General features: G+C 38.1%; 3 protein-coding genes, 1 long non-coding RNA gene and 1 other non-coding gene across 5 annotated transcripts; 2 read left to right on the forward strand and 3 right to left on the reverse strand.

Annotated features, from left to right (window-relative positions):
* Positions 1-7,365: 7,365 nt before the first annotated feature.
* Positions 7,366-58,002, reverse strand: C1H14orf39 (chromosome 1 C14orf39 homolog). Its single transcript, XM_036010641.1, has 17 exons — positions 57,948-58,002; positions 57,803-57,859; positions 56,268-56,394; positions 53,243-53,332; positions 44,560-44,747; positions 44,417-44,459; positions 42,622-42,742; positions 41,293-41,384; positions 39,605-39,732; positions 38,864-38,940; positions 34,977-35,062; positions 34,604-34,662; positions 29,155-29,216; positions 27,766-27,941; positions 24,375-24,513; positions 14,503-14,560; positions 7,366-8,432 (listed from the first exon to the last, which is right to left on the reverse strand). The coding sequence occupies exons 1-17, from the start codon at positions 57,994-57,996 to the stop codon at positions 8,236-8,238; spliced, it is 1,749 nt and encodes a 582-aa protein (XP_035866534.1). The 5' UTR covers positions 57,997-58,002; the 3' UTR covers positions 7,366-8,235.
* Positions 57,208-57,327, forward strand: LOC114493690. Its single transcript, XR_003684299.1, has one exon. It is a non-coding gene; the product is annotated as a small nucleolar RNA SNORA61 (small nucleolar RNA).
* Positions 58,003-74,647: 16,645 nt separating the features above from the next.
* Positions 74,648-77,421, forward strand: SIX6 (SIX homeobox 6). Its single transcript, XM_028507776.2, has 2 exons — positions 74,648-75,677; positions 76,715-77,421. Exons 1-2 carry the CDS (start codon positions 74,839-74,841, stop codon positions 76,881-76,883), a joined length of 1,008 nt encoding a protein of 335 aa, XP_028363577.2. The 5' UTR covers positions 74,648-74,838; the 3' UTR covers positions 76,884-77,421.
* Positions 77,422-80,350: 2,929 nt separating this feature from the next.
* On the reverse strand, positions 80,351-81,912 carry LOC118498762 (formin-like protein 5). The gene is made up of 3 exons (XM_036017432.1): positions 81,807-81,912; positions 80,984-81,380; positions 80,351-80,750 (listed from the first exon to the last, which is right to left on the reverse strand). The coding sequence occupies exons 1-3, from the start codon at positions 81,910-81,912 to the stop codon at positions 80,351-80,353; spliced, it is 903 nt and encodes a 300-aa protein (XP_035873325.1).
* A 162-nt stretch (positions 81,913-82,074) lies between these two features.
* On the reverse strand, positions 82,075-113,515 carry LOC118497075. Its single transcript, XR_004899628.1, has 4 exons — positions 112,875-113,515; positions 112,625-112,786; positions 84,621-84,871; positions 82,075-82,609 (listed from the first exon to the last, which is right to left on the reverse strand). It is a non-coding gene; the product is annotated as an uncharacterized LOC118497075 (long non-coding RNA).
* Between the last annotated feature and the right edge of the window lie 30,664 nt (positions 113,516-144,179).

The raw sequence follows: 144,179 nt of genomic DNA on the forward strand, positions 1-144,179 counted from the left end.
ACAGTGAGATATAACCTCACACCCATCAGCATGGTTACTGTTGAGAAAGGCAGACATGTACATGCAGTTTTTCAACCCCCATTCAGTCACATAAGAATGGGCCTCTGCCCAGAATGATTTCTAACCATGAGATGCAGTCTACACAACCTGTGCAGGCTTATCACTTTGTGTGAGAATAGCTTTCCCTATTTCATACTCAATGAGTGATGTTTCATTTTTCTTGTGTGTGTCAGTGACTCTCAGGCATGTCCCCAGCTTGCAGTACTTCAGATTCCACATAAGAGGAGTCATGCCCCTTCCATTGCTTCATGACAGGGGCACGAGTAGGCAAACTGACCTGTGTGGTTGCCAAAAGAGACCTACTGGTCTTGCTATATCTATTCTTTATTTCAGTCAAGTGTTGTTTCATCCAGTGCACGACTGGGTTATGTTTTCCTTAGTGACTCTGATACCAACGTGCAGAGGGCAAGGTGTTTAGAATCCTCCCCTGAAATAGTAACCAGTGAATGATACTCTTCCAGACAATTACTATAAAAACACAAACCAAACAGAAAATATTTAACAAGTGTTAGTGAGGATGTGAAGAAATTGAAACCCTTGTACACTATTGGTGGGAATGTAAAATGGTGCAAAACTATGAAAAACACTGTGGAGTTTCTTCAAAAAATTAGAAATTGAGTGACCATATCATCCAGAAATCATACTTCTGGGTATATATCCAAAAGAATTAAAAGAAAGGTTTCAAACATGTATTTGCATACCCACGTGCATAGGCAGCAGCACTCTTCACAAGAAGCAAGTGGTGGAAGCAACCCAAATGTTCATCAATAGATGAGTAAATAAACAAAATATGGTATATACATACAAATGGAATATTATTCTGCCTGAAAAAGGAAGGAAAACCTGTCATATGCTACAACATGGATGAAACTTAAAGATATGCTAAATGACTTCCAGCCAAGATGGAGGTGTAGGTAGATATACTGTGCCTCCTTGCACAACCAAAAGAAGGACAACAACAAATTTAAAAACAAAAACAACCAGAACTGCCAGAGAATTGAAATGTCTGGAAGTCTGACAACCAAGGAGTTAAAGAAGAAACATTCATCTAGACTGGTAGGAAGGGTGGAGGCAGGCAGCTGGGGTGAAGAGGATAGCAGGTCAAGGCAGTGACTGGAAGACCAGGTGAGGCAGTGGCTAGTGGACCAAGCAGTCCCACATTTGCATGCAGATAAACCAGGAGGAACAACTGGGGAGCAAGACAAACCATGCAACCCAGGGTTCCAACATGGGGAAATAAAGCCTCAAAACCTCTGACTGAAAAAAGCCTGTAGAAATTGAGGCAGCAGGAGAAAGTTCCAGCCTCACAGGAGAGTTCATTGGAGAGACCCACCCAGGTTCTAGAATGTACACAAACCCACCCACCTGGAAATAGCACCAGAAGGGCCAAATTTGCTTGTGAGTAGTAGAGGAAGTGACTGAAAGTCAGCTGAGAGCTGAGCAAGTGGCATTGTTCTCTCTCGGACCCCTCCCCCACATACAAGCCAGAACACAGCAGGTGTGGGCTGCCTTGCCCTGGTGAATACCTGAGGCTCCGCCCCTTATTACATAACAGGTGCACCAAGACAAAAGAATATGGTCCAAATGAAAGAACAGGTGAAAGCTCCAGAAAAAAAATAGAACTAAGTGATGAAGAGATAGCCAATCTATCAAATGCAGAGTTCAAAACACTGGTAATCAGGATGCTCACAGAAATGGCTGCCTATGGTTACAAAATAAAGGAAGAAGTGAAGGCTATGCAAAGTTAAATAAAGCAAAATATACAGGGAACCAACAGGGAAGGGAAGGAAACCAGGACTCAGATCAACAATTTAGATAAGAAGGAAAAAATAAACATTCAACTGGAACAAAATAAAGAAACAAGAATTCAAAAAAATAAGGAAAGGCTTAGGAACCTCCAGGACAACTTTAAATATTCCAACATCTGAATCATAGGGGTGCCAGAGGAGAAGAGGAAGAGCAAGAAATTGAAAACTTATTTGAAAAAATAATGATGGAGAACTTCCCTAATCTGGCAAAGGAAATAGATTTGCAGGAAGCTCTGAGAGTCCCAAAGAAGTTGGACCCAAGGAAGCACATACTAATGCTCATCATAATTACATTAGCCAAGATGAAAGATAAGGAGAGAATCTTAAAAGCAGCAAGAGAAAAGGAAATAGTTACTTACAAAGGAGTACCCATAAGACTAGCAGCTGATTTCTTAAAAGAAACCTTGCAGGCAAGAAGGGGCTGGAAAGAAGTATTTGAAATCATGAAGGGCAAGGACCTACACACAAGATTACTCTATCCAGCAAAGCTATCATTTGGAATTGAAGGGCAGATAAAGTGATTCTCAGATGAGGTAAAGCTGAAGGAGTTTATCACCACCAAACTATTATTACAGAAAATGTTAAAGGGACTTATGTAAGAAAAAGAAAATAAAAACTATGAACATTAAAAAGGCAACAAACTCACAACTATCAACAACTGAGCCCCCAAAAAACAAAAACAAAAGTGAACTAAGCAACAACTAGAACAAGAACAGATTCATAGAAATAGAGATCACATGGAGGGTTATCAGCAGGGAGAGGGTTGGGGGAGAATGGGGGAAAAGGTACAGGGAATAGGAAGCATAAATGGTAGGTGTAAAATAGACACGGGAGGTTAGGAATAGTATGGGAAATGGAAAAGCTAAATAACTTATATGTATGATCCATGGACATGAACTAGGGTGGGGGAATGCTGGTGGGAGGGGGGTATAGGATGGAGGGGAATAAAGGGGAGGAAAAATGGTACAATTGTAATACCATAATCAATAAAATATATTTTAAAAGACATACTAATTCAACAGACGTAGAATATTAGTTATTCATAAAATCAATGCACAATTCAAATTTTTTCTATCATCAGAAGGTATCAATTAGTTATAAAAGGCAAAAGAATAAAAATAAGATTAGGGAGTAAATATTTCAGTGTTACCGTTTTATGATATGTTGGAAGACAGAATTTTTACTTACGAGACACATAACTTTTGCAAGTAGTTATTTTTCAGATCCATTTGGACCATAGTACAACTAAATTAATATAAAATACCTATCTATTTGAATACCCACTTTGTCACTGGACAGACTATAAAGTTATTTTAAAATATCTTTTATCTCTATCATTGGATGTGCTTAGTATTTATCAGTAAATGTTTAAAAAAACTGAATATCACATATCTTGTTTTGTATGAAAATTTTTATCTCTAAACCAAATGAGACCACAATTCATCAAGCACTTACCATGAGGTAAGTACTAGGTCAAACAATCCTATTTGATAGGTACGATCATCAACCCCACTTTGAAAATAAACTGAGGCAAATAGATAAACAGTTGGCCAAGAATCAGACTTTAACATGAATTTCTCAGTGTTTAGACCTGGACAGGACTCCAGGTCCCACTGTATTTAATACTCTGTCCATCATTCCTCTGCTCTGTGTGTGAGTCATCAGTCTGGAGCTACAGATACTTACCAAAAAACACTTCTTAAAACACAGCCAAAAGATAAAGAGGTGAGCTGATTATTTGGAAAAAAAACCAGATTCTAAAAAGTAAGGTAGCAAAGTTCTAAAAAGAGTATCATACTCATATCTAAACAAAAAAAAGCACATTATTAAAGAAATCATGTTTTAAGAGACATTCTTAGCAAGATGTTAACATCGGAATACAAAGTGATGTATCTATAAACAGAACTGCTGAGCTGCAAACAACCTGGGTGTGAGTCAGAAATCATTAGGACAGGCCTATTCAGCAGGGATATAGATTTGATTACATGTGACTTGTGTCAACTTTGGAGAAATCAAAAGCAAAATATAAAAGCAAGGCAATGGGAATGTTTCTAAACGAGCCATTCAGCCTTTAAGGCAAATTATATAGCAACAATTGAAATTCAAAGGGAAAGTATCAACATGCCACCCAGGTTTACATACTGTATGTTCATTCATTCTTTGAAAAGATCAGAAAAATTTTATTTTTAAAATAGTAATAATACCACTTCAAAATTACTAATGCGCACTCTCTCTCTAATCAGTTATTAAACTCTAGTCAGCTGCCAGTTTAGGCCCCTCAGATTCTAATACCTACTCGGTAACAGTAAGTAAAAATTAATATTTATATTTTCTATTACCCAAAAAGGATTTACAACCCTGCAACCAGCAAAGCTTAATTAAGGCTTTGTGTGCGAAGGGGGAAGGGTCTCTAAATTGTCCTTCTATTGATTTTTTAAAATAGATTTTATTTTTTAGAGAAGTTTAGTATCACAGCAAAACTGAGCAGAATGTTCAGAGTTTTCCCATATACTCCCTACCTCCACACACACATTACCTTCCCCATTCTCAACATTCACCACCAGAGTGGTACATCTGTCACAATCAATGAATCTACACTGGCACATTATCACCCCAAGTCTATAGTTTTACATTAGGGTTCACTCTTCATGTTGTACATTCTATGGGTTTAGACAAATTCATAATGACATGTATCCATCATTATAGTATCACAAAGTATTTTCACTACTTTAAAATCCTCTGTGCTCTGCCTAGTCCTTGTTCCCTCCCCCTAAACTGTCCTAACCATGAATCTTTTTACTGTCTCCACAGTTTTGCCTTTTCCAGAATGTTATATAGTTGAAGTTATACAATATGTAGACTTTTCAGACTGTCTCCTTTCACTTAGTAATGTGCACTTGTTTCCTGTCTATTCATAGCTTAATTGTTCATTTCTTTTTAACACTGAATAATACTTCATTATCTGCATATACAGCAGTTTACTTATCTATTCATCTACTGAACATCTTGGTTGCTTCCAAGTTTTGGCAATTATACATAAAACTGCTTTAAACATCCATGTTCATGTTTTTATGTAGATATGTTTTCTCCTCCTTTGGGTACACACCAAAAAGTGCTATTGCTGGATCATATAGTGAGAGTATGCTTAGTTTTGTAAGACACTGCCAAACTATCTTTCAAAGCAGCTATACCATTTTGCATCCCCAGAGCAATGACTGGGAGTTCCTGTTGCTCCACATCCTATCACCATTTGGTGTCAATGTTCTGGATTTTGGCCGTTCTGGTGGGTGTGGAGTGGCATTTTGGTGTCATTGCCCTTTAACTTAAGTTTCTGATGACATATGTTGTAGGTCATCTTTTCATGTGCTTATTTACATATCTAAACTACTGCAATTACCTGACAGGTTCAACTTTGAATTTTTCCTCGGACTGTATTGCCAACTTAATCTTTCTTAGCTAATCCTTTTCTCTTGCAACTGTGGCATTTTAGGATGTAAGTTCCTTATTGGCTTCAGAAATCAAGTCAAAACGCTTTAAGATCCTCTATATATCAGTCCTATCGTGTCTACTAAACTCAATTTCCCACTCTTAGTCTTTACTCCAATTAGGCCTATTCTGTATTTCCTCCACACATACTAAATTTGTGGTTGCATTTTTCTTTTGCTCATATTATTCCCCTTACCTAGAAGGCCCTTCCTATCTCATTTACCAATCCAGTCAGTTCTATTAATTCAACAAGCATTTAATGAAATCCTACTGAATACTTTCCCCTAAAGTTAGGCAGTAAAAAAATGCAAAGCTAAAAAGGTATCAACCTTACACTGACGGATTTTACAGTCTATATACCTTTAAAGTCCCAATTCAAGTCCTATCTCCCCAATGAATCCTTCCTGGCTTTCCATTCCATGATGACCTCTCTTTTTCTGATTCTTAAAGCACTCAATCTCTTCTCTACCACAAGCCAAGTTATAAACTCTCACATTTGATTATAAACTACTTTAATATTTTTGCTTCATAAAATTTTTTCCCAAGATTTTACTTTTAGAGAGAGGGTAAGGGAGGGAGAAAGAGAGAAGAGAAACATTGATGTGTGAAAGAAACAGATTGGTTGCCTCTCTCTCACACATGCCCAAGTCAGGGATGGGGCCTGCAACCCAGGCATGTGCTCTGACAGGGAATTGAACTGGCAATCTTTCACTTTGTGGGACGATGCTCAATGAACTGAGCCACTCTGGTCAGGGTTGTTTAGTAAGTTTGTCTTCTCAATTAAATTTTAAGTTCCTTGAGTATAAGGCTATGTCTTTTACAAAAGAGACTTTGTTTGGGGCAATGGGCACAGGATGTTTTATTGATTTGTATGCTTGAAACCTGGTTTTCAAAACAATGTCACCCCAATAAATTCAACAAAAAAGACTTTTTAGCTCTTCTATATGCCTTCAAAATATCAGGCACACTGTAGGTATTTTTAAAATGTATATTTTACCTCTTTTATCGATACACGATAAATCTAACTATACTGGTATGGTAGTCATTTATTTAAAGTAAGAATAAACCACAGGATAACTAACTAGTTTTCTCAAGGTTAAAACCAGTTTTGAACCTCTTTATAACTAACAAATAAACCAATTACATTTTTCTTCTTTCTTTTTAAAAAAGATTTTGTTTTTAGACAGAGAGGAAGAGAGGGAGATAAAGAGGGAAAGAAACATCAATGTGTGGTTACCCCTTGTGCACCCCCAACTGGGATCTGGCTTGCACCCCAGGCATGTGCCCTGTCTGACTGGGAATTGAACCAGTGACCCTTTAGCTGTCAGGCCAACACTCAGTCCACTCAGCCACACCAGCCAGGGTTTTTCTTCATTCTCATATATAGTCAGTGTTTTTAGTTTATCAAAACTACCAATTAATTCAATTGTAGGGTCAATACAGTAAACACTTGATATAAAAACTCCAGCTTAACTGAAATTTTCATCTTTCAACCATTGTTGAAGATTTAAAAAAAAAAAAAGAGTCCAAAGTTCCCTTAAATTCTATCATTAGTTATATATTCCTAAAAATTGTCTTTCAGAAATCTTAATTTAATACCATTTGATATGTTGTAAACACCCTGAAGAAAGAAGATAGACTCTCACTCAAAATTTGCTTGGGACATTGAGGCATAACACCAGACACACTCCAGTAAGGTACATTAACTGCATGAAAATGCTCTTCTGGGGAGAAAAGGCCAGGCCTTCCAATCTGGTCTGAAAATGGCTTGAGAGAGTAAAGAAAGGAGATTGGCTTTGGATTTTTATATCATTAGGGGTGGGGCTGGGGCAGGAGTTTCCACAAATGGTTTTAACTTGGTGCCAAAGGAGGGAACACATGGGCTTTCTTATCAGCTTGACCAGATGTAGGGCAGAAGGGGAAGAAAATAGATTGAGGCCCTTAAAATCCAAAATATGGAGTCAGATTCTTTATTACTTAATAACTCAATACAACTAATTTAAAAAACACAAAATACAAAGATATTGAGCAATGTTTATATAATTTTATAAAATTTTAAATATCTTCATTTAAGCTACATAACTGATAAACAAGTAAATGCTGCATAAAAAATATATTTTTGTTGAACACAGAAAACAAAATTTTAAATGTTCTTCAAAAAGGCTTTAGGAAAAAAAATACATTAACAGCGTCACCATCAAGACAACAATCCAATTTTCAGAAATTGGTGGTTACACATTTCATTTTCTTCTACTAAAGAAATTGGAAAAACTGATAAAAATTAGAATTTTACCCCTTGTTATATTAAAAGAAAACACATATTTGCACTATCAGCAACATAAATTCTTTGATATTATTGTTAAGGTATTAGTCTTTATATTGAGATAGTAAAGCATAAGTGAAACAGTAATTTTAAAAGCTTTTTAAGTAGCTAAAGAGCTAAGTACACCTCAACATTAATTCTGTACAGTTACTGCTCAAAGTTCTTCTGATGGCCTGGAGTCCTTGTTCTTATCAAAGCACCTAAAGCACTAGCATAATGAAACTTAAGTTCTGTGGAGAAGCAGACTTAATATTTACAATAAAGATTAATGGAAAAAGCATCCAATTCTACTAGGATTAATGAAAGTGCTGCTGAAAATGACTTGCAAAATTAAAACCAAAATAATGATGATAATAGCTAATACCACAAAAAACCCCACAAAATTAAATGACATAGGTGTACTTTCCTTCAATATTTAAGTAGTATAATCAAATTATATAACTAAATAACCTATTATTGTTTAATCAACAAAAAGGTAGTCTTCATATTTTAATAATGCAAATTTATGCCCTAGAAGATTACAGAGCAGTAAAATAATTCAAGAAATTATTAATTAGTTCAAAAAAAAGTAAATTGAGTTGTACTTTGTGAGGAAGATGAAAACCCTTTTACAGAAGGTGTTGGGTTTTGATCCTGTTCAAATGAAAATGGAAAACTAAAATCATCTTTTCCAGCTCCAAAAGTATGAGTTGAAGAATCCGATGGAAAAGAAAATGTAAAGGCATCTTCTCCTTCTGGTTTCCCAAATAAATTTCCTGAAGAAAAAAATATATATAATATCATGCTACTCATGTTACATAATTTGTATAACCTACTATATTACAGTATATTGCATACAATAAATATGGTAACACTGAATCATTTATCTGTCATGCAGATATTTGACTCTATTCCTTTTTGTGCAAAGTACTGTCCTTTGTACTATGGAAGCTTATACAGATTCAAAGTTAAATCCTACTTTAAGGTAACTTGAACTCAAGTATACAAAGAACTAGTATATAAGGTAGAAGGAAGAGTAAAGACCTCAAATGGAGAGCACAGCACAAAGGCACAGTAACAGGTGTACACGGGAAATATAAGGATGACAGAAATCAGTTCAGCTTGTCAGGAGTAGTGAGAAATAATAGTTATTGAAAGAGAATTAATGAAGCTGAGTTTGGAAAAACTGATGAATTGTCCAAGTATACAATCTAGACCTTGTTTGGTAGATAACAGAAAGCCATTTAATATTTTCAAGCAGAGATTTGTACTTCTTTATATAAGGGTTATTCAGAAGAGAATGTGCAAAAAGCCTAGAACAGGAGAATGTCTGGAAGAGAGAATAACAGAAAAGAGATGATGAAAGCTTGGCCTTACCTAAAGTCATAGCAAAGGGAATGAGGAAATGGTGGATCCGAGAGACACTGCATAAGTCAAACTTATTCAACTATTATTTACAAGTAGCTATAATTACTGTTCATGACATTGTTCTAGGAACTTGACAGAACAGTGAAAAGGGTGCTGGAGTTTTAAAAGGAATTTTTAAAATCAATTTTACATAACAAATTATTTGGTTCATGACTCCCAGAATTGTTAAGGAAAGCTATTATTTTTCATTCATTTTATTATTTATGACTATAGTATACTTTCAACATCTTAATTATAATTTTAATTGTTAATTTAAAATCTACAGTCATCTAAATACTTGAAACAAGTCTTTTAAAACACCTACATTTTTCCATAGAGAACCAATTCAATGAGTACATTAAGCAAAACAATTTACTTTATGCCACTTACAAATTTCATATAGTTTAAACATCTGCTATTTCACCCTAAATAAATCTGAGCCAACCAACAGTAGGGTGGGTGAATGGATGGATTGATTACAGATACTTGAGTACTTCCCTTCTCCCTTTCTCACTTTATTTTTCCATTGACTTCAGTACACATGACTTCAAGTAACCTGTGGTTAGAAGAGATTTTATATATAAGGTCTGTCCAGGAAGTATCCAGCCATACAGCATGACCAATAGAGGCATTTCTTTTTTTTTACTTTAGATTTTCTTAAATTTTATTTATTTTTAGTCTTTTTTTTTTAATAGAGAGGGGAAGGGAAGGAGAGATGGAGAGAAACACCAATGTGTGGCTGTGTCTCACACATCCCCTACTGGGGATCTGGCCCACAACCCAGGAATGTGCCCTGACTGGGAATTGAACCAGCAACCTTTTGGTTTGCAGGCCTGCACTCAATCCACTGAGCTACACCAGCCAGGGCTAGAGGCATTTCTTGAAGGAGATACAAGAAACACTGTATGTAGGACAATGACACCTCAGTCCCTTTTAAAGTATGTATGTGATGTGCGTGGGTCACCGGCCAGCAGTGACCACGGAATGCTGTGGATGGCTCGACGAAAAACACGCAAGAAAAAAACACATGCACAGAGACAAACTAATTTCTGTGGGGAAGTAGGGACGAAATGGCCACCCCCCTAGTGGGGAGCGCGCCAATTTACCGTCCATACCTGCTTTTATTGGGCTCATTTTGCATAATAATTCAGGTAAAGTACAGTACTCATTAGGGGGAAGTAAGGAACTATAGAAAACAAGGAACTCTGCTGGTCTATTGAGTCGGGGTCAAAGAGCTGTAAGACTTTGAGGAACAAACTAACTTCTTCCTTGGACCCCTCTCATTCAATTGAGACCATTCTAAACAAAGAAGGTTTCACAGTAATTTACATATTCTTTCTTAGGCCTGATCACCCGGGGAGTCCACCCTTTTCAGCACAGAGCTGCACCACCCTGTCACTGTTTCAGGCTTAGCTGGAGCAAGGGAACTAAGGCAATAAGGAGATTTTCTCCCAGATGATGATAACTCAGGCTATGTCAAAGCCGAGGAGCGAGGGTCCATCACCCCCCTTTGCTGCAGCCCCCCAAATCCTTCTTTTGGGGGGGGCCTCCCAAAGTGATCGTGCCTGTCTTAGGTCGTTCCCCCCTTGGGGAATCTTACCCGTCTTTGGCTAACCGACCAAGCTTTTTGGGGTTCAGTTATGAATAAAGCAGCAGAAGCAGCATTCCTGCCAGGGAGATAAGCTTTTGTCTCCTTGCTGGCTTACGGTTCCAAGGGCGTTCCCTTAGCCTTAGCCTAGGCGGGGGTTTCAACTTCTGATACCAGTCAGGGCGGTTCCCAACATGTATGCACCTTGGGACCTCACACAGTTCTCCTAGCATCATTGTTGCCAGTTTGAATCAAGTCATTAGCAACTGCAGCATGATGTTCCTCCTGCTGTGGCAGCAGAAGCTGCAAAATGCATTTTGCCACAGCACCTTTCATGCCAAGATCCTGCATCAAAATCTCAGGCACAGTTTTTGGAATTCACAGGTCAGCTTCTAGTTCTCACACCATCGGTCACTGATCTTTGTTGATTGCAGCCCATACACATTCAATGTTCTCAGATGTTCTGCTTCTTGTAGGCCTTTCAAAACGTGGATCACTTTCAACAGATTCTTGACCACCTTTGAAGCATTTGTGCTATACTTTTACTTATGCTGCACTTCTGAATCATCAGAATAGTTTCCAGGGAGGAATGTTCATGCTTAATGCAAAATCTGATGCAGAATTATTGCTCTACTTGCTCAGTTTGAATGTGATAGCCACACAGTACACATGCTCACTCTATGGCATCTACTGTCCCCACTGACTGGTACAATGAATTCGTCATTGTTAGGCATGCACACCTCAGTCTAGTCTCCTTGGCTGTAGGTCACATCGATGTCATGCAAACCATCCTCATTATATTAACAATGGCCAGACTTTTTCCAGGCAGACCTTGATAAATAATGACAGGTGGTAGAATATAAAAAACTATTTTAAAAAGAAATATTCAGAAAAATGAAGGAGAGATCTTTTTGGAATAGAAGGTTGAAGGGGAAAACAAAAGCTTTTATGGAAGAGAACTTGGTCTTGAAAAAATGGTTAGAAAGAGATGAAGTTGAGGAGGATATCAGGAAGAAGAAAGTGCAGACATATTTGGTTTGCAATGAGTTCTTCAGTCTGGAAAAAGCACAGATTGCTCTTATAAGAGAAAGGCTTAAATGGTATTTTGGAGCTAGGTTAGAAAAGAAGGAGCATAATTTGATATGCCATGGGGAGCTGCTAAATGTATTTAACTAGGGAAGTGGGGTGGACAACACTATGCATGAGGAAGATTAATTGGACTATGGTCTACAGGTAAGGTGAAAGGATGAAAAGACTAATGACAATGTTACTGTTATAGCCCAAGTGAATGGTAATGAGTTTGAAATATGATTTCAATGAAAATAGAAAAGAATGGAAATAAATATTTCAGAGAGAATTAATAAAACTTGATGACCAGCTGAATTTTAACAGAAGTTAAAATTATCACTGATATTCTAAGTCTTGGCAACTAGAATAATGAATGGTACATCAGGAAGAGAACAGGTTTGATTTTAGATATGCTGAGGGGCTTTTTGTTTATTTCGTTTTGTTTAAAAATTTTTTTCAATTACAGTTTACATTCGATATTATATCAGTTTCAGGTGTTCAGTATAGCAGTTAGACATTTATATAACTTAGAAAGTGATCATCCTGGTAAGCCTTGCACTTGCCTGACACCATTTGTAGTTATTACAATATCCTGACTACTCCCTCTGTTGTACTTTACATCCCTGTGACTATTTTGTAACTACCGATGTATATTTCTTACTCCCTTCACCTTTTTCACCTAGGCCCCCAACCCTCCTCCCATCTGGCAACCATCAGCTTGTTCTCTGTATTTATGAATTTGTTTTGTTTGTGCCTTTATTTTGTTTTTTTTTTTAATCTCATATAAAGGTGAAATAATGTGGTATCTGTCTTTCTCTGATTTGTTTCACTTATCAAATATAGCGAGTTTCTATAGATTCAATGCAATCCCTATTAAAGTACCAATGACATATTTCACAGATACAGAACAAACAGTTCAGAAATTTATATGGAACCATAAACAACCCTGAATAGCTACAGCAATTTTGAGAAAGAAGAACAAAGCAGGAGGGATTACAATACCTGATACCAAACTGTATTACAAGGCCACTGTAAGCAAAACAGCCTGGTACTGGCACAAAAACAGGTACATAGTCCAATGAACAGAACAGAGAGCTCAGAAATAAACCCAAGTCTCTACAGTCACTTCATATTTGACAAAGGGGGGAGAAGCATAAAATGGAGTAAAAATAGCCTCTTCAAGAAATTGTGTTAGGAGATATGGACAGCTACATGCAAAAAAATGAAACTCGATCACCAACTTACACCATACACAAAAATAAATTCAAGGTGGACAAAAGTCTTAAATATAAATCCTAACACCATAAAAGTCCTAGAGAAAAACATTGGCAGGAAAATCTCAGCCATTCCACACAGCAACATCTTCATGAATATCTCCCCTAAAGCAAGGGACATAAAGGAAAGAATAAACAAATGGGACCTCATCAAATTAAAAGCTTGTGCATGGCTAAAGAAAACGGCATTAAAATGAAAAGAGAACCAACTATATGGGAAAACATATCTGCTAATGATGCCTCGGACAAGAATTTGATCTCCAAAATATATAAAGAACTCACACGACTCCACTCCAGGAAGACAAAAAACCCAATTAAAAAATGGGCAAAAGACTTGAACAGACACTTCTCCAAGAAGGACATACAGAGGGCCCAGAGACATATGAGAAGAAGCTCAGCATCACTAGCCATCAGAGAGATGCAAATTAAAACCACAATGAGATACCACCTCACACCAGTGAGAATGGACATCACAAACAAGTCAACGAACAAGTATTGGGGAGGATGCAGAGAAAAGGGAATCATAGTGTACTGTTGGTGGGAATGCAGACTGGTGCAGCCACTCTGGAAAACAGTATGGCATTTCTTCAGAAAACCAAAAATGGAAGTGCCTTTTGACCCAGCAATTCCACTGCTAGGATTATACCTAAGAGTCCTGAAACACCAATCCAAAAGAACCCATGCACCCCAAAGTTCACAGCAGCACAATTTGCAATAGCCAAGTGCTGGAAGCAACCTAAGTGCCCATCAGCAAATGAGTGGATAAAGAAAAATATGGAACATAATGTACATTGTAAGGAACATGGAAAACATTGTGTACATTTACACAATGGAATTCTACACAGCAGAGAGAAAGAAGGAGCTTATACCTTTTGTGACAGCATGGATGGAACTGGAGAGCATTATGCTAAGTGAAATAAGCCAGGTGGTGAAAGGCAAATACCATATGATCTTACCCTTAAGTGGAACATAATCAACAAAAGAAAAAAGCAAACAAAATATAACCAAAAAAATTGAAATTAAGAGCAATCTAACAATAGCCAAAGGGGACAGGGGAGGGGACAGTGAGGAGAAGGGTTTTCAGGAACTACTATAAAGGACACATGGACAAAACCAAGGGGGAGGGTGGAAGCAAGGGAGGGAGGTGGGTTTCACTGGGGTGAGTCGGGGTGGGGAGAAAAATACAGATAACTGTAATGGAACAACAATAAAGTAATTAAAAAATATAATGAATTTCTAATGTCAGCAGATATCTGTGAAGAAACATAATAAAACAATCAGAAATAAGGTCAGATGACTTCACTGGTGAGTTTTCCCAAACATTTAAACATGAATTAATGCCAATCCTGTCAAACTCTTCTAAAAAATCAAAGAGGAGGGAACACTCCAAAACTCATTTTATAAGGCCAACATTACCTTGATACCAAAGCCAGAAAAGGACACTACCATAAAAGTAAAGTACAGACTAGTATCCCTCATGAATATAGATGCAAACTACCAATCACTTACCAACTTCTTGTGGTGATGAGAGAGGATTTAAATTTCCTGCAGAACAGTGTTCGTTAAACTGAAAAATAATTTCCATTCAACATTACTCATGAAATCACTAGAACATTATAGACAGCATTTATATTTGAATCTAAAGCCTGGTTCTTCTAATAAGCATAATTATAGTAGACAAAAGGCAACATTCTATATAGCACACTATTGTACTTAAAAAGAGATCTATCTTCAAAACCTATCATTTACTTATATTAAAATAAGGCTTATTGACTTGATTCTGGCAATGGATAAAATATTACTAGGTAACATATATTTTACAAAGGAAGTTCCTACTTTGGAATAATATAACCTAAAATTCTAATTAACTTTTGCTTTATTCTGAAAGCTTTTTACAAATCAGGTTCTTGGTATTGTTTTCCTGCCTATAAAAGTAATAAGAAGTATGATAGCTTGATGTCACTTCAGATCAAGTTTTGCTACCAAAGCCTGCTGGAATCATGATAACACAGTTTTCTGTTTTTTTTTTTTATCTTAATAATGCATTATGAGCATTTTTATGTCATTATTCTTCCAAAACCTGATTCTTTTCATGACATTTTAATATTCCTTCATATTGACATACAATGCAGTTTCAATCATTCTTTTATTTTGGACATTTAAGTTGTTTCTATTTCTTTTTCTAATACAAAGCATACCTGAATACTGTTTGCACATATTTATTTATATTTCTTTGACAATTAAGGAAAGCTATTTTTTTCCCAGAGATTCTATAAATCATTTGAATTTATTTTCATGAATTATCTATTCACTAAATGAACTCTGACCACATCTCTATAGAGGCAGCAATTTTTCTCACTGGTACATATAAGCTCTTTACATATTAAATATTAATCCTTTGTCATACTACTACAAATATTTAATATTACATTTTCATTTTGCCTTTAAATTTTTTAACATATAAAAACTTGTAACTAAACTCAAACTTTAAAAACTTTCTTTTGGCTCTTCTTCCATTGTTTTTGTGCTTAGAGAATCCTTCCTCCTCTTAAGATCTGATAAATACCTCTATTTCCTCTGAAAATTCTATGGGTAAATACTCTTTTATTTAATACATTTATAACTTCCACTGCTGTACAATGTAAGATGAGAACTCAATTTATCCCTACTATTTTGTGATCCCATATTTATCACATTGTAAATTCTTTTGTTTAATGATTTTCTAGCCCATACCATTGATCAATCTATCAATCCTTGTACCATTATCACACTATTTTTATTGTTCTAGGTTTATAGGAATTTTATTATGTAAAAAGTGAAGTTACTCCCTACCAGTATTCTATTCATTTTATTCTCTTATTAATAGGGTATTCTCATTTTCATTTTGAATGTAGGTAATTGTCTTATGTCAGGCTAGTGAGGAGTTTATAAATTTCGTTAATATTTTTCAAAGAACCAACTTTGGGCCCTGGCTGGTGTGGCTCACTTGGTTGGAGATTTGGCCAGTAAATGGAAAGGTTGCAGGTTTGATACCTGATCACAGCACATGTCTGGGTTGCAGGTTCGGTCCCCAAGACAGAACGTATCGATCGATGTTTTGATGTTTCACTCTCACATGGAGGTTTCTTTTTCTCTCTCTCTCCCTCCTTTCCCCTCTCTCTAAATCAATAAGCATGTCCTCATGTGAATATAAAAAAGAAAGAATCAGGGATTTCTGGTCAAGATGGTGGTGCAGGTAGACACTACACCTCCTCACACAACCATAGAAAGAATTAAACTAGATCTCAAAACCAGTAACACCCAGGACCATCAGAAAATTGAGTTGTATGGAAGCTTGACAACTAAGAATTTAAAGAGGACACATTCAGGGGCTAAGTTGCAGAGACAGTGGAGAGGTGGTGTGGCAGAGAAAAGTGGTGGCAGAATGGACAGGAGGGATACCTTGGGAGTGAGCAATCCCAGCTACAGGACAGACTGCATATCCTAAGGTTCTGGAACCAGGAAGATAAATTCCTATTACCTCAGGCTGTAAACACCAGTAGGGGTTGGGACAGCAGAAGAAACTGCCAGATTTTCACTGCTTATAGGATGAGCACAGTCTTAGAATGTAAACAAACCCACCCACTCCAGGATTCACCAATGGGGCAGCAGCTGAAAGGGTTCCAGTAGCACATGGGAAGAGGCTGAAGTGACTGGAAATGGGACGAGCGCTGGACAAACTGCCAGAAGCCAGCTGGTAGCACTGTCTCCCTTCTGAGCCTTCCCCACACAGCCACAAAGCAATGAAGCAGGTTGCACCACCCTGGTAATTACCTAAGGTTCCACCATACACAATTTACAGGCACCTTTTCTACATAGGCCATGCTACTAAGAGAGGGAGTAAAAGCAACTCTATCTAATACACAGAAATAAACCCCACAGGGAGGCTGCTAAATTGAGGAGACAAAGAAATATGGCCCAAATGAAAGAACAGAATGAAACTGCAGAAAAAGAACTAAGTGAAACAGAGACAGCCAATCTATCAGACATAGAGTTCAAAACACTGGTTATCAGGATGCTCAGAGAACTCCTTAAGTATGCAAAAAATAAAGGAAGAAATGAAGGTTACACTAAGTGAAATAAAGAATAATTCACAGGACACCAACAGAGAAGGGAAGGAAGCCAGAACTCAAACCAACGATTTGGAACATAAGGAAGAGATAAACATTCAGCCAGAGCAAAAAGAAGAAACAATAATTTTAAAAAAAACTTAGGCTAGCTTTAGGAACCTCTGGGAGACACCTCCAAACATGCCAAAATCCAAATCATAGGACTGTCAGAAGGAGAACAGAAATAACAAGAAATTGAAAACTTATTTAAAAAAATAATGAAATAAAACTTCCCTAATTTGACAAAGGAAATAGACATACAAGTCCAGGAAGCATAGAGATTCCCAAATGAGTTGGACCCAAAGAGGACCACACCAAGACACATCATAACTAAAATGCCAAAGGTTAAAAATAAAGAGAGAATCTTAAAAGCAGAGAGTTACCTACAAAGGAGTTCCCATCAGACTGTCAGCTGATTTCTCAAAAGAAATTTTGTAGGCAAGAAGGGTCTGGCAAGAAATATTCAAAGTGTTGAAAAGCAAGGACCTACAACCTAGATCACTCAATCCAGCAAAGCTATCATTTGGAATTGAAGGGCAGATAAACTGCTTCTCAGACAAGGTAAAGCTAAAGGAGTTCATCACCACTGAGTTATTATTACAGAAAATGTTAAAGGGACTTATTTAAGAAAAAGAAGATAAAAACTATGAACATTAAAAAGGCAACAAATTTACAACTATCAACAAGTGAATCTAAAAAAAACAAAAACAAAACAACTAAGCAAACTACCGGAACCTGAACAGACTCATAGATATGGAGATCATCTAGAGGGTTATTAGCTGGGAGGGGTAGGGGAAGAATAGGGACATGGTGCAGGGATTAAAAAGCATAATTGGTAGGAAAAAATAGACACGGAATAGGTTAAGAATAGCATAGGAAATGGAGAAGCCAAAGAACTTACTTACATGATCCATGGTCATGGACTAAGGGTCGGGGGGACTGCTGGAGAGAAGGGGGTACGTAGTGGAAGGGAGCACCTAGTGGAAGGCGGCAAAGAAGGAAAACTGTAATAACATAATAAAATATATTTAAAATTAAAATTAAATAAAAAAATAAAAGAAAAAATAACTTTGGCTTTGTTGATTTTCTCTATTTGTTTTCTAGTTCATTGATCTTTCTCATTTCTTATTTTTTCATTCTATTTACTTTAAGTTTACTTTGTTGCTTTTTCTAGCATTTCAAGGTGGAACCTTAGATCACTAATTTTAGACCTCTGTTCTTTTCTATTAATTACTTAAATGATTATTTAAAATTACTATTTTGATCTGGTTTTGGTAGCATTTTATAATTTTTTATATGCTAAGTGTTTACAATTATTCATTTCAAATTTGTCCTAATTTCTCTCATGATTTCTTTGATCCATAACCTAAATATTTAGGATTTCCTAATACCTTGCTGTTTATCTCTAACTCTACTGTGGTCTGAGAATATACTCTCTATGTTTTAGTCCTTTTAAATTTAATAAAGACTATCTTTTCCCATATGGTTGGTTCTCTTTTCATTTCAATGCTATTTTGTTTAGTCACACAGAAGCTTTTTTATTTTGATGAGATCCCATTTGTTTATTCTTTCCTTTATGTCCTTTACTCTAGGGAACAGATCCGTGAAAATATTGCTGCATGGAATATCTAAGATTTTCCTGTCTATGTTCTCCTGAAGGACTTTCATGGTGTCATGACTTATATTTAAGTCTTTTATCCACCTCAAATTTATTTTTGTGTATGGTGAAAGTTGGTGATTAAGTTTCATTTTTTTTGCATGTAGCTGTCCAGCTCTCCCAACACCATTTGTTGAAGAGGCTGTTTTTACTTCATTTTATGCTGCTGTCCCCTTTGCCAAATATTAATTGACCACAGAGACTTGGGCTTATTTCTGGGCTCTCTACTCTGTTACATTGGTCTATGTGCCTGTTCCTATGCCAGTACCAGGCTGTTTTGATTACAGTGGCCCTGTAATACAGTTTCATCTCCAAAATATATAAAAAACTCACATGACTCCACTCCAGGAAGACAAAAAAAAAAACAATTAAAAAATGGGGAAAGGACTTGAACAGAAACTTCTCAAAGGAACATATACAAAGGGTCCAGATACATATGAAAAGATGCTCAGCATCACTAGCCATCAGAGAGATGCAAATTAAAATCACAATGAGATACCACTTCACACCAGTGAGAATGGACATCACAAATGAATCAACGAACAACAAGTGTTGGAGAGGATGTGGAGAAAAGGGAATCCTAGTGCACTGTTGGTGGGAATGCAGACTGGTGCAGCCATTCTGGAAAACAGTATGGCATTTCTTCAGAAAACCAAAAATGGAAGTGCCTTTTGACCCAGCAATTCCACTGCTAGGATTATACCCTAAGAGCCCTGAAACACCAATCCAAAAGAATCTATGCACCCCAACATTCACAGCAGCACAATTTGCAATAGCCAAGTGCTAGAAGCAACCTAAGTGCCTATTAGTAAATGAATGGATAAAAAAACTATAGTATAGGACCAAGATGGAGGCATAGGTAGACACACTGTGCCTCCTCACACAACCAAAATAAGGACAACAAAAATTTAGAAACAAAAAAACAACCAGAACTGACAGAAAATTGAACTGTATGGAAGTCCAACAACCAAGGAGTTAAAATAGACATATTCATCCGGAGCAGTAGGAGGGGTGAAGTTGGGTAGCTGGGTGGAGAGGGGTCATGGCAAAAAAAAGCAGTGGCTTGTGGATCCCAGGCACACAAGACAGCAGCAGGTGGACCCCAGGCATGCAGGCAGTGGCTGGCAGACCCTGGGTGCAGGGTGGAAGTGGGCAGACCTAGCAAGGCATGCAAGGCAGCTGGCTGACCAGCTGGTTCCACATTCGCGCACAGATAAACCAGGCGAAACTGGGGACCGAGACAGACTATGCAACCCAGGGTCCCAGAGCAGGGAAATAAAGCCTCAAAACACTGACTGAAAACACCTGTGGGGGTTAAGATGCCAGAAGAGACTCCCAGCCTCACAGGAGAGTTCGTTGGAGAGACCCACAGGTTCCTAGAACATACACAAGCCTATCCACATGGATATCAGCACCAGAAGGATCCAGTTTGCTTGGAGAAAGCAGTGAAAGGGACTGAAATCCAACAGAGGGCAGAGCAAGTGCCATTGTTCCCTCTCTGACCCCTGCCCCACATAGTGTCATAACCCAGGGATGGTGATTGACCCGCCCTGGTGAACACCTAAGGCTCTGTCTCTCACTACCTAACAGGTAGACCTATTAGGCCAAAGCATCAAGACCAAAAAAAAAAAAGAAAAAAAAAAAGGCCCAAACAAAAGAACAGATCAAAGCTCCAGGAAAAATACAACTAAGCAATGAAGAGATAGCCAACCTATCAGATGTACAGCTCAAAGCACTGGTGATCAGGATGCTCACAGAATTGGTTGAATTTGGTCACAAATTAGATGAAAAAAATGAAGGCTATGCTATGTGAAATAAAGGAAAATGTACAGGGAACCAATAGTGATGGGGAGGAAACTGGGACTCAAATCAATGGAGTGGACCAGAGGGAAGAAAGAAACAAACAGAAAAGAATGAAGAAACAAGAATTCAAAAAAAATGAGGGGAGGCTTAGGAATCTCCAGGACATCTTTAAACATTCCAACATCTGAATTATAGGGGTACCAGAAGGAGAAGAGGAAGAGCAACAAGTGGAAAAGTTATTTGAACAAATAGTAGAGGAGAACTTCCCCAATCTGGCAAAGGATATAGACTTCCAGGAAGTCCCAGCAGCTCAGAGAGTCCCAAAGAAGTTGGACACAAGGAGGAACACACCAAGGAACATCATAATTACATTACCCAAGATTAAAGATAAGGAGAGAATCCTAGAAGCAGCAAGAGATAAGGAGACCGTCACCTACAAAGGAGTTCCCATCAGACTGTCAGCTGATTTCTCAAAACAGACCTTACAAGCAAGAAGGGGCTGGAAAGAAGTATTTGAAGTCACGAAAGGCAAGGACCTACATTTGAGATTGCTCTATCCAGCAAAGCTTTCATTTAGAATGGAAGGGCAGATAAAGTGCTTCTCAGATAAGGTCAAGTTAAAGGAGTTCATCATCACCAAGCCCTTATTATATGAAATGTTAAAGGGATTTATCTAAGAAAAAGAAGATTAAAAAATGAACAGTAAAATGACAGCAAACTCACAATTATTAACAACCACACCTAACACAAAAACAAAAATAAACTAAGCAAACAACTAGAACAGGAACAGAACCACAGAAATGGAGATCACATGGAGGGTTAGCAACAGGGGAGCGGGAGGAGGAGAGAGAAGGAAAAGGTACAGAGAATAAGTAGCATAGATGGTAGGTAGACAATAGACAGGAGGAGGGTAAGAACAGTATGAGAAATGTAGAAACTAAAGAATTTATGACACAGACATGAACTAAAGGGGGGAACGTGGGTGGGAGAGGGTGTGCAGGGTGGAGGGGAATGTAAGGGGGGAATGGGACAACTGTAATAGCATAATCAATAAAATATATTTTTTAAAAAACTGTGGTATTTACACAATGGAATACTATGCAACAGAAAGAAAGAAGGAGATCCCACCCCTTGCAACAGCATGGGTGGAACTGGAGAGCAATTATGCTAAGTGAAATAAGCCAGGTGGTGAAAGACAAATACCATATGATTTCACCTTTAAGTGGAACCTAATCAATAAAACAAATAAGCAAGCAAAATACAATCAGAGACATTGAAATTAAGAACTAACAGACAGTAACCAGAGGGGAGGGGGGAGAGAATAATGGGGGGAGAGGATAATGGGGAGAAAAGGGTGAAGGGTTTTCAGGAGCAACTATAAAGGACACATGGACAAACCAAGGGGAGGTGGAATCAGGGGAGGGAGGTGGGGATGGCTGGGGTGGTGGGGAGAGGTGGGGGGAAAATGCAGACAATTGTACTTGAACAACAGTAAAATTTTTAAAATGGAAAAATAAATCTATTAAAACTTATTTTATGGTCCAGATTATGATCTATCTTACTGAATGCACCACCAGCACTTGAAAAGAATATACATATATGCTGCAATTGCTGGATATGATGTTCTATAAATGTAAGTTAATTGGGTCAATGGTGTTGTTCAGCCTTTTATTAAAGATATTTATTGACTGTTGTCTAATTCTAGCAATTGCTGAGAGGGGATGTTAAAAATCTGCAACTAAGTTTGTGTTTTTGTCTATTTCTCCCTTAATTCTGTTAATTTTTGTTCTGTATTTTGAATCTATTAGGCATGCACACATTTGTCATTGTTGTATCTGCCATAAGAATTGACCCTTTTATCCTTATGAAATGCTGTTCTATATCTCTATCAATATTCTTTGTCTTGAAGATTACCTAAAATGATAATAGTATAGCAACTGTAACCTTCATTCGCTTACAGTTTTCATGCTGTATCTTTTTTCATCCATTTACTTCCAACCTGTCTTTGTCTTCATATTTAAAATATTATTTTATATATTACTTATATTTGGGTCATGCTTTTTATCCATTGTTATAATCTCTGCCTTTTAACAGTGTTTAGTCCATTTATAGTGAATGTAATTATGTTAAAAGTTCACATTTTCATCAAACATTTTACTATTTGTTTTGTTTGTTCCCTATGTATCTTGTTATGCTATTCCTTCTCTGCTTTCTTTTGGGTTAAATGTTTTCTTGGAATTCCATTTTAATTTATTACCAATCTTATTTTTTGAACATTTTTTATTATTCTTGACCAGAAAACTTAGTAATTATTTGCCAATCTCATTCCTCAACCCCACCACTACAAAATCAAAACAAAAAATTAAAGATAAACCAGCTTGCCAAGATTCCAATTAGAATTGGGTTACATTTATAAATTATTTGTGGAAGAAATATGTATTTACAATATATTTTTCCTATACAAGTATTTCATATATCTTTTGATATATTCAATTATTTTTTCAATAATTTTTTTCTTCATCCAAATGTACATGTTTCCAGGTTACATACATTTATTTTGCATTTATATTATTATTGTAAGTCAAAATTAAGTAAGCATAGTCTATTTTTTCATGGCCAGTATGTACCTTCTAGGAATTGCCTGTTTTTGAAAAAAGCTTTTAAATAAAAATTGAGATAAAAGTTGAAGACATAAACTACAAAATGTATAATTATACCATATCATCATCAATAAATTGATAATTTCAGCAATTTAATATTATGTGGTAGATATAGGAATCAAATATTCTATTCTATATAAATCAGTTAACTGTGACTAACTTAAATGAGCAATAACAATTAATATTTATATTACATTGTTATTTATGGCATTAAGTGGTTAGAACTCTTCTAAGTGTTTTATATACATAAACCCATTCGATATTGACAAACCTTATGGTAAAAATTATTTCCATTTTACAGATAAAAAAGAATTACATACCTAAAATCCCATATCCAGTTATACACCCAAGTAGTCTAGCTGCAGAATATAGTCTTAACCACTGTGCTATGCTATCTTTACTAATCAAATATTCTTTTTCTAAAAAAATTGTGTTTATGTTTAGAGCGAGGGGAAGGGAGGGAGAAAGAGAGAAACATCAATGTGTGGCTGCCTCCTGTGCACCCCCCACTGGGAACCTGGCCTGCAACCCAGGCATGTGCCCTCACTGGGAATCAAACCCTTTGGTTCTCAGGCTGGAGCTCAATCCACTGAGCCACACCAGCCAGGGCCTAATCAAATATTCTTAATTTTCAGTTTCAATTGCTAAATACAGAAATAAGTACTTATCATGATTTCTATCACTGAACAAGAGAAATCACTATTAGATAGAAATTCTTGAGGTCTTTTAAAGTTAACCAATGATAACAAGGCTGTATACCAGACACGTAGATGAAAAAAACAACTAATAACCTGGAGTTTTTATACTAAGAATATGGGAAACTGTTTAGAAGTTAAACATACGAACTATAAAGCCAAAATAATTTTTAAACTGCCTTTAACTGCAGTTCAAATCATTCCTATTCTGAGATTCTTTTTTTATGCATAGATGTCAATTTGGGGCACCTGAAGTTGAAAACAAGAAGATAATGGGTAAACTGGACTGTAATATCAATATTCAGAATCTTTTTAAAAATTGCCTCTGCCACAAGATAGTTCAGTACTAAAGATTTAAAATTACTTGAGGTTCTAGTGTTCAGTTTTTTATGAATAAAACTTCAGCTGTTCATATTACCTTATCTGATGAGATTTCTGAATTAAATATAGAAGAATCAAATAAATTCAATCCAGGTGATCTAGAAGTATAACTCATAAGAAAAGAAGTCCCAGGGGATTCCTTTTGTATCTGACCTTCAGGTGTTGTATTTCTGTTTCTGTTACAGAGAAATAAGAAATCACCAAAATGTTAAAAAATATATCACTAAACATTACAGACTGGTTAAGTACCACAAGAAATGGCACAGAACAGTGATTTTCAACCTTCTTCATCTGATGGCACACATAAACTAATCACTAAAATTCGGCACACCGAAAATACGTTTTCTGCTAAGGTGACAAAAAAATTGGTGACATTTTGATTCATTGACCCCAGATGGCTATTGTTGTGTTGGCCATTGTCATTTTTTTATTTGAAAACCTCAGGGAAAAAAGGTCAGTGTCCCTGACTAAATAGACAGGTACTGCATGTTTTAAGAATTCTTGCAACACACAGGTTGAAAATTGCTGGCACAGAGGTAAGAACTGACATAGCAGGGAAAGGGAGGAGTTCCTCCCTTTCATAGCAGGAAAAGGGATTGAAGTGACAAACCTATGGAGAAAAAGATGGTTTAGGTGGAGAATAATATTAAAGTAGAATAATCAATTATGAAATTATAATAATTCCTACTGGGACTACTATCAGGATCTATTCTAGGTATTTCCACTCATCACTAACTTTATTCATCAAAATAACCCTATGAAATAGGTGCTATCATTATCACTTTGATTTTATAGAAGATGATTTTGATGCATAGAAAGGTTAAAAGATTTGTTCAAAAGAATATAAATGCCAACTTATATTCTTATAAGAATATAAACTGGAATTTGAATGCTGCAATCTGGATTCAAAGTCCGGACTCTTAGCCCTGATTCTAAGGGTCTTGAAAGACAGTCACAAAATTTTAATCTTGATGAGAAGCCACTCATTACAGATTGTTGCATAGGGAGTTAAAGATGAAATTATTTGGGAAAAATAATTAGAAAAGACAGTATATAAGTGGGTAAAAGCATGGATTCTGGAGGTAAAACTGCCTGGGTTTGATCTCAACTCTAATGCTAATGAGATGTACCATTTGTAATTGTTTCCTCATCTATAAGAATTGTAAGGTATTTATATCTCATAAAGTTGTTGTGAATCTTTTAAAAATATATTTTATTGATTATGCTATTACAGTTGTCCCATTCCCCCCTTACATTCCCCTCCACCCTGCACACCCTCTCCCACCCACATTCCCCCCTTTAGTTCATGTCTATGTGTCATAAATTCTTTAGTTTCTACATTTCTCATACTGTTCTTACCCTCCTCCTGTCTATTGTCTACCTACCATCTATGCTACTTATTCTCTGTACCTTTTCCTTCTCTCTCCTCCTCCCGCTCCCCTGTTGCTAACCCTCCATGTGATCTCCATTTCTGTGGTTCTGTTCCTGTTCTAGTTGTTTGCTTAGTTTATTTTTGTTTTTGTGTTAGGTGTGGTTGTTAATAATTGTGAGTTTGCTGTCATTTTACTGTTCATTTTTTAATCTTCTTTTTCTTAGATAAATCCCTTTAACATTTCATATAATAAGGGCTTGGTGATGATGAACTCCTTTAACTTGACCTTATCTGAGAAGCACTTTATCTGCCCTTCCATTCTAAATGAAAGCTTTGCTGGATAGAGCAATCTCAAATGTAGGTCCTTGCCTTTCGTGACTTCAAATACTTCTTTCCAGCCCCTTCTTGCTTGTAAGGTCTGTTTTGAGAAATCAGCTGACAGTCTGATGGGAACTCCTTTGTAGGTGACGGTCTCCTTATCTCTTGCTGCTTCTAGGATTCTCTCCTTATCTTTAATCTTGGGTAATGTAATTATGATGTTCCTTGGTGTGTTCCTCCTTGTGTCCAACTTCTTTGGGACTCTCTGAGCTGCTGGGACTTCCTGGAAGTCTATATCCTTTGCCAGATTGGGGAAGTTCTCCTCTACTATTTGTTCAAATAACTTTTCCACTTGTTGCTCTTCCTCTTCTCCTTCTGGTACCCCTATAATTCAGATGTTGGAATGTTTAAAGATGTCCTGGAGATTCCTAAGCCTCCCCTCATTTTTTTTGAATTCTTGTTTCTTCATTCTTTTCTGTTTGTTTCTTTCTTCCCTCTGGTCCACTCCATTGATTTGAGTCCCAGTTTCCTCCCCATCACTATTGGTTCCCTGTACATTTTCCTTTATTTCACATAGCATAGCCTTCATTTTTTTCATCTAATTTGTGACCAAATTCAACCAATTCTGTGAGTATCCTGATCACCAGTGCTTTGAGCTGTACATCTGATAGGTTGGCTATCTCTTCATTGCTTAGTTGTATTTTTTCTGGAGCTTTGATCTGTTCTTTTGTTTGGGTCATTTCTTTTTGTTTTGACACACCTCTGTTGTGAATCTTAAATGAGCAATATTTATAAATTCATAGACATAGTGCTATTGTTTGTTAAATATTACAGAAGTCTGAAGATAACTTCCCTAACTACGTCCATCACCATCAGTGTCCAAGATCATATATAGAGGGTTTAGCATACAACTGCCACATCCTTTTACACTTCTCAGATTAATGATGAGTTCCATTTTGAACATGGTGTGTTTGAGTCAATAGCATTATTCATATATATATATATGTATATGCGTGTGTATATATATATATATATATATATATATATATATATATCTTACCAGCAATTTAAAATATAGCAGTAGAACACAGATGAGAGATTTCTGATGAAATGAAATCTGTTTTACATGATTTAGATAAATCTCAGGGGTCAGCATCAAGAATTGGAGTGAATGAACTGAACAAAAGGTTCAAAACGCTGAAGTATTTTCTTGGCTGAAAACTACAAATCTGTGGTTTCCAAAGTTAAATAATCACTTTAGAAATATTTATGCCTACTTAAGTCACTTAATAGAAGAGTAATTCTTGCTTTAGACACTACAATGGAAAGAAAAATGACTGCTAGAATATTATTCAATGATGTTCACAATGTACCACATGGGATAGTAGCTTTTAGCTTGGCATTTAAATTTTTTCTGTAGGTTTTTTATCTTTTGGAAAATCTTAAATATATAGATTATTGCACTAAGTAAGTACTCAGGGTCTATGCCATCTTTAACTATGTTTTAGGAAAAAGGAAGAAGACATATGAAGTAAGATGGCAGAATGTTAATAATTGAATAATTGTTCAAATAGGGTAGGTACATAGGCTCATTATACTAGTATCTATCTTCTTTGTATATATGAAATATTTCATAATAAAACCTTTTAAATGTACTAAACATTTTATTATTCCTATCAATTATTTATATAACTCAATACATATATTCTCTAATTATAATAATTAATTAAAATCCTACATTTCAAATGGAGGGGTTTTAGGGAACAGTAATTTCTCCAAAGATTCAGGTGTTTTCACAGCTTCAGGAGTTCTTAAAAATAAAGGAATTTCAGGAGTTCGTGAAAAATTCTCAGCCTCTTCTTCTACTCCATCATTATTATCTATTGGCTTCCCAAAATGTTCTTCATATATAACCTGCAAATTCAAAGTAACAGAAACTATAAAAATGAATGTTACTGCATTAATAAATTCACATACATAAAAATGTGTGTGGTGGAAAATACCATATTAATGTATGAAGTTATCATTTCATAGGCAAAGTAGTAAAATAAGAATAGTTGCTAAAAGTGATACCAAAATATATCTGTCCAAAAAACAGGAAACAATTTTTAATTTCTAATTTTTCTTTTTTTTCTCCAGTTCCATTTCTTCTACTCCTACCTGAAAAAGTAAACAATAACCAGAAGAAAAATGGTTGGGAATAATTTTTCTTTTAAAATTTCCACATCATGCTCTGGTTTAAGAATTGTATATGTTACTTTCTTGAAAGGGAGAAGTAATTTATTTCTAAGCAATCTTGCTCTCCTTGGTTATGTTCTTTGCATTTTCCCCCCTATATATTCATTATGCTATTTATTCTGCAAAGATTGAGAACTTGGATAACTAATTTTCCTTTATATTATTTTGTATGCTGATTTGTAAAATATGTTTGTTACACCAAATCCCATTATAAAAACAGTTTGGGTCACTACACCAAAAAAATTTAAATGTACTTTTTACCTGTATTTCTTTACAGCAACAGTGTTGTTCCTCTTGTTTTATGATTTTACTTATTTTTATTATGTATTGGTTTCCAGTGTACAGCTTAGTGGTTAGACAATCATATACTTTACTAGTGTTTCCCACAATATTTCCAGTACCCCAACTGGCACCATACATATTTATCACAATATTATTGACTATATTTGCTATGCTTTACTTACTTCCCTGCAACTATATGTTAACTGCCAATTTGTTTCTCTTGTTTTAACCTTCAGTATGGTAAAGGTGGTATACATTGTCTACACATATCATTAAAGATTTCAATTTAAAAAAAATTCTGAAGATATTTTTATAGTAACCACTGGTCTTGAATTGTTCAATATTACCAAACAAAATAATTTTCTTCAGTAATGGTTTAGTTGTTATTACACATATATGTATATATATATACTTTTAATTGTTAATGACAACTCTATGAATTTTCACGTAAACTTTTTCAATCTAAAACTCCTCTAAGTAATTGATTCTGTAATACCATAACAACTTGATTACTAAGCTAATATCATCTATACCTCACATAAATAATCTTCATTATACTAAGTCTGAAATTAAAATGTAAACAGAATATTTTAAACATTTGACTTACTTGTGAAGTACATTTTGATTCTTTCAATTGTCCTGTTGTCCCTTTATCTCCACACTCAGCATCTGTTTGTTATATGAAAACAAACTGTATTTTCTCTTTGTAATTTAATTATAAATAAAACATGTTAGACCACATGAAATTGCCGATATTTAACCATTTTTTACCTACAAAGTGGCAATTTCATGTAATTCAACCTAATACATAGAGAGAAGAGAATAAAACCTATAGGAACAGATTAAGGAACAAAATTATGAAGAGAACACTCATATAACCATCAGCCAGGTAAGAAATAGAAAATTATGAATATTCCAAAAGGCCCTATATTCTTCATATCCTCTTCCTCATATGTCACCACTATCCTGACTTCTGTATATGCATTTCCTTGATTTGCTTTTTATATCACCTAAGCATTATAGTTTACTTTTCCTGTTTTAAAATAGTACATGATGAAGTAATGTATGTGCTCTTTATCTTGCTTTTTTGTTTACCATGTGCTTGTGAGATTCATCTGTATTGTTATACATAGACATAGTTGCTTACTATCACTGATGTAAAGTATCCCATTACCCAAACACAACATAATGTATCTATCCATTCTACTGCAAATGGGCATTTGATGTGTTTCAGCTTTGAAGCTATTACAAACAATGATATTACAAATATTCTTTTACCTATATACTTGCATGTATGTATTTGTATTTCTCTAGGTATATATTTGTATATATCTAGGAGCGAAATTACAAGGTACAGTGTATGTGTATCTTCCATTTTACCAGATGTTAAGCTATTTTCAAAGTTTAGTTTCCAGGCTGTTTACCAATTTTTGTTGTGGCAACTGACCATCCTCAGCTACCCTAGACAGTCATTCAGTTTTCACTACACAAAATTATTAACTCCAATTATAATTTAGGTGTGGTCTCAATATATGGTCACTTACAAATGGCAGTTCCTACAATAATTATGAGGGTTCCTATTGCCCTACATTCTCAGCGACACTTAGTATTGTCAGACATTCTGAATTTTACTAATATGGTGGATATGTAATGAATCTCACTGTGATTTTATTTTCCCAATTTGCTTAGCAATTTTTCAGATGTTTACCTGCCACAAAAGATTTTCTATTTGAAGTGCCTATATGTGTATTTTGCACATATTTCCAGTTGCATTGTCTGTCTTTTTCTTCTTGGTTAGTACAAGTTCCTTACACGTTTTTGGAAACTAGGCTTCTGACAGTTCTAAATCATCTTGCCTTCCATTCTTTTTATAGTGTCTTTTGATGACTTGGTGACTTAGCTTCCATTCTTTTTTTAAAAATATATTTTATTGCCTTGGTTGGTGTGGCTCAGTGGATTGAGCACTGGCCTGCAAACTGAAAGGTCACAGATTTGATTCCCAACAGAAGCACATGCCTGGGTTGCAGGCCAGGCCCCCAGTTGGGGGCATATGACAGGCAACTGATCAATGTAGCTCTCACATACTGATGTTTCTCTCCCTATCTCCCTCCCTTCCACCTTTCTAAAAAAAGGAAATAAAATCTTAAAAATATATATTTTATTGATTATACTATTACAGTTGTCCCATGTTTTTCTGCTCTTTATTCTCCCCTGCCCTGCACATGCCCTTGCACCAGCATTTCCCCACATTTGTTCATGTCCATGGGTCATGCATGTAAGTTTTATGGCTTCTCCATTTCCCATACTATTCTTAACCTCCCCCTATTTTGTGCTTATCATTTATGCTTCTTATTCCTTCTACCTTTTCCCCCATTTCCCCCCAACTCCCTCCCCACTAATAACCCTCCATGTGATTTCCCTTTCTGTGATTCTGCTCCTGTTCTAGTTGTTGCTTAGTTCATTTTTGTTTTTGTTTCTTGGGGTTCAGTTGTTGATAGTTGTGAATGAGTTGCCTTTTTAATGTTCCTAGTTTTGATTTTTTTTAATAAGTCTTTTTAACATTTTCTCTTTTTTTAAGATTTTATTTATTTATTTTTAGAGAGGGAAGGGAGGGAGAAAGAGAGAGAGAGAGAAACATCAATGTGCAGTTGCTGGGGGCCATGGCCTGCAACCCAGGCATGTTCCCTGACTGGGAATCAAACCTGCCATGCTTTGGTTCGCAGCCCGAGCTCAATCCACTGAGCTACACCAGCCAGGAACATTTTCTGTAATACTAGCTTGGTGGTGATGAACAACTTTAGCTTTATCTTGTCTGAGAAGCACTTTATTTGCCCTTCAATTTGAAATGATAGCTTTGCTGGACAGAGTAATCTTGAATATAGATCCTTACCCTTCACAACTTCAAATATTTCTTTCTAGACCCTTCTTGCCTGTGAGGTCTCTTTTGAGAAATCAGCTGACAGTCTTATGGGAACTCCTTTGTAGGTAACTGTCTCCCTTTCTCTTGCTACTTTTAAGATTCTCTCATCTTTAATCTTGGGTAATGTAATTATGATGTGCCTTGGTATGTGTTTCCTTGAGCCCAACTTATTTGGGACTCTGTGAGCTTCCTGGACTTCCTGCAAATCTATATCCTTTGCCAGACTGGGGGAGTTCTCCTTCATTATTTTTTTCAAATAAGTTTTCACTTTCCTTCTCTTCCTCTTCTCCTTCTGGCACCCCTATGATTCAGATATTAGAATGTTTAAAGTTGTCCTGGAGGTTTCTAAGCCTCTCATTTTTTTAATTTTATTTCTTCATTTTGTTCCAGTCGAATGTTTATTTCTTCCTTCTTGTCCAAATCATTTATTTGAGTCCCAGTTTTCTTCTCTTCACTGTTGGTTCCCTGTACATTTTGCTTTATTTCATTTTGCATAGCCTGTACTTCTTTATTTTGCAACATGCCCAACCATTTTTGTGAGCATCCTGATTAACAGTGTTTTGAACTCTGCATCTGATAGGTTGGCTCTCTCTTCATCACTTGTATTTTTTCTGGAGCATTGATCTGATCTTTCATTTGAGCCTTTTTTTTTGTCTCAGCGCACCTGTTACACAGTAAGGGGCAGAGCCTTAGGTATTTTCCAGGATGGGGCAACCCACTCACTTTTTTGTGGTACTGTATGTAAGAGAGGGGTCTGAGAGGGAACAATGATGCTTGCTCAGCTCTTGGCTTGCTTTCAGTCACTTCCTCCACTACCCACAAGCAAATTGGGTCCTTCTGATGCTGATTCCCAGGTAGGTGGGTTTGTGTACATTCTAGGACCCTGTGGGTCTCTCCAATGAACTCTCCTGTGAGGCTTGGAGTATCTCCCACTACTACAACCCCCACAGATTTTTATAGTCAGAGGTTTTGAGGCTTTATTTCCCCATGTTGAAAGCCTCGGTTGCACAGTCTGTCTTGCTCCCCAGTTGTTCCTCCTGGTTTATCAGCATGCAAATGTGGGACCGCCTGGTCCAACAGCCACTGTATCACCCATCCTGGGCCTCCAGCTGCCACCTTGCCATGAGTCCTCCTCACCTCAGCTTCCTGTCTCTGCCCCTCCTACTGGTCTGGATGAATGTTTCTTCTTTAACTCCTTGGTTGTCAGACTTCCATACAGTTAGATTTTCTGTTAGGTCTGGTTGTTTTTTGTTTTTAAATTTTTTTTGTGTGAGGAGGCAAAGTATATCCACCTAAGCCACCACCTTGGCTGAAAGTCTCCAGCTTCCATTTTTTATGTGTCTTTTGATGAATAGAAATTCTGAGTCTTTTTTTTAAATAAATAAATTTACCTTCCAAAACTTTGCATTTTTTAAAGATTTTATTTATTTATTTTTAGAGAGGGGAAGGAAGGGAGAAAGAGAGAGAGAGAACCAATGTGTGGATGCCTCTCACATGACCCCCACTGGGGACCTGGCCTGCAACCCAGGCATGTGCCCTGACTGGGAATTGAACCTGTAATGCTTTGGTCGCAGCCCGCGCTCAATCCACTGAGCTACGCCATCCAGGGCCGAAATTCTGAGTCTTAATATAGCCAAATTTATTAAACTTTCTTCAAAAATATGCTTGAAAATTACTGAACAGAGGCTTTTTTTCTTCTAAGATAACTATATGCCTTCTTGGGTATGAAGCCTCACCATAAGTGCTCAATGGCAGCTAGGACTACACCAGATATATGCATTTCTCCACACAAGTTGTATTAGCAGTATATTATTTCTAGAGATTAGCTGTTCCTTCCTTGTCTAACACTCTGTTTGGCATATATAGAGGATTACAAATATGTGGAACAAATCACCTATGTAGACAAGATATATTTCTGCATTCTAGAAGAAAGCAGGAAGGATATCCACCTACATAAAATAAGCATATTGTATTCGTTGAATCCTATATTGAGAGTGGGAGAAATAGCATATGACCATTCTGAATATGCATATATTTACAGAATTTTTATACTGCCAGGATGAGCCATTTTTAAAACTTCAAAATAGTCAGTAATCCACATGCTACAGACAAGGAGAGGTGAAGACTTTTATGTAGCCTATGAGTGGAATAACCATTATGTTACTGGGTTACCAAAATATGCATATATGTGTATGATATATTTAAAATTTATACACATATATACACACACAGAAAAACAGAGAATGAGTTAGTATTTTCAAGGGTGTATCAAATTTCCAACAGCACCTTGGCTGGTGTGACTCAGTGGTTGAGTGCCCGCTGGCAAATAAAAGGGCTGGTGGTTTGATTCCCAGTCTAGGGCACATGCTGCCTGGGTTGTGGGCCAGGTCCCCAGTAGGGGGCAAGCAAGAGGCAACCACATATTAATGTTCTCTCCCTCTCTTTCTCCCTCTCTTCCCATCTCTAAAAATAAATAAATAAAATCTTAAAAAAAATTCCAACAGCTAGTTGTTTCTAGGATAATAAACTTAATATATATCCCTATGACCTTCCTATGATTTTATTCCAAGACAATAATCCAAGATGATAAAAGATTTATGTAAAAGAAGACAGTAACCTTGTTTTAATAATAATAATAAAACTGGAAACAACAAAAAATTCAAAGTGAGAGAAGGGCTAAATAAGTTATAGCATATCCACACAATGGCATATTATATAGTCATTAGAAATAAATTCTACTGAATGGTATGGAAAAATATCCTCAACAACAGTATATCAAGCAGGAAGAAAAGGATACAAAATGATATACATAGCATGCTTCAAATTTGTGGAGGAAATGTAAAAGAATAAAACATACATATGCATAAGAAAAAAGTCAAGAACATACACAGGTATGTATATAGTTGGTTATGTCTGGGTGGTGTTATTTTGGTATCTTTTATGTTTTCCTATGTTTTCCAAATTTTCAATAATGAAATGTATTTGCTTTATATTTAGGAAAATATATATTTAAAAAACTGGCATGCATGGTCAGTTAACCAGAAATGCAAACAATCAAAATAATTTATTTAATAGTATAAAAACCTGATATAATTTGTTACTTCCAAGTCTTAGAAAAAATATAAATGGCAAATACCTGTGTCTCCTTTATCAAACCATTGACTGAAATTTGATTGTTTCTGTGGAGTTGACAATCTAAAACACAATAAATATAATTTTTATATTATTTGTTGATTGATAAACTATTTTAGAAATGAAAGCATTTTCTTATTTTTATTTATTTTAATTTTTATTTATTATTGTTCAGTTATAGTTGTCCTGCCTTTTCCCCATTGCTCACCCCTACCTTGTTCCCCCCCACTACCACAGTCAATCCTCCCCCACTGTTCATGCCCGTGAGTCCTGTATTCATGTCCCTTTGCGTGCCCCTTCCCCTTCTTTCTGTTGTTATCCCCCCTCCTCCTCCCCTCTGGTCACTGTCAGTTTGTTTTCTTAGTTTCAAAAGTTACCTGAACTGCATAAAATTCTGTGAACTTTTAATAGCCGTGACATGTGAACATTTTGAATGGATATTCATAGCAGAGTCATTAAATACCTGAAGAAAATAAATTAGGCATTAGAAATGGCTACAAAAAAACCCCAATAAAATGGTTTGGCTTGCCTTGGCTACTCAGAGCTCTCCAAGAGCACTGTTACCCTTGTTGTCATCACTGTTGTTATCAACAACTTAAAAACATTAACTGAAACCACTACATATAAAACATTAAATGAAATACTGGGAAACAAAAAATATATAACTTTCAAGGAATTTGATGTTGGGTACAAGTATAATAACTATACTTGGTAGTATTTCTCCATTTAAGATAAACCTTTTAATATTTTATCCCATATCCATGGCTAATCAAGTAAATCTTACCATTTTCTCAACTGATTACCTGATATCTGCATCTATCCTCTATAACCTCTCAAACTGAGCACAGAAAAGTAAAACATCAGGCTAAAAGATTAAAGCCTGAAACTTTCTTTTTTATACATGTAAATAGCTAATATTTCATTTTAACTTTAAATTTTGTTTAATATTAATATTTAAACCACTGCCTTAGAAATGTTTGTATGGTCTGTTTTAAGTCTTTAATTCTCTCTGACTCAATCATTTTGAAGAGTTCCTGATTTTTCTTATTTGACCCAAAGTGAAAATAGCTTTAATAGAAAAGTTTATTCCATTTATTTTTAACAGCCACTGGTTAATTTTGTCATCTTGACGTACTTTCAGATCATAGAAAAAGACCTTGTCCTTTAAGGAACACCTATCCCTTAAAACATAAGTGTTCTTTTGATGTGTGTTTTAAATAATATATATGTTTGCATATACCTCCTAGTATAAGTATTTGTACAAATATTTAAAATATTTGTTTACAGTAGATGCCAAAAAGTAACACTGCTGAGTCAGTACATTTTTATTTTGAATTAATACTGTGAATCAGTCCTCCAAAAAACTGTATCAAAGTATACTCCCTCTAGATATTAGCAAATGTTTTGATGTCTGAAAACTGATAGGTGAAACCACATCTCTCATTGGCTTAATTTCACTTCCCTGCATGCCTAACATCAGCATCTTGTTATGGTTAATGACCCTTTGTCTTTCCTTTTCTGCAAACTATCTTATCTTTGGCCCATTTTTATTCTTTTTTTATTAATCTGTGAGAATTATTATGTATTTCTTTACATATACATTCTGGATACCAGTCCCCTGCCCATTCCATAACTATCTTTTAACTTTGTTAGTGTATTTTGTCATACAGAAGTTTTTTATTTTGATGTAGTCCACCAGTAAGTTTGTCTTTTCTTGCTCCACACTGTTTTGAGATGATAAAAATGTTCTGGAATTAGACAGTGGTGATGGTTACCCTGTCTTGTAAATATACTAAAACCCACAGAATCCTACTCTTTAAAATTGTGAACTTTATGATATGTGAATTAACTCAATAATAAAAGTAAAAAATAAACATTACAAACATTTTGATACCCACTAGTATAGGTCTCCCTAACCTTTTTTTTAATGTCTTATTTTAAATCTTTATTTAAGGTCATTTATTAATCTGTTAATGTAGTGAATCACACTGACAGATAATTTCTAATGCTAAACCATCATAACATTCCTTGAGAAAAGTGAAGATACCTACTTTTTAGAATAGCTATCCTTTTTGTTATGTTAATTGGTCAATTTTGGTAAATATTGCAGATGAAAATTGAACTGAATTCTGTGTACATTAGACACAAAATTTGCTAACTGTATTATTCAGATCATCTCATGGGTATCTAATCTGTGCCTGGGCCGCATGCAGCCCAGGATGGCTATGAATGTTGCCCAACACAAAATCATAAATTTACTTAAAATGTTTTTGTTTTTTTTTTTGCTCATCAGTTTTCATTAGTGTTTGTGTATTTTAATGTGTGGCTCAAAACAAGTCTTCTTCCAGTGTGGCCCAGAGACGCCAAAGAGTTGGACACCTCTGCATATCTTTACTTATTTTTTATCTTACTTGATTTTTTTTCCAGTGTAAAAACTGCCAGTTTTTTATCCTATTCAAAATCTACTCTCCATTTGTGTCCTGATTTAAAAAACAAAAACAAAACCACCTCAACCTTTCCCCACATAAAGGATGCCATATGAGTAAGTTCTGGCCAATGAAACATTATCATAATTGTTTAAAGAACTTCCAGGAAAAATCTTTTAAAATGGGACTGGATCAGCTAGCCTTTTTCCCCTTTTTTCCTGCATGGAAAAGTTGAAACGGTTGATCTTCTGATCATTATGTGACCTTGAGGCAAAAGCTTAGCATTTAAGGATAGCAGGAAAAGAAAACATAGATGGAGCCTGAGAAATAATGAAATTGTGGACATGGTGTTATCACCCCTGATCGGTGTTCCTGAGTCACTTTAGAATTTAATGGCAGGCAAGAGAAAAATAAATGTGTATCTTGTTTAACATTATTATTTCATGGTTTGGTCTTATCATTGTTTTATATGCAGCCAAACTCAACCCCTAAACTCAGTCAGTACTTTTTTTTGATAGAATTAATGTGTTTTAAACTATGGATTCAATTGTTTCTTTTAAATTCTATCAATTTTTGCTTTATAAATTTCAAAATTATCATTTGGTGCATCAAGATTATAACTTCTTAGTGAATTATTCTTTTTAAAAATATGAAATATATTTATCCTTTCTAATGTTTTTTTTTTTTAAATTTTGCACCCTATTTTATATGGTGTTGTTACATCTGCTTTGGTTTTGTTTGCTTTGCCTGATGTATATTTTCCATCCTTTTATTTTTAGCCTTCATTTGTCAAGTTGTTTAAGCTGTTCTGTTTGAATAGTACATAACTCTATTTCATTTATATATTCCACTGAAGCACTTATATCACATTTTTATTATTACTAATTTGTTCAGAACTATTTTTGGTACCTATTTGTTTTCTATTTAAAATGCTTTCTAGCTGTTCTATTTTTCCCCATTCCTGCGTTTTGTTGGACTGATTTTTCTTTGTTTCATCTTTTAAATAGGTATTTTAAAACCTACACACTCCATTTCTCTACAGTTGGTTACCCTTAAATGTTTAACATACAAGCATAATTTTACATTCTACCAGCAATATAGAGTTAACCAGTATTTGTATTTTCTCCTTAATTCCATCTCCTAAACAAAAAGAACTTGAGTAAAATTGTTTCCCTCATTTATCTTCCCACCTCCATCCCATGTTGCTATCTGGATTTTTAGTACCAGATTTTTAAGCTTTTATCATTAATACATATTTAGAATTAACAAGTTCCACTAATTACTTTGGTCACCACTACTCTTTATCCTGTGCAAGTCCTAGGCCACAATTTCCCTCTTCAATCCAATCCTGCTTTCCTCCTTCAGAAATGTCTCACAGTTTTTGGTCTACTGGGTACAGGTCTCAGTATTCTAAAATATCTTTTCTATTATTTTTAGGAGTACATGAGAAGGCTACAGTGTATGCTCAGGCCGCCATATTGAAACTCAAGTTTTATTAGACCCTGAGGTTGTACTAACAGCTATTTAATATACAGGGTCCAGCACAAATAATGCCCCCTTTTTAATACACAATCATAAGCATGTATTCTGTAACATAACAATATCACGCTCAAGGATACCTTATGACATTTTAGGTGAATTGTTCAAATTAAAACTAAAAAATTATTACACCGAAATTACCACACTCAAGCAGGCATGACTTCTGCCGGACCCTGTATTTATAAAACACAGACAGACAGACACACACACACACACAGCATGCCCAAAATGCAATACGTTCATTACTTCATTTAATGCAAGCAAGTATTTAAGTTGTATTATTAAAAAGAAATACCTACCTGTACACTGTTTTCTTTTTGTTTGAAGTCAACATGGGGAAGCTTTGACTGCTTCACAAAACTGTCTTCTTTTTTATCTAGATTTTAAATTGTACAACTTCAAATAAATTCCAGAAAGAGAATCAAATATCATAACCAAAATTTAACCCTACCTTGATTTTAAAAATCAAGTCATATGAATACTTAATTTAAATTAAAATACAAAATTATGAAGTTATTACACAAATATTACTTCCTCACTATGTAATAGTTATTACAGTAACTATGACTATAAAATGAAAACCAGCTGGAAAAACTACTTCTTTATAATGGGGGACCAAATACAGTGGTGATATTAATGACTAGGGGGCAAAATAACCAATGTACTTAATCTAATACAATGTAATCTAATCTGCACATCTATTGAGTGAATCATGAAGCAAATATTTCAGTGACTAAGTCACAAATATCATTAACACAAGTCTGCTACCCACTTTTAATCATATATATTATAAAACAACTTCTCAAATGAAAAATACAGAGTCATACTTAACTTCTCTTTCAAAGAGAAAAAAGTTAAGTATAAAAGGCATAAATTGTTTGCTCTCAGAAAAAATCAAAGTGGTACTTTTCTGAGTCTATATGTTTCTAGTATTGTTTGTTCTTAGTTACACCAAATGATAACTAAAATTACTTCTTCTATTTCTTCTAGGTGTTTTCAAAGAAAACCAAGTTTTGAAAATAAATATTTAGATACTGTACCTATAACTCTTGGTTCTGAAGATAAAACATTTATTGGTCTGACTAATTTCTGATATTCATTTGAAAGAAGTAATTGACTTTTCTGAGAGGTTTTATTCAATACATGCTGTTCATCTTTTTCAAAAATTCTAAAGAGAAGAGTGAATTACATTAAGTATTAGTGAAGTAAGAAATTAACATATATTTACAGAAGATGACTTGACTTTGGGTGGTGTACACACAATACAATATATGAATGATGTACTATAGAATTGTACACCTGAAACCTGTATAATACCATTAACCAATGTCACCCCAATAAATTTAATAAAAATTTTTAAAAAGAAATTAACATATATTAAAGCTAGAAGAGATATTTAGATACTATGTAGTTAAACCTCCTTATTTCACAGATAAAACTGAGTTTCAGAAAATTTAACAGGTCTACCCAATATTATTAAATTACTTAATGGTATCACAGATAAAACACCCCTCTCCTGGTTAAATCCAGTGCCATACATACACCTCAAATATACCACACTCTAATTTTAAAAACATAATCATATTTTTAAAAACTTTCTAAACATGCAAAAAATATTTTAAATGAAAATTTTATCTACAAATAGTATGCTTTAGATTTTGGAATACTTCAGACTTTAGAAAGATTTATTTAGAAATAAATCAACTAGCATGAATATAGAAATCATTAAAGCAATACTATAATTATAAACAAGTCTTTTAAGTTTTTCACTGGAAAAATAATTTTATTGAATTTTTCCTAAGTTAAATAAACAATTTAATTATTAATGGTTAAATAATTTAAATAAATATATTATTTGATAATAACTATCAAAATCTATATTAAATAAAAATTACTAGTTATGTAAGTTCCTCTCAATATAGACAATTTTTATAACATTAAAAATTTGTCAATAAACTGAAATTCTGTACATTTAACTATTTTTTAATCAATTTGATTACAAAATTAAAGACATATTACCATGAATGTGAGACAAGAAAGTAATAGATCCAAGAAAGCAGGATCAGGGAAATTAACTTGGGAGAGAAATGGGTCAAAAAATCAGGATAAGAGCAATGGAGTCTGAGGAAAAGAATTTACGAATGATAAAGGATAGAGGCAAAAGAGAACAATAGAAAGTTTATCAGAAACAGCAACAGTAATACATGTATTTTTCCATCACACAGTACCAGACAAAATTGATCTTTTTTTTAAAAAAATGCCTCCACCATTGATAACTATTTTATCACTATTCGGATAAGTGATAAGGAAACATATGATGCCACAATTCAGTAGCATTTTGGCTCATCTTCCCTCTCTGTGACAGGTCAAACTGGTGACAAGGAAATGAAAAGATAATATACTGTTACTCCCACAACTGTTCTTATTGGTGACTCATCATGAAAAACTGAATGAAATATACAATTGACAGATTACAAAAAAGTGAATATGCTACTACTACCCTATTTCTCTCTATAAATTATGGTTGGCCTTACTAAACAATGAGCAAATATGAAAATCAGTCCATAATATTTAAAAGTATAAATTAATATTTTTCATAATAGCCTCCACAAGAGGGTATGTATACAATGCTGTGTAAATGTTAGTGGCTTGGGATAGAATATAGAATAAAATCGTTAGATACAGAATATTTGTTCACATAAAATCCCATTTTAAAGTTTACCTATACCTTTCTTTCAATTCCTTTCTTTTTTCTGTATCTTTAGTTTTTTCTTCCAGAGTTTCTGAAAGATTCTTAGTTTCATAAAGTCTTCCAATCTGCTAAAAAGAAAAATGATAAAGCAAAACAATTACCTGCAAAGTATTAAGGAACATATGCTTTATCTTAACTAATATGATTATTCTATATAATCACAAGATTTATATTTTTGGTAGTATTAGCTTTCGTTTAGTGAAAGTTGGTAAAACAAAGTTAACAATAAAACCTATTCCTTTAACTTTTCCTTGCAACTCCATTAGCAAACCTAGATTTCAATGAACTGCCACCTTCTTTTTAAAAAAGGACAGTCAGAAGCAGATTCCTGACAGAGAGACATAGTTACCATATATTACTACTTTACAGGAAGTCAAATCCACTTTCTTGGCATTACTATGAATGATAAATTACCATCTTTAACACAATTTTTCAGAAAATTTAGAAAATTATCTATTAAATTTTTCTCAAGATCTGGGAAATTTTGGACTTTGATGGGTCCTCATACCTGTCAATGAAAGCCACATTTCAATTAATAGCACTAAAAGTATATTCAAGAAAATATTATGCACAATTAATCTTAAAAGCTAAACTAGTTCTAGCCCTAGCTTAACTGGAAAGCATTACACTAAGTGAAATAAGCCAGGTGGTGAAAGACAAATACCATATGATCTCACCTGTAAGTGGAACCTAATCAATAAAACAAACAAATGAGCAACATACAACCAGAGACATGGAAATAAAGGACAAACTGACAGTGACTGGGGGTGGGGGTGGGGGGCACAAGGTAGATAATGTAGGAAAGAAGGGGAAGAGTCAAGCGAAGAACATGAATAGAGGACTTATGGGCAAGGACCATGGGGGAGATTGATTGTGGGAGTGCAAGGGGCAGGGTAGGGGTCATCAATGTGGAAAAAGGCAGGACAACTATAACTGAACAACAATAAATAATTACAGTAATAAATTTTCAAGATTAAGTTCTTTAAACTATTTACTGTCTTGTTCTCTCTTTTTTAAGAACATCTGTAGCTCTTTTAATGCCTTTAAATTCCTGTTATTAATGTCTTATTCTTTCATCATCTTCTTCAATCCACAAAGAAAGTTAAACAAGTCCCCTAAATCCAGGGTTGAATATACTCAATACCTACATTTTGGCTCCAAAGGCAATCAGAGGCAAACAAATTATCATAGGCCTTTGTCCATATTTAGGCTCTTTAGAAATAGCTCTTCTAAGACTGTCAAGTAAACATACTATTATACTTACACATTAATACATATATCAGAGACATATAACAAAATATATACCTGGTTTAAATAATTAATTTCTATTTCCACTTCATCTACTTCTTTCTTCAACTCACATGAAATTTTGGAAAAATTGTTGGCATGTCTAAGAATATCTTGTGTTTTACATCTCAAATTAACACTTAACATGTTAAGGAACTATGTTATGCAAATTAATATTATATGATATTATTTTTATATATGTTCCATATAAGCAATAACCAGTATTAATAACAGTTTCTAAAAACAGAAGTTAGAATAATATAAACATCTGGCAACTGACAACTTATTGTCTACCTATGTAATATAATACATTGAGCTTAAAAATAACATACCATCCAAAATACTTGAGATTTTTTCTTTCAGTTAAATATTTTTACAGGGTGTTTTGGTGCTTCTGTTTGTTTTTTACCTATTCATTATGTCATTTGGCATGACTAACAATATACAACCAATTCAAGTCCAAATTTAACTTCTCATGTTTCCATTATTTATTTTTTCCAAAATCAACATTAAAAATCTACCCTTTTTTTGGTCTGTAAGGTTCATCAGTGTACCCTGCAGAATTCAGAAGAGACCTAAATATTCTATCTGGACTTTATACCTGAACTGAATTTCTACCCAATTTCAAGTAGAGAATTTCTTAGCTGTTACTAGACAGCCTGCATGGCTATTAGCTACTACAATTTCCTAAGTTGCTCTACAATCCACTTAGGAGAATTTAAAAATAAATAGGATAGTGAACAAGAACTTCACAGAAAATCTGTCAGACCTTTTTGTATTCTGCCTTAAAATATGACTTATGTACTAGAACGTAAAATTTCAGATAAATGGTATAATTGCTATGCTGTCATCAAAAGTATCAATTTAAAATTTTAGATATAAACATTTAAATCCTCTCCCTACCTCAATCACCTCTTCTTGTTTGCCATGCATTCATACATCTCACCCCATCCTACATCCAATTCCCTAAACCACTGCTGTGCCTTCTGCATCTACCAACCTCTGCCCCTTCCCATTGAGAAGTTAAAATACACATGGGCAGCAAATGAACAACTAAGAACATAATAAGTTAAAATAAAAACATGGAAAGAACAAGCAGCAAAGAAGTAAAAGGAATTTAGGATGAAGCAGTATGAAGAAAAGCAGAATGCAAGGATAAAGAAGCTTAGTACAAACAGTGGAGTTATAATCTGATAGGAAAGCATATGAAGGATTGTAGAAATTGGAAGAGGATTAAAGTTCCAAGTTCATCACTAGGGAAGATCTTGACAAACAAATGAGACTACTTAGACCAATTAAGAACTACTTAAGCATCTAATACAACGCCACTGTATCAAAATTACTTGCTTATACATCTGTCTCTTCTACTAAAAGCTCCTTGCAAGAAAGCTCTGTATCTTGTTGAGTATCACCTGGCATGAGGCAGGTATCCAATGACTTTCTATAGATGAATTCATAATTGTGATTCATCTCTTTATCACCTTCCATCCTAACAAATAATAATCATCTAATTTAATTAGAATTCTTTCTTTGGTAAGACAGGGCAAGATGACTTTTTCATTGGTTTGGTTGCTAAGATATGCCACTTACAGCCAAATAAATACTTCATTCTCATTAAACTTGCCACTTCATTCTCATTAAATTTGCCTGCTTCTGATTACATACACATATATTAAAACTAATCCCAGATGAACTTTAAAGTAAACTCAAAACAAATCCATGTGATTCTTACAGGAGAAACACAGTAACAATTAAAATACAGAAATAATACTTATTTAATGAAAATTCTAAGTAGGAATACTGTTGCGGATACATATGTAATGTCCATTTAATAAGTGATGGAAAGGGAGCAGGCACTGAAAAACAAAATCATATTTTAGACTGAGTCATCATATTCTTTATATTTCACTACAAAGATACTACTGTTAAAATAGTACATAATAAAAATGTTAATACCTAGAAATTCCATAAAAATAGCTTCATTCATTTTTAGTTGTTCAGTACATGCCAAAACTCTCTTTTGAATTTCTTCATGTTCTCTTTTCTTCTCGTAATATTCACGTGAAAGAGGTGTTTCTGAGTATTTTAGTTTGTATTGCTTCAAAACATCTTTATACTGACATACATAACCATGGTACATTTTTCTGTTAAATTTTTTAAAAATGACATCATTATCACAACAGCATATCTAAAAAAACTTTAAAAATATCACTTGTTAAAGTCTACTAAATTAACATAAAACACAAGTGAAATATCTACTTATTCCTGCTTCCCTCAATACTGTTTGCCCTTCAAACTTTCTGTAATTCCATTATACTTTCCAACTTACACTTTTCGCTACTACCTTAGTTATTCACTCTTTTATTCTCTTCAGTTTAAATTCCACTCCTACCATTCTGATGAAACCATCCTTCCCAAGATCACCAAAGATCTAATTCATCCAATTCAGTGATCTCTTTTTAAAAGATTCTCTTCCCATCTGACATTGTAGAATTTAGTTTTGATCACTTCTTGAATTTCTATCTTCCCTGAATTCTGAGCCTCTATTCTCTCCAGCTTAGCTACCTCTATAATTTTGCTTTTTTAAAGTATATTTTATTGATTAGGCTATTTATTACAGTTGTCCCATTTTTAACTATGCTTTTTAAATCTTCAATTATCTAAGCCAAAATTATTATATAAAGTCATGCTCTATGTGGTACAACTCTGTGTTCACAATCATTCTTGTATACTCCAAAACTAATTTAGAAAGAAAATTTCAGCACTGTTTGGAGAAACTCCTCCATTCCAACTCAGGTAGAGGTGGGTGGTCATCTATTTACAAGGTACAAGTCTTGAGTGAGACCGTTAATTCTTGCAAAAGGATATTAACTCTTCCTTCTCATTTGACCTTTGCTTGATCTAAAGTTACTTGACCTATGGGCTAAATTTAACCTGTCACCTGTTTTTGTATGGCCCATTAGCTAAAAATGGTTTTTACATTTTTAAGTGACTTGAAAAAATCTAAAGAAGAAAATAGTATTTTGTGACACATTAAAGCTATATGAAATTCAAACTCTAATATCCATCAAGTTTTATTGGAACACAGTCATTCATTATCATATTGTCTAGAGTTGCTCTTCCACCACAACACCAGAATTCACTAGCTACAACAGAGACTGTATAGCTTGCAAAGCCTAAAATATTTACTATCTGGCCCTTTACAATAAAGTTTACCAATACTGATCTGTATTACTAAAAATGTTTGATCCAGTTCATTATAGAGAATATATTTTCAGATCCTCTTTTTACCCAATTCTTATCAAATACTTAGTTTCAAGAATAACAGTCATAGAAAATATTCTAAAAAATATATAATCCTCACATCCCTTGAAATTTTATAAATTTTCTAAATCAAGCCATACTATATGGGGGAATTTCTTAAAAGGTACTATAATGATTATTTCACCTCATCATATGAGAAAAGGACAAGTATTCATAAATTGCTTGTATAGTAAGAAGAAAAGTAAGGATAACAACCTTATACTGGGTAGCAGGTCTGAATCTTAAGAATGTTATAATTTCTTAATATTAATGAAGTGTTCCTTTAACAAAATAAAGGAGTTCAGCCCCAAACAAGATCCTATTCCTCTAAATGCATATTTGCTAATTAAGTGCTCATTGAGGAAAATGGTCCAGAAAGGAGGGAAATACTGAGAAGAAAATTGAGTATGAGTCACTGGTTTCTGATGAGAGCGGCATACCACATCTATCCTGTTCAAATTATATCTTCATGTCCATTCTTCTAACATACTCTATACAGGAACTTTGACAGAGACCAGTATAGCCAAGTCATGATTCAAGAAGAGTCATTACTATCTCATCTGCTGCCAAAAATATGAGTCTCTGTGAATGCCTGGAACAGGGATGGGAGGTTAGGAGAAACAGGAGCTGGTGCCTCTACTTCTTTCATTACCCATGATACCAATAAATAGACTCTCTTCCTTTTATAAATGCCTGGTAGTGAGTAATCAATTTAATCAACCCATGTGACTCATTTAAGAAACAAAAAGAGAGCTGTTTTCACTCTAACAAACAGCTCTGGCAAACTAAGAGAAGTCATCCACAACACACACTATCAGAAAAGTATATATTTGAACTGGTTTGTGTTAGACCCTGACAGAATCATTTTAGTAATTTTTATAACGAAGGCCTGCATTGAGAGATGTTACCAGAAATAATACTAAATATTTTGTTTATTTTGGGGAGGATATTGAAGACACTGATTACCACATTGTACAACTTCTCCTTTATGAGAACTGAAGGGAGAAATTTCTTTGAACTCTTAGTACACCCCCCTGAAAAAAATCTGCTTATCTTAAACTGAACTATTTTTTAAATGAATACTCTGAATTCTAAACTGATCGCATTTCCATAATGCCTTGACTACTACTAGGAATTTCAAAGCCTAATTTACACTTATTATCTAAAAAATATGCAAAACCATGTAGTATAAATTTCTATCCTGATCGAAGTCTTCATCTTTCTAAATTATCCTTACTTCCCTGTAGCCTTGATCTTTTTATTTAGTTTTAACATTATGGTACTATTTATACAAATTATTTCAAATCCTTTTTGGATTTAAGCAAGGTCTATACAATAGTCTTCTTTACTAACTCTACCCTCTGCCTATTCTCTGAATGATCATGCATGACGGCTTTCCCTTATTTTTGCTCTATACATTTCCCTGGGCAATCTCATTTATTTCCATGATTTCAAATGCTAATGGAGTCCAAATCTCTACCTTCAATCTCTACCTTCTTTTAAGACCCATTTTGAATAACAGGGTACTACACTCCAGATTAAGTGTGTGTTTTTAATTAAAGTATAAACTAGGAGTGATATAAGCAAGTTGGTGGAACAAAAGGTCTGTCATGCCTATCACCCCCTCCCCCCACACACACACTAATTTGGCATTCATCCATGGAAAAAAAGTGCCTTTCAGGGAGTTTTTGGATCCAGGTAGCAGACCATGAAACCTGATGCAGTCTAAGACTGAGGAGAGGCATGCTCACGTCCTGGTGGCTAACTTACTGATCATTGTCCTAGCTACCAACCTAGAAATGGCTCCATACTCTTGACAACTTAACTATAGACCCATTTGGTTTTGGATCTGTAACCAGTACCATACACCAAGGGACCTAGGAGGAGTCATACCAGCCAGTGTTTCAGGTATGGAGACACTGGTGCCAGCTGTGGGCCCTGAAGTGGCCCATGAACCAGCTCTAGTCTTTCATGGTTCCAGTCTAAAAGTCCCTGGAGGTACACCTGCCAAATTCAGTCACACTGTAGGTTCTATATGGGTCCTGAAACTGAGCTCCAGCCCATCCCTCCCACAACCACCAAAGAGTCCCGCTGGCACAGGGACCCAGCAGTAATGACTGCTGTCTATGCCTCTGAAGATCCCGAAGAACCTAAACTTGGTTCTAGTCCCCTCATAGCCAAAGTCTGTCACCACTAGTGAGAGTTCAGGGTCCCTGTGGGAGACACTCCTATCTGCCCCCCCCCCCCATGAATCTTGAAAGCTCCTGTACTTGGCTCTAAGCCCCTCACAGCCAAAGGCTGCTTGCAGACCTGCCAGCCCAAGGACCCAGAAGGAGAATGGGATCATATATTCAAAGTGCTGAAAGGAAAAAAAAAAAAGGCCAACCAAGAACACTATACCGAGCAAAACTGTCTTGAAATAAAGAGATAATGACCTTCTCAAACAGACAAAAGGAAAGTGAGTTCATCACCATGAGACCTGCTCTACAAGAAATACTAAAATGAGTTTTTCAAGTTGAAATCAAGGACACTAAGTAACAACATGAAAACATTAAAATATAAAATTCAATGGTAAAAGTGGATATAAAGTCAAATTCAGAATACCACAATATTGTAACAATACTGTATAAATCACTTTTATTTTATAATATAAAAATTTACAAATTTTTGTAGAATAATCTACAATATTATTTTTAAATAATTTAATTTATTATTAAAATAATATCTACAATAATTTATTAATGGATGCATGGTATAAAAAGATGTACAGTATGACACAATGGCATAAAATGTGGTGGGGAGGAGAAGTAACAGTGTAGTCTCTGTATGCAATTGATGGTAAGTTATTATCAGCTTAAAACAGTCTATTATATCTGTAAGATGTTCATGGTATCCACACACAAAACTCTATAATAGATACACAAAAGAGAAAGAGTAAGGAATTAAAGTATACCACTACAAAATATAAATCACAAAGGAATATACAGCAAGAGATGAAGAAACAAATGAACTGAAAAAAAAACACTCAGAAAACAATAAAATGGCAATAGTTAATCTTTACCTATTGATAACACTTACAGACTCAACTCAAAAGACAGAGAAGAGCTTAATGGATTTTAAAAACAAGATCCAACAATATGCTGCCTACAAGAAAGTTATTTTAGCTTTAAGGACACACATAGGCTAAAACTGAACAAATTGACAAAGACATTCATTTCATGCAAATAGTAACCAAAATAGAGCAGAAGTGGTTATACTTATATAAGATATAACGGACTCTCAGTCAAAATCAGTCACAAGAGACAAAGATGATTATTATGTAATAATGATTAAAAGGTCAATGCATCAAATGGATATAATCATCATATATATTTTTTTTCCAACACTGGAACACATAAATATTCAAGGCAAATGTTAACAGAACTGAAGGGAGAAATAGACAGCAATACAATAATGGTACAGGTTTTCAATACCCTACTTTCAACACTGAGAAGATCATCTAGATAGAAATTCATAAAGAAGCAGCAAACCTGAATAACACTACAGACCAAATGTACCTAACACACACAGGACACTCCATCTAACACACCAGAATGCACATTCTTCTCAAGCCACACAGAATATTCTCCAAGATCATATAAGGGCCACAAAACAAGCCTTAACAAATTTAAGAAAATTGAAATAAGACTTCTGGCCAAGATGGAGGCATGGGTAGATATACTTTGCTTCCTCAGAAACCAAAAGAAGGATAACAACAAATTTAAAAACAAAAATTAACTAGAACTGTCAGAAAATCAAACTGTATGGAAGTCCAACAACCAAGGAGTTAAAGAAGAAACAATGATCCAGACCGGTAGGAGGGGCTGAGACAGGGAGCCTGGGTAGAAAGGATTTGTGGCAAGACAGTGGCTAAAGGACCAGGGCAGGCAAGATGGTGGCTGTGGGGCAGACCCACATTTTCGTGCAGATAAAACTGGGAGGAATAACTGGGGAGTGAGAGAGACAATGCAATCCAGGGTTCCAGCACAGGATAAAGCCTCAAAATCTCTGACTGTAAAAACCTTATAGGGGTTACAGCAGCAGGAGAAACTCCCAGCTTCACAGGAGAGTTCATTGGAGAGACCCACCAGGGTCCTAGAATATACACAAATCCACCTACCCGGGAATCAGTACCAGAAGGGCCCAATTTGCTTGTGGGTAGTGGGGGAAGTCACTGAAAGCGGGGTGAGAGAGGAGTAAGCAGCATTGTTCCCTCTCAGACCCCTCTCCCATATATACCACCACAAAAAAGCGGCATTGGTTGCCCCATCCTGGTAAATACCTAAGGTTCTGCCCCTTACTATGTAACAGGTGTCCCAAGACAAAAAAAAAAATATGGCCCAAATGAAAGAAGAGATCAAAGCTCCAAAAATAGAACTAAGCCTCAAAGAGACAGCCAACTTATCAGATGCAGAATTCAAAACACTGTTAATCAGGGTGCTCACAGAAATGGTTGGGTATGGTTACAAAATAAAGAAGTGAAGGCTATGCAAAGTGAAATAAAGCAAAATATACAGGGAACCTACAGTGAAGGGAAGGAAACCTACAGTGAAGGGAAGGAAACCAACTCAGATCAATGATTTGGACAAGAGGGAAGACATAAACATTCAACCAGAACAGAATGAAGAAACAAGATCCTGAGAAATAATGAAGTTGGAGGAATCATGCTACCTAACATCAAACTATACTATAAAGTCATAGTAATCTAAACAGCATGGTAATGTCATAAAAACAGACACATAGATCAATGAAATAGAATAGACAGCCCAGAAATAAACCCACACTTTTTTAGTCAATTAATATTTAACAGAGGAAGCAAACATATAGAATGTGATAAGGATAGTTTATTCAACAAACAGTGTTGGGAAATTGAATGATTATGTGCATAAAAATGAAACTAGACCACCTTCTTATGCCACATACAAGAATAAATTCAAAATGGATTAAAGACTTAAATATTAGACCTGAAACCACAAAAATCCCACAAGAAAACACAGGCAGTAAAATCTCAGACATTTCTCATAGCAATATTTTATCTGACATATTTCCTCAGGCAAGGGAAACAAAAGAAAAAATAAACAACTGGGACTACAGCAAACAACATCCACAGCAAAGGCAACCATCCACAAATAAACTGGCAAGAATGGGAGAACATATTTGCCAATACATCTGATAAGGGGTTAATGTTCAAAATTTATATAACTCAACACCAAAAAAAAATCCCCAAACAATTCAATTTTAAAAATGGACAAAAAACCTAAATGGACACTTCTCCAAAGAGGGCATACAGATGGCCAATAGATATATGAAAAGATACTCAATGTCACTAATCATCAGAGAAATGCAAATTAAAATCACAATGATGTATCACCTCACACCAGTTAGAATGACTATCATCAATAAATCAGCAAATAAAAGCTGAGAGGATGTGGAGAAAGGAGAACCCTTTTGCACTATTGGTGAGACTGTAGATTGGTGCAGCCACTGTGCAAAGCAGTATGGAGATACATCAAAAATTAAAAGTGGATCTGCCTTTTGACCCAGCAATCTCATGTCTGGGAGTGTATTTCAAGAAACCCAAAACACTAACTCAAAAGAACATAAGCATCCCTATGTTCACTGCAGCATTATTTACAATTGCCCAAATATGGAAGCAGCCCAACTGTCCATCAATAGATAAGTGGATAAAATAATTATGGGACATCTACACAATAGAACACTACTGGGCTATTTAAAAAAGAAGATTTTACCCTGTGCAACAGTATGGATGGACCTGGAAAACATTATGCTAAGTGAAATAAGCTAGTCAGAGAAAGTCAAATACCATAGGCTTCACTCATATGTGGAATCTTATGAACCAACTGAACTAACAAGCACATTAGGGACAGACTCATGAAGAGCAGGATGACAGCTCTGGTTAGGGTTAGAGGTGGAGGGATCAAGCAAAGGACTCATGGACAACAGTGTGGTCATTGTGGGGGCAGATATAAGGGGAATAAATGGTAATGGAGAAAAATTCAGTAAAAAATAGATTAAAAAGTAAATTTAAATTTTTTTAAAAAATCATGTTATACACCTCAAACTTAATGTTATATGTCAATTATATCAATAAGGCTGAAGAAAACATAGTAAAAATATAAAATAAAATATAAAATGGTTACTGCTCTCATCCAATTATGCTAAAAATAAAACCGTTTCAATTACTAAAATTAAGTTAAATTATAATGCTTTACATATGTGTTCAAAATCCCTTGTCTGTTCCATTATATTCACTAATTACATTTAGCCCCCAAGACCAGGTGATTTTACATACATAATAAAATAAACAACACAAATGTTGGTGCTTCTCCATCAGAATGTAACACCCCACTAAATTAGCTTTCTGAAAAACATGAGTTTGATATAAAATACCTTTCAAAAGTCAATATTGGTATCCCCCTCTTTCCATAAGTTCACATTACACCACTTCACTTTTACAAAAGACCTACATTAGTACCTGTTTTTCCTCACCAAAATAAATCCAAAGAGAATTTTTGATGTTACAAAAAGCAAAAAGTAAAAACAGCATTTATCACTTGTTTTACAAAGAGCCATTATAAAGACAGCCCACACCTAGCAGCAAGATTGGCATTGGCAAGCTCCTTCCCCAGGAACTACATTCAGCATCTCAGCATCAAGCCACTATAACCTTGAACTGTGTATGTGGGCATGTGTGCTTTATCTCAATTTACTCTTTTGTATCATGCATTCCTGCTTTTACTACATGTCAGTGTCATTGTAGGTTTTATGTGCTATTTGGTATGATTTAATAGATTATTTTTTAGGTCTGGGAATGCTAAAAAATGTTTCCATATAAATTGATGGTAACTGCTTCTTTATGCCATTTCAGCTTATGAAAGGTTTCATAAGAATGCTCTACTTTTGGGTAGAAAGCATCTACTTTGTGGGGAAAACCTGTACACCAAATTTTTCATAAGCTAAATCTACAGCTAACCATTCCCCCAGATGTTTGCCTATAACAATTCAGTCATGGTTGAAGCACCATTAATTAAAGCACTCTACTACAGTAATTGTTACTGATCTAAGGACATATCTAAACAAATACGGGATTTGTAACAAGTAGGTTGGCCTCCTATAGCACCCCAACAGTCCAAAACACTGGCTTTACTTTAAAAGCAAATAAAACAAAACAACTCCCATACACAAAATTTATGCATTTTTAAATTTACATTTTTACAAAGTATATTCTATTAATACTTATAGAATTGATAAGTTTAAACTAATATATGTACTGTACTTGTCTTTTTCAATTGTTTCTTGATAAATAGTAAATCGGTCCTGCATATAGTGTTCATGTTTATGAAAAACATCACATGTTGGCTTCCAGCTATGGGGAAAAAAATATTATAATTAGCATCTCAGAATGACAAACAAATGGTAAGAGATAATGAAAATAAATGTAACTGCTTAAAAATAAACAAATCTTTCTCTTCCTGGAGAAATCAAGCTTCCATCAAGAAAAATATTTCCATCTCCCATCACCCTCCCACCACCACTATCACCCTTCATGAAATCATACATATGCTCAAACAAATATAATTATCTGTTAATTTTTACATAAAACCTGTTTTGGAAACATAACCAGGAAAACAGCAACTGTAACAGGGCTGGACTACGTATTGCTTTGACATTTCTAGCATATACTCTGCAACACTGCAATATCATACTCCTAAGATTTTGGTTAAGAAATTCTTTTGGGCCCTGAGTGGTGTGGCTCAGTAGGTTGAGCACTGTCTTGCAAACTGAAAGGTCACAGGTTTGATACTCTGTCAGGGCACATGCCTGGGTTTCGGGCCAGGTTCATGGTTGGGGGCATGCAAGAGGCAACAGATGCTTCTCTCACAAGTCAATGTTTCTCTCACTCTCTTCCCCTCTCTCTAAAAATAAATAAAATCTTTTTTTTAAAGAAATTCTTTTGGAGTAAGCATTTGAAGTGCTTGGATAAGGACTAAAGAGAGTCTTTATTCTCCTTTGAAACTTAAAAAGTCAGGTTGTGACACTCCCCTGAACTAAGAAAGAAACTAGGCCAAAATGAATTATAAAATCAGATGGTAAGAATAAAATAAATATTCATCTTATACACTTTTTATTACGTGACTTGAAAAATGTTACCAATGTGAAAAGTCTATAATTAGCATACATCATGGCAGCTTCCATTCTAAGTATTGTTCAAATATTTCCTCTAGTTCCTTTTTCTCATCTTTTTTTTTAAGACTCAAAAAGTATAACTGTCCACTTTGGAAACACAGAAAATCACCCATATTCTCAACACTGAAAAATAAGTACTGCTATTTTTTAATAAATTGTTTCCTTTTGCTTTTTGTATTATTTTGGTGTGTTTTTCTTTTTAATCTGTATGTAGTCATATTTATCCATTTCCTATGTTATTTCTACTTTTGGTGACATATTTAGAAAGAGTTTCTTCTCTTAAAGATTATATAATCACCTATATTTTCTTCTAGTACTCTCATGAATTCATAGTACACATTTAAAATTATTTTTTAAAGATTTTATTTATTTATTTTTAAAAGGGAAAGGGAGGGAGAAATAGAGGGAGAGAAACATCAATGTGTGGTTGCCTCTCACATGTCCCCTACTGGGGACCTGGCCTGCAACCCAGGTATGTGCCCTAGACTAGGAATTGAACCAGAAACCCTTTGGTTTGCAGGTGGGTGCTCAATTCCCTGAGCCACACCAGCCACGGCTCTTTATTTAAATTTCTAAAGCAACATGCTGACTTCATGAACTACAAGTGCTCACGATATTAAAATCAATAGATCCTATTAACTGTTCTCAGAACCCAGCAGAGATTAAATTGTATAATACAGTACATCTTGGACGCAACAGGTTCTAAGGAGAAACTATCAGTTCTTTTCCAGCACCCGCTGCAGCTAGTTGATGGTAGAACCTACTAAAATAAAAACCTAAGTCAAAAAGAAAAAAAAGTTCAACAATATATAGTTTTTTATTGACCTGATAGCTAAAAAATTTAAATACTGCTAATTCCTGTGTTGGCAAGGGTGTGAGAAAATAGAAACTCTCATAGGTTGTTGGTGAGAGTATAAGTTAGTATGGTCTTTTTAGAGAGCAGTTTGTCATTATCTACCAAATGTTTAAACATGCATATTCTTTGATCTAGCAAATTCATTTCTAGAAGTTCATTCTATAGTAATAGGTCTATAAATGTGGAAGGTACCTATACATGTTGCTTATAATAGGAAAAAACTGGAAACAACCTAAATGCCTATTAATAGGAGAATGGTCAAATAATTCAGGATACATCAATATTATAAAATACTATGGAGCTGCTAAGAATGAAATCTATACATAATCATTACATATACAATACCATTTACATTACATATTGTTAAATTTAAAAACAAGTTGAAGAATAAGTATGGTATGATCCCATTTTTGTAAAAAAGGAAAGATATGAAGATAGATGTGTATATAAGTATATGTAGTAATGATGTTGAATATTTATTAAAAAGGTCTGAAAGGATATACACAACTGTTAAGAGTGATTACTACAAGGAAGAGGACAGGGCTGGGTGGGGACTGCAGGCAGGGAAAATCTTTTTTACTCCATATATTTGTATAGTTTTTGAATTTTTATATTAGGTATGTGTTACTTTTATAAAATTTTAAAACTAGTATAAAAAGCAATGGGTTAAAAACAAAAAGGGCTTGTTAAAATTTTGAACAAAATATTTTAAAACAAATCATTCTAAAGTATAGTATCTAATACAATGACAATGGTTCACATAAAATTAAATACAAAAAACCTAACATTTTTAAAGTATTTGTAATATACAATAAAGTTTCATTAACAAGTCTTTATTTCAAAATATGTATGTCTTACAGTGGGTTTAACTACTAGAATCCTGAGCCTGAAGCTATATCAAAAGAATTCTCAACATATTGAATTTTTTTAATTTTGAAAAACTACTAATTTTAGGTGAGGTTTCACTAGACAAAAATAAGATCTTAAAAATTCAAAGATGTAAATTATTTCAAATTTATTTATGTAATAGAAATTTTACATACTGAACCTAATGGGATCTGAATTAGGGAGATCTTATAGCATTTCTGTTTTTCTTTTGAACCTCTTGTGATCCCTTCTTACAAGACAATTAAGACTTAATTCATCATTGTGCTAATATAAAATACTACTTTAAAACAGTAGTTTCTATAAACTCAGAAACATTGAATAAAAGGATACAGTAACAATTTCCGAAAGTGCTATTCTTTCAAATACTCACTTACTACAGTTGTCTTTGATTTCCTTACTATGTTTACAGTAATAACCAATTTCCTCATCTGTTGTATGTATAGTTTCCTGTATCTTACAAATAGTTGCTTTATTTTGTTTAATATCATCAAAGCTTTCTGAAAAGAGAAAATATTTATTTTCTTAAGGTAGAAATCATAAATTAAAATAAACAAATAGAATAGAAAAAGAAGTTATGGCAACTTACCTAAAAGGAAGACAGCCAGAGAACGGAAAGGAAATAGGCTTGAGATGGGAAGGGCCATATATTGAAAAGCACAGAACCAGAGCCAGGCTTGCCCCTATACCCAGAAGCTAAGGATTTGTGTTTGGGATTGAAGAGAAATTAAATATCCTCTTTATTGTAAAAGGCTAGAGTAAGTGATATCTAAGATCAGTGGTATCTTATGATACCATGTAAATATTTATCCATACATGAAACTAATACAGGAGTTTTGTTTTTGACAAATGTGAAATTTCTATTTTTCTATTCAGTAATAAATGTCAATTAATTATTAAATGCACCTTCAACTGGCTTTTTACTAGTGACTAAAACGAGATAAAAATAGTTTCATAAAAAGATTAAAGTAAAATGTTAATACTCCGTATTCATTTTTGTTGCACAAAAGATAACCAAATTCTACCTTTTCAGAACTATTAAGAAATTAATGATTGTTTTCTTTTGATAGTTTTTCTGTAGAAGATTGAAATACTATATTTATGTAATTTGTTTTGCCATTTCACTCCTATTTTCAGTATCATTATTCCCAAAAAATAGGACATTAATGCATCAATCCTGGCCCCTGACTGTATCAAGTATTTGAAATCACCTGTGTTATTTGAAAAAAATAACATATTTTCAACTGCACTTAGTTAAAGGGTCATTTTAGCTTATAGCAAAATTCTTCAACACAAATTAAATACTGAATTATAACCTCCATGTTCCCTTTCCCATCAGATCTGAACACAGGTCTTGGTGGTCATAAAAGGCGAAAAAGTAATATGAAGTTAGCCTCACAGCTCTGTAGCATGTGGGCTGGTTTTGAACAAGGTAAAAAAATACACACACACACACACACACACACACACACTGAATATAAAATTTTATTATTGAAAAGCCTGTACTTAGGATAAATAGCTCATTGTTAAGCCCTGGCTTGTGTGGCTCAGATGGTTGGAGCTTCATCCTGCGAACTGAAAGGTCACAGGTTTGATTCCCAGTCAGGGCACATACCTAGGCTGCAGGTTCAATCCCTGGTCGGGGTGATACCAAGAAGCAACCAGTCGATGTTTCTCTCTCACATCAATGTTTCTCTCCCCCACTCTCTCTCCCCCTTCCCTTCCCTCTAAAATTAATAAGCATGTCCTCCGGTGAGGATAAAAAACATAGCTCATTATCAGCACTAAATAGAATTGGCACAAAACTTATTCCAACTATAAGTTACCCTAAGCAAGGTGGCTGCATATTACCTTATATGCCATAAAAAATTAAAAACTGAAACATCTTTATCATGCAAAACTACTTACTATTAATTCGGTGAATCATATCTTCTTTAGTTCTTATATCTTGCTCATACTGAAAAACTAAAGAATTCTTTTTTTACTTCATTGTTTAAACAGCAAATGATAATACAACTAGTTATGTATGTCTTTATTTTTATTTTATACCTACCAAATTCTAGCAAAAGTCTGTCCAAGCTGACAAACAGGCTGTCATTCATCTTGGACACTGCGTTTAAAAAAAAAATTGTAAGGACGGATTTTCTGAGCTCATATGCAAAACAGCACGTATTAAGTAACAACTTTGTTAACATAGCATTGTTACAGAAAAACGTGGATGGATCAACAACTGGGAAGAGGAGAGACCCATTCAGCTCAGTACTGAGCCTAGACCTAGTAGGCACTTTATTTTTTAAAGGTTTTATTTATTTTGCCCTGGCTGGGGTAGCTCAGTGGATTGAGCATGGGCTGCGAACCAAAGCATCGCAGGTTCGATTCCCAGTCAGGACACATGCCTGGGTTGCAGGCCATGACCCCCAGCAACTGCACATTGATGTTTCTCTCTCTTTCTCCCTCCATTCCCTCTCTAAAAATAAATAAAATCTTTTATTTATTAGGAGAGAGGGAGAGAAGCATGAATGTGTGGTTGCCTCTCGTGCGCCCCCCCACCCGGGACTTGGCCCGCAACCCAGGCACGTACCCTGACTGGGAATCGAACCTGCGACCCTTCAGTTCACCGGCCTGCGCCCAATGCACTGAGCCCCATCAGCCAGGGAGGCACTTTAATCAACACTTGTTGAACGCCGCTGCATTACAGACTCCCGAAGGAGCCTTCAAATTGCTTATACGTCCTCGTCACTGAATATCTGGAGGCCACAGACACCCAGATTTCTCAAAAGGATGCGCCTTATAAAATAAATATTCATAAAAGGAATATGTCCTTTCTCGGAGTGTGTCCTATTAGGAGCAGCAAGATTCCTACAGGACCAGTGCAATTTCACACTTAGAATCTACCACCGAGAACCCAAGAAACGGAGGTTTTCACAGAACCGCCGTCGCTTTAGAAGACGCGCCTGAGGCGGGCTTCGCGCCTCTGCTCGAAGGAGCGCGGCTTCCCGCGCGTTCTGAGGAGGCCAGTCCGCTCGACGGCTAGCCGGCTCGTGGCCTCCTCGCTCCGCCTCCTTCAGCTGGGTCCGCCCCGCACTCCAACCACCTGGCGCCCGCGGCCTCGGGCGGCACTGTGGCGTCGTGGCCCCGCGCCTGGAAGCCCCTGGAACGCGACCTCCGATCCAGTGTTCCCCTCAGACTGGGCCCACCAGCCCCGCCCCCCTCAGCCGCCTGCCCAGGATGACCACTGCACACAGCTCCCTTTCCCACCTATCTCAACGGCCCTCTGCGACCCCGACTTGCACTCCCTTTCTTCTCCCGGCCCCGGGGACCACTCCAAGTCGAATTCCAGGGCGTGAAGACGGACCCCAGAACCAAAGAGCCGGTCCCGCCCAGACCCGCGAAGCCGGCGGCAGAGCGTCAGATCCCGCCGAAGAGCGAGATCGCAGAGCGAGATCGCAGTCCCCGCGAGACTTGCAGTGAGCAGTCACTCCTGCCTCTGCGCCGTGCGTGAACCGGGGCCTGGGAACGTGCTGGCGTTCGGGGATCCCTCAATGGAGGCGGGCTGGGAGCCTGTTGGGGACACTCCAGTTTTCTTGAAGAAAGTGGTTTTTTTAAAGTCTACTGATTCCTCTTTTAACAGTTTTAAAAACTTTTGGAGAACAGTGATAAAATTGATATTAACTTTAACGTGACAGTAAAAACCACTCGAATGAATCATCGAAATTGAATTTTGCATTCAGCATTTTTCAAAAGTTCTTCAAGCATAAGATTTCAAATATTTCATTCAACAAACAATGTAGGAGTCATTCGTTTTGAATAAAATGCACACACAGATTCTGCTCAAAATACTGTCTTTAAGCATGGATGGAACTGGAGAGCATTATGCTAAGTGCAATAAGCCAGGCGGTGAGGGACAAATACCACATGACCTCACCTTTAACTGGAACATAATCAACAAGAGAAAAAAGCAAGCAAAATATAAGCAGAGACACTGAAATTAAGAACAATCTGACAATAGGGAGAGGGGAGGGGACAGTGAGGAGAAGGTGTTCAGGTACTACTATAAAGGACACAGGGACGAAACCAAGGGGGTGGGTGGAAGCTAGGGAGGGAGGTGGGCTTGGCGGCGGTGGGGGGCAGTGGTGGGGAGAAAATATAGACAACTGTAATTGAACAATAATAAAGTAATTTTAAAAAAGATGTGAAAGAAAACAACAGTGTCTTTAGATAATTTATGCTCTTTATATTTAGCATCTCCAAAGTGAAATTAAAAATGAAAAAGAAGTAATTTAAACAAATCAGTCCCCCCAACTGCTTAATTATTGGTGTATTTCCAGTCAAAATGTTTTTAATACTAAATGATCTAAATAATTGCCTCAGTTCACCACAACCTAAGTTATTTCACAGATTACTAAAACGAAAGAGAAACCTTCAGAAATTTTTTCTTGGTCAAGTGCCTCAGACCATACATGCATAGCCAATTTTATTATAATGTGATATAATGTCATTTATTAGTTAGTATTAATGATAGTGAGCCATCAGAGCCTTAGTTTGATGATGTAATAAACTTAGCAGCTTTATTCATATATTTTTATGATATCTTAATTAACTACCCCTTTTAAGGAAGACACAAGAGAATAATATAAAAGCTAAAGTTATCATTTAGTCTTGTTGGCATTACATTGCTATGAGTGTCGAGAAAATTTGATGGGTCAAAGAATTGATCCATTTCACCTTAACAGTAGGTTTTCTTATGGAAATTGTGGAAACCTAGAAACACCAGCTTACTGAAACCTGGACATCAATTTATTTGCATCAAAATTCACATCTATTTATATCCTAACTACTCTCACAAAAACATACCCAAGTTCTACTGACACCACTGCCACCTATCCCATTCCAAAATCCCTTCTGGAAAAGGTGTTCCATTTACTGGAGAGTTTCAAACAATAAATTTTATTCTCCCCTCTAAATTCCCCAATGGAATATAGTGCTCCATTTGAAAAAATATAGAACATTGACTCAGGTAAACATTTTTCCTAACAAATAACTTTCTAAGAAAGTACTCTCATAAAAATCTCTTCCTATTATTATTAGCACCTTCCCCATCTTGCTCCATACTTACAAGTCAGAATCTGAAGAAATTATTTATTTAAACCTGCTGCCTATTCTACTTGCACTGTTTCTCTTTCCTTTTACTGCTCAATTTATCCAGCAGAAAGTATGTCTCCTACCTACAATTCTTTTCACTCCTTCCCTCATTGACTTTTCAACTCAATAGCTATCACCATCATATTTAAGCACTTTCTGAGATAATCAATAAAATATTTTTGTTCCAAATCTAATGGTCTTTTCTCAGTTTTATTTTCCCCTCTTTTTTTTTTTTTTTGTCTAACTCTCTTCTGTGTTTGATCTCATTAAAATTATCCAGAACCCTGACTTCCAAGATACTACTCTCTTCTAGTTCTTCCACCTCATCTACCGGCCCCTCTGATTTTGGCTTATGTCTTTCTCTCTCACTGTCACCACCCAAATATGGGCTCTTATCAAACCTTTTTCTTTAATTCTACTCTTCATCCCCTTTTCTTTCCATTGTTCTTCCATAACAGCTTCATTTCTCACTTCTGTGCTTTAAGCAGTTTTAAACTCCCAAATCTATACTTCCAGTTCTATCCTATTATCTGAAAATTATCCAAATATTTACATTTACATGTTTTGTCATCATTCTGCATCTAATGCTCTGTTCCTTAATTTAATAACCTCCTAGTCATTCTACAATTCTCAAATTCACGTACTTATTCTTCATAGTCTTTAACACAGTTATAATTCTATATTACTTATATAATTATTATATAAACATCTATCCCACCCACTATGTTTCATGAGACCAGACCCAGCCTCCTCTGTCTCTTCTCTCCAAACACCTTGGCAGTAGTTACAACAAATAGGTTACAGCAGTAGTTTGTCATAATGGCTATAATCCTACATCAATTCACAAGCAATTCCAAGGTAATAAATGCCTCTTCATTCTAAGAACAGTCCTTATAGGAAAAACTGTCACAGAAGAGGAAGTAAAGCAATGTGAATCTGCTAATGCAAATTTATTTACATGAATGTTAATAAGGTCAGTGGGAAAAACAACAGGCCTAAAGTATGCCAGGATATTCAAATATGCATGACTAAATTTACATTCTAATATTGTAAAACAAAAACCTTTTTTTTTGTTTCCTCATTTGATTCCCTGCATTGGGATTAGTGCTGCCTACTTCCCAGGCCAAATCAGGTGGATACATTCACCACCTCCTTGAATTACCAAGGCCATACTATGGGTAGTTATTTGATAACTCTGCTGTCTATTCCTGACAATAATCTTAATGCTAGTGGGTTTCCCTCTAAGTGTGTGCAAACCACAGTAGGCAAATGCAAAATACCCAGCCTTTTTTGTTCTTGTAGATCTTGTAGACACCATTTAATGTTAATCCAATCATCCATTGTTTCACTGTACATACTATCATCAAATAAACTGTGATTGAGGGTCACATTTCAAAGGTCATAATATGCAAGACTGAGCAAAAGAACATGGCGTTGAATGGAGGTCCCATCTCCCCTATAATCCACAAACAGCAGGGTTGGTAGAAAGAAAAAATAGACTATTAAAGCAGATTACATTACTAACAGGTAAAACTACCATGGCTGGGTAGACTCAAGTACTGTACCAGGCTATAATATAGCGTATAATATAATATATTAATCAACCAGTAGGGCCTGTTTCCCCATAGGTCAGACTAGGAACTCCCGCCTTAAGACACCAATATCATAAAGACATGGAAATTGCAGAAAATGACCATTGCCTTGGCTCTCACCAGAAACCAATGTACTATACTGCTGACAAGGCCCACCAAGGCCCCATTATACCTGGGAAAAGTGTCATCTACTGAAATTTGCAAGGGAATTGCTCCCCCAGGATGGCCAGATAGCTGCTGGACAAGCCACCCCCACACTAGTAAAACTCCTTCCTGACTACTTGGAGCACATTGGTGAAAAGGGGGCTTGTGTGAGATTGTAAGACCCAGTGAGGGGTGAAGTGTTGGAGTTCCTCAAAATGATGTGATTTCCAGTTGACCTACAAGCAGGACCCAGGCAATCAGAGTCTCTTCACCACCTCCCCTGTCCTTGGACTACATGTTCTACCTACCATTTTCACAATGGGAGCCATCTTCAAGGCCTTGAAAAAGTAAGATGTTGTGGAAACAATCTGGGCTGAACATATGACTGAACCCAGTTAAGGTCTCTATATATGTAAACTTTTAAGATTTAGTGGGTAGGTATTGTGATCTATTCATCTTCACTGCCCAAGACAAGCTGTGGAAGTTCCCTTGCTTATCAAACCTGCTCCCTACCAGTCTGGAGTGGTCTGCCTCTTTATTTGATCTCTTCCTGGCTCCACATATTGGACCAGTTTACAAACAACACAATTCCATGGAAATTCCCACTGGACTTTTGGTGGTGGCAAAAAAGACACTTGACAAAACTGAATAAAAAGAATAAATATCCCAATCAAGGGATATAAGTGGGAAATTCTCATAATAAGAAATTTAAATGACAAATAAAATATGTGTGAATGCATAATTTTATTAATAATAAAAATGTCTATTTTTAAAAATGAGAGACCATATTTTCACCTATCAAGCTGGCAAAGATTTAAAAGAAGGATAATGGGCCCTGGCTGGTGTGGCTCAGTGGACTGAGTGCCAGCCCACAACTGAAAAGTCACTGGTTCGATTCCCTGTCAGGGCACATGCCTGGGTTTTGGGCCAGATCCCCAGTTGGGGGTGTACAAGAGGCAGCCAATCAATGTTTCTCTCACACATTGATGTTCCTCTCCTTATCTTTTTCCCTTCTTTCCACTCTCTGAAAAATAAATAAATAAAATATTTAAAAAAGAAAAGAAAAGAAGAAGAATGGTCAAGATATGAGGATAATGGCACTTATATAGCATAGAAAGATGTAAAAATTGTTTAAAATTCTTTTGGATAAAAATTTGAAAATATATATTAATTTTTTAAATGTATAAACCTATTACCCATTTATTTCACTTCCAAGAATTTGAAGGAAAAAAACTGGACAATGCATAAAGTTATTCATTGCTTTATTGTTTATAATGGTGAAAAACTAAAATCAGTTTAAACACACATCAATAAGGGACTTGTTAAATAAATTATGGTGTGTATGCTATGGAATACAACACAGTCATTCAAAATGACAACATGTATTTATTAGAAGGAAAAATGTTTAAAAATGTTATCATGAAAAAAGGTCGTAAAACAATATAGATATTGCTGTGGCCAGTGTGGCTCATTGGTTGGAGTGTCGTCCAGGAATCAAAAGGTTGCCAATTCCATTCCTGGTCCAGGCAATTACCTAGGTCACAGGTTCAGTCCCCAGTCTGGATGCCTACTTGGGAGACAATTAATCAATATTTCTCTCTCTCTCTCTCCCTCTTTCTCTAAAAGCAATGGAAAAAATGTCCTCAGGTGAGGAGTGTGTGTGTGTGTGTGTGTGTGTGTGTGTATTATAGTTTATCCAGAAGGTATCCATCCATGTGCTATGAAAAATACAGACATTTATTGAAGAAGATATGTAGGACAATGACACCTCAGTCCTCTTCAAAATAGGCACCTTGGGACCTCACACAGTTCTCCCAGCATCTCTTCCACTGTTCAAAACACTCTGCAAAATCCTTTATTGGAATCACCATCAGCTGCCTAGTCATTTTTTCCTGAATCTCATCAATGGTCTGAAATCTATTCCCTTTCAAAGGTGATTTTAGTTTTGGGAAAAGCCAGTTGCAGGGTGCCAAATCTGGCTGTAAAGGGGCTGAGTCATCTGGACTGCCAATCTTTGTTGACTGCAACCTGTTCACGTTCAACATTCTCAGGTGTTCTGCTTGTTGTAGGCCTTCCAGAACATGGATCACTTTTGACAGATTCTAGACCATCTTTGAAGCATTTGTGCCACACTTTTATTTGCACTGAACTCATTGCATTTTTGAAAGCCTTCTGAATCATCCAAATAGTTTCCACAGAAGAATGTTCCAGCTTAATGCAAAATATGATGCAGATTCATTGCTCTACTCACTCAGTCATTTTCAATGCGATCCCACATTGTACACATGCTTACTCAATGGCATCGACCATCCCCACTGACTAATATGGTGAAGGTGTCATTGTTCAACATGCACATCCCAGTCCACTCTCCTTGGCTGCCAGGTTACATAGATGTCACACAAATCATTCTTGTTTTATTAAAAATGGCTGGACTTTTTCCAGTCAGTCCTTATGAATATGTATATATATGAATATATATGACTATGAATATATATATCCAAAAAATGGAGTTATGTATTGGAGGATGGGCCCCTTGTAGTACAAGCTTCCCCACTAGGTGAGTGTTCTAGGAACCCATCTGTATCAGTGTACCAGCTGGTGTTGTTGGGAGACGCTGCACTTGGCTTCCATGAATTGGTTTTTTAAAGACTCTTTCAACACATTTGCCCATTTCCTGATGGGTAATTTACCAGCACACCTGCCCACACTGCATTGAGTGTTCAGCAGTTTTTGACTAAAAATGGCATGACCCCCCATGCCCCACTTCATTCACCCAATCTCATCCCTGAACAACCTTTTTTTCCCAGATGAAAAAAGTCCTCAAAGGGAACCATTTTGCCAATGTGGAAGAGGTGAAACCAGAAACAGCAGAAGCACTAAAAGGCATCAAAATCAACACGTTCAAAAACTGTTTTGAGCAGCGGAAAAGACATCTCAATAGGTGATTTTATCAAATGGAGAGTACTTTGAAGTGACTGAAATTTAAACATGTAAGACCAAATACACATTTTTTATAAATAAATTCCAAGGGGATTTGGGCCCCCTCATGTGTGTATAGATCTTTCACCTTTTACAGTACAGATAATATGACAGTATTTCTGTCAAAAAGAAAAAATATGTAGCTGTGTGTAGAAAACAAAGGTTTATAATGACCTGTACCAAGCAATAGTGATTATCTCTGGAATACTGTCATTACAAAATAAAATGCTGTCACCCACGACTCCATATAAACTTAGTATTTGGATATTTATTGCAATAAGTGTGTATTGCTTTTATGAGGAAACCAAACCAAACCAAAACAAAACAAAAAAGTATTTTCAGTAGAGGAAAAAGAATAGCACTCCAGATGAGGAAAATATGTAAGAAAAGAATCTAAATATCAATAAGTAAACCAGAGCAAAAAGAAGAATGGAGAGAAATGTGTGAGTCTACATGTGTGTATATAATAAAAACACACTGTTTACAACTGTGTGACACACTTCTAAATAATATTCTTGAAACAGAAGGGACACACCGCAGGGAAAACTCTAGGCACACCATTTCAGAAAACTTTGGAACAGGGGTAACAGAGATGAAGGAAAGTGAGGAAGTGAAAATACTCCAAAAGTCTGATCCTATTTGTATGGGGAGAAGAATGAGGAAAGTAGTGTCATGGTAGGGAAAACTGCGTGCTTGATGGAGGAAATGTTAAGTATCTTGTTTATAAATAGTAGCAGAGTCATATGTAACAATCAAGAGAGCAGGGACAGGAAAGAAAACCACTGATAGGTTCATACTGCAGAACTTCCAAATTATTGTTTCAACCTAGTGAAATAAAGAAATATACAGATAAACTGCAAATTTCTTCTTATATCTGTGAGTTGTACTTTGATATGATACAGTAATATGTTTTCACTCTATACTAAAAACATGCAGAGAGGTATGGAATATTTTATCTTATCCCATGAGATAAATTGACTACTTTAGTTATTTATTTCAGTTAATGTCCAAAGAGAAGTTTTAAAAGTAAAGCTGAATGTGAAAATGAAGAAGTTAATGGAAAGTCTCTTCAGGAATCTTGCCAGCCTTGACACTGAATAATGCTAAGGTGAAAAGTCTGTAATTTATAAAAACAAAGTCAAAAGGATTAATTTTCTTCTTGTAGATGGACCACTTATAATGTTCTATTCTTTCAATTTACTTCCAAGAAACGTGTGAGACTAGTACATTTGTCATATGTCAATGTGGGAGGCTGGGGAAAAGCTCCCCAAAGACATATTCACTTCCTAACCCCTAGAATCTGAGAATGTCACCTTATAAAACAAAATATGTGATTTAGTTTAGGATCTCAACAGGAGGCGTTTATCCTGGATTATACAGGTAGGCCCTAAATGCAATTATACGCATTTATAAAATATAAGCAGAGGGAGTTCTAACAGAGAGAGTGAGAACACGAGCAGGGGAAGAAAGGGGAGGGAGGAAAGAGAGCACAACTTAGGAGAGTGAAGGAGGCAGAGATTGCAGAGACGTGCCACAAATTGAGAAATGCCCACAACCACTAGAAGCTGGAAGAAAGAAACTGATTTCCCTCCAGAGCCTCTGGAAGGAACACAGCAACTTGATTCAGACTTTTGGCCTTCAGAACTGTGAGGGAATAAATTTCTGTTGTTTTAAACCACCTAGTTTGTGGTAATTAATTATAGCAGCCACAGGAAACTAATACAGTGAATATTTGGGAAATTTCAAGTAAACTATCTATTGATTCTTTAGACTGATTTACTGAAAAATTAGTGGTTCATAGAACAGGAAGGCCAACCTCAAAGTAACCTACAGCTTGGAAAATTTCCAGAGACCTAAGCAGAACACCAAAGGATTATGAGACCAAAGACAAGATGGAAAGTAAGACAGCATTTATGTAAAGGGTTGAACTAACAGGTTAAGTGGATGGTTTTCCCCAAGAAGGGAACCAATACTTGCTGCAAATTTACTATGAGCCAGGCATTATGCAAGGAATAGTCATTCATAATCTCATTTAATCTCCATAACTACTGTCTATGATAAGCATATCCAATAAGGAAGCAGGGTATTAAAAGCATGTGGTTAGTGTAATTATTTAAACTCAAGTTATGTAGAGTCCTGGATCTTTTCACTATTTTATCTGCTTCCGTGAAGTTCAGTTGGAGAAGCATCACTGCCCTAAAACATCATTATCGTGACACTATTCACTTTACCTTTGATAAACACTCCCGTCCCCTATCTACTTCGAGGAGCGAGCACTTTCTCTTTGTCTACCTCACAATTTTAACAAGGCTTAGTTTAGTGAGGAGATATTTGGCAATGATGAAAGGGAAGTGGAGGAAAGAGTCATAGAATAAAAACAAACAGAAAAGGAAAGGGAAAACATAAATACAAATTATTACAATATAGAGAACTATCAATCATTGGGAAATAGAAACTTTCAGAGTCCATGAAAAGGACTGATAAAAATAAAAAGGTAGACAAGGAGAAAGGAGATGAGAGTAGTAGAAAATGTAACTAAATAAAGGGTAAAAATTAAAAATTAAAATTAAAAAATAAATTCAGCCCAAATTTGAATAGCTATAATGACAAATTATATTAGTTTCACCAAAACCTAGGAATGGCATAGATTTTGGTGAAATTAATGACAAACCAGAATTCCATAGTTTGAAGAAGCTGGGAAAAATATCCGCTGTTAAAGGAAACATGCACACATTTCTCTGCCCCCTTTTTTTCCCCCTAAATCTACTCCCACTGTCTGCCTATATAATTCCCTGCCAGAGCTTTGCAGCTGGTCCCCACTGGGGCTTAAGCAGGCTCCTCTCTGTGTTTCCATTTAAAAATCTTTATTTCAATAGGTGGGCCTAGAGCATCTGCACTCCCAAAATTACCACACAACTGATCCAAAATGATTGAAACAAAATTGGTTTCAAAAATTGCCCTTAGGCTGAAAAGAAGATGAAGGCTAACATTTCAGACCTAAAGAAACATTTATCACAATTCTGTGGTCTGTAATAGACTTCTGTAATTGTAATAGAAATCTTGACAGCTTGCTAATTATAGAAATGCTAGTGAGCATCACTGTTATTTTTTTTGAAAGATCTGACAAATGAGCTTGGAGGGTTTTTTTGTTGTTGTTGTTGTTGTTTTTGTTGTTTTGTTTTTTACCAAGCCTTACAACACCTCAATTCCAATCTCTCCTCCCCCAAGAGGCTGGATTCAGTTCCATTTTCCTGATAATATACAGTGTGATGACTTAGAAAAAGATCTTCGGTAAACCCAGACATCAAAGTCCCCCCCACCTCAAAGAAGACAACTGAAGTCTCAGAGCCACATTTGAGATTCGAGAACTTTTTATGGTTTGCAAGGGTATGCCTACTGACAAGACTCAGAGGAGTTAAAATCTCTCTGAGACCCACAAACTAGAGTGCACCAAACTCTGAAAGTCACAGCAATGGGAAACAACATAGGGCTTTACACACATTCATGAGTGATTCGCATCCTCGACCCTCAAACTCAACTGGAATTACACCTTCTTCCTGGGTTAGGGAAAGCAAGGCATATATAATGGACACAGGTTCGAATCTGTATTTTAAACCTCTCAGCCACTAACTAGCTGTGTAATATGAGTAATCATTTAATCTCTTTGGTTTTCATATTTTTTCACTTGTAAAATGGAGATGGCCTGAGAAATAACCTTCAAGCATTGTTGTCTGTCTCAGCAAATACTCAAAAAGCATGGATTACAACATAATAGAAACACTTTCCCAGAGATATTTTTAAATTTTTAAGTATTCAGTCAGTATAAGTATCATTTACAGTAAATTTTAAGAAACAAAATTACAGTAGGTTCTTAGGAACAACTTTTATCAGAATGGCCTAGAATTAAGGTGAAATTAAAAGTACATTGATTCCTTTGAAAGCGCTTCAACTTTGAAATAAACAGAATTTTAGCAAGTGTTAGTAATGTCTGTGCCATGTTGCTTATTTGGAATTCTTGGAACAGGGTCTTAACAGTGGTGCTACTAACGTTTTGTTGTAGGGCTGACCTGTCCATCCATTGCAAGGTATTTAGCACCATCTCTGGCCTTCACCTATTAGATATCAGTTTTGACAACCAAAAATGTCTTCAGACATTGTCAAATGTTCCCTGGAAGGGGGGAATAAAATTGCCCTCTGTTGAGATTTGCTACTTTGAAGGGTAACACGCTATATAAATGTATTTCTTGTAATGCAGCTTTTAAAAAGTAGATTCTGCTAACCAAATGGGTCAACTCAGTGAATTTAAGGTATTTCTTGGAGACTAATGCCTCTCTTTGATTTTACAATACCCAAGGAGAATTATCATTTACCACACATATAACACATGTAACTAATACATAAATATGACACACATACAATTGAATGTCATAATGTTTGGCTGATCCTAGAGGACATAAACAAACTCATACTTTTTCACTTCATTGAATTTTAAGGTTTCTATGTGTATTTTAGAAAGATACTTTGATCTTGGATTTGAAAATGGTCAAAAATAACCTGGTGGTGGAAAAAAAGGTCAAGCAGAAAACTATGAATTAATCATTCTTTCAGACATTCAACTAATGTTTCATTACTGATACCAAAGTGTTTACAAATGACACACTGGTTACATTTTTAAGCATTAATCCTTCACAGAAGAACTCATTGATAGATACATAGCCCCAAACAAACTATCTTGTGCTGTTGTTAGCACTGTGCGGATTTAGGCTTACCCCACAGAAGCAGAAAAGAGAGAGAAAAGTGAATTCAAGACCATAGATTAAGCAAGGAGTATGACTTGCAATATACTCTTTGGTTAAAATACAAATTCTCACCCAAATGTCTAGGAGCAAATACAAACAAGAGGTCAAAACAGAGTTGTATAGTCAACCTAACACTTACAGAAGAACAATAGTGCTAGTTGTTACTTTCAAATGGCACATTTTCCCAGTTTAAACTTATAAAAATTTTCTCCACTTAACATAAGCATCATTTTCAAAGTAGCTGGTGAACAAATTTGCAAATAACAACAAAAATATCCCAATCTTTTAAAATTACATCAATATTTTAATTGTAATACTTTTTGTCAGTTAATTTTACAGTGCCATTAAATCTACAAAACATGTCCCAATGGTGTTTCTTCTCAGAAATACACAATAAAGTGGCATCTCTATTCTTTGTTACAAGGTACATACCGGCAGGGGTACAATGCATGGAATAGAGCAATCTACCTGGGGAGCTTATTAGGATAGTTAGTACTTTAAAACTAGGATATTGAATTAATTCCATAATCTGAAGATCTGGATCACCAAATTACATAAACAAATACATGTACCTATATTTATGCATATAATATCATTTGAAAATCAGAATCCTAAATTCAATAGTAAATGCTTGAGAGTGTGAAATTCTAATACCATAATTCTAAAGATAGTAATTTTAATTTTCTAGACTTTTTTTTTTACATTATTCTCACCCACTGGCAACATACATCTTTGAGGTGGGGAGGAATCAAGATTTCTTCCCTCAAAATCAAAATGAACATATTAAAAACCCAAAAGACTGGGACCACACTGTCTCCTAGTCTGTGACTGACTCTCCCATGCAGCACAAATACCTTTATCAAGGAATTCAGATACGTGCAATTGCTACGTTCTTAAAACCCCTGACTATGTGAAATGGTGTGGCAAAGGAAAAAAAGGCATAATTTATGTCACAGGTGTTTGATTTAGGAAGAGTCAGATAAAAGACAAGACAAGAGATTGGAACCTGGAGGTAGTGTGTTCACCTAAGCAGTGCTCTCCACTGCAAATCTTTCAGCAGACTACAACCAAGACTCCACGTGTCCCTCTGCTCCAGACAGGAAAATCAGAAAGGGCGAGAGGAGGTGTGCAGAGAATCCCAGGCTGAACACCGAAGATTTCTACTATGAACCTCACAACTAACTTCCTGAGGGCATTTTGCGCTGCTGCCTCCGCACTTAACAGTTAGACACAGAATCTGCCGGAAGCGGGGGAGGGGGGCGCAATGTCTTCTATTTGTTTGTTTGTTTGTTTGTTCGTTTTTCTCTCTCTCCACATTTTCCCCACGAAGTGGAACTCTGAGTCCGCAGAAAGCAGAATAGACGACTATGGATTTCCAGTGAGAATTAAGCATTTGCCCAAGGCCTCCCAAATCTACTAACTGCAAACCAACAAGAGAAAGTTTCAAAATTGCCCAAGTAGGCCGGATGCCAAGGGCTGCCATTGCACTTTCTAGGTTTCCTGGTCAAGCGTAAAAGAAAGCAATGGAATGGGAGAGGGGGGTAGCAAGTAGTACCACAAAATTGGTAAAAAGCTATCCTTTGGTAAAATTAGGGAAAATCAACCCGAAGGTCCGGCTTTCGCTTGGCAAACGCGAGAGAAGTGCCCTTTAAAGGCGGGGTGTGGGTCACCGCCTGCTCCACTACAAGGCTGTTTCTAAGGAACTCGAGGGAGTTTCTCCCATTGCCAGGGATGGGGAGCTCGCAGAGTTATTCCGTGTGTCCTTTCCCCGGGTGAAGCTGATGAACGAATACACAAATCTAATGCGCCGGGGGGGCAGTTTATTTCCTTCGAGCTAACACAATTAAACCAAGTTCCCCTGAGAGGGCGAAGATGGGATTTCTTGACAGCAGACCCTGGCCTCCAGATACTTCTCAGATGCCGTCCGCCCGGCTCCCAGACTCTGCGCCTGGCGGGGCTCGGACTCGGCCGCTGGGAGCCTGCGCCCTTTCCCAGGGACTCCAGCCAGCCAGTCCTCGCTCTGGGCCTCAGTACTCCGGGCGCCCTAGACGCGCGCAAGCCAAAGCACCCTCTCGTCTACTATTTGGCACAAGTAGTGACCAACAAATGGAATAAATATTCCCATTTCCTGGGTAGGGCACCTAGGCTCAGAAAATTAAGACGGCTTGCTCATAAATACTAAGGGTAAGAAGCCGGTTACCCCCGAATTCACGGCTTTCAGCCTGTGCAGCAAAAGGGTGCTGGAAGGCGCGGTCCCCTCCAGCCGGCTCTGGGCTCTTGCGGTGGCTTCTGCTTGCAGACGGGAAGCCTGAAGCAACTCTGCTGGGAGAGCGCGCAGGGGCAGACATCCCGAGGATGGAATTCAGAAACCTCAGCAAACTGGAGCAGGGCCCAGGCTTTCCTCCCCCGGCCAGAAGTGCCAGAAGAAAGCCCTCTCGAGGCCCCGCTTCACCCCGGTCCGGCCCCCAGGACTCGCGGAGGTTCTGTCCTGCCGGTTGTGGCCCCTTGTGTGTAATGGTTCTCACTAACAGTTGTCCTTTGGAAGTCACCCCAAGCTAGGAAAGGTTTGTGCTTTGTCATTATCCTCATCTCCCTTCTTATTTTGCCTCTGCCCTGTCGCATTTCAAGAAAATGAACTTTTAGAAAAGAAAGCCTCTCCATTGAGGTGGCTGGCAATCTCACAGAAATGATGTAAAGGGCTGCAGGGCTTTTTCTTCCCCTCTGCTACTTTATTTTCGAGTGAACTGTGAAGATCTGTGAATATAATATCAGGATTTCCCGTCAGAACGAGCTTTGCCCTGCGCTCAGGCGTGGCGTGATCTGACCCGACACCTCCAACCATCTGTGCTATCTATATCCCTTCTGATTTACCGGAGCCGTGCACGCCGCGGACGAATTGTGCTTGATACTAAAGAAAAGACAGCCTGGGCCCAGTCCAGTCTGAGGCGAACATTCCTATCTGACTCTTTTCTAGGGAGGGCCTCCCAAAGACTGTTTTCCCCTCCCAATCATTTTCTTCAAGTAAAACAACCCCCTGTCAAAGACCCAGGTGAGATCATGGTTTCTTTTTATCTAGGCCTCAGGAAATGGTATTATGTGAATGTCAATTGGGAATCAATAAAAGTTGCCAATTCAATCTGGTGGCCCAAAGGCAGAGCTGCCAAGAAGGCCCTTCTCTGCAGGAGGGGTCAGTGTTCAGTGGCTTAATAAGCACTTTCTGCCTGCTCCCCCCCCAAAAAAAAACCTTTGCTGTGGTCTCCCCTCCTTCCCCCTCTCTATTTTACTTCTCCCCTGAATTACTTTTGGGCTAAAATGCCAAGGTTAGAGTTTCTACCCTCAGTTTAAGAGTTCAATGTTCTATCTTCTAGCATAACGTAGGGGAGAAAATTAGCCTGCAAGAAAAAGAGCAAATCGATATTTTAAGAAAAGGCCTTTGAAATAAGCTTTTAAATTGCTGTCCTGACCTACCAATGACTTCTCACTCTAGATGCAGCTGTGCTGCACGTTTGTTCAAGTCCATTAAACTGGGGGGGGGGGGGCTGAAAAGTATAAACTTTGGGGGGGTATGATGCCTCTTTTCTTGAGAGTGTTTGACTTCGCGGTCAGCACCTGTGTTATAAGGTGTGCGAGTGTCCTAGCTCGTATTTTCAATGATTTCAAGAGTCTGCAGGTGGCGGGAGTAGAGTCCCAACTGACCTCTTCTACAGATCCCGGTCCGTTCCTTCTGCTTCAGATTCGATTCCCACCGGGCTCTGTGGCAGCTGGAAAAGGAGGAAAGGCGTGTAGGGATGGGTGCTGAGAAGAAATGAGGCGATCCACTTCCCCTCCCTCCCCATTGGTGCGCTCCCCACACTGTTAGCCGTTTGGTTACAACTACACTTGACGAATTCTTGTAGGATTTCGATCTGGCCAATCCTCTTTGTCCTCTGGAGACCTCTTGACCCAGGCAGAGCATCTCCCCAAAGTGGATTCCTGTAGCACCACTGTCTCTTTGGGGGCGGAGGAAGGGAGGGAGAACGGAGAGACAAGGCTAGGGAGGCGGGGGTTGAGTCGAAACGATGCTGTTCTCGCCTCTCTTTTTCTCCCAGACTCTCGCAAGTCCTTTCCTCCTCCAGGTTCTGTAAAATACTGCGGGAAAGTCCACGGGAAACGGCGGGCGCTGTCGAGAGCTGGGAGGTGCTGAAATGGCCTAGACGCCCTAGTTGCAGTCTTGATTGGCAGAGCCGGCCAGTGACTGACAGGGGGTCTCCATGGCGCCCGCGCGGCCAATCCTCCCACCCCAGTAGAGATGCCGGCTCGCCCGCCTGCGTGCCCTAAGCCCGCGGAGCCGAACCTGAGCCGGGGAGCCGGAGCCGGAGCCGGAGCCGGCATCTCCTCCAATCCCTCTCGCTCGCTCGCTCCCCACAGTTGCACTGCCAGCGTCTCCCCAGCGGTGTCTCCGGCTGCCCTGAACTGGTTCACGGAGGAGAGCCTGGCGCATCCGGCTGGGCCCGTGGGCGTCTGCTGCGTGTCCTGTTCCCCGCTCAGCGCTCCCGCTGCCGCCAGCGCTGCGTCGATGTTCCAGCTGCCCATCTTGAATTTCAGCCCCCAGCAAGTAGCGGGGGTCTGCGAGACTCTGGAGGAGAGCGGCGACGTGGAGCGCCTGGGTCGCTTCCTCTGGTCACTGCCCGTGGCCCCTGCGGCCTGCGAGGCCCTCAACAAAAATGAGTCCGTACTTCGAGCGCGAGCCATCGTGGCCTTTCACGGTGGCAACTACCGGGAGCTCTACCATATCCTGGAAAACCACAAGTTCACCAAGGAGTCCCACGCCAAGCTGCAGGCGCTGTGGCTCGAAGCGCATTACCAGGAAGCCGAGAAGCTACGTGGACGGCCCCTGGGGCCGGTGGACAAGTACCGCGTGAGGAAGAAGTTCCCACTGCCGCGCACCATTTGGGACGGCGAACAGAAGACACACTGCTTCAAGGAGCGCACGCGGCACCTGCTGCGGGAGTGGTACCTGCAGGACCCGTACCCCAACCCCAGCAAAAAACGCGAGCTTGCCCAGGCAACCGGACTGACCCCCACGCAGGTGGGCAACTGGTTCAAAAACCGCCGACAGAGGGACCGGGCAGCTGCCGCAAAGAACAGGTCAGTACCTAGAGTCTCCTCGCCTGGTGCTCGCCGCGGAGGAGACGGGCGACAGCACCGTGGGCGCCCTTTCCTAGGGCCTTGGAGACTTGGACTCAGCAGAGGAGGGAGCGAGGTCTGTTTTCAGTCATGAGGCCCTGCGCTCTGGGGTTCTGGGCAGGGGTTCCCTTCCCGGCTCCTGGTTTCCACCCTCTCGTTCTAGGAGCCTGGGGGTCGATCCAGCAGCTGGTTCCAGTCACCAAATCAAGGCTGCATTGGAAGGGGGGAAGAAATAAAATTAAAATCCCAGAAACAATGAGGGACTTCAAAGCCCAAAGCTAATTCTTGCCAGCCTTGGCCCAGGCTCTTATAATTAAGTGAAGCCTGGCTTATTAGCAATGTGTCAGTTTATCGTCACGTTTAAAGCCCATATGCACCCTTCTCTGATGCTATGAAAACCTTTTTCAATGAACTTCTGTTTCTAAGAAGTGGGAAGTCGAGTTACCTTCCCACGCGTGGATGACCCAGTCTCAAAACAGAAAATTAGTCGGCTATGGCTTTTCCTTCCCCAGCATGTGGATCTCAATCAGCCACTCGGGCGAAGAGCCTAGCCTCTTCGCCCAGGCCCGAACGCTCCCTGCGCCCCCCAGGCAGCGCTCTTTGCCGTTAGCTTTGGCCCAACCACACTTCAGAGGCACACGCTTTGGGAAGGGGGCCTCCTGTCCCCGAGCCTACTTTGCCCTTGCCACCCACACCTCATTTATCCTGACAGCATTGTAAATCTCTCAAAGCTGGCCAACACCCGGGAATGACCCTGTGAGTCCAGCACCCCGAAGACTGGGCAGATTGGGAGCCGACAAAGGACGCCGAAGATGGGTGGGGCCACTGCAGGGCTCTGCCAGGGGCGGCTGCGGACCCTGCCTGGCGGCGCGGGTCCCCACCTCTTACTCGCTTTGACAGCCCCAGTCTGAGGGAGAGCCGCCAACCGCTGGGTGTGAGGGATGCTCACAAGGGAACAGCGGAAAGTATGCTGTGTGTGTTCCTTTCCTTCCCCGCAGGCTTCAGCAGCAAGTCCTGTCTCAGGGCTCCGGGCGGGCGCTGAGAGCCGAGGAAGAAGGCGCCACCGAGGTGCTGGGGGCCACCGCCAGCCCGGCCGCCAGCCTATCCAGCAAGGCAGCCACTTCAGCCATCTCCATCACGTCCAGCGACAGCGAGTGCGACATCTAAGCAGCCCACCCAGCAGGCCGAGAAACAGAATCCGTGTATAAAACGACACAAACAAAATGAAGGAGGGAGGGAAGAGAGACGCACCAGGAACTCGGATGATGAGGGGCCCGACAGTTCGGTTGCCAGGTCTCCCCGGTGGTCTGTCCCGGCGTCCGCCCAGCTCCACTGGCCCCTCTGGCCACTGTCACAGCGGCCCACGGTGAGGCTTGACCCAGCGCCACGTTCTCCTTGCTTTGCTTTTTCCCAAGGATTTTGCAGCAAAGATGCCTCCGGAACCCGAACTACACCTGAGCGCCTGCCCTGAATCTCCCGTGGGTATTTCACGTCAAAAGACGCTGTTATATATGTATAACTTTTGCTTTGAAGTTTTTAAAACAAAACATATATATGCTGTTTACTTATTTAAAAGACTGCTATGGTAGGTTTCTCTGTATCTTGGGAACTTGCTGTTTCTAAAGGCGCAGGGTGGAGCCGAGGGGTTCTGTGTGAAGAAGCCAAACAATAAAATCCTGGTGAGCAACCTTTCCTACTTAAGGGAGCTACTCTCAGATTCCTACCAAAAAAAAAAAAAATCCTTTTCTTCACCAGGAAGACAAGGGCTCTAGTACAAACGGTACCTTTTTCCTTCTGGTATATTTTATGGTAAGTCCATAACCACCTCCCACGTCAAATTGTGTGTCTGTATGTATGTATGTACATATGTATGTATGCATGTGTATGTGTGTGCTATATTTAAACCTAGAAATTGGAGACCTGAGCATCCCCTATAAGGCAATTCCTCACATCCTTAGCACAGGTAACTATGGCCTATCCACCTGACATGCACATTTAAGTGTCAAAGGCTTTCAAGAACAATTTAGAAGGCCAAGTTCTAGGACTTAATAGTAATTCCTGTTTTATAAAAATGTAGGGCTATTCTGACACAGTCTCTACAATGAGCAAGGCTCCTCTGAAGCCTCCTCCCGTGCAAAAGCAGGAGGTACCCATCCATGATCATGCTGGCGTGAGTATATACTACATTTAGAACTGAACTCATTAAAATTAGACAAAAGAAGATAGGAGTGGTGGTAGTAACTAGACTAGCATCTTCTTGCTGTAGAAGTAGGTTTTAATCAAATGCATTATTTTCAACAAAAGGAATACACAGGGGGGCAAGAATGTAATCATGACACATATTGAGATGCAATGGAAAGCTGCAGAGAAATGACTAACACTTAAAAAATCTGATTTCTGTATTAAATATGAAGCAAATCTTCCAGAGTTTCATTGTCCTGTAATGGCTTCAGTTACGAATATCAAGTATTCTTAGTATTTAATTTGCCCTCCCAAAGTGTGCAGTCATATGCAGGCACAGAGTACACCCAAAACAAAAACAAAACAGTTCTTGCACTAAAAAATAAATGCCATCCAGAGAGTTTCTAAGGTTTTTTTTTTTCCAGTGAAAAGGACTACATATTATAAACTTTGACAGTGATGTTTAAATAACTTGAGCTAAACTTCTCTCCTCAAGCTCCCCTCCCCATTGGGCACTTCTCAATTTGCCTTTCTGTCCTGAGCAGATGCTCTTTGGTTCAGAAGTCTGCTAACTTATTTGGATAGAAGTGCCAATGTGCAAACCAAAGATAAGTGAAGTCATGGAAGACAAAAAGCAGTCAAATGGCAAGATATATGGAGAAGCCCAGGACATAAATAAAGATTGAATTTTGGTTTCTAAATTGCTTAAACAGATTTGGCCTCATTGGGGCTTTATAAGTCATTGTCATTGTATGCAGCAGCCCTTATCCAGAGAACTGTTGACAATCAAAGCTCTCTTGCCCAAGAGCTCTAGGTGGAAGGAATAGGGAAGTCTCTGGGATCAAGCTGGTGTTCTTCCAAAAAGCAAGTAAATGTCTCACTGTGAGTCCTGAAACACTAGGAAAGTAGAGCTTCCTCCAGACTCAAATATTTTGTTTCCTAGAGTCCCCGGTAATTCCTAGAATGCCGAGGGGCCAGGCCAGGTCTCTGAAGAGGCAAAGGAGACATCTAAATTTTAAGAGGGCACTCACTCTTAAGTCAAGCAAGCGCAAGTCATCTGGGAGTGAACGAGTGCTCCTTAAATTTTGCACTCAGGGCGCCTCCCTAGCTTCCCCCTAGTCCTGAATCTGCCAAGAGTATTGCACTTCTGTGAAAAAATCAAGAGATTTCCAGTCTCGTTCCCCGGCCTCCCCCTACCCTAATTATGGAGCTGTCCAGAAGCAGCATTTGAAGAAGATAGTTGGTAAATTTCATCTCTTAAGCTATTGCTTCCAGATCCAAGAGGGAAGAAAAAGGACTAATTAGTGGACTAAAGGAATGTGAGATTCTAGAATCCCACCCCACTCACCAATTCAAATAATGCCTGAAAGCAAAGGGAAATGTCCACTCTGCATTCTCAAAAAAAGGCAGGGGGTGCGGTGGGGGTTAAATACTGCTAAGAATGAAGTTTTCTCTTTACAAATAATTTCTAAATAACGCTTAATTGTCCAGAAAAAAAACAAGTCAAACAGTGATGGAGGATTGTTCTTCCTACTTTGGTGAAAGCCTTTAAAGTATATCTTTCTTTAAAATACATCCAGTTTACTTAAAGTAACATGCTACCTAAGGGTCACATTATAAAGCAGCTATTCTGTTTCACCAATCTGAAGATTTATCTAATTTCACTTTAGACTCTTAAGAGTGGCCTATTATTTAAGAGATTTAAAAAAATGTTTATCTGAAACCCGGTGGCACCTAACTGCTTTTGTGAATAGTCAAATCAGACTTTGATGATCAGATGTTGGAAGGTGGTCCAAACCTTCCCATGGACAAGTATTGTAAAAGTTTCATTTTCTGAGATTTGTTTCCGTATTAGTGTTATCCTACTCTAGAAATGTTTTTGTTTTTGTTTCTAATTCCAGGTAGCAGCCATGTGGAAGTTTTCTGAATTTGGAGAAATCTCCATATGATGGCTCTCCTTTGTTTCTTGACATTATTTTCCTGTAACAATTTCCAAAAAAAAAAAAAAGCAGTTACTCCAGCAAAGTGGAAAGAAGCTGAGTTTTTATATTTCAACAGACCTGACCAATGAGAGGATTTCACCCCCAGCCCTAGCTCAGGCTCCTTTACTGGTTATAAATATTTCAACCACCCGCCAGTTCCACCAAAGGCCGCAGCTCCTCTCTCCTCCGCTTAAGGACCCACTCCGCTTCCACCCGCCGCGCTGGCTCCCCAACCGCCGCCTTTTCTGTCACCAGTTTGTTTATAAAAATCTGGGAGGGAAGGGATGAGAGGCCGGGGATGGGGGAGAACTTGCTCTTTGTTTACATTAAACAAATGACAGTCAAAGAGCTCAAGCAAAATCTTCCTTGACCTCGTTCTCTCTAATTTTAACAAAAAAGGGGAAAAAAATATTGTATCTAAAGACAACGTGAATGGGGCGGGAGAAAAAGAGAAACAGCTTTTCGCTCTATTCAGCTGGGACACGGGGGCGCGGACGATTTCCGCTCCCATTGTGAGGCGGGGCCGCGGGGCGGCGGTGAGTGGGGGGTCTGCCCGGCGGCCGGCGGGGCTGTCAGGCGGCTCAGCGTAATCAGGGCTAATGACAGTGGCCCGGCGCTCCGCGGGACAATGCGCGGGGCCGCGGGGTTTTGTCGGCCTGAATGGCTAATAGGCTTGCCTGGGGGTTGCGCGGGGGGCGGTGTCGGGAGGAGGAGGAGGCGGCGAGGGGAGAAGGGGTCATTGTCCGCGCCTGGCCCCGGTGCCGGGGGCGTCCCTCCACCGCGCGCTGGAGCGGCCCCTGGAGGCCTGCTGGCAGAAGGCGCAGGGGCGGCGCGCGCCGCGCGCGGGTGCCCTGGAGGAGGCGGCCCTGAGCTGCGAGGTCAGACTCGAACTTTACCCCCCCCCCCCCCCCCCCCCGGGATAAGAGCGTGGATCCCCGTACGCTGGAAGGCCGGTCTTTCCTCCGGGGTTCCAAACGTGACTCTGTGAATGACAGTTTAACACACGCCACCTTTTCCGTCCAGCGCCCTGGGGGGACCCCAGACGAGTAGGCCTCGAGCCACTCCAGTTAGACTGCCTGGCTCAAGTAGCTCCAGGAGAGAAACCTCTCAAAACTGGGAGGCGGGGGAGGAATTAAATAAAAATCGAGGTCCAGGGTAGAAGCAGACAAAGGAACGTCCGGAGGCAGCGGAGGCGCGCGCTCGCCCCGGAGCCTCCGGCGGCACACGGTTTGCACGGGGCGGGCGGGCGGGCGTGAGCCCCGCGGTTGCGCAGGTTGGGAGAACGGTTGTTGCCGCTGGCGCTCGGAGGCGCGGGGCGAGGCGTCGGACTGAAGAGCAGGTAGGCTCCGGACTCGGGGAGACGGATTTGCCGGCTGTAAGGACTCGAGAGGATTTTGCGCGGCTGGCAGATCCGCAGGGTCAGCCGTCGGGGCGAGCAGCAGGGACGAGGCGCGCAGAGTGCCGAATGCCCGCGACGGCACAATTAAACACTGGCAGGTCCCTGCGACCACCAACACCCGTTCCCCCGTTTTGGAAACTTGGCGATTCCCTTTCAGCTCTTTCGAAGCTCCTCAGGCTAGATCCTGCCTTGCAGCCCTATTTGCTAGAATTTATATTCCCAAACTTCTTTACGAACTACCCTACTGTGAGGGATCCCACTGGCGCTGGCCCCCTTTTCACTTCCTTGCGTGGAGACAAAGGAGTGTGAGAGCGATTTCAGAGCAGAGCAAGCAGTTTCACGCCTCCGTGCCTCGGGTCAGGTTTCCGCTTGCTTGCCTTGCTGTTTCCCCTGCCCCGAACCAGGCTCCCTTCCTGGACGGCTAACCTGTCAATCCATCAAGCCTAGCCCACCTCCAAGGAGTCTTGCTTGATTTGCTGGCCCCCCACACAGAGACTTTCCCACTCCTTGTTAATGCTTCTACCATACCGTGCTGAACGTCTGTTTTAAAGGTGGTGATACACTTATCTGTATACATGTGACTGCCCCCGCTAGAGCGTAAGCTCCTTAAGGACAAGGACCAAATCATATTCATCTTTATAATCCCAGAGCATAGACTTAATTATTAGGCGCTCAAATATTTTTTAAAGAGTTTATTTATTTATTTTTTTAGAGAAGGAAAGGGAGGGAGAAAGAGGAAACATCAATGTGTGGTTGCCTTTCCCGCACCCCCTACTGGGACCTGGCCGGCAACCCAGGCGTGTGCCCTGACTCGGAATCACCCGCTGACTGGCAGGCCTGCAGTCAGCCCACTGAGCCACACCAGCCAGGGCAGTGCTCAAATATTTTTAAACTGAATGAATGAATGGATCTTCCTTGAAGCCTGTCTGTTCCAAATTAGTGGAGTAGTGCTGCTAGCTCTAAGCTCATTTGAACCACAGAGGATAACTAATGTAGGCTGGACCCAACGTTCACTTAAATCCTCCCAGCTCAGGTTACCTGCTTTTACCTACTTGTCAGGTTGTTTGGGATGATTCTCCCTTGGGGCATAGGATTTTAAAAAAATCATGTGGGTTTGGGTTCATAACAGGAAAATTATCTTCTCACACACTATTTTCCTAAACAGTAAGGTAAGGGTTACCACTTATGTTTCAAAAATTCTAGTTATGTCCTCTGAACCCTGTAAAATATAATTCCTAATATTTTGGTGTGTTGTAGGATGATAGAGGATTTCCATTCCAAGACAATCTTTACCTTCTCTCTCCTCCTTGCTCCCTTATGTTAGTCTTGACCTACAAATTAAAAAGTAAAGACAAAAACATCACAAACTCAGATTAGGTGTCCAATTTTAAGACAGTGGATTGGAAACCCACCCCCATGCTCAGACTTACCCAGTGGGGGAATCAGGGTGTTAAATGACAAAAGGCCCCATGAAAATATAGTTGCTACTAAACTCATTTCAATTTTAAAATTTAATGGACAGAAGCAAATGAGCTGTGTGTAATTTTGAATTCTGGTTTTATATATATATATAAAGATATATATATATATATATATATATATATATATAGTATATCTTGGAGAGTCCTTTTAACCTGTCTCTGTCAGTTTGCAACTTGAGAATGTTGCTTTTACTATTTGTCTTTCTGACTGAAGAGATTACTTTTGAATTTTCTGGCATGAAATAAAATATCTAAGTTCTGGTGGTGCATTAAAAAAATTTTTATTGCTGACACTATTGCAGATGTCTCCTATTTTCTCAGGTGGTGCACTTTAATTTGGTATATGAACAGCCTGGTTGGTGGTAAACTAGTTTATTATGTATTTCAAGTGTTTTCAGGTATATAAAATTCCAACTAAAGAGTTGTCCATTTAAAGCATATTTTATTGCATTGGGTATACTTCTGACTTTCCATAAATTCATGATAAAGTTTTCATTTCAACTAAAAGCCTATGCATATGTACATACTAGACATCTGACCTACAAAATTATTTTTGGATTCATCAGTTTACAACTGACAAGCCAATAGGAAGAGGAAGACTATTGTAAGCAGCATGTAGCAATGGACTAGTACCTGAGAGGATGGGATCAAACAGATCTTGCTTTAAAATACCTAATCACTGTGAATATAGGCAACTCACTCAACTCTTTGAACTTGAGGTTTTTGTTATGTTTTTTTTTTTAATTCAGGTGTGTCTCACAATCAATGACATCTTGGCTTGATAAATTAATACAGTATTTTAATTAAATGAAATACTGTAAAAATGGACAACCTGGAAATTGTCCAGACATTCAGGTTCCAACTCCAGGATCAGGATGTGACTACTTTAGCATATTTTAGCAGAGATAAATCAATGGTGATAGGTGAAGGTGAATTGGAACAAGGTGGTTCTCTAAGGGGTTTCCCAGCTAGCAGCATCACTTGAGGACTTAGAAGTGCAAAATTTTCAGGTCCTACCCCAGAAGTACTGAATTAGAAATTCTTGGGGTGTAGGGCCCTGCAATCTGTGTTTTTTAAATAATTTATTTATTCATTTTTAGAGAGAGGGAAGAGAAGGAGAAATAGAGAGAGAGAAACATCAATGTGTGGTTGCCTCTTGCGTCTGGCCCACAACCCAGGCATTTGCCCTGCCTGGGAAATGAACCTGTGACCCCTCGCTTTGCAGCCCATGCTCAGTCCACTGAGCTACACCAGGCAGGGCTTCAGTCTGTGCTTTAACAAAATCTCTGGGCTGCCTTTAACAAAAGGCAGAAAACTGTACTTGAACAACAATTAAAAACTTTTTTAAAGATTTTATTTATTTATTTTTAGAGAGGGAAGGGAGGGAGATAGAGAGAGAGAGAGAGAGAGAAACATCAATGTGCGGTTGCTGGGGGTTATGGCCTGCAACCCAGGCATGTACCCTGGCTGGGAATCGAACCTGGGACACTTTGGTTCCCAGCCCGCGCTCAATCCGCTGAGCTACGCCAGCCAGGGCAACAATTAAAATTTTAAAAAATCTCTGGGCATGAATTTCAGATTCACTCCTGTAGTAGCTAGAAAAAGGAGACACTTGTTCAGAGTGTATTCTGCATATCTGGGGGAGGGGCAGAGCCCTAATATTTTAACCAGTGGCAAGGCTGTCATAAAGAGAGCCTTAGTTTTTACTTCTGAAAAATAGGGTTGCTAATATCTAGGGATATTGTGAGAGTTTGGGATAATGTATATAAAACACCCAGCATAGACTTTCACATATAATAGGCGTTCAGTGGCTGGAATTTTCCTTAAATATTAGAGCAAAGAAATAAGCTGTACAACTCACCTTAAGATTGTTTTTTAATAGATGTCACTTACATATTTGACATATTTTCGAATTTAAATGCTAAATGCTGTCCTTAGTACCAGAAGCAGCTCGGCTCACCACCCCCAGCAGAGACAACCCAATGTGTTGGTGTTCTGACAGTGGTAATGGATGAGCTTGTGCTGGCACCAGGATTCTTTCCTAAGGCTTGTTACTCTGCCTGTGGCCGCTCCTCATCTCTGAGAAGCTCTCCAAAGAGATCACAGCCCATCCTGCAAGTCAAAATGTAAAGTATGATCACTGAAAAGATAATATAACCCTTGAAGGAAATGAAAGATCCCCTTTTTTTTTTTTTGAGGAGAAAGCAGTGATCCCACTTTATATTTACATTTTTATGGCTCTTTACAGCTAATAAAGCCCTTTCATTTGCACCATTTCACTTCCTCACACACTCCCTACAAGGTTAAATTAGCAGATATGGTGATTGTAGCCTTCCAGATAAGAAAACTAGTGGCTCACATTATTCACTCAAAATCACAAAACCAGAGAACAATCCAAATTTTGTAGGGCTTGAACTTTACACAATTTAGAGGGGAATACTCTTTTTTTTTTAAAGAATGGTTCTAACTTTTTTTTAAAGATTTTATTTATTTATTTTTTTACAGAGGGAAGGGAGGGAGAAAGAGAGAAAGAGAGAGACATCAGTGTGTGGTTGCTGGAGGTCATGGCCTACAACCCAGGCATGCACCCTGACTGGGAATCGAACCTGTGACACTTTGGTTCACAGCTCGCACTCAGTCCACTGAGCTATGCCAGCCAATGTGGGAATACTCTTTATAGTAAAGGATACAAGATTATGAGTACAAAATTGGGTACAAGAAAAGAAATCATAAGAAAGAGGGAGGAAGGCACAAATCCGGTGCTGGGAAAAGACTAAAGATCAGATTGTAGGAAAAGAAAAATAGAAGCCATGTTTCGAAGAACTGCATTGCAGGAAAATGAGTCTGAAATAGCTAGCAGCTTCATTTTTTAAAGATCTCTGAATCGTGTGCAGTTACTAAAATGAGTTGGTCAGGAGCCTGTCATGAGACAAGTGGAAGGAGGAAAACTCAGTAACAGTATTTTCTGTAGCAACAAATAAGAAAAATCAGGGGAAAGTGAAGTGTATCAAATGGCCACTGTCAGTCAAAAGACAACATGGCACAGGATTTCAGTATTCCAACCAGGCCCTAGAGATGTGGCATATCAGTATGTGAAAAAGGGGTCTTGAATTTATGTGGAAGGGCAAATAGACTATGGCAGATACATGGATAAAAATGTGAGTCAATAAGCAACAATAATCATAGCTGATAACATTATATTTCTGAGTGACCAGATAAAAGAGAAGGTACAGTGTGGAAGGTATAGTTGTCCATTGCTTGGTATAGTCTCATTTCCAAATCATGTATGGTCTTTATATTTTCTAAGGACAAGAATTAAAAATATTAAAACCTGACAAATACAACCAACATCAATACAAACAATAAAATAACACAAATGATAACAAAGTCATTTTATTAGCTACCTGTCATGTACACCTCTAGAATACTTTTCTCTCTACTTTTTTTCTGTATGTTCTTTGATTATGTCTTTATATGACAAATAATTTTATTTTTTTTAAGATTTTATTTAATTTTTAGAGAGAGGAGGAGGGAGAGAGAGGGAGAGAAACATTGATTGGCTGCTCCTCACGTGCCTCCAACCAGGGATCTGGCCCACAACGTGGACATGTGCCCTGACCGGGAATCAAACCGGCAACCTTTTGGTTCCCAGGCTGGTGCCAACCCACTGAGCCACACCAGCCAGGGCTATATGACAAATAATTTTATAGTGCAACCTCAAATAGGTAATTCAGATTTCCTCCAGTATGGGATGATTTCAAGTTTTTTATTATTCATAATTTAGAAGATCATCTTTTAGCTTTAAAGCTCAGTATTGGTAATGCCATATGTAATATTTAGGTTTGTTATCAATTTGGGAAAGTGTCTATATAGTTGCTTTCATATATGGGCAGTAAGATCTCAGGACTTTCCAAGTTTCCATGAACAGTGACCCATCCTAAACAGTCTTTGCATTGATAACACCCATTAATCAGTTTGTGATTGAGAGCTTTATATATTCTCGTTGTGACACAAAGATCAACACAGTGGGCAGTAGGAATATTCCTGCAAGATGTCCCTGCACCGAAGCAGCTAGCAATAACCTAAAAATGCACAAAAGTGAGAGCAAACCATAAAAATATATACCTGTAAACCTAAACTAATCATATCTCCAACTCAATTTCCCTTTAGCTGTTGGACTATAGGAATGACAGTGGTTACTCCAGGGCTACCCAGCACTGGGGGAAATGTGACAGGGAAAATAGGAATGGGAAGAGACAGTGGCTTGTTGTAATTAAATTATCTTATTTTGCAGATTTGCTAAAAATGCATAATCATGTGAACGTATTGCTAGGATTCCTCCCAGGGCCTGGAAAGATGCCTAGGCAAGTGAGTTATTTAGAACCTAAGTGTCATTTGCTTCAAGTTTTGCTTCAAGATAATTCTGCCTCTGCATAGGACCAGCTGAGCGTTCAATGAAACGGTTTTCTGACTCCAAGTCCAGTACACTGTTCTATCATCTGGGACATAAAGATATTCCCAGAAAGTTTTGACAAGGTTATACTTAAAAGCTGTTTTTAAAAGTGATTCATCGATGCATGGAGGGAGAGTTAAAGATTGAAAATGGAGAGCTGGCTTTGGGGAGAACTACGAGGTTCACAGATTACCCTTTAGAACCTGTTACCTTTCCTTTTAGGAGTTCTTCACCTTGTCTCCTTATGGGTACCACATCCCAAACTGTCAAAAATCCTTCAGTGCTCCTCTTGCTTTGTCAAAATTTATTCTCAGTTGTCACACCCACCCACCATCCCCCCCAACCCCCACAACACACACAAATCAGATAAACCAATTCACATCACACAAATAGCTGCTAAAAGCTTAATGAATTACCTACAGATGGGGGCCTGGAAGGGTACTTACTAACTGCTAGGAGATAAGCCTTTAATTCAATAACTCCAAATCACTAATGGTAGCAATTCAGACATCACTGGTAGGCTACTAGAAAATTACATTTGGTTGGAAGAGAGCCAGGAACTCTTCAAGTCTTTTCATGGAGATAGATAACTGGATTTGGGTCAGATATTGCTAACATTAAAAATAAAGTAAAATAAACTTGTTGGGACCCCAGCTTTTCCTTCAAGTTGCAATTCCTTCTCTGTCCTTCCCTTACCACCAAATTTCAGAAAGAGTAGCTTAGTTTCTTTGCTTTCATTTGTTCACTATATACTCACTCCTTAACCTCCTGCAATCTTTTACTTGTATCATTCCATCCAAACTGTTCCCTCAACGATCACTCTGCTTGTTCATCAAACTACTCAACCTATTGATTTTCAACACTGTTAAGCATCTCTTCTAAACAGGACCAGAATTAGGTGTCCAATGTACAAAATTTAGAGTCTCAGTCTCTCTCTCTCTTTCTCTCTCTCTCTCTCTCTCTCTCTCTCTCTCTCTGTCTCTGTCTGTCTCTCTCTCTCTCTGTCTTGTAAATTCAGGGTTGACTTCCGAACTTTCAGTGTATCTCCTTAAATTTTGCACTGTAGATGTCTCACTTCCCTCACACTAGCCCCAGCCCTGTTCTGAAATGTAACTGAGCTTCCCACCATATTCAAAGCATGCCTACAATTTGCTGCCTTCATGCTCATGATGCAGGTGTTGATGGACTCCATGCCTTTTGCCTGCCCTGCATCTTGTCCTACCCTCTTCTGATAGCAACATCCCTAGGGAACTGCTCCTCTGCAAATTAGTGTATTTCTGGTGGGACCATCAAACACAGTACCTTCCATCCCATCTCACAACAGGGCATAACCACCAACCAAGGCCAGTCCTTTCCAGCGAGTTCTAAATTAGAAGCAGAGGGGCAACTCTTTGTTTTACTGTTGGAATAACACTGCAGCTAGCTCCACCCTTGTCTTTTCTGGTTTTGGTTACAGGAGCTATTTATTATCCTCCCATGTTTTCTTTCTTTGTTGAAGCTACTTTGAATTTTCTGTCAATTGTAGACAAAGGTGCTGAAATATAACCTAGAATGTTCTTCCTTTTCCCTCACCTCATCTCTACAGGTACATAGACCCAACGTTGATGGCTCAACTCAAAGGCCATTTTCCTCCCACAGCCTTCCTTGATCTGTAGAATTTAACTAAGGTCTCCCTTCTTTGAACTGCTCTGGCATTTTATACATTTTTATTGGTTATTTAGCTTCATGTCTTATATCTCCTAAAGTACTACATGCTCTTCAAGGGCAAGATACATAATCTTTGTAATCCTATAAGTGAATGTAGGATTTTTTTGACACGGCAAAAAATCAATAGATTTTTGCTGAATGAATGAATTAAATGTATGAATGACCATGACTAAGGTAATCTAGAATCTCTGTTTCATATCAAGAAATTTTAGTCAAAATAATTTGATGTTCTAAAAAATATTTTTTCCAAAAGAAAAATAAAAAAAGGAATGGCCCACTGATTGTTAGAGAAGGATGATGAATTTTTTAAAAAATATTTTTTAAAAGTTCTTATTTATTTATTTTTAGAGAGAATGGAAAGGAAGGAGGAAGCGAGGGAGAGAAACATCAGTGTGTGATTGCCTCTCGCGTGCCTCCTACTGAGAACCTGGCCTGCAACCCAGGCATGTGCCTTGACTGGGAATGGAATCAGCAACTCTTTGGTTCACAGGCCTGCACTCAATCCACTGAGCTATACCAGCCAGGATGTATGGTGAATTTTAAAGGGTGCCAGCCAGAGTTTTGTTTTCTTTTGTTTTCAGATGCAAGCATTTTATTTTACCTTTTAATATATTTTATTGATTATGCTATTACAGTCTCAATTTTTACCCCTTTGCCCCCCTCCACCTAATAATCCCATACCTTCCAGCAACTCCCCTTTAGTTCATGTCCATGGGTCATGCATGTAAGTTCTTTGGCTTCTCCATTTCCTATACTGTTCTTAATATCTCCTTGTCTATTCTCTACATACCAATTTGTACTTCTTAGCCCCTGTACCTTTTCCCCCAATTTCCCCTTTCCCTCTGTCAACTGATAACCCTCCAAATGATCTCCATATTTACAATTCTGTTTCTGTTCTGCTTGTTTGCTTTCTTTATTTTTTAGATTCAATTGTCAATAGTTGTGAATTTATTATTATTTTAATGGTCATAGTTTTAATCTTTTTCCTAAATAAGTCCCTTTAACATTTCATATAATAAGGGCTTGGTGATGATGAATTCCTTTAGCTTTACCTTGTCTTGGAAGCACTTTATCTGCCCCTTCCATTCTAAATAATAGCTTGGCTGGATAGAGTAACATAGGTTGTAGGTCCCTGCTTTTTGTGACTTTGAATATTTCTTGCCAATCCCTTGTAGCCTACAAAGTTTCTTTCAAGAAATCAGTTGACAGTTGTAATGGAAACTCCTTTATAGGTAACTCTCTGCCTTTTTCTTATTGCTTATATGATTCTCTATCTTTAGCCTTTGTTATTTTAATTATGCTGTGTCTTGGAGTGGTCCTCTTTGGGTCCATCTTGTTTAGCACTCTCTGTGCTTCCTAGACTTAGATGTCTATTTCCTTCACCAAATTAGGGAAGTTTTCTCTCATTATTTTTTGAAATAAGTTTTCAATTTCTTGCTCTTTTTCTTCTTCTTCTGGCACCCCTATGATTTAAATGTTGGTACATTTGAAGTTGTCCCAGATGTTCCTTAGCCTATCCTTGTTTTCTTGGATTCTTTTTTCTTCTTGTTGTTCTGATTGAATTTTTTTCTTCCTTACGTTCCAAATCATTGATTTGATTCTGGGCTTCATCTCCTCCACTGTTGGTTCCCTATATATTTTTTTTTTATTTCACTTAGTGTAACCTTCATTTCTGCTTGGATTTTTAAAAAGCTGTTGAAGTACCCAGTGAGTTCCTTGAACACCCTTATAACTAGTGTTTTGAATGCTGCATCTGATAGATTACGTATGTCCATTTTGTTTAGTTCTTTTTCTGGAGTTTTGGTCTGTTCTTTCATTTGGGCCATTTTTCTTTGTCTCCTCATTTTGGCAGCCTCCCTGCGTTTGTTTCTATTTACTAGGTAGAGCTACTTTGACTCCCTGTCTTAGTAGTGTGGCCTATTATAGAAAAGTACACCAGTAAGTTGGATGGGATGGAGCATTAGATAGTTGTCAGGGCAGGACAAGTGGTAAGAACCAGATAGATGGAGTCTCAGATATGGTATCACTGCTCTGTAACCCTGTGTGGGGGAGGGCTCAGAAAGGGGAGAATGCCACTGCCCAGCCTCTGAAGTTTTGTCTGGGAGGAAGCTGTCCCTTGGCACTTGCCCTAATGCCAGACACTTTAATATCTCTCCATATGCTATTGGTGCCCTCCTAGCTGCTGTCCAGGTGCTGAAGCCCAGAGGGAATAAATCTGCTTAAGTCCTGAGTCCACTGCAGGCCCTTTAATAGGAGACTACTGAGAATTGCTCAGTTTCTTCTACCACCCCAACCCCCACTGCTTTTTACAGCCAGAAGTTATGGGGACTTATCTTCCTGGCAGTGGAACCGTAGGGTGGGTGATCTGGTGTGGGGCTGGGATCCCTCACCCCCAAGGTATCCCTCCCTATTTTTACTCACTACACTTGGATGTGAGACCACCCTTCCATGTTTCCTCATCTCTGTGACTCTATGCCTCTCTATGCATCTCTACATCTCTTGTCCCTCCTACACATCTGGATGAATGTGACTTTGTTAATTCCTTGTTTGTCAGACTTCCATAGACCTCAATTTTTTATTCTAGGTGACATTTGTTTTGTAATCTAGTAATTTTTGCTATGGTTCTGCAAGGAGGTGAGCTGTGTTTACCTACACTTCCATCTTGATTGGAAGTTCCAGAGATTTTTTAAAGGTAGGAAAAATGAGACCTTGTATACTCATTTGTGAATAAATAAACTCTGGAGTGATACACAAGAAATTTGTATAAATGGTGGTTTCAAGTTTGGTGGAACAACTGAGCAGATGGGAAACAATGGTGAAAGGAAGATTTTTCACTGTATCTTTGCATATTTTGATTTTATAACAAAGTGAATAATTGCCTGTTCAAAAGTTGAATTAAAACTAAATGAATAAAATAATAAGTAAATACAGTGGTTTTGTTGTAGAGATCATTCACCTACAAGATAAAAAAGAAAAACCTACTCTCCTAATGCAGTCTACATGCAGTGATAGTACCGTGTTCTGGTTTCAAGTGTGATAACTTAAATAATTTATATAGAAATGAAGATGATGCATTCTGGCAAATTCTGTCAGATGTGTCAACAATTGGAGCAAACAGCCCCGATGACAATAATGATACTAATGTCGAAGCTAAATGCAAAGGGTTCTAATAAAATTGTTTCATATAGGAAAATAAAGAGTAACAGAGAACTCAGAATTCATCTCCAAATTAGGGTTTTTTTTCAGTTAAAAAAACATAGTTTTTTTCTTAGAAGTTGTTGAAATTTACTTTTTTAAAAAAATCCTCACCTGAGGACATTTTTTCCTTGCCTATTTTAGAGAGAGTGAAAGAAGGAGGGGGAGAGAATCAATGTGAGAGAAACATTGAATGGTTGCCTTCTTATACACGCCCTGACTGGGATCAAACTGCAACTTGGGTATGTGCCCTGACTGGTAATTGAACCTGCGACCTTTCAGTCTATGGACTTTGGACAATTCTCCAAACAACTAAACCACATCAGCCAGGGCTTGAAATTTATGTTTTAATACTGGTAAATTTTGTTGGAAGTAAATTATAGCTCTGTAAAGCTGATTTTAAAAAAATGTAAAATGTTAGGTTGAAAGAGACCTTAGAGATTTTGTCTAGTCATCCCCAGTCTTTTCACCCAAGGACTCCTTTTATTCTGTTTTCAATTATGGACTCCTGTATCTAGAAAGAAAGATTTTATGACCTAAATGAAATCATATAAACCACTATGATGAATAACACTAATAAGCAACAGAATTAAGTAGGTTTACAGATCAAAAAAGTCTTAACCACCTTCTGCTAGTTTAAAAGTTGGAAGACAAGTCATTTAACACATAATCTACTTAGACACTAATTTATAATTAGCTAAAATAGCACTCCTATTACCTAAAGGAAGCAGCCTGGTATTTGATTGATAATATCTTACTTAGTAAATTTATAATAACTTATGTAAATCAAAAATCCTGTTCCTTTAGTTAAGAAATACTTTCACTGTCAACATACCAATGGTGTCCCTAACTGGTCAGAAATCCATTCACTCATTTAATTATCCTACAGTCACCCATTCATTCATTCAATATGTATTGAGCACATAATAAGTGCAAGGCATTGTCAGCTTTCTACCCACAGTGAAAATCTCTTCACCTTTTAACTGTTTAAGTAATTATTAGTAAACAACTGTCCAATAGGTAGATATTAGAAAGAAACATAACCATGTTAAATGAGTTCAAATTTCTAAACTCTGATGAATACATTCTCAGACCAGAAAGAACTTGCTGAGATGGTCTCTGAGTCACAACCAAGAATTTTAGAGAATCAGTGGACAATGGGAGGGATGCCAGAATCCTGGAATGGGAAGATAATCTCCTTAGCTCAGACACAGAAAAAAGGGGCAGATTTTTAAAACTGTAGATTAAGCTATAGTTCTATAACAGCAAGGATGGCCACAAGTCACTATCCTAAGTGAACATTTTTATTCTAGACTTGGATAACAGTTAAAAAGAAAAAAAAGTTGTGTTTTGAAATGAAAAGAATTATAACCCAAAATAATAATTAATATGATGGATGATAGAAACAAAATTCAAAATACTCTAACTAGTCTGAAATACTAGACCAAAATTAGCAAGATAAACTTTAATAGGTCTTTTCCAAATTTCCAGGCTTTAACAACCTGTAAATACGAAGTAAGGTTACAGGTCATACTTCCACTAAATACAGAAATTACAATGGACCCTGCTGGCTTGACTGAAGGAAACGATCTAAAAGTTTCCCAGACTGTGCTACAAGTGTGCTTATATTTTTCTACTATGACCACCTTGTCATGATATTAAACTCCCACTGCATGAGGCTGCCACGCCACCAAGCATAGCTATCTCAGCCTATGATCTGTTCTTTCTTTTTCACCTTCATCCATGTGGGGGGAAACTCCATTAAAGTCTCTGAAGTATAGCTAATGTGAAACCACAACTTCTGAATAAAAATTTTACTTAAGGGTTAGAGGATAACAGAATGGAAGTATGAAGCAGGAAATACAACTGCTACTACAAGTGACCAGAGCCCACAGACTGAGCACTCACCCAGTCCTTTGTAGGACTCCTGGCCTGGCTCCTCTTCCCAGGACCATCCATTCAGTGAAAGTGCTTTGATATCTTCAATCCTAGAAGTTAAGCTGTACTCTCCCCAAGGTCCAGAGAGACAAACAACAAATTCACCTTACCCTGCCTCTCAGTCTGATCATCACAGTTAAAGGTGGCTGGAAAGTTTAGTCCTCCACAGCATTCGACTGTGCCACCTAGTGAGATGTGAGCTGGACAGAAACTGAGCCAGAAGGTATCAGGGTCAGCAGTACAGTGAATAAAAGCATAATCTCCAATGTTGGGATCCATGGGTCCCAGCCAGATAAGACAGTGGCAAAAGGTCACTAGGAGACACAAAGAGGCAAAGGAAAAAAATCCATAGTTCAGAGGGAAACTTGGGGCACAATTAAAGCGCCAGGAGAGGTTCATTAACTATTTCTCAGGACCATTTGTGTCTGGGGAGTGGCCTTCCAAGGCCAAAGTCAGAGAAAGAAACAGTATAGGAGGACTTCATATGCAAAAGGCTGTCCACCAAGACAGAGAGCAGTGCAGGACCGCAGGGCAAAGCCAATGAGATGAATCAGGGCTTCTTAGAGAAGTGGCTGATTCCAGGACTGGGGCAGGATAAGCCTAGATAATCTTGTGGTACCAGAAAACAAGGAAGTTCTCAAAAGAGGATGAGGCAAGTCAAAAGAATGCAGAAGCCAAATCTGAAGGAGCTTGCATGCCTAAATTTGGAACAATTTGAGCAATTAAATAACTAATGACAGTATTGGATTGTAATCCATAAAATAAGTTAAATAGCCATGAGTCCATGCTAGTATATAAACAACTGAATGAATGAATGAGGAAGAAAAGTCAGCTCTAAGGATTTAATAAATGTAGAGAATAAGAAATACAAAGTCACTATTAGGGAAATACTGCAGTAATTATTGTTGCAGACAAAATTCACCTATGGATGCAAAAATCAGTGGGCCATGGTTTAAGGGGTAAAAAGGACATTAGCCTACTCTCAAACTATCCAAAGATAGTTACCAATTGCAAAAGAAAAAGTAGTATCTTTACAGTGAAGAAACCTGACTTGACAAACTTACCCAAGCGATCAAGGTTAATACTACAATAATAAGACATAACAACATCATGTGCCTCTATTTATTTACAAAATAAAAAGTGAAAAATGTATCATCACCTCTTCTGGAGTCAATATATTCTTTGTGTTAGGGAAGCTCAGCATGTTTGTGCTTCCAGGTGGACCTGCCCAATAGACATGCATATTCATTTGCTAAATCAAACTGCCCAAACCAAGAAAAGTAATTTTGCTTAATTTTAATTCACCTAAATGAAAAACATTAAATTGATTTCCTCTTTCCCTCATAAAAAAAAAAGAGGGACATCAAAGAACATCCTGTGTTAGGATTACCAGATTGCTTTAGCTGAGTCACCATGAATCACCATGGGCATATTGTTTTTTAAATTTGTACATACTTGTTAATGTGGCATTCTCCAATCAATGCTTCTCAGAACCCTCTAAAAGGTACTGTTTCTTACTTTTGAGTCTCTGCCACAAGACATAACACATTGTTGCCTCTGAATGTCTTCTTAAACTTGAATGATTGCAATTGTCTTCTGCCTAGATTCTTTGCTCTCCTTGTTCTAAAAATTGCAATAAGTAGCTACCCATAAAAACCATGGAACTTTCTCCAGCTGTAACACCTTGCGTGATTACGTATCCATACATCCTTCTTTTATACCGAGGACCCTTTGATCAGGACTGGTGACCTTACTCCCTCTACTCTCTTAAACTCTAAAACTTCTGCCCCCTCCAGGATGAGATCTGAGGAGCTCCAGCTCAGCCCTAAGGGAACTGGCATTAAACTAGCCTGCTTTCCATCTCATACCTCAGGTTTGGTATGTAGAGTTCAACTGTGCTTCTAAAACAAAACTGTTGCCTTTTTCCTGGTTCTAGTACCTTACAGACTTATCTTGATAATTTGCCCACACTCCCAGTTTCTGTACTTGACTTTGATCTTTACCTCACTCATGCCAGTCTCTATTGTCATCCCCCATCTTCACCCACATCACTTGAATACTGTCCCTAAACCCCAGTCCCAGAGCTGGAGTCCTCTTACTGGTTACCAGTTCTGATGCTGAGAACCTAGAAGCCGTGCTCTGCTCACCTGAACTTCCCCCCACTGCCCACACCAAGATATTCTCTTCAGTCTCGCCTTGTGAGTGTATCATCCCACCGCAGACCATGGTCCCAGCCCTAGCCCTATATCCTTCTCTTCCTCACATTATATAATGTGTTAAGGAGAACGATATATTTCAGATGTATCATTTTTAGTATTTCTCAAAATTATGCTCAAGGGAAGTGTGTTAATCATTGTTCTCTTTCTACACAAGAGTGTTTAACAAATCACAAAACAGTACTGCCCAAAAGAGCATCAAAATGTGTATGACAGTACTCCAAATGAAGAATAATTCAAGTAATTAAATCTAACACCTTCAAAATTCAACCTCACATAGATAGCCATCTTTAGTTTTCTGCTGACCAGACACTGTAAAATTATACACAATTTACAAATGTCTTCTGGACTATTGCTGTTCAAGGGCCATCTCTACAGCTTACTAGAAATATAGAATCCCAGGCCCCACCCTAATCCTGGTGAATTGGAAACTACCCCACCCCAATCTTGGTGAATTGAAAAACCTCCAGGTTTGAAAAGTACTTTTCTAGAACCCTTAGAATTCTTAACTGCTTGTGTTTTCCTCAACAGCTTTGGAAAACATGTAACTACTTTCATCTTTGCACTATTCCAATTTGAAGCACCACCCTTCTCCCACGGCGTGGATCTGCTGGAGCTATTAATCGGTGACCCTGGCCCCCGCGTCACACCAGGGTGTGGGAGGCAGGCCTGCAAGGTAAGCTGAGCTCCCTGGAAACAGCGACCGGTCTGAGTGTCCAGTTTGGCAAATCATTAAATCCAGAATGATGAATATTCATGAAATTTTCCAAATTGGAGGCCAGGGAATAGTTTTGTGTCTTCCTTTTAGCTGAAGCTGTGGGGCAATGACACCTACTTTGTCAGAGACCATATTTCTGCCTTAATGAGACATGCCACATACAAGGTAATAATATGGGCATAATAATTTATAGTTTTAATTTGAACATTTCACCTAAAATGTCAAATGGCGTGCTTGAGTATGATATTGTTTTATCACGAAATTACATAGTTATGATTTTGTAATAAAGAAGGGACGTTATTTGTGCCAGGCCCTGTGTAGTAGAAAAGAATGAAACTAACCAGACAGGAGCAGGGATAATAGACAGATAAGGAAGACAGATAAGGAAAGAATCACGAAAGCTTTGCTTGAGATCCTGAATGCCCAAGGTCAGATGTTCCTCAGACTGGCCAGTCACACGAACAGACGAACATCTCTTTTTCACTTAAACTAGCCTGAACTGGGCTTCTTACCTTACATTTGCACCCCGGCTTGACTAATATACCATTGATATATTGGAAGATTGCTATAATAGTTCTTCTGTTGTTAGTCTAATCAGTATTTTTCTTAACATTTTTATTGACAAACATTTGGGGGTTTTGGAAGGCTACTACCAAATCTCCAAACTCCTGGCTGTTTTTCCTGATGGTCTGTTTATTCTACCTCCCTTGGGAACCCCCCTGAAGCTCCTGAGAACTTTCTGGAGAGCCACTTTTTCTTACCAAAGCTGATATGAATTTTTTTTCATCCTTGATGGGTGATGTTTCTGAATATTTTTCAAGTCTTACATGTGAATACGTAGTGGAAAGAACAATAGGCTGTCTTATTTATGAGTGGATTTAGAGAACACTTAATGGAAGCTCCCTGCATTAATCTACAAGAAGAGCCACTGGACACATTGTAATAATGATGAAGGAACTGAATGGTTGCAGCACTTTGCTTTTGAAACTGTTGAGAGCATCACGGTCATTTTAAAAGGCTGCTTCAGCTCGGATCATTTGGTAAAGCTGAAGCAGAGGAGTAGAAACATTTGCTTTAGAGAACCTATTCTAACTAGTTACACGGCAAATGGGAACCATTACATTTATCCACTTAGCCTTAGAATTTAGAGAGAATAATTGGGTATATAGTGATGCAGAAAAAGATAACCTAAAATCATTTTTTAAAAGTGTTAAAGGGATGTGGCCATTATAACATGGTGAAACTCTTTTTCACTTGGTCTAATCATAACCACTTCTCCATAGCACTGGAGTTAAGCTAATGTTAGAGAAAAGACCCCTTCAGAAACACTTCCAAACAATCATGAAAACTTCAGACAGTCCTGCTGCACTCAACATAATGGATTTATGTAAACTAATTAGCATTACTCTATATCATTGTCATAGAATCTCCCTTAACTACATTTCACAATTGTGTCTTGTTACAAAAATCTTTTAAAAACAAATCATGCTAGTCTAGGTCAGGCCAATGATCCATCTACTCCAGTGGTTTTCTTTTCTCTTTTTGTAATTTTTTTTAAAGATTTAATTAATTTATTTATTTTTAGAGAGAGAGGAAGGGAAGGAGAAAGACAGGGAGAGAAACATCAATGTGTGGTTGCCTCTTGCACACCCTCTACTGGGGACCTGGCCCGCAACCCAGGCATGTGCCCTAGACTGGAGATTGATCAAGCAACCCTTTGATTTGCAGACCCGTGCTCAATCCACTGAGCTACACCAGCCAGGTCTTTTTTTGTAACTCTTTAACCTATTTAGGTAGAGAAAATATCGGGAAGTCCTCCTACTCTATGTGTTCCCCCATACTAGGAAAAAAAATAACTTGATAATAACAAAATATCAACCACACAAATTCACAAGAAAAAATAACAGCAATTCTATAAATGTTTGCATAAATACACCAATAGGGGCAATTTAAAACCATAGCTAATTCAAGACAACAATGGTGATGTACTGTGATAATAAAACATCTTTCAGAAAAACTGGAAGAATTCCGACTATGTGTGCTTTGCAGCATCTTAACCGAGCTTCTCCCTAGGCTATAGTGTCTTATATATTGGGTTTGTTTGTTTTTCTTCTGTAAGATGGCTCTAGTAGGGCTTAGTTGTCTTTAACTTCATTCAAAACAATTTTGTTACATTGTGACAGTTGTCATATCAGCATGCATTTAAAAATTTATCAAAATTGGTGAATTTCCCCAATTCCACTGGCGTAGCTCAGTGGATTGAGCGCGGACTGCAAACCAAAGCATCACAGGTTTGATTCCCAGCCAGGGCACATGCCTGGGTTGCAGGCCATGGCTCCCAGCGACCGCACATTGAGGTTTCTCTCCCTCTCTCTGTCTCTCTCTCCCCCTCCCTTTCTCCCTCCCTTTCCTCTCTAAAAATAAATAAATAAAATATTTTAAAAAAATCTTTTAAAAAATGGTGAATTTTTGTTTAGCCATTTTAATATTAAAGATGGAAACTTTTGGCATATTATGCTTTATTTCAAAAAAGATAAAGATATAACTGGAATGTAAAAAAAATTTGTGCAGAGTATGGAGAAGGTGCAGTGACTGATCAAATGTATAGAAAATGTTTAGCGAAGTTTCATGCTAGAGATTTATCACTGGATGATGCTCTATGGTCAGGTAGACCAGTCAAAGGTGACAGCAATCAAATTGAGACATTAATTGAGAACAATCAACAGTACACCATGGGGAGAGAGCTGACATAGTCAAAATACCCAAATCAATAATAAAATTATTGGTGATAATGAAAAATGTGTTTTTTATTTTATGGAAAAAAATAAATGGACATTTTGGCCACCTTAATACACGTGTTATCCAATACAGTGGCCGTGGCCACATGTAGCTATTTAGTACTTGAAATATACAAATTTTGCTTGAGTTGTGCTGTAACTTTAACATATACACTGGAGTTTTGAAAACTTAGTAGTAAAGAGAGAATTAAAATCTCATTAATAATTGTTCATGTTAAATATACATGAAATGATTGTTTTGGATATATTATGTTAAATGAAAGATATTAAAATTAATTCTACCTGTTTCTCATTACTTTTTTAAATGTAGTGCCTAGGAAGCTATAAATTACATACTTGGTTTACATCAATGATTTTCAACATTTTTATCTCATTGGCAGACATAAACTAATTACTAAAATTCTGCAGCACACCAAAAAACACAGTTTGTCAACCTGACATAATTTTGATTCATTCATATTGGATGGCTATTGTTGTGTTGGCTGTTGTCATTTTTTTATTTGACAATCTAAGGGAACAGAGGTTAGTGCCTCTGACTAAGTAGTCAGGTGGTGTATGTTTTAAAATTTCTCGCAGCACCCCAGTGTGTTGTAGCATACCGGCTGAAAATCTCCAGTTTACATCATATTTCTATTGAACAGTATTGTTCTATACTAAGGTTAGGAATTAGGAGCAGAGTCTGGAGTCACTTTGAAACCCAGTTCTATGACGTTAAGCAAATTACTCATTTTGGGGGGCTTCAGCTTCATCATCTGTAAAATGGAGTTAATAACACAAGTCTTATGTCATTGTAAAGATTAAGAGTGTTTATATGTGCACAGAACAGTGCCTAGTTGTAGGGTAAACGGAGGCAGTCTGGCTTCCTCACTCAGGTGTCTGGGCAACTAAGGGAAGCAATTTACCATAACCTTGAGAATGGGCCTTATAAGCATTGTTCTCATATTTTTTAGACCGAGTCTGATAAGCTATTCCCATAGCCTTGAGTGGGCTTGTATGAGTAGTATGAAGCTCTGTTGCATAATATCTGTTGGCACCCTGCTGGCTTTGTCTGTGTTCTAGTATTTAAGGGGCTAGGGGCTCCCCACTGGGTGCCACTCTGGGTGCCATGCAGAGACATGCAAGGGGACACACATGCTACAAGCATGGGCTTGCCTACCCATGAATAAAGGCATGTCAAGCATTCTCACGGCTCCATGAATATTCTTCTGTCTGCCCGAATCTAAAGTGAACCTGTCCAGCCTTGAGCAGTAGCGACACACAAGTACACACTAAGCAGTCAACATATATTTTCATCTCTATCTGTATCTCTATTTACATCTCCCTATTATATACTAATTTTTGTTTATGGACTCCAAATTTTAGTAACACTTATTTTAGTAATTCTGTGGGTGTATTAGTCTTCTCAAACTGCTGTAACAAAATACCACAGACTACAAGGTTTAAACAACAGGAATTTATTTTCTCATAGTTCTGGAGAATGGCAGTCCAAATTCAAGGTGCTGGCAGGGTGGGTTGGGTTTCTGGTGTGGACTCTCCTCGGGTTGCAGACATTACCTTCTGGATGTGTCCTTACATAGTAGTCCGTGGTTTCTTTCTCTTCGTAAAAAGACACCAGTCCTATCTGGTTGGGCTCCCACCCCTATGACCTCATTGAACCTTAATTACTTCCTTAAAGTCCCTATCTCCAATTGTAGCCACAACGGGGGTTAGGGTTTCAACATGAAATTGGGGGTGGGAACACAAGTCAGTTAATAACAGTGGGTTATGTGTAGATAGTCCCTTAGCCATGTATCAAACGGAAAGCCCATGAACTCATAATTTCAAATCCATTCACACTCCACCAAGAAGAGCAGGTGACTACCAATCAACAAAAAAATACTAATTTTAATCAATAGATCTGACCATGACCAAAGGTATTTGGTTCTCCCTGACATCAACCTCAAAATACTTCTGTGCATTTAAACCAGCCTAAGTTTTTTAATCTGGTATGAATTAAATAAACCTGAATTTAATACAACTCTTAGTCTACATCATTTCTTGAAGTATTGAGTTTAATTAATGCCTTTTGGGAAAAGTTGTATTTCTTACTTGTTTTAAAATTACTTTATTGAATACTGATGTGTGCCCCAAGTTTTTGAATTTTGGAATTTGACAGAAATGTTTTTCCCCCTTAAACACAGGGCCTCTTGTTTGATTATATTTGCTCTCAGACTGTATTGCCACACCCAAGAGCTGCACTATTAATCTATCTTCACTCAGTAATTCTCTAAATCATTTTACAATCTTCAGTCTTTTGTAGTTCTTAATTGAGCTTCACCATCCAAGATTCAAACAGATAGGAATTTGAACATAGCATAACATCATGTTTTATTTCTAATTTTGGGTATGAAGAAGTGCTACTATTTCCACCTCTGTATTCATAATTTATGTATCTTGCCATGTATAATGAATACTTTTTGCCCAAATTTTTGAGGGAAGAGTAAGGATGCACATTATACATGGGTAGTACCTGAAATACCTTGTATCTGTTCTTGTGTTTTGTAATTATTTGTACATAAACTTTCTTGTACCAAAATATGTTCAAAAAATAAGTGCTAAAATTCCTTTGTAATGCAAAAAAAAACCCCCAAGTATCGAAATATAAATAAATAATTCAATCAAACAATTAAAACAAGTTTTTTTCATGAAAGTTTGGGCTAAAAACATGGGTACACATTATACACAGAAAAATATTTTTTTACTTTTATCTGCTTGGATTTTTTTTTTTGGCTGAGTTAACATATTAGGTCATAATCTTCAGGAAATAATTCAGATGATTACTAAATCCTATGCCTATGTTGGAAATTATAGTTTTATACTCCTTAGCCATAAGCATTATTACCAAATTTCAAGTTTTATCTTGACCCATCTGACTACATTCTCATTATATTTTCTTGTAGTTTATCAACATTAATGCAGAGTTACACTATCTAATAAGACTAAATGCTATGTATAAACTTCAGATTTTTCTATGGACCTCCTTTTCTAAATTATTTTTAAATGTTAAATTAATTTGAACACATTTCATTTCCATTTTTCTGTCCAATAAAGTGACAGTAAATTTAATTGGATAAATACTCATTAAATAACAACAACATGCAAAGCATTAAATAGGAATAAAAGCTAATAGACATGGTCTCTTCTTTCCCTTCCGGTCTAGAGGAGGCAGCCATGTAAACAATTAGCCTTGACAAACAATAAAATGCTACCTATTCCATTCATGTGTTGGATTGAATATTTGTGTCTCACAAAATCCACATGTTGAAGTCCTAAGCCCCAGTGTGATGGTATTTGGAGGTATGATGGTGTTTGGGGCCTTTGGGAGGTACTTAGGTCTTTATAATGGAGCCCCTGAGGAATGGAATTAGTGCCCTATGAGAAGAGACGGGAGAAAGTTGATCTCTCTCTAGGCCAAATGGAGATACGGTGAGAAGGTGGCTATCTATAGGCCAGGAAACAGGCTCTCACCAGATACTGGATTTCCAGTGCCTCAATGTTGTACTTCCCAGCCTTTAGAACTGCAAGAAATAAACATTTGTGGCTTAATCCATCAAGTCTACAATATTTTTGTCATAACACCCTGAACTAAGACATTGAAATTTTTGAAAGGAAGAGATATGGCTTCTAACCAGGTGGACTGAGTAAACTTCCACAAAGTGAGAGTGAGACATTTGAGCTGAGGCTGGAAAAAGCAGCCTGAGCACCAAGTCCATACAGAGTTGGGGAGAACCAAAGTGTCTCAGAGAATGGTACCTAAGTCCTGACCATACCATGCCTAGAAATCGCCCTAGCCATGGACTCCTGTCTAGTGAGATTATGAATGCTATTGTTTAAGCCAGTTTGAAGTGGTTTTTCTATTTATTGCACTCTAATTTGTATAGCCTCTTTAAATCTCTCAATCTATATTTCTAATTGTCAGCTAGGCATCTCCAAATAGATGTTCCAATAACACTCAGTGTTAGTAAGGGGTTGTCTGGCAGGTAGATGCCAAAATAGGATTAGATGTGCAAAGGGTGAACTGGGAGTAATACTGATGAGGGAAAACATAGAGGAAGCTGGTGAGCTTGGTAAAGCCATCTGACTAGTTCACACATTTATGAAGCAGGAAGGTAACTAGAGTGGAAGAGCCTTTGGTTGCGATGCAGCTCTAAGAAATTATGGCAAAGCTGATGGACAGCCAATACTGCTGATCAAAGGAGCAAAATTCTAAATCTACCTTGAGGGGTGGGGCTGGTCAGTATTGTTCCCCAGTCACAGGCCAGAAATAGCCCATGGAGGTCTGACCCAAGTCTAATTGACCTAATAGATTTCAAAGTGCAGAAGCATCTGGAGCTCTTGGTCTCACTACCCCTACTCAGCTCAGCAGCTTCTTTGAGATGCGTTTTCCTTACCCTCACCACCTCAACTTCTCTATACCCAGACTGAGTTCATCTCACCCTGCTATCAAACCTCCTCCTCCTGTATTTCCTACCTTCCTAGTCATTCAAAACAGAAATTATGTAATAATCATCCTTGAGTTTTTCCCTCTTTTTCATCCCTCTCAGCCAATAACACCTATTTTAATGATTCAACCTCAAAGCACCTTTGCAACAACCTTGCCATCACTTGCCTAATTCATGGTTTCATCTTTCTCACCTGTGCTGTTGTGCAGCCTAAGCAGAACTCAATTCTGACTCCCAATCAACATTCTTTTTACTGCATCAAACTACTTTGACAAGTTTATAGTTGGAAAGACCATTGAATTCATTCCTGTTTAGTCTTTGACACACCCTAACATATCTGAGAGATTCTGATGTGCCTTTCTCCACCCTAAATGGGAATTTACTGATAATTTTAAAAAGTCATTGTAGAGGGTTAAGGAAGCCATCCTCTGTCCAGGGTATACCATTATCATCAGTCTGTGCAAGGTCATCTCTGGTTTTGGGGTGTCTGACCTTTTGGCATCTCTGAGCCACACTGGAAGAAGAGTTGTCTTGGGCCACACGTTAAATACATTGTGACATGTAATCACAAAAAAAATCTCATAATGTTTTAAGTAAATTTACAATTTTGTGTTGGGCCACATTCACAGCCATCCTGGGCTGCACGTGGCCCATGGGCCTCAAGTTAGACAGCCTTGAATAGATTATTTATTCCTGTTCTTCACTCCCATTCCCCTCTGCCAATATGAAACTATTCTGATGTGTTTGATGTGTATCTTTATAGTTACAGGTCTTGGAGTTTTCTTTAGAAAGTTGAAGCTTTAATCAGTAATTATTAATGAAGAATTAAAGCAGTTAATTTTTTATATATGTGTGTCATCAGGGATAATATGTATATACAACTTTCAAAATCAATTATTAAAGCAAATATATTTTGAAAGTATTTCCAAATGAGGACAAATTATAAGAGAACAAGAGTGGATCTCAGCTGCCACAAACCTGGCGTTCCTTTGTGGAGACCTTGGCTCTGAAGATGAGTGTCCATCACTGAGGAGCGGCAGAATGGCCTCCAGGGATTTGACAGTCACTTTTCACTCTCATCACCTCCTTACCACAGACCACAGCTGGAATTTTGGGGACCTTCTCACTCCTTTGTTGTTATATCTTCATAAACCTCATTGGATGCAGGTTCAGGTCTCCAGCTTTGATTCTCAACCGTCTGACTTCAGTACCCCCTACTCTCTCCCCTCTGAAAGAATCCTCCAGGCACTGCAGCTTTTGGTTTGAAACTCTCCTCCAAGGGAGTCTGGATACAACATTGTCATCTACCTTCACATAGTGGGCAAGGTGGTGTCCTCTGGCACCATCTGTCTCTTGAGCATCTTCTCGGTCATCATGATCAACCTCAGGAGCTCCAGATGGAAAGAGCTTAAAATAAAAACTCCCAGTATATTAACTCCTCCATATCCCTGTTCTGGATCTTGCATATACTTAAAAATTTAATAGACTTTATTTCTTAGAGCCATTGTAGTTTATACTACCTGGACAATTTCAGAAATAAACAAATTCATAAGTTTTAAATTGCACACCATACTGAGTCTTGTGATGAAATAGTGAGCCATCCTGCTCTGTCCCTACCCAGGACGTGAATCATCTCTTTGTCCAGCTGATCAACACTGGATGGCCACTAAGTGTATCTATCCATAAGTTATTTAGTAGACATCTTAGTTATCAGTCACTTATCAGAGAGAGAGGGCAAGACCACGTTCACGTAACTTTTATTACAGTATATTGTTCTATTGTAATAATTGTTGTTAACCTTTTACTTGCCTAATTTATAAATTAAATGTTATCATAGGAAAAAAACCATAGTACATAAAGGGTTCGGTACTATGCAAGGCTTCAGGTATTACTGGGGGTTTGGAACCTCTCTCTCTCTCTCTCTCTCTTTCTTCCTTCCTCCCTCCCTCCCTCCTTCCCTTCCATAGGGTGTACTAACTGTGCATGCCACAATATGGATGAATCTTGAAAACATTACACTAAGTGAAATAAGCCAGACATGAAATATAAATATTATATAATTTCATTTATATGAAGCATCTAGAATAGTTAAGTTCATGGTGACAGAAGGTCTAATAGTGGTTACCAGGGGCTGAGGGGAGGGAGCAGGGGAGTTATTGTTTGATGCGCATGGGATTTCATTTTGGGGAACAGAAAAAATTCTTGAGGTGCTGAGTGGTGATGGTTGCACGACAATGTGAGCAATGCCACTGGATTGCATTTCAAAATAGTTCAAATGGTAACTGTTATGTTACATATATTTTACCATAATTAAAAAATTCTACGCCTGCAACTTCTAGAGACTGTGTGGCATAATAGGAAGAGGCAGAGTTTAGAGATTTGGAGGTTGTTGAGAGTTCCAGTTCTGACATTTGTAGACTGTATGACCTGGGGAAAGTAATTTAGCCTTTCCAAGTAAAGTTCCTTATCTCTAAAATGGGACAATAATCCCCACCTTGCATGGTTGTTCTCAGATTTTGGGATAACATATGTAAAGCATCTGGCATCATATCTAATATTGAGTGAGTGATCATTTAATGACACTTTTATGAACCGAAAAAAATACACATTTCAATTCAGAGGGCTGACATAGGCAAAGACAATTTACTTTTTAAAATTTGAAGTTATATACATAAGTTATTTAGATTACTTTTACCAATGACTATTTGCTAAAGAGAAACTATTTAATATCAAAATACCTTATTCCAAATTTTAGCTTCACCATCACCTCTTATTTCTAACTGGGCCATAAATAACAGCGTAAAACGCTGCCTCCCTGTGGGTCTGAACCTCTGAGCTCCAAGAGCGAAAGGATTATTCTAATATTCTTCATCTCCCCTTGGGTTTCAGCTTACTAATATTTTCATTAAACATTTAATTACTTTGCCATTAAGTGCTTCTCTGTTCCATGATCAATTCAAAGCTAAACAGGTGGAAAGATTTAATGTAATTCATAGTAAAATATCTAGGGTTGGAATTAATCCCTAAATTACCTGTACATAGACATAAATTTAGGAAGACACGCTAAGGAGAAAGCAATTGCTTGTGTGCTGTTTTGTAAGAGACCAAGAAGGCTGAAGGGTCTGCCTTCAGAAAACGGTTCTGTTCACAGGAGGCCCCCAGTGAATTCAGGTTAAAAGGATTTGCCCTTGCAAGATCCCAGGCCTCTCACTGGGACCTTCAATCCCTGTAATCCAGAAAGATTGTGACCAGACACTCCTAGATTATTGTCCAAGCCCACGGTGACTCATGAGAAAAAAACAATTAGTGTCCCCAGAATCCCTTCAGACAGAAAAGAGACATGTAATGAAACCTGGTGTGGGCCCAGGCAGGGCAAGGCACTTAGTGAATATTCAGCCATTACAAAGGTGAGGAAAGTCTATATACTTCCCTTTTCAGTTTTAATATCGCTAAGTGTCTGAGGGTTCCCCCCCTAGAGTACATTAATTTGCTATTTTAAAGAATGCAAGGGTGATTAAACCTATATTTAAGAAAGATGGTTTCCTTTGTAACTCCACAATCTTTAAAGTAAGATTAATAAAAATAGAACACATCATATAAAGAAGTCAAACTTTATACAATTTGTTCTTCTAACACACAACCCTTGTGTAAAGAATCTAGACTCTAACAGGTCCATTAAACTGCAAGGGCAATCCAAGCAGGGGATACTGATATGAAAGGAAGGTTCTGGAAATTAGGCTCCAAACTCACAGTAGTTTCTAACCTCAGCTGCACTCTGGAATTACCTGAGGAATGTTTTTTTAAAAAACCAATGCCTGGAACCCACCTGTGAAGACTGGCATGTGATCAGTACAGAAACTGCCTGAACACTGGGATTTTCAAAATTCCCCAGGTGATTCTAAAGTGCAACCAAGGAGAACTACTTTTCTAAATAAAAGCCAAACAGGAGGATGAGAGACAGTCATCTCTTCCATTCCGGATCAACTCATAATTTTCAGGTTCTAGTGCAAAATGAACATATGGGTCCCTTTTTTAAAAAAATTATTAAGATTTCAAGAAGACAACAGATCAACAGATGATTAAACCAAGCGTGGGGTCCTTCTAAGAGCAGAGCCCGGTGTGGCTGCACCAGTCACTCCCCTGTGAAAGCAGCTGGATTCCATTCTTTACTAAACCAAATTATTTTACTTGGTTTTTAGGAAAACGTTTTTTTTTTTCTGGAATGGCCAAAAAAAAAAAATCCTCATTTTTTCCTCACCTAATCCCTGCACAATATTATTGTCTATTTAAACAACTTGATTTGCCTCAAAATTTCCCTCACTTTGTCAAGACTGAAAAAAGGGTGACTATCAGAACCAATGTGTTGAGACATTTGAAGTTTGCACTTCCTATCCTAATTCACATGAGAAAAAACATCTTACCTATGAAATATTAACTCTGAATGAAGGCTGGTTTTGTATAGAAAGAAAAAACAAAACAAATCTGAGTCTGGAATAGTCAGCCTCTTTCAGAGACTCAGCAATTCTCACACCCCTGCCCAGCACACCTGGCGATCATCACTACAGATTTTATCCAGCATCCACAGTAAACACCCAAACTTCCAAGCCTCCATTTACTTATTGTTCTTGTCTATTATTGTTCTTTTCTATTTACCAATTAGTGAGTTTTAAATATTATTATAATTTCAGGGAAAACCTAGTCATCAAAATAGTGTAAAACTCCCTAGTTGCAAATTTTGTCAAACACTCCATCCAGCCCTTCCAGGTAAAGGCGGGCTTCCCTTTCTCTCTTCCACGGCAACAATCTGAGTGTACACAATGTTAGGAGAGCCCTCTCGTGGCCAGAGTGAAATTCTAACACTAGCAAATTTAAATTGAGCATAATACAAGATTCCCAGAACTGAACAGTTCTATGCCCTATGTCTTCTCAGTCCGCAGCTTGTATGCTTATTGTCACCACTATTGGAACTACTAGGAAAAGTGTGGGATTAGACTACAGAAGCAGCTGTGGAAATACAGGGCCTGATTTGGGGCGGGGAATGGGGGAAAAATCCAGTTAGATCTCAGGATGTCACTTCCACCCAGCACTTCTAACCCTCTTGGTCTTTCTCATTTTCATTTTGCAATCCTCCACTGTCTGAGATCCATTTGGATTAGTAAACATACTCCTTTAAAAATGTAAATATTGCCCTGCCCTGTGTGGCTCAGTGGGTTGGGCAACGTCCTGCAAACCCAAAAGTCACAGGCTGGATCCCTGGTCAGGTCAGATACCTGGGTTGGAGGCCAGGTCCCCAGTTGGGAGCATGTGAGAAGCAACTGATTGATGTTTCTCTCACACATTGATGTGTTTCTCTCCTTCTTTTTCTCCCTACCTTCCCCCATCTCTAAAAATAAATACATAAAATCTAAAAAATAAAACTGCAAATATCTCTGGATTCCACAGAGTCTAATAATAGATCAATGGTTCTCCAAATGTGTCAGGGGACTCGTTAGAAATGAGAATTCTGGGGTCTATCCCAGACCTACTAAATCAGAAAGTCAGGGGATGCAGGCCCAGTAATCTGTGTCTTTAAAAGCCCATAAGGAGGGTCTGATGCATGCCAAAGCTTGAAAAACACTGATTTATACTATTGGCTCTTTTCTTATTTGTGATTTTTATTTACTTTTAAAAAATTAATGTACATATTTAAGGTACAACATGATGTTTTGATATATATACACACACAGTAAAATGATTACTATAGTCAAGTTAATTAACACATTCATTTCATATAGTTACCATTTAGTGTAGGTGTATGCGTGAGTGTATGTAGCGAGAGCATCCGAAATCTACTTTCTTAGCAAGCTTCCATTTACAATACAATATTATTAACTATAGTCATCATGTTGTACATTAGACCTCTGGACTTATTCGTCTTACATAGCTGCAACTTTGTACACTGTGACAAAAATCTCATTTCCCCACCTCCCCACCACAGGTTCATCTGTGTTGTCGCAAATGGCTGAATATCCCTATTTTTTAAAGGCTGAATAATATTCTATATTATTGACTCTTCTGGTGAAATGAGAGATTTCATTTCAGAGGTACCCACTCTAAACGTGATTCAGGGAGTTTATTATAAATCCATATATATTCCCAGTCCCCATCCTTGGTTATTTTGATTCATAGGAGGTCTAGAGTGGGATCCAGAATTCTGTTTTTAACAAGCACCCAATGACTCTGGTGCAGGTGATACAGAGACCGTATTTACCCAATCACTGATACAGTGGGTGGGTTGGGTCATTCTAGAACATGGAGCACATTAGGAGCATGTTAGACTTACGTGGGGAGCCACAGGTGGGAGACACTCAGGATAGCATAAGGGCCCTGGATCCTTGGGAAAAGGGTGCAGAAAGGGAAGTTGGCACTGGCCAAATATAAATGTTTCTTGGTTACAATGTTTTGCCTAGGGTTGGCCCTGACTTATATAAGCAGAAAAACTCTAACCTCCTTCTCTTCCAATGGCTTCTCCCCTCCAAGCCCCAGAAATCAGGTTAGAGTTGTTATAAAAGTCATTATTATGGCTTAACTGAGCTTTTGTTGGGTACCCAGAGAAACTAAACCATCATATGTGATCTTTTTAATAGGAATGTGATCTGATTTACAATCAAAGTTTTAAAAGAAACTTTTGGAATTCCACCCATTTATAAATTGGGTATTGGCTGATTCATTGAATTTCCATAATTTTGTTCTGAAGTTATTTATAGGTATCTCAAATAGCGATTAGAAAAGTTTCCCAGAGAGTGAGTGCCAAATTAATATTTAATTTGATTTGATCTTTAGAATATATAATTACTGGTGTATATAACCCTAAGACTTACTAAATAGTAGTCTTTTTATTGCTTGCTATACCCACAATATACAGTAAGAGGCAGCTACATACATTAATGTATACCTAAAGTATGTATTATATGCCTATAACAATGTTACATACATCACACATGTACAACGTATTATGTAATAATCTCATATAATATGCACATATTACATGTAGTTTACATAATATAGTATAATGCATATAAAATCAATTTAGACACAAACAGTAATATGAGATGTTATGTGGTGTTCTGTTTTCACCACCTTTACACTGAAGTGATTGGAAGGATATGAGGCCCCATTATCCATACCACTTATTCAAAACAATATTTTGAAAAAATATTTCATATAATTTCATAACTCTTTAAACATGTTTTACAGATTTTTCCCCCCAGAGTATTCCAAAACTTGGATGCTAATGGAACCCATAGCCAACTGCTTAAATTCTGAATAGCAGTTGTAGTCTGTGGATTCCACAGTGCATCAGAGGAGAGAGTGGACCAGGTTAAGGCTATTCCCCCACCTACTCTGTAAAAGTCAGTTCAAATCAACCTTATCTTCAATGTAGGAAGAAATTTTTTTATTCTAAAACAGCAACCCCAAATTGTTAGTCTAAAATACCTCCTGTTTATGCCCATTATGGAACTCTGATTTTTTTTTTTTTACCTTTTTCCCATAAGCCTGCTTCCCACCAATCTTCATGCAGGAGGCAGACAAGGAGAGAGTCTTCCAGTATCTGTTGGGCTTTCCCTGTTTGAGACGAAATTAGAAGGAAAACCTCTTTCCTCATCCACCTGGCCAAGCCAAGGCACCCTGCCCTGGGAGCGCTCTGGCAGCCCCTTTCCTCTTGGCCCGCATCCAGCTGACACCCCAGCGTTAGACACACTGCTGCTTTACGCTGATCACACCCCTCAGCATTCCCAACTTAGGTTCTGTTCTGAGTGTAAGGGTCCCCAAGTGGATATTTTAACATGGAATCTGCTTTTTTTTCCCTTGGTCTTTTGAAAACATCCATAAACACCTAATAACTGTTCTTACCAGAAATACTGCAGCAGTTGTAAAAAAAAAAAAAAAATGAAAAAAAACACCTCTAATGCTGTGCTTTGGGGCCCTCCCTCCCCTCCCTCCATTCCACCCTTCCAAAAAGTTTTTCAACAGCTAACCGTATTCCAAAAGTTTGTCAGGCCAACCAAAATCACAGAACAAAACAAAAAACCCAGGGCATTTAGGTAGTAAATCCCCTATTTCTCAAGAGCACTCCCAGGAAGCCTCGATAACTTTTAGAGAAGGCAAAACCATTCCCTTGTGAGCCGGGAGATGAATAGCACTTCAGAGACGAAGTAGGTCTTTTCAGTCAGGAAGAAATGTACCTAGTAAATGTACCTGGGAACTAAAAGCTCTAGAAGGCCAACAAAGGTCAAGGCTAAAAATTCAGCTTTTCAGCACAAGCCAGGAGACACTGGGAAACTTGCGCCCGCCCCCAAGAGCGATGGCCGGTTCTTACTGCAGAGCAGCAGCACCACCTTGTGTGCAAAACCTTGTTGTTTTGTTTCCTCAAAGACCAACTGGAAGCTGACACCCCTCTGTGCTCTGAATCACGGAGTCTTCCCTAGTTTCAGGAGCGCTGCAAGTGGAGAAAACTCAGAAACACCATCCTTGACCTTCTCTGGAAAGGAGGAAACGGCAGGAATTTGCAGTAAAACAGTCTCCAGCACAGCCTTGAGGACATTGTATTGGACTGTTTGTTTACTTACCTGGCACTTTGACTGGGAGCTCCGGTGAGAAGAGATTGTCGTCCATCTCTGCATTTCCAGGGCACCCCAGCCTTTAGCACAGGGGCTGGCACATGGCAGAGACTCAACAAATGTCTGACAAGTGGAAGGACTCATTGGAACTTTCAGATGGGAAAACAAACTGGCCAGAACATCAGTACTAAATGTTTCCCACCAACTAGCTCTGTAGGTTGAACTGCAAGAGTTAAAATTAGAATTGGGTCAAAAAAACAAGAAATTAAGTCAACTTTGAAATATTAAGATATGCTCAAGTGACCAGAAGTTTTCAATGGTGGAAACTTCAGTGATTTCTAATTGACTTATCTGAAGGATGAATTATTATTATAAATGAGAATTTCCTCAATAGATAACCTAAGCCCTAATGCTAAAACAAATATTTTAGAAATCATCCTACAATGCTCATAAACCTAAATTAAATCTCATGTATCTGTATACAGTTAGAGGCATTCTGGGAATCTTAGTGATAAAATAATCTAAGAGCATTCATTACTACCCACCTTTCTAGGAGTCCTCTGTAGTGTTCTCATTCAGAAAGTCAATAAAACTGAGTTAGTAAAAGTCACCCAGTGGTGCCCTGGCTGGTGTGGCTCAGTGGATTGAGCACCAGCCTGCAAACCAAAGGGTCGCTGGTTTGATTCTCAGTCACAGCACATGTGTGGGTTGCGGGCCAGGTCCTCAGTTGGGGGTGCATGAGAGGCAACCAATCAAATGTTTCTCTTACACATCAATGTTTCTTTCCCTCTCTTTTTCCCTCCTTTCCCTCTCTCTAAAAATAAATTAATAAAATCTTTTTTAAAAGTCATCCAGTGATGAGTTTTGCCTAATAGAACAAAGAAAGTACGTTCCAATTCACACACACCCTTCATCTGTTGAGAACCACAGCAGTGAATTCCACAAGCCAAAAAAAACTTAACAAATTACACAGGCCTCAGACTCCAAAAACAGTCCCTCCATCCAAACTTTTACAAATTCCAAGGCCAGAGAACAGTGTGACTAATTCTGACTAAAATAAAAACCAGCTGTCTGAAGCATTGTAATAACTATATATAAAAATTTAAGGACAATGCTCTGTGATTTAAAGGAAGATTGAGAAAGGTACAGCATGTAATGGCAGTGAGGAGAGGTGAGTTTGAGAGCAACTTCAGCCCCCTTCTGACTCTCAAAGTTCTGCTTTAACCACAGCTCAAAGGGGATACTCTTCTGGGGTAGTGACTTCTGACCAAAAGCCTTCAAAGGTGAAAATCACTCCTAAAGAGATTTGATGGTAAAAATCATGTACATAGCACCACTACAAAGCCCTGATCACTGAATCAACTACAGCAGTGTCCTACATTATGTTTTTCATTGTGGATGGAAATCAGAATCATCATACTCTTAGTCTGTGAAGTATTCGAGATTTATACAGTGGCCCTTTGTGTTTCTATGATTAATTATTATTTTCCTGTTTAAAGGTGCCAATTAAATTTTAGGGAATAGATGTCTTCTCGAATTGCAGAAGGAGGAAGATAAAAGAGCAAGAGCAAGTCTTAAAAAGCAGCTATGTCTGAAAACTTAATTCCTTTTACAATTGGGCATTTCTACAATTCATATTAAAATGACTGTTCACAACGAGATATCACAAGGAAAGGTTGGACTAAGACATCTGGTAACACCAGCCGTGTCAGCCTAAAGTAAATACCGGCTGTGGGGGAAATGTGTCTGCCAATTGGAAGGCACACTGGAATGCCAGAGTGCTGTGTGGACGTTTTTTCTCATAACAGTTCTGGAAAATGCATTGAAATAACTAACGTCTCCCCTCCCTTCCCAGATGAGGAAATCCAGACACAAGGAATTGAAGAGACCTATATCAGACCCACCAGGCAGGACCGAGACTGGCATGTGTGGAGCCTGCCTTTCAGTCAAGGGAGGGTTTCCTGGATATCCAGCACTCTACTAGGCACCGAGATAGGAACCAAACATAAGACTTAATCATTTTACACAAAAACTGGAACCTAGTTAGGAAGGAAAGAGACACCTATAAAACATATCTGAGCTACAGAAAGGTACACATACTTCCGAAGTTGACTCTGCAGGAACACCTGCACTTTGTCACCATCGGGACTAAAGAGGACTGATTATCTAGATGAAATAGAACACCTGAAAGTGAGGGATTTACATGGCTCCTGATCAAACATCTGAAGAGCAAAATGATTCCACTAGCACTCAGTTTCAGGGAATAAGGATGCTCTATAGCTTCATGGTTCCCTAGATGTTAGCGTGCATAAAGAAACACAGGGGCTTGTGTTCACTGACGAAAAATAAGTTAACATCTATCAAGAGCTTGCTGGGGGCCAGATCCTATGTAAAGCACTTTACACATATTATCGTATTTAATTGTCATGACAGTGGTTAACTTGCCCAAAGTCACCACCTGCTAGGACTGGAAGGCAAGGCTTCAGACCCAAAGCCTATGGTCACAGAGCACAGTGCAGGGGATTCCCTAGACTGGCTGTAAATTTGTATCACCTGGGGAGTTTAAAAAAAAACTGAAACAATTTGTGGTGGGTCCCACACCAAACCCAAAGAATCAGAATCTCTGGGAACAAAGTCAGAGGACTGGTTATTATTTTCAGCTTGTTCAGGTACTTACCATGTGAAGCTGCAAGTTGAGACCACATGCTATTTCGTGTACCTGGGCATCTTTGACTTCACCAGTTAGCCTAGCTGGTTCTACAGGTGGTCCACAGCCACAGCTTGAAAAATGAGCAGTCTAGGCAGTGGTTTTCAAACTTGAGCATGCATCCAAATTACCTAAATGGCTGATTGAAACAGTTTCTGGCCCCACCTCCAGAGTTTCTGATTCAGAAAACATGGGTGGGGTTAAGAATCTGCATCTCTAATTCCCATGTGATGGGTGATGCTGGTTCAGGGGGACTACACTTAAGAACCACTATATGTACAGCGTACAATAAAAAAGAGCAAAGTGACGGATTTTCTTTCTTGGGGGGATATCACAACTTGTGGTGTATGAGTATGCATATATAATATTTAATACTGACTTAAAAATCAAATCACCTTAATATACATTTTAAAAATCTGTGCCAAAAATGTATTTCAGAGAAATTTTATTTTCATACCAAAAAAAAAAAAAAAGAACCACTTTGATCTTTTGAAAAAACACAGGTAGAAAGACTAGGTAGATAAATGGTCATTTGGGTACCTATATGTGTATCTACCTTACACACTTGTGGGATTTGTTCACCCTTTATTTTGATAAACATTCATAATTCTACAATGTATCAAGATTCTGGGATTTGAATACGTATCCTGGTTTCAAGGAGCTTATAACCTAAAATCACAATTACATGTGGTGACTAAAGAACATAAGGGTCCATGAGAACTCATAGAAGGGAGTGTGTTTGGGTTAGAATGGGGGGAGGTTACAGTTAAAGAGAAGACAAACTTCATAGCAGCAGTGATGCCTAAGTTGGATGTTAAAAGTGAAGCAGAAAGCTGCCTGGATTGACAGGGTGGGAAAAGGCATCCCAGGTTGCCTTGGAAATGTCAAGCCATCATAAAGCTGGGGCATCATTGTGAGGTGGGCATGGTGAGAGTTAAGGCTGAGCAGGGGAACTGACCGTGAAAGGAGGTTAGGCTTTACCTTGCAGACGATGAGGAGTCCTTGTATGGTTTTAAGATAGAGAGTAACATGAGAAGATGCTTATTTTAGAACACTCAGGTGTAATATAGAAAATGAAGAAATGGGGACCAGATTTGAGTCAGGGAGACAAGTTAGGAGACAGTCCAGGCAAGACGCAATCAAGGTGTGGACTAAGGCAGTTGCGGTGGATGTGAAGAAAAAAGGATGGGCATCTTAGATCCTGGGGAGGTAAAATGAACAACAGTAGGATGTCAGACCTAGAATAACTTCCAAGTTTCTGGCTGGGACTGGTAGACTCTGCAGTTGTCACAAAAATAGAAAAAAACAAGAGCAAGAATGAGTTTTGGGAAAGAGCAATAGTTAAGATTTATGGGGTAATATCTATCAAGCACTGTGCAAGTGTCTTACATGCTTTATCTCATTTAATCTACTAAAAACCTTGAGCAAAAATAGAATTATTCTCATTTTACAGATATGGAAATTAGGATCGACACAGGAAATTTGCCCAGGTTACGTGGAGAGTAAGTGGTAGAGCTGAGATTCAAATCTAAGTCATCAGCTACACCAGGGGCCAGCAGATTTTGCTGTAAAGGGCCAGATAGCAAATATTCTAGCCTTGATGGACCACTTGATCTCTATTGCAACTACTCATTTCTGCCATTGTAGTAGAAAGCTATAGCCAAACATAAAAAAATGGGTAGAACTGTTACAATAAAACTTTCCTTATAAACACTGACATTTTAATTTAATATAACTTTCATGTATTATGAAATATTATTCTTTTGATTTTTTTCCAACCATTTAAAAATGTAAAAACCATGGGCCGGATTGGACCTATGGACCTTACTTTGCTGACCCCTCAGCTATACTCAGGAAAAATAGACAGAAAATAAAGGGGATCAACAAAGCCAGGAGTTGTTTTTTTGGGAAGACTACCTTTGGGTTTTAAATGCTCTTTGTTCAGAATGCCTGGAATGTCCAGGTGGAAATTTCTGCTGGTAGTTGTATAAATGGATCTGGAGTCTGGAACACATGTCTGGGCTAGAGACCTGAATTTGGGAGTCATTCACATACAGGCGGCTAAATACAGAAGTTTACAGATCCAATGAGATTACCCAAGGGACAGCAAGTAGAGTGAGAAAAAGAAAAGAACACAAAACTATGGGTGACACCAAATTTAAGAGCATGGGAGAAATTTAAAATCCAGAAGAGGAACTAAGAAGAATCAAGGAAATAAGAACTAGAAGAGAGTATTGTCACAGAAGCCAAAGAAAGAGTCAAAAGGGAGTGGGAGCAGTCTCTCTCAACCACACAGCTGCGTGGGTGAGAGAAACCTGAGGACCATGAAGATTCCAAGAGATGTGCAAGGTATGTGGCAATTAGAAGATCAATGGTTGCTTTCGCCAAAGCAGTTTCAAGGAAGTGATGGGACTAATGTTTTTCTGCAGTGGATTCAAAAGCAAATGCGAGATAGGAAAGGGAGAAAAGAGGTATAGTTTATTTTTTGAGAAGGTTGGCATTAAATGAAAGACATCGACAAGAGGTAACTAGAGGGACAATTAGCTATGTGGGTCCCAGAAAAGGACATCCTAAAGGCAGTTTCTTCCTGTCCATTCCCACAAGCCATATTCCTCTCCTGAGTAACAGGGCTTCTGGGACCTTTGGGCCACTGGAAGAGGAGAGGGTGTGGCCATGCAGGCTCCTGGAGGAGTGTCCTGGTGTGGAGCTTCCTTCCCTATGAACTGGACGCAGGGGTGAGAACCAGTGCAGAGGATACTGGGAAGAGCTTGGCATTTCTTAACCTATGACTCCTGGGATAGCCAACCTTGACCCCAGGTGTGACTATGCTGGTCTTCCTGGCCCCTCAAAGCCAGGAGAGAGCCAATGGTAAAGCTAATCTTCCCTGACCTGTAGGCTAGGAAGGTTGAGAGCAGAGGGTCTCTTCCAGGTGCCTCAGAAGGGACTGGTTACTAAGCCAAAGATCCATTTACCTTGCACTTTCTGCAGAATTCTTGTCACTTAAGAATACACCATCAATCAAACTTGAGCTCCAAATGAGCCCAAGATAAAAATAATACCTTACCTAAAGTAGTCCAGCATCCAGAAAGAGATGGAACAGGTAGGACAATTAGAAGCCCAATGACATAGAACTTACAGGGGGAAGCAGGTGAATACCTGAATACATAAGAGCACTTAAGACTTCATAGTGCAGCACCTCCTTCTCTGAGATCAGACAAAAAGAAGGGAGAGGAAATGTAGGCATTGATAAGGTTATATACATGAGGTGAATAGTTGATGTAACATGTCCCTAAATGGCTTCAATTATGTGTGCATGTTAATACATTTGCAGAAAGAAGAGGGTGATGGGATAGAACCCATGAAGAGCTGATGGGTAAAATCACACAATTATGGGCATCAGACCTCTACAAACAGATAGTGTCCAACCTTCATGGAATCTTTATAAGTGTATGATTTTTTTCACCAGCTGTGCTTAGCAGCAAGGGTATGGATAGAGAGAAGGCAGATGTGTGGATTGGGAATTTTGGTGAGAAAAAAGCTTGGCATTTACAAAGAGAAAGGGTTGAGGGTGCTGGTGCATTGTTCCTAGACCAGTATTTTTCAAATCCTGGGTACAATTCATTAGTGGGTCATAAAATTAATGGATGATGCCAGCACTTTTAAAAAATGAAGGTCCGTGGAATAGTAAAACAACAAAAAAAAACAAAAAAAACCCAGTAAATCACTTTTAGTAACTTTGTCTCAGGTAAGTATAGGCATATATATGCATATATATACATATGTGTGTGTGTATAGATAGAATATTGGGTTGTGATGGAAAAATAGCTTTTATATGGCATGTGGTCAAAAAGTTTGAGAACCACTGGTCTATGCTATACAGAAAAAGAAGTTGTATTAGTCATCAGTGTTTCTGGTAAAGATTCTGGTTTTCTTCCTGGTATTCCTTGAAGACAGCATAGCCATGTAACTTGTTTTGACAATAAAGAGTGAGAAGAGACATGAGTCCGGCAATTAGCTACATTGCTTTTGCCCTGTGCACTGCATTAGGCAATGTCCCGATGTTGCTTCTCCATCAGCCTGAGACCCAAAACAAGGAGACATGAAGCAGAGCCTCCAGCCACCTTACAATAGATATGTAATATAGATAATCGAAAAACCTTTGTTGTTATAAACCATTAAAATCTGAGGCCTTTATTACTGCACCATAACTTAGCCCATCCTGCCTGATATAGAAGTCAAATCTAGAAGAAGATGATGATCCAAGAAAAAATGGAGGGATCAAGGAACACCTTGCACGTTGGTACTTGGTTTGCCCTGATAGTCTATCTGAAAGTAGATTGACAGGTAACTGAGTGATAATTATATAAAAGAACAACAGCAGAGTAATACAGAGAAGGAAAATAGAATTGTTGATAGAAGCCCTGAAGCAGGACTCAAGCTGCTCTTTGAAAGCTGAATTGAATGGGCAGAGGAAAGTGGGCCATTCAATGACTGGAAAACAAAATGAGCCAAGGGGAATGATAATGGTGTTCAGGGCAGGGGGGGGCGTGGGCACAGAAGTGAGACGCAGTCTCACCAGAGCAAAGAGTTCATGTTACAATAGGAGAAAATAGCCCTAGCTGCTGTGACTCAGTCGATTGAGGTTGAGGGCCGACCTGCAAACTGAAAGGTTGTGATTCTCAGTCAAGGCACAGGGGTGCAGGCCAGGGGTGAGGCCAGGTTCCCAGCTAGGGGCATTGAGAAGCAACTGATTGATGTACCTCTCAAACATTCATGTTCCCCCGCCCCCCTTTTTCTCCCTCCCTTCCCTTCTCTCTAAAAATAAATAAAATCTTTAAAAATAGAATAGGAGAAAGCACAATTGGAAAAGGAGGGTAGAATCCAATTTTGGAAGGGCCTTCAAAATTATACAGAAATGTTTGGAATTAAATACAAACAAGCTATGTAAAGCCCTTAACACAATATCTACGCATCATCTGGGACTCGGCTTATGTTAGTTGCAGTTACTGCTGGTGTGCAATTAAGGCCTATGGGAGATTTCTAAGAAGAGATGTACCACGAAAGCAGTGCTTTAAACAAATCTGGCAGTTGTGCACAGGAGAGAGTGAAGAAGAAATGACTAAACATGACAACACTAATGAGGAGGCAGTTGTCCAGGAGTGAGGCAATGGGAAAAGAGGAAGGAAATAAATTCCACTGGAACTATTTTGTTGTCTGTCAGCCATTTCTCCACACAGCCATCAAGTGAACAGTCAAGAGCAAAATCTTCCCACAGTAAAAACCTGTAAAGAGAAGAGTTCAATAGTCCCATAAGTCATGCAGGGATTAGCCTAGCAGTCTCTAGAGTGACTATGAGTTTTTGTGCTTTAGTGAAAAATGAGATTAGGCAGCAAAGGGACTATTTATCCAACCATTAGCCTGCTCTACTTATACCCCAAAACCCCAGTTGTGCTCACAGCAATACCTTGGGGAGTATCCCCATTCCTCAGAAACCCTGCCTTCACAAACTCCACCTAATGCCATAGAATCTACTGAACATACCAGGTGGGAATGAAGCTGCAGCTTCTGAACAGAAGACAGAACCAGACTCTTGGTAACTTTCCCTCCCTCAATTAGATAGGGTTGCCTCCATTCTGCATAGAAGACAAGCAGAATGATGCCTCTGAGAACGTTAGCCAGTGGCACAAAGGCTGACTGGCATACTTTCAAAAGTTTCCTAATTACTTCACCTCCACCAAGTAACTATACGGTGTTGCAGATTAAAGCAAGTAACATAAACTTGGTGGCACTGTTCTGCAGGGTAATCTTGGGCAGCTTCTAAAGTGTTCTGTCTCAGTTTGCTGTTCTGCCAGGAAAACAATCATATTCACTTCACAGGGAAGATGCAAGTCTTAATTAATGTTTGCAAAACACTTTGACATCCTCTAATGAAAAATGCCATATCTAAGTGACATATAATTAGAGGCAGGTTTGTCTCTATGATCCTTTGAGAGAGGAAAGTCACATAGAAGCAATAATTTGCATGCCCATCATTATTGTTCATTCATTGATCAAATTCTTGACAAATACATATCATCATCCTACCTTTCTGGTTAAGAAGCAAGTCTTTAATAGCTAAAAATAAAACGTATAAAATTATCACATCACCTCCTACTTCTCTAGCCAAGGACACATTTTTCTCTTCTACCAGAGCAGCAAATACAAGATTCTATGCAGCTTACTTAAATATTGTTAGGCGGGGGCAGGGTGGAGACCAGACCCTAAATGGTAAATGACTTGCCCAAGGTCAATTTGATTTGGCCAAAGACACTTTGATTCAAATTCTATAGCTTTAATTCTTCTCAAAGTCTGAATTGATGAATCAAGTCACCAAAAAGAATTTAAAAGGCAGAAGGAATGAATATCTTTTCTTTCTGGTTGGAATATCATACTTTTGAAGTAGAAGTTATTCTCTATGCCAACCAGGTTAAGGATTCCTGAAATGTCCTCATTAAGTGGGCATGGGCCAATGACTTCTCTTCCAGAATATTTTAGGTTTGCAAGTAATGTCCTTTCCATATCTGGGAAAGAACATTTTTAAGTACATAGCAAATTTCTCTGGACACCTTCCCCAAGCTGTTTTATAATAGTTGACTTGCTACTAAAGCCCGTTCTGTTCCCTCAAAGCCAAAGTGCCATAGTAAGTTCAGCTTCTTGTCCGCAAAGACCACAGCATATGGACAGGTACCAAGGAATCCTTTTGAAAATTTCTATATTCGTACATTTAAATGCCCAATTTATGTGGTCTTCTATCAAAAAGAGTTTTGTAAATTATAAAGTTACTTTACTTAATTTAATTTGCTTATAAAAATTGTGGAAGTACTGTGATTTTTGCCTTAAAAATACCATAATTTATAGAGTGGCTACATAGATGCTGATTCATTTTCCTCCAAGGTAAATATCTCTCCCCACAATACCATATTTCATAGGATTCCTACAAGAAAATTTCTGACAAGATAATTCAATTATAAGAATACAGTGTCTACCTCATTTTAGTACCTTTTTCTCATATTGCAATGTATAAAAATTAAATAAAGGCACTACATTTATTAATATATGGTAACATGGAAATATCCTATTATTTAGTTATTTTTTAGTTTTTATTATAAAAACATATTAGAATTGACCCATCCAGTTTTTCCAAAAGGAAGTTAGAATAATTGGGGGTATTGAGGAGGAAGATTCTAGATGGAAAATTGCTCATTTCTAGAAAAGAAAAATGAGGATAGTCTTCCCTAGATAATCTACATAATGTGTCTTTACTTCTGTGAAATAAAAATAGCATTAATTATAAATGCATTTATAGACTCTGTTACTCTACACAATTTAAAAAAATCCTGATTAAATGGTATAACAGCCCTGAAATATACAACTGGCTCTTTATTATTTAATCCAGAGGTTGGCAGCACCCACCACAAAGCAGAGCCAACTGCATCTTGTCACAAGAAAGGCACCACAACTTCACGCTCCATGGTGAAAATCCTATGGAAAGCAAATCTGGTAACACAAACCAGGCTTGGAATGCATGTGGTGCCTGGTGTTGCTTTTCCAGAAAGGTTTTCATTAGAATAATTAATAGAATTTTTCAAGGAGAGAAGGAGCGAAAATACCTTTTTGGAGGGCAATAATACAAGAAATGCTCTCAGGCGTGGGGTGGGGAATACATAGCATATGGAAGTAACATTAGAGCTAAGTCTTAAAGGATAAACAGAGGTTTGAAGAGGAGAAAGGTAGGGAAGAGTCTACTCTAGGAAAGGAGCCAACAACCTGGCATGAAAGGAATAAGAGTAGAGGGAGGGAAGTAAGAAGAAATGAGCCTAGGAAGTTGCCCATATTGTGGAGAGCTGTGTGAGATATCTAAGTGTGATGGGCTGTGATAGTTAATGTGATGTGTCAACTTAACTGAGCCATGGGGTGCCCAGACTTTTGGTTAAGCATTATTCATGAAGTGCCTGTGAGGGTGATTCTGGATGAGAATAGCATTTGAATCAGTACACTGAATAAAGCAGATTGCTCTCCTTAAAGTGAGTGGGCCTCATCCAATCAGATGAAGGCCTGAATAGAACAAAAAGGTTGACCCTCTCTCAAATAAAGCGGAACTCTTCCTGCCTGACTATCTGGGACTTTTTTTTTTTTTGCCTTTGGACTCAAACTGAAACATTGGCCCTTCTTGGATCTTGGGCTACCAGCTTTTAGCTCTCCTGGGACTCCAGCTTGCTGACTGTAGATCTTGGGACTTGTCAACTCTGTAATTGCATGATCCAGTCCCTTATAATCAGTCAATTAACCAACCAATCAACCCTATTGGCTCCATTTCTCTGGGGAACCTTGACTACTAACACGTGGGGGAAAACATTCAAGTGTTCCTTTTTACAACTCTCTTCCTCAATTGCCTTCTGAGGACAAATCTGTGACTGCACGTGGATTTTTTGTGTGTTGCCAGGAGTAATAGATAAAGTTGAAAAATTAAGGAAGAGAGAAAGGAACAGATTGATTTATCAAAGTAGTGGCATGAAGTTTGTCTTTAACAAAAGATTCAACCCACAGGCAGAAGCAAGAGAATGAAAGGAAAGTAAACAGAGTTTTGAGGAGGAGTTAGTAAAAAAAGGTGGGGAGAAATCTAGATAATGTGTGACTTTGGAGAGAAAGCTTTGCAAAAATGATTTGGGGGAGGTTTTCCTGTGAGCTTTATGTGGCCATTCTCCATGTGCTCAAATATCAACAATTAAAAATAAATAAATTAATTAATTTTTAAAAAGGGTTCCAATAAACACCATCACTGCTTTTTGAAGTCAGATTTGTGTTTATTTGATATAAATCACCATTCTGAGGGAAGCCTTAACAAGGGAGCGTAAAGGAACAATTTTATTTGAGTTGTTCAAAACAAGCCCTCGGAGATAAAGATACAAGTAGAAAGGAAAATAAACTACTCACCAGACCTCCTTTCAGGAAGAGCAATGCATTAGCCAAGATGACATAACAGAAACCCAATAAACAATGACTTAATTAAATACCAGATTTTGTTCTCTCCCATGACAATAGGTCCAGAAGCTGATAACCAGGGCAAGTAAAGCCTCTTCAACAAAGCCTCAAGGTTGTCCCGTTCATTTCCTGCTCTGCCATTCACCTCCAAGGCTGCAAGATGGCTGCAGCCCTGAACCCACTGTGTCTGTCCAGGCAGGAAGAAAGGGAAAGGGCAAAGGGGTAATGATGCCAGCTGAGTCTGCCTCTTTATATCAGGAAATCATGGTTTTCCCAAAAGCCCCATACAGCCTACAAACATCTTATTGGATCTAAGAAAAGCTTAGGGAAATTAACACTTTATCTGGGTTCTGTTGGTAAGGAAAAGGAATGAATAGATACTGGGTAGACAAGTGGCAGAGTCTGCCACATACAAAATATTAATATTTACTTGGGACAAATATCATGGTTAGTTAATTCAGATAGAAGCTAAGATCTTGAGTGGATCTGAAGGAGGGCGAAACTGTCCTCAGTGAGAGGAAGAGAGGAAATTAGTTCCTCTCAAAGCAGGCAGGGAGAACTGAGAGGAAGATAGGGGAAGAGCCAGGGAGAATGACATTAGGCAGGGCATTGCACAGTCATGACTCCCGCTTCGATCCTCCCCAAACCTTCAGTAAAAGGGATACTAACCCCCTCTCACTCCTCCAAAAAAATTATGAAACACTTGATGGTTAAGTGGCTTTGTTGTGAAAAGAAGAAAGGTATGGAATTCTGTACCCAATATGTCTAGGCTAGAATATAAAAGTCCTTCTTGGTTCTGGAGCATGGATACAGGGAAAATTAGAAAGAAGCAGGCCACTAGAAATCCTAGGAAAGTTCCACTAAAGTGCCTTATTACAACCACAATCAACCACAGCAAGCACCAAAAACCAAAACAAACAAAAAACCCACAAACAAATAAAACAAAACCCCTGACATTAATATTATACCAACTCTCCACCAAGATAAAGTTCAAAAAGTTTCAACCTACTGCAGGTGAATCACTTATTTTCACTATTTGATTCAATTCCAAATCAAAATCAGGAGGCAATTGATGACCACCAGCAATATCCCATAAATGAAGTAATGTATGGAATTTAGTATAAGCTCTTTGATTGCCTAGCAATGCTCTTCCTTTTTAAAAAAAGAATTTTATTTACTTACTTTTTAGAGAGGGAAAGGGATGGAGAAAAGAGTGGAGAGAAAACATCAATGTGTGGTTGCCTCTCATGCACCCCCTACTGGGGACCTGGCTTGCAACCCAGGCATGTATATCCTAGACTGGGAATTGAACCAGTGACTCTTTGATTTGCAGGTTGGCACTCACCACTGAGCCACACCAGTCGGGGTGCAATGCTCTTCTTTGCTGGACACATAGATAATGCTCTTTGATACTCACCCTAACATAAACTTCCCTGTGTTTGTGTTCTACTGCTATGTGGCAAATTACCATAAATTTAGTGCCTTAAAACACCACACACTTATCATCTCACAGTTCCCATGGATCAGAAGTCTAGACATAGCTGACTGTATCTTCTGCTCAAAGTCTCATGAAGCTGCAATCAAGGCATTACCCAGGGCTGCATTCTCATCTGGAAGCTCAACTGGACAAGAATCTACTTCCAAGCTCTTCAGGCTGTTGGCAGATTTCATTTCCTTGTGGCCACATGACTGAGGGCCCTGACATTTTGATAGCAAGTTGGTCCTAGAGCTCGCTCAGGTCCTAGAGGCTCTCCATAGTTCTTTGACATGTGGGCTTTCTCCGTATGGCTGTTATTCATCAAGAAGGAGAATCTCAAGCTCCAGTCTGCTGTTACATACTATAACATAATCACAGGAGTGACATCCCATCACCTTCACAACATAGCATAACTACACATGGGAGTATAGCCCATTACCTATATATCTCATATCTATACTTATACCTATATCTATATCTATACCTATATCTATGTGTGTGTGTGTGTGTGTGTGGTGTATCAGAAGCAAGTCACAAGTCTTGCCTATACGCAAGTGGATATACAGGGCACAAACACAGGGAGTTATCAGTGGGGGTGACCTTGGCATCTATCTGCCACTCAGTCCATATTGTATCATACAAATTGTCAACCAAATGAAACATTCATATAGCAGAATTCGAGATAAAGGCCTCAAGCATTTATTGCTCCCTCATATATGTACCACAACTCATCCTGTATATCATGGACCTTAAGAGAATATGTGTTAGAGTTATTCGCTCGTGGCTCAAAATCTATCCACTAATAACTACTTCAAAACTTAGTGGCTTAAAACAAGAACCATTTTTGGGGAGTAGAGGGAGAAAACTGTACTTGAACAATGATTAAAATAAAAAAAAAAAAGAACCATTTTTTTTCCTGCTCATGAGACTGTGGGTCAGTATTTGGACGATGTTCAGCAGAGACAGCTTATTTCTTCTCTGCCTGGTATCTGCTGGGGCTGAAACATCCAAGACAGCATCTTTATTCACATCTCTGGAACCTGAGCTAGGATGGCACAATGGTTGGGGCTGGCTGGAACAGCCAACTGGGGTCATATTTGTGGGGCCTTGGTTCTTCTTAATGGCTGGAGTTTTCAACCCCTGCAGTTCCAGGGCATTTACCTCTCCACAGAGTTGCTCAAGCAGGAGAGTTGGACGTTTCACATGGGTTTGACCCCTAGAGGCAGGCCAGGGAAGTAGGTAGGTTCTTAAAGCCTGGACTTGAAGTCCCAGAAAGTCACTTTTGGTCACATTCTATTAGTAAAAACCAGTCTTTTATGCTTCTATTATCCTTTCTCTTTTCTTGCAGTGGTTTGAACCCCCAATGCAATGTGGTATATAAGTGGTAATGATGTGCATCTTTCTCCTTTATGGTTTAAAGGCACTATTTCCAATGTTTCCCAATTCAGGGTAATGTTTGGGCTAAGTTTTTTTTAAAGAGATTTTAAAAAGATTTATTATTTAATTTATTTTTAGAGAGGAGGGGAGGGGGAAAGAGAGAGAGAGAGAAACATCAATGTGCAGTTGCTGGGGGCCGTTGGCCTGCAACCCAGGCATGTGCCCTGGCTGGGAATCGAAACCTGCGATTCTTTGTGTTCACAAGCCCGTGCTCATCCACTGAGCTACACCAGCCAGGCTTTGGGCTAAGTTTTTAATAAATATGGTTTATCAGGATAAAAATTTCCCTTTCATTTCTACTTACAAAGTTGTTTTTTTAAGGGATAAATTCTTTTTTCTACAAACTTTTGAGATAATCGTATGGATTTTTCTCCTTTAAGTATAAATGTGGTGAGTTTCCCACATGAATGAAACCACCTTTGCACATCTGGGATAAATCCAACTTTATTGTAGTGTGTTATCTTTTAATACAATTTTTTCAATTCGCTAATATTTTCTTTAGGAGTATTATATTTATATTTATTAGTGAAATGGGCCTGTATTTTTCTTTCTCATAATGCATTCATTTTATTTTTAATGTTATACTGGCCTTGTAGAACACATTGGATAGTATTTTCTCTTTTATGATTGTCCTAAATAAATTTGCATATTTTATCTATTCTTTAAAAATTTCATAGAACTTTCCCATAAAACCACTATTTTCTCTGTGGGAAATTTTAACTATTGTTTCAATTATTCCAACTACTGTAATAGTACAAGACTATAAAAGCCTTTTATTTCTTGTGGTAATTTTTTCTCTAGGGTTTTGTCCTCATCTAAATTGAAAAATTATTGACATATAGCTGTTAGTAATGTTCTCTTATTTTTCATCTTTACTTACCTTAGTACGTTCCCTTTTTCATTCATAAAATTGTACCTTCTTCCTTATCTCTTGATAGGTCTTGTCAGTGGTTTGTTTTATATTGTTTGTTGTTTGAAAAATAAGCTTTGACTTTGTTGATCTATATCGAGTCTTTGTTTTCAATTCCATTTTTATTGTAATTTTTCTTTTTTATTGCATTTAATTTGGATATATGAGGTCTGTCTGGAAAGAGTCCAACCATTGTTAATATAACAAGAATGGTTTGAGGACACTGATGTTACCTGGCAGCCAAGGAGAGTGGACTGGAATGCACATGCATGAACAATGATGACTTCACTGTACTAGTCAGTAGGGGCGGTAGATGCTGTAGAGTGAGCATGTATACTGTGTGGCCATCACATTCAAAATGATTGAGCAAGTAGAAGCAATGAATCTGCATCAAATTTTGTGTTAAGCTTGAACATTCCTCTGTGGAAACTATCAGATAATTCAGAAGGCCACAGCTATGGGCAACTGGTGATTGACAGCTTCATCATGACAACTGGCCCACTCATGCATCACATCTCGTGCAGAGTTTTTTGGTGAACATCAAATCACCAGTGACCTCAGCCCCCTTACATCCCAGATTTGGTGCCCTGTGACTTCGGGCTTTTCCCAAAACTAAATCACCCTTTGAAAAGGAAAGATTTCAGAAACCTTGATGAAGATTCAGGAAAATACCATGGGACAGTTTGATGTGACTGGGAGAACTGTGTGAGGTCCAAGGTGCCTACTTTGAAGGGGATTGAGTTGTCATTGCCCTATGTACAGTATTTCTTGTATCTTCTTCAATAAATGCCTCTATTTTTCATATCACATGGCTTTACTATTACATGGCTTTACTTTAAATTTACATTTATTTCATTCATTTCTATGTTTGGCTAAATTTCCTAGAAACACAATTTTCTGGCATCCCTCAAGTTTCTGTGTAATAGTTATTCACTGCCACATATTTTGAAATTTTCTGTTTAAAAAAGTTAGTATTATTTAGCAAAGTGTTTTATAGGTTTTGACAGGACTTAACAATTTTTATTTTTGTAACTTCTAACTTAATTGCACTGTGTTGAAATTTACTAAGGCTTTCTTAATGGCCTAGTACGTGAATAATTTTTTAAAATATTACAAAAATGTTTGATAAAATATATATTCTCTAATTGTTGGATACAGAACTCTGTGCATTAGGTTAAGTTTATTAAATTGTGCTTCCACTTTTTCTGTATCTTTGCTGCTTTTTGTCTGCATGATCTAGGAGCAGTTGTTTGAAAATTTTTCATGATATAATGATGGATTTATGTATCCATCTCTTTCTGTAGACTTGCTTTTATATTCTGAGGCTATTTTTATTCAGTGCATACATGCATAAAATCATTATACATTATGCTATAACCCTCTCCATCCTAAAAATATTTTTGTCTTAATGTCTTTTTCACTGATAGTAATGTAGCCACACTGATTTTTTTATGGGTTTTGCCCAATGTGTCTTTTTTCCAACCTTTTGCTAAGTGTTGTCTTTACATTTTAGATTATGTACCTTATAAACAGTCTATTTGATTTTTTTGTTTAACATAGCAAGTGGTTCAAGTGGCGGTATCCTTTTATTTTTTTCCCTTCTTTTTTTTTTTCAGCTTTACTGAAGTATAACTGACAAAGAAATTTTAATATATTTAAAGTACACAACATGATGATTTAATATACATATGTTATTAAAGGATTCCCACCATCAAGTGAATTAATATATCTATCACATATTTGCAAATGATATATCTGATAAGGGGTTACTATTCAAAATATATAAAGAACCTACAATTCAATAGCAAAAAAAAAACAAATACAAAACAAACAGCAATTAATCCACTTAAAAATGGGCAAACAACCTGATATAGGCTTTTTTCCAAAGAAGATATACAAATTGGGCAACAGGAACATAAAAAAGATGATCAGCTTCACTAGTCGTTAGGAAAATGCAAATTAGAATCACAATGAGCTATCACCTCATGCCTTAGAGAATGGCCTTTACCTTACCTTAAACCTTAAACTCACACAGTGATGTATGTTAATTATTTCTCAATAAGACTGGAAAAAATTAACATCCATTGCATCACATATTGCACATGTGTGTGGTGGAGGAGAAAACACTTAAGTTCTATTATCTCAGCAAATTTCAATTATAAGTATATAGTCATTCTTAGATTTCTTTCACTATCTGTGCACTATATTTTTTCATTATTATTCATGTTCTCATTTTCTTCATCATCAGTCTTGCCAAAGGTTTGTCTATTAGTGTTTTCAAAGAGCCAATCTGGCTTTGTTGATCCTCTGTATTTTATCTCTGTTTGTTTTCTATTTCATTAATATGTGCTCTTATCTTTAGTTCTTTCCTTCTATTTTCTTTGAGTTTATTCTGCTGATCTTTTGCTATTTTAAGTTGGATGTTTAGCTCATTAATTTTTCAGTCTTTCCTCCTTTATAAGGTAAACATGAAAAATAAACATTTCCTTCTGCTTTTGCTGTATTTTATGAATTTTGATTGGCATTTTCTTTACAGTAATTCTAGGTATTTACAAATTTCCATTTGACTATACTCTTATTCATGAGTTTCTTAATAAATGCTTTTAAATTTCCAAATATATAAGGGTCATATGGGTTTAATTTTAACTTTTCGTTGAAGAATAATATGCATACACAAAGGACATATTATAAATGCACAGCTCAATGAATTTTTGCAAATTAAATACAGTCATGTCATCAACACCAAATCAAGAAACAGAACTTTGCCAATACCACAAAAGTCACTCTCTACTCCCTTCCAGGCACTACATCCTCCCTGCAAATAAACACCATCCTGATGTCTAACAGTGTGGATTTAACACCCTGCTTTGTATTGATATAAATGAAATCATATAATATGTAAGCTGTTTTTTCTCCTTTTACTCAACCTTATATTTGTGAGACATCCATATTATAGCATATAACCGTTGTTTGTTAATTGTCCCTGCTGTGGAATACTTTATTGCATGGGATGTACAATTCCTCTATCCATTCTACTGTTGATGGACATTTGAGTAGTTTCCAGTTTAGGGCTATTATGAGTAGTGCTGCTGAGAACATTCTAGTGTATATTTTGGTTGAATGTACACATGCCTTTCTGTTACAGTAAAAGAATTGCTGGGTCATAGTTCATGTTTATATTCAGCTTTAATTGATACGACCAAACAGTTTTCCAAAGTGGTCACCCTCATGTTATTAAAGGGACTACAATGAGTCCAGCTTTTAATTTTGCCTGTTCATTTGCATAACCCCCACCAAGAGCAGCCTGGATCACCAACAATCTTCTAAGTCCACTTTGCTGGAACTCACATAGGGAACCTTTAGGTGACTTTTCATTCTGCCCTTGGGCACAGAAGCAGAGCCACATATCTGCCATCTAGCTTCACCTGTACCAGTTGTTTCACTCAAATCCTTGAGGCTCCATTGTGCCTACAGGTTCCTTTTTTTTTTTTTTTTTGCCATTTTTCAGGAAAGCAACCTTTGTTCTTTCCCTGCCAAGAACCACACAGCCAACCAAAGTACCAGACTTTTTCTTGTGGGCTTTTGCTGGCTTTGAAAGTCAATCCCAGTTCCTCAGGGCTTTCTGGTAGCGACCAGAACCCATACATGCCCCCTTCAGGTGTGACATTCCAGTCAAAATCTTGGTGAACAATCCACCATTAATGACTGGTCTTAATGGATTTATGCAAAGGAACCTTATGTCATCACTCACTCCTTCAGAATGCCAGATTCTGGAGGGATCAGGTAGGGAGAAAAACACAAGTGTGAAGGAAGGAAAATCCTTTTCCTTCTGATATCCTTTTACATACCTTCTTCATTTACGTATCTTACACTTTCCCTTGTTCACTTTTCTACAGTGAAGTTTTAACTTTCCCTGGAATCCTCAATTTCCTTTTCAGAGCAGATAACAGAGCAAAATCCAAAACACAAACAAAGTTTAGAAGAACAGTACACAGATAGAGGGATTCTCTTGCACCAAAACGTCCACTGGTGCCTCCGCAGAGACCTGCTCTTTCAGGCCTGTTCTCTTGGCAGAGACATGCTCCTTTGCCTCAGGCTGAAACACTCATCAGCCCTGAATGACCCTCCCTGGGTCCTGAGTGGCAAAGGCATTCTCCCCAACCGTTTACAGGCAACATTTCCTGGGTCTTACAGGTGGCCTTAAACAGGTCTACAGGTACAGAAGATTTCTGATCAGAAACAAAAACAATGGCAGAGACTTGCTCCTTTCCCATAAAACCAGGAAATGAGTAGTTGAGGTTTCCTTTCCTCCAGATTTAAAACTTTCACAACCTTTCCTACATAATTTTACCCATCCAGATTTAACCATAACTCACTTTTAATCCCTCTTCCTTTCCCACACTGGGAAGGACTATACTTAAATTCAGTATCTAGCAGCCAAAAGTCCCTAGCACTGTAAGTACCTTCCACTAAAAGTCCCTAGATTCACAGGGACGTCCTGCAGCTTTCTGAAGCTTAAACCTTGCAAACACCCTATAAATCAGACAGTCACCCTTGGACCCCAATTCATGACTTTCAGAACCAGAGCCCTCCTATCAGAACCAGTTGCACAGAGAACCTGACTGGTGCAGTGCCCACATAGCAGCAACACACAGCCCATTATCTGAAGAGAACCCTTAGCCCACCACCTTACCCATTTCCAAGAAGGCAGAACTCTCACGTGACCCATCATCCAAAATGGCAGCACCCATGCATGCTGGGTCACCCAAGATGGCAACACACATGCATGACCCATCCTCCAAGGTAGGGTGCTCACAAGGCTCATCCTCCATTTTACCCACAATGGCGGCACACCCACATGGCTTGCTGTCTGATCCCCAACAGACATGCAGGCTCGACTTATAGAGTCTAGGGGTTTGCTTCGTCCCCAAACCTGAGCAGGTTCCCTTAGTGCCACCTGGGCTCCCCAAAACTGTAAGTGAGCTGACAGGGACAACCTGGAAGCAGCATACTAACCAAAACATTATTCACAACTCCATTATTCCAAAAGAGTGTTCAGAAACAACTTTTCAACCAAATTATTTCACTTCCCTGCTCCGTTTCCCATTCTGTTGCCTCTTCACCTTTCTGGGCATGATTAGGTGGCTGATGCCCTTAGGAGGAGCGCAGGGAAATTCTCAGAGACTGGGAAAATTCCAAAGTCTCACTCTCCTACACCTGAGGGGGTCGGTCTGCCACGGGCAATTATTGTCCCACCAGAGTGGCCAAAAACTGTTACTCAACAGACCCAGGGGGGTGGGAACCATATACTATTACTGAATGGACCCACCCTTGTGCTCTGGGGGTCCCCTTACCCTGTATTAGGTTCACCTTGCCTGCCACCAGGGAGAGATGTCTCTCAATGCTAGAGATTGGCGAAAAGGAAAGGGATTATTTATTCAAAGAGTTATACAGACTTAGAGTAATGACTTAATGTCATTATTGAGATTCCAAAGTCCTTTAGAATACCCACAAACGCACAGTCCTTCCTTCCCCCTCTGCCCAATGCAGCCTACCATATCTCAGAAAAAGAAATAGAAGTCCGTGGTTCTACTGTGCCCAAGCCATAGTCCCCAAAAGACCCCACATGGCTGCTGCACCTGGGTTTAAATCCCAGCGCCAGTCTTTCTCTGCTGCACCATTTCCAAATCCTCCCACAATTGGCCACAGCTGCCAGCATTCCTGTATCTTCCAGCTTTACTGGACTGCCATAGTAAGCCCGGGCAGGTGTGGCTTTATGGTGTGGAGCCAATCATCTCCAAGCTCTCACACAGGTGCTGTAATCAGGGGGAGCTGCCTCCCAGTTACATCCTGGGTTGAAGTCACTCCCATCCCCCTGGCTCAAAGCATGGCCACAGCTGTTTAACATATCCATGCAACCAGTTAAAGGTTATAGATATGGCCCTGGCTGGCATAGCTCAGTGGATTGAGCACAGGCTGCAAGCCAAAGCATCGCAGGTTCGATTCCCAGTCAGGGCATATGCCTGGGTTGCAGGCCATAGCCCCCAGCAATAGCACATTGATGTTTCTCTCTCTCTCTCTCTTTCTCCCTCCCTTCCCTTTCTAAAAATAAATAAAATCTTTAAAAAAAGGTTATAGATATGTTAAAGAACTGTTCTAGAGGTTATCTACAAAACTGTTGCTATTCAATACAACTCTCAATGGCTCTGCTCCATGCGTCCCATCCCCCAGCTCAGACTTGTGGGGGTGAGGACATCATATATATATATATATATATATATATATATATATATATATATTTCTAGTATTTCCTGGACACCCTGAGTCCTGGACCCCATTACAAATTCCTATTTGCACCACCCCTTGTCTGCACCCTGTTACATTTTTACTCCAAAATTAAGTATTGGTTGATAAAATAATTGTTTTATTTAGTCAGTGTTTGTTCACCATGTTTCATTCATCTCTTCAAATCTTTAAAATTTATTTGTATTTCTTTTCCTCTGATCTACAGTACATGTTTTATTATTGTTGAGTTTTAAGAAATTTTTGTATATTTTGGATAACAGGCCTTTATCACATATATCTTTTTTCAAAGATTTTATTTACTTATTTTTAGGGAGATGGGAAGGGAGGGAGAAAGAGAGAGAAACATCAATGTAAGAGAGAAACATTGTTGTTTGCCTTGTGTACATACCCCAGCCAGGGACCAAACCCGCAACCCACACATGGGCCCTGACCAGGAATCGAACTGGCAACCTTTCAGTTTGTGGGAGGATGCTTAACCAACTGAGCCACACCAGTCAGGGCATCACATATGTCTTTTGTAAATATTTTCTTCCAATCTGTGGTTTGTCTTCTCTTTTTCTTGACAATGTCTTTTGTAGAACATGAATGTAGCTTCTTAAAACTAAAAGCATATGACAAGAATTCCTCATACTACTATAAAGACCTTGCAATTTTTTATTGTGGTAAAATATGCATAACATAAAACTTAACATTTTAACCATTTTAGTTGTACAATTTAGTGACAATAGCAAATTCACATTGTGGTGCAATTATCATCATTATCTGTCTACAGAACATTTTCATCTGCCCAAACCGAAACCCTATACCCATTACTATAACTTCCCATTACCCATCCCTACACCCCACCCCAGCAATCACCATTCCACCTTCTGTCTCTGTGAGTTTGACTACTTTGCGTACCTCATATAAGTGGAATCATATAATATCTGTCCTTTTGTGAAGACCTTGCAATTTAAAATTACATTATAATTCAATAACATCACATTAAATATACACAGTTTATTGACTCATTTCCTATTTTTGAACATGTTAACTGTGGTTCTGTTTTTTACTTTAGATCAGTGTATTTATGCATTATATGTTTTATGTAACATTATACCCTTATGATAGATTACTAAAGGTGTGGAATTACTGAAAATGAAGGGTATGAGTATTTTTTAAAATTTTCATATAGTTTTCCAACATACTTTGCAAAAGAGTTGCTTCAATTTGTGCACCCCAAAATGATGCAAGACAATACCTATTTCAGCATACTCTCACCATATTACAATCTTCCCAAGTCTGTGTTAATTGAGTAACAACAAGAACAACAAAAGTAACATCTGTTGTATACCTATGGCACCTGACACTGACCAATTTCCCACATTTATTAACTGAACACTTTTGTGGAATGTTTTTTTACATCCTTTCTCCACTTACCTATTGTTGTCTTAATGATTTTCTTGTAAATGTATATAAGGCTCTTTAGGTAACAAAATTAGCACTCATTTGTCTATCATATTTTCTGTAAATACTTTCTCAGAATGATTGCTTTTAAACTTTTGTTTCTTTTTTAATATAGAGTGGTTTCCAGGAATTTTTAAAATTAGGATACACTTACACTTAGAAGAAGGAAGAATAACGGTCATGGAGAACTTTAGAATTCTCTTTCAGACATGTAACTTCATAAGACATTAATTATTCATCCCTAAGAGAGTCAAATTCTCCAAGTTTTCTACAATAAAGCCAACACTTTTGCATAATATTTAAAACAAATTAGCAATTAACCTTGGACAATAGAGCAATGATGTAAGATGACCTTGGCAATAAACACTTTAAAAGTCAGGTGGCTCCAGTCAGCGCCAGCTGGAACCACTCTATAGAATAAAATGTGTCTTATTCTCTACTGCTCTCAATGCCAAATACAACTAAGGTCATTATTAATTTGTACCAAAGATTTCAGAGCAACTAACAGACCATAACTGAGATACACAATTCTTACGTTGTGAACAAAGGCTAAACAGGTTGAGTTGTCACTGATTTCCCTCCAAGGAGCCTTAGTTTTCTTTATGTCTTTCATTGGTAGGTTGGATAACAGAATTTAGGGCAGAAGACAAAAAGGATCACAAACATAGAAAATATAGAAATTATTACGACCTTGAGTAAGGCACACATAGTCCTAGGACATTTGTTTATGCACCTGGGCCTTTATGAAAACTAGAGGAAAAGAAAAGGTGCGTTTGTTGTGACAGTAACACGCCACTTTGCTTTGCAGGAGGAGGGAGTCCTACCATGGTTTCTGCGCCCACACCTGACATGCAAGGGCATTTTGCAAAAGAAATCAGTGAGGATGAAAATCCAAGTCACTTAACGTCTGCATGATTCAAAAGGCAAAACAAGCCTCAGCTTCCTTTTCTACTCAAATTGGAGTGCAGATTATAATTCTGTGGGTTTACAGAGGACAAGATGAATGGTGTTGTCACATCCATAGTCCCCACAGTTTCTGAGACCTAAGAGTATGATTCAAGTCCAAGACCGATTTACTGCCATTCTACATGCCCAGGTTATATAAAGGATATAAAGGGTGTATAAAGTTGGAAAGATTTAACCTTTGTACCAAACAAGCAATAGCAAAAGATGTACTGATTTGGGGGTCTTTTGTGAAAATATTTCCTTTTACCTCATAGTTTATAAAGCCATTTTCACAAAAATATATTATCTTATTACTTCATTTGAACCCTGCTACCACCCTGGGAGCCAGGTACCTCTGTATCTCCCATGCAGCTAAAAGTGCTTTGAATATAGTAGGCATTCAATAAATGCTTTTTGAATAAAGCATGTGTAGGCAAACTTCTCTCTTGAAAACTGACCACAAGAATAGGTCTGCCATCACATCCCAAATGTAAAGAAGTAGCAGTGGTTTGTAATTTGATAAGTCACACACATGCACACAAACACAGGGAAGCTTGAGATATTAGGGAAAGGGGTTAATTATATTTTATTAAGTGGGTCACATCAGTTACCATACCTTTTTTTTACTCAAACCAAACCAATTCTACTTTTCAACATTATAACAAGATTTCTGATACAGTATTTTTTTTTAAAACCAGGCAAGCATAGGTATAATATATAGCCCATTAGCTATCCTTAGATTTTCCAGGTTGTAACAGGTAAAATAGACAGTATTTGGAAGTCCAGGAGTATGACGTGGTGGTCCATCAAGGTTTTCCACAGTGATACAAGGAGAATCCAAGACACAGGGTTGGAGGATCACCTGCAAGTCCTACCTTGGTCCACACCCATGACTCTGAGAGCATAAAATTGAAAACAGGAGCTTACAATGACTTCAGTGGGCAAATGTGGCTAAGACAGGATACACATTTGAGATTCTTATGCCAAAATGTGAGGAAAAGAGCATGATGACACAAAGTGCCTGAATGAAAAATAATCCCAGATAATACACAGTATCCACTTCAAGACAAAGAAATAAGGTGTTAGATATTTGGAATTGAGAAATTGAGACTATCAACAAAAATTACTTTGTGTCATAATTATTTTATGCAATATATCTTCCATGGCCCTTCATTAATTTTTCCATTTTAAAGTAATATTTATGGGTTTCTTGCCCACTGGGGTTTCAGCTTCTGGCCCATAATCATGCATTGTGCATCATTGTATTTTCAGGAACAGGAATACTAAAGATGTCAAAAAATGGTTTTTAAAGAAATAAATAAGTAAACTCACTTTCCTTTTATTTCCTGACCATTCTCCTTCTCTCTCCATTTATCTTTTATCTTCCTTTCTTTATTTTGCTCCTTGTTAGGATAGAAATCAAAACACCTGTGTTCCAGCTCTGGTTCTAATATTCACTAACTCTTTGGGTCACTGTTTATTTCATATAAAAATGAGAATAATAGTACCTGCCCTTCTCTAACTCACTGACAGAAATATCATATAAATTCCACTGAAATGTTATATAGGAAATCAATCAAAAGAAAGGAATTAGATAAATCAAAGATATTGTTTTGACATTTTTTAATTTACTAACCGAATCATAGATTGATCTGCAAAATAAAGAACCAATTAATAAAACCTAGAAGTGAATGAATAGGTGTCTCAAGGGCAGAATGATAAACTCTCGAATGTTATCAAAGGACCAGTTAGTGCACCAACAACTAGCATTCCCTTCCCAGTTAAAAATACAGCATCACTGCAAAGGATTCTCTGGGAATTTGAGCAAAACTAACCCCAAATCGGACAACTGACCACAGGATATGTCTGAGTTTCCCAAAGCCTTTTAAGAAACCAAATTATTTACAGAAGCAACATGTTATAGACTTGCTTAAAAATAGGATTGGAGATAGCATGGCCTCCGCCACTACTGCCTCCCCACCAGCTTACCTCGTTCTGTTCCACACCTAAAATATACTTAAGATCTGACTCTTCTGATAATTTTAAGCTCTGTACTGGCTTTCTCCATTGGGGTGGAGAGGGGTGTTCCTGCTTAGAAATTGCTGGATAGCAATTCCAGAGCAATTGCAATTCTAGAGTAATCTCCTTCAACAGAAAGTTGATCTAACTAGTAACTGGCAAAAAGCATCATGAAAAAGAGAAACTATAATAATAGGAGAAAATTAAGGCATACTTGGCTCACAAAAGTCTTAGGAACTGCCAGAATTCCTCGACATATGCAATAAAAAATAAAAAGCAGAGAAAAGGGAACTGCTCTCCTGTAAAAATGAACTTGCTCATTTGTGAAACAAATAAAAAGAATTATTTTGGTTTATGTGTGTCCTTGCTTCTCACAGGAATGTAGCTGTGAGAAATTTTAGTGTATTACAGTTCTGAAATGTTTGCATATGCTATAGTAGTAACGCAATTACATAGCAAAGTCCAAAGGTGAACTCCCTTCTTCTACCAAATTAATAGACTTACACTGTTCTCTCATCTGAACTCCAGACTTTAATACTGAACTGCATTCTTGACATCACTTCTTGTATGTCTCAAAGGCACTTTAAACTCAAACTCAATGTGCCCCAAACCAAAATCCTTATTTCTTTCACTCCTGAAAACTTGGTCCTCTTCCAAGCATCTGTGAGTGAGTTAACCACCATCTACCCTGTTCTACCAGTCAGAAACCTACCATCCTTGGCATCATCTTTGCTCTCTGCCATCTTCAATGTATCACCAAATCCTGTCCACCTCACCTCTTCAATGTCTCAAATCATTTCCTCCCCTCCATCTTCACCACTACCACCCTAACCTACTATCTCTCACTAGGTCTTCACTTACTTAAGACCTAGAATTTTTAGAAAAGCTGAAAATATGCTCAATTCTCTATTCTTTTCTTAATGAAAATTTTCAAATACACACAAAAACAGATAGAATAGACAATGAACTCTCATGCACACATTAATCACACTCAAGAATTACCAACATTTGCAATTATATCATCTATTCTTTGTTTTTGTTTGCTGAAGCATTTTTAAAAAATCTAAAACAACACAGCATTTTATTCCCACATGCTTCAATATGCATCCCTAAAAAATATAAATACTTTCTTATATAATCATAGGGCCATTATCTGCCCTGGCTCCTGTGGCTCAGTAGGTTGGGCGTCATACCACAAACTAACATGTTACAGGTTCAATTCTCGGTCAGGCCTGTGCCTGGGTTATGAGCCAGGTCCCTGGATGGAGGCACGTGAGAGGCAATCGATTGATGTTTCTCTCACACGTTGATGTGCAAGAGAAACTCTCTCTCTCTCCTTCCCATCCCCTCTCTGTAAAAACAAATAAATAAAATCTTTTTCAAAAAGGTCATTTTCATATTTAACAAAATTAACAAGAATTCTTTGGTATCATCTAACATCCAGTGTGTGGCCAAATTTCTATGATTGTCTTGAAAATATCTTTTCATTGTTGGTGTGTTTGGATCGCGACCCAAACAAGGTTCACACGTTACATTTCATTGTTTTGTCTTTTAAATCTCTCTAGCCTCTTTACACTCGTGTTGTTTTAGATTTTTTAAAAATGCTTCATTGACTTGCAGAAACCAATCCCTTGTCCTGTAGAATGTTTCATAGTCTGGACTTATCTATTTGATTCCTTGAGGCATCATTTAATTTGTGCCTCTCTCCCCTATTTCCTGTAAACCAGGAGTTAGTTCTAAAACCTTGATTCGACTCAGGTTCAATTTTGTGGCAAGAATATTTTATAGGTAGTGCTGTGTACTTCAAATTGTATTTTATCAGGAAGCTCACAGGCTCAATGGTTCACTTTTAAGTATATGTAGTATAATTTAAAAAGAAGGTAATTCTGCCATTTGCATCAACATGGACAAACCTGGGGGACACTTTGCTAAGTAAAATTAGCCAGACAGACAAATGCTGGATGACCTCATACGTGCAATCTAAAAGGTCAATCTCAGAGACGGAGAGTGGAAAGGTGGTTGCTGAGGGTGGGGGCGGGAGAATGAGGTGTTGGTCAGAAGGCACAAACCTTCAGTTATAAAGTAAGTAAGTTCTGGAGATTTGATGTATAGCATGGTGACTACAGTTAATAATAACATATTATATACCTGAAATAGTAATTGTATATGAATGTATAATTATCTCAAAATAATAAAAAGCTTACTAAAAGAAAAAAAAATTTCAACAAAAAGTGAGAGTGAGGCCATGCCATTCCTTGAGAAGTTAAGAGGGCAGAAAGAGGAGTGTTTTGTGATGCAAGAGTATATATGAAATAGTTGTTTAAAAATCGCACCTCTGCACCATATGAATGTGATCAGAACTCCACCTACCACCAGTGATGGTGTTTGTAGCTCAGCTGAGAGGCAGGTGATCCCGCTCTAGAATCCCATTTTAGAGTCTGCTTACCAGAAGCAGCACCAACTGTCCTAAGTCAGGTTACCTAGGAAATAGACATGGAGATTCATATTCAGTTTTACTAGGGAGTAGCCTCAGGAACATGCCTGAAAGGGAATAAAGGAAACAAGACTGGGCAAAGGAAGAAACTGATTATGAAATCGTCACAATTGAGGTCTCAGCCAGTCTCACAGTGAGCTCTCGAGCTGAGATGGTCCTTTGGAGTTGTTCTGAATTGAAGCAAGACAGCCAGACCTTCTTGTCCTCTAAACAGCCGGCCATCAGACACAGGCTTTGGGCCATCAGCAGCTCATACTCATAGCAGCTACAAGAACAAGCACTCTGGTCAGCAAGCAGGGATCTGAGCAGTGCACCACAGCATCTACTACATCAAATTCTATAAAAATCAATGATCTGGGGGGAAATGCCTCCATTTCACATAGGACTATTACACAGAATAAGAGATGTAAAAGGCAAAATGACCAAAAGTAATTTGGGGGCTCTGCTTGGATCTCTATTCATACAAATGAACTATATAAAGGCATCTTTGAGGTGATTGGTGAAATTTGCATGTGGAATGAGTATTATATGAAATTATATAATTATCATTGTTTTTGTTCCATGTGATAATGGCATGGTCATTATGTAAGGAAAAAATCTTACTGGAGATGCAGAGTGCAACGATGTGAAATGGCATGATGTCTGGAATTTGCGTGAAAACATTTCAAGAAAACAGTGGAGAATAAAAAAAATCTTTTTCAAAAAAAATAGTGGAGGAGGGAGGAGATATAACAAAATTGGTAAAATGTTGGTAACTATTGAAGCTGAGTGATGGGTGATAAACATTCATCCTTCTATTGTCTCTACATTTGCTTAACATTTCCATAATAAAAATATTTAAGGACATGTGATGGGTAATTGTGATGTGCCACCAAACATTGTCTACAAGCACCACAAGATCTGCTACTGCCACTTGAGCCCCAGGTCCATTTCCATGGTGTCTCTCAAGATGGAAAACAAAGTCCAAAATTAAAATATTAGACATGCGCTTTCAGGAAATCCTAACTCTTTAGAACACAACTGGGACTTCCGGTCAAGACGGAGGCATAGGTAAACATGCTTTGCCTCATCATGCAACCAGAGAAAGAATTACTGTACAACTAGACCTCAAAACAAATAACACCCAGAACTATCAGAAAATTGAACTGTATGGAAGTCCAACAAGCAAGGATTTGAAGAAGCCACATTCATTCAGACAGGCAGGAGGAGTAGACGTGCAGAGATGGGCAGAGAGGCACAGAGACATGGTGTAGCACAGAGATTCACATCAGAATACACAGTCCCACATCCACATGTAGTGGATAAAAATCAGTAGGGATACCTTGAGAGTGAGTAATCCCAGCCCCAGGCCAGACCACACAGTCCAGGGTTCCAGCACCAGGAAGATAAATCCTCATAACTCTAGCTGCAAAAACCAGTGGGGGTTGGGGTGGTGGAAGAAACTGCCAAATTTTCAGGAGACTCCACTTAAAGGGCCCACATGGACTTAAAATATACATAGACCAAACCCCCTCTGAGATTCAGCACTAGGGCAGCAGCTGGAAGGATTCCGGTCACACAGGGCAAGTGCCAGACAATACTCCAGAAACCAAGCAGCGGCACTGCCCCTGCCCCCCAGCCCTCTTCCCACATAGAGCCACAAGCGATGAAACAGGTTGCCTCACACTGGCAATTACCTAAGGCTCTGCCCCATACAATTTACAGGTACCTTTTCTACAGTTGACCACACTACTGAGACAAGGAGTCAAAGCAGCTCTACCTAATACACAAAAACAGACACAAGGAAGCTGCCAAACTGAGGAGACAAAGAAATATGGCCCAAATGAAAGAACAGACAAAACCCCAGAAAAAGAACTAAACAAAATGGAGATCACCAACCTATCAGATTCAGAGTTCAAAACACTGGTGATCAGGATGCTTAAAGAACTCATTGAGTACAGCATCAAAATAAAAAAGACCCAAGAAGAAATGAAGGTTACACTAAGAAAAATAAAGAAAAATTTACAAGGAACCTACAGTATAGCAGATGAAGCTGGGATTCAAATCAATGATTTGGAATGTATGGAAGAAAAAAGTCTCCAACCAAAACAGCAAGAAGAAAAAAGTAAGAATAGTATAAGGATCCTCTGGGACATCTCCAAATGTACCAACATCCAAATCATAGGGATACCAGAAAGAGAAGAGGAAGAGTAAGAAACTGAAAATTTATTTGAAGAACTAGTGAAAGAAAATTTCCCTAATTTGGTGAAGGAAATAGACATACAAGTCCAAGAAGCACAGAGATTCCCAAACAAGTTGGACCCAAAGAGGACCACACCAAGACACATCATAATTAAAATGCCAAAGGTTAGAGATAAAGATAGAATCTTAAAAGCAGCAAGAGAAAAGCAGAGAGTTACCAACAAAGGAGTTCCCATAAGACTGTCAGCTGATTTCTTAGAAACTTTGCAGGAAGAAGGGCCTGACAAGAAGTATTCAAAGTGTTGAAAAGCAAGGACCTACAACCTAGATTACTTTACCCAGCAAAGCTATTATTTAGAATGGGAAGGCAG

The sequence above is a fragment of the Phyllostomus discolor genome, chromosome 1, assembly GCF_004126475.2.
Source record: "Phyllostomus discolor isolate MPI-MPIP mPhyDis1 chromosome 1, mPhyDis1.pri.v3, whole genome shotgun sequence".
In the NCBI taxonomy this organism is placed as follows: Eukaryota; Metazoa; Chordata; class Mammalia; order Chiroptera; family Phyllostomidae; genus Phyllostomus; species Phyllostomus discolor.

Coding starts and splice junctions, on each gene's coding strand:
- C1H14orf39 (XM_036010641.1), bottom strand. CDS start 57,996: ATGAATGACAGCCTGTTTGTCAGCTTGGACAGACTTTTGCTAGAATTT. Junction 42,743..44,416: donor ATTAAATGGACATTACATAT/GTATCCGCAACA, acceptor TAACATGTTAAG/TGTTAATTTGAGATGTAAAA. Junction 29,217..34,603: donor GTTTGATAAAGGAGACACAG/GTATTTGCCATT, acceptor TATAACAAACAG/ATGCTGAGTGTGGAGATAAA.
- SIX6 (XM_028507776.2), top strand. CDS start 74,839: ATGCCGGCTCGCCCGCCTGCGTGCCCTAAGCCCGCGGAGCCGAACCTG. Junction 75,678..76,714: donor GCAGCTGCCGCAAAGAACAG/GTCAGTACCTAG, acceptor CCTTCCCCGCAG/GCTTCAGCAGCAAGTCCTGT.
- LOC118498762 (XM_036017432.1), bottom strand. CDS start 81,912: ATGAATATGATTTGGTCCTTGTCCTTAAGGAGCTTACGCTCTAGCGGG. Junction 81,381..81,806: donor TAAAACAGACGTTCAGCACG/GTATGGTAGAAG, acceptor TGGTGGTCGCAG/GGACCTGCCAGTGTTTAATT. Junction 80,751..80,983: donor CCGCCTCCCAGTTTTGAGAG/GTTTCTCTCCTG, acceptor CTGACCTCGCAG/CTCAGGGCCGCCTCCTCCAG.